Source organism: Pinus tabuliformis, chromosome 8, assembly GCF_031772625.1.
Source record: "Pinus tabuliformis cultivar Carrire ecotype Pingquan chromosome 8, CPIR1, whole genome shotgun sequence".
NCBI lineage: Eukaryota > Viridiplantae > Streptophyta > Pinopsida > Pinales > Pinaceae > Pinus > Pinus tabuliformis.
In genome coordinates, this window is record NC_142294.1 from 258662558 (window position 1) to 258806736 (window position 144179).

A 144179-nucleotide genomic window follows, 5' to 3' on the forward strand; every position below is an offset into this window, starting at 1 on the left:
TCACAAATGGATTTTGAGAACATGTTCCAACTTTGCTTCTCTACAATAACCTTTCTGATTCCACTGCCACCACTTCCATCTCAGACTCTTTGTACAAGTAAAGGGCTCCCACATGTATTTTAGTTCCATCCTCCCATATATTATCAATGAGGAAATATTGTTCCATTTGTGCCACCCATACTATGGGGTTATAGCCATCAAATTTGTACATGTCTAGCTTGGGTGTCTGGTGGCTCGAAGATTGGTGATCTCCATGAAAATGAATGTGATGGTTGTATTCTCCTTCTATTTTTGCATCAACACTATGTTCCTCCCTTATGGGTTCATGAAGCACCTGTATAGCTTCCAATACTTTTGTGAGTTGGGAGGTAATAGACACTCAGAAGTCATTGAATTTTTTCTTAAGGTTGTTGGCCTTCTTGGTAGCCTTTTTCACAACCATAACTTGACACCTGGTACCAAGCATACACTAGCCATGGTCAAATTTTGATATTACTTAAGAGTAGTATTCTTGGAAAGAGGAAAATATTAGGAGTCTAGTGATGTGGGTCACTTGAAGCTGTGTCAGAAAATATGGGACCACCTGAAAATTGGGGGCTTAAAAGTGAATAGTACCAATGCGACCAACTTGTCATCCTAAATATTATGGGTTAGGTCTCTTGTAAGCGTCTCCAGATGGCACCAGACTTTTTTGTTCACTCTAAAAGGAGTTTTACTCCTAACTAATCAATAATGCAGTGGAGAAATTCAAGAAATCTTGATACTAATAAATATCCTGCGGAAATCAGGTCTAGATTCTAGTAACATAAACCCCAAGGTCTTCCTACTATAGAATGTGATGCAACAATCTTATTTGGATTGTGGCAGCCAAAACCCCCACTGCACACAAAGTGTGATCTACATTGTGAAAACCCCAACTATTGAATCTGATCTATACGACAAAGGCATAACCCCAACTACTAGATCTGATCTATACAGTGGAAGTCAAACACCAACAACTGGATGTAATTAAGAAGAAAAGGTGGGGGGGGGGGGGGGGGGGGGGGTTATTCAAATAGATGAGGGAACTATGGTCTCAAAGGGGTGTCAGGTGCTACATGTTTCAATATATGAAGGGGTCTAACAATAGTACTCGGCCCAATCTTTTAGGGTGCTAACTAAGGAGGATCGACCATACCATTAGCCGTACTACCCGACCATCCTATTGTATGTGCGAGTAATTGCCCCACGTGCTTTTCTCAATGTAGTGTAGAAGTAAGACGACCGATGACTTATCCAACGTAAGGTTTTAGGTTACCATAGAGGGCTTCCAATATACCTAAGGGTATGTGGAAGTGAAGTTTGTGCGGGGTTCTATCTAATGTGCTACTACTCGAAGGGGTACCCATGGGGGTTACAAGGGAGTCCAATAAACCTGAGCACCTCTTATAGTTCCTACATATACGCTTCCCAAAATCCAAAGGTTTATGTTCTTAATGATAGATCCTATGGTTTAAAGACATCAGAGCACGTAATCAGCATAAAAAAAATCTGTGAAAATTGAAGGTATAGTTGGCCCTAGAAAGTGCTCTGATACGACTCTTTATGCACTGAACCTGTGAGAAAACTAGAATACTATAAATACAAAACAATATAACTTGAAACATAGAAATATCACATGAAATGACACAAGTTGCAAAGATATTTTATTATTCAGAAGTAGAATACAATGCTCACTTCCATCTTCAAAGGGGCAACCTCCAATAGAGCATAGCTCAATTACAATAAGACTTGATATTTCTTGCCTTGTTACCTAAAACTATTTATAGCTTTATGACATCTAAAACCCTAACTACTAGTGGTCCCTTGCATAACACGGGTTAACCACTTTATTTATTGATTATGGTCTGTTTATAACTAATTATGGTCCCTTTTCTATAATGTTGGTCAACCACTTAGAATTATTATTAATGCGGATAACACTTATAGGCTTTATTGACTCAGCCTACTAACTATGACTCTTATGATGCTTATTACATGAATAAGGGAGTTAGGGTTGGACCCTAACACATACTCAATCTTCTCCAACTTCTCTATATTTCCAATTCTTTTCTCCTTGCATGATAGAATTAAATTTTCCAACACGAAGTCAACAATCAGAATTACAAAAAATATGGGTGAAAGGATGTTATTGGACAATGTAGCATTGGAAATAGAAAGGGGTCAGACCATTAAGAAATGAAGTACCCCTCTACACATGGATAAAAACAAGGTTAGAAAAGAGTGCAATTTGTAGGACACAAAAATAAATCCTTTCCTTGGAGTTCAACAATCCAAACATAGGGAAAAAAGGGCTCATTGGCCAATCAAGAAGCATATACACAACCATAGTAGCAATAGAGCTAAGATAACATAATTTTATAAATCTTATAAATTCTTCTATATTGTAATATATATATTAAATTTTCTAACATAAATCCACATCTCACTCTTTCGTATAACTTGAAATGATTTGAGGTGGGTGGAGATGTTGGAAGGGCTTCTCAATTCTATTGACTACATCTTACAATTGACCTAAGTTTAATAGAGTCAATTTCCTAGTAAGAAATGCAAGATAGTTAACTCATTAATCAAGTCATATGATCAAGGTAGTTAGGTAGTCACAATTACCATGTAATTGAACCATGTATATAAATATGGCATTGGTCTTAACAAAGAGAAAGGGAGGAAAATAAGATATTGTAGTGTTGTTGTATATCAATAAAGTGGACATTGGTTGTCTCCATTATTTTTTTTATATTTTCCTCCCTCTCATATATGTGTATGTGTATTATAGACAATATGTTGTTATCTATTACTGTAATAATTTACAACCTATTTGTCCAATAAAATAATGCTTGCAACTAAATTAAATTTCATTATATTATGATACCTAACTACATTAATATGCAATAAACATCATTAAACCACATTAATATGAAATATCTTAAGTACTATGCAATAAACATCATTAAACCACATTAATATGAAATATCTTAAGTACTGTAACTACTACATGAATATATGGATTCTAATGAAAGAAATTTAGAGCATTGCGCTTAGGTCATGAATTCAAAACACAAAAAAAATGAAAATGCCTCGGCTAGCAAATGGAATGCCCATACTTCTATTTTTATGTGTAAAGGAAATCATAATCTGACTAGATTAAAAGGAAATCTAGCCGTGAAAGAGAGACACATACATTGAACAATTAAGAAAAGAAATTAAAAATAAATAGGCTCCAAATTAGAATTTGAGTTTAACTTTACAAATCTATCTCTCACAACAAATACTAAAACACCTCTCTCCTTACTTAAATTTAATACCATGAAATTATGATGTGTACATGTATTTTTAATGACGTGTGTGTACAAATATCTACAAGTTATTTGAAGCTAGCTATGAAAAAATAATCACATAAATATGTGCTTAAACTTTCAAAAATAATTCTCAATGTTTGTGAAATTATTTAAGTTGTAGTTATTGAAAATTCGATTTGTCGTTCAATATTTTCTACACATAAGCCACTCAATAAGTTGTTCTTGATTTCTTAAGTGTGAAAATAAATAAAAAGTTGATCTCTGGGAGTGTTACCAAACCATATTTTCAATTTTTTATTTTCATAGAATGAATAGGCACAAACACTAATGAAGACAATGCAAAAATCTTTGGGGCATAGCTTTCCCTTTTATTCATTAAATCATTTTTATAATGCATGGAAAGTTTGTAGCATTATGTAAAATTGTTAGATCTAAGAGTTATCTACAATTAACGAACTCTAAAAATAACAATTATTTAAAATTGCATTGAAGTAACAACTGAGTGTCTCACTGGAGTTAACGTGCGACTAATTTCTCACTCTAGTTAACATGGGAGATTATTGTACTTTAACAAACCTCCTTAATATCAAATGTTACATTTACTGGCAATGTCTAAGCGTTATCACTAAAACTCAAAAAACTTTATTTCCAATGGCTTGGTTAAGATATGTTCTAGCTAACCTCTAGATCAACAAAATTGAAGGGATACATCCATACTATTGATAAGACCATGAATTGAGTCATATCTAGTTTCAACGTGTTTAATTTTGCAATGAAACAAATAATTTTTAGAAACTAAAATAGATGAATTATTATTACATAAAATAGGAGTTGGATCCTTTTTCTTTTCAAGCTCAGCATCATGTATCATTATTCTCAACCATACTTTTAGACATGCTACTCCTATTTCAACTACATACTCTACTTCTGCTAATGAAATGGCAACAGTGACTTTCCGCTTGGATTCCCATGAAATAAGTCTTACACCTAGGTGAAATGCATAACCTGGGGCACTCTTTTTCTCATCAATACTTCCCATAAAGTCCATACTTTTGGAGCCAACAAGATGGTCTTCCTTTGAACTAGTTTACAAAATTCCATACTGTATTGTTCTTGCAATATATCTTCAAATGATTTTTCCTACTTTCCAATGAGTTTCTTCTAGTGACTCCATGAATCTAGATATACGAATAAATAAAAACACTATGTCAAGCTTTATTGTTGTGAGATACTTCAATTTATCTACTATTTGCTTATACAAAGTGGAATAAACTATTGGATTGTTTTCATCTTTTCTTAGCTTGGTTCCTAGGATAATTAGTGTGTTTACTAGCTTCCGTTGACTCATCCTGAATCTTGTCAAAATGTCCCTTTCATACTGTCATTCAATAGTGGATGTTCATTTTTAGTATTGTTCAACTTCTATCCCAAGAAAATATTTCATGAGACCAAGATTTGTCACCTCAAGTTCCTTCTACATGGTTATATGAAATTCTTGAAGTTGCAAAATTTGTGTGTAAATCATATCATGAACATAAATGAAAACAATTAAAATATTACCCTGCATATTTGTTTTTGTATAGAGAGTGGGTTCATTCACTCTTTGAGTGACTTCTTTGTTGATAATATATGAATCAATTAAGTCGTACCTTGCTCTGGGGCTTTCTTTTAGACTATACAAAACCTTCTTTAACCTATGAAATTTTTATTCTTGGCCCTCGATTTCATACCATATAGGCTGATATACATATCCTTCTTCCTTCAACATTTTGGACATTAGATAAACCTGCACACCCCACATGTTTTTCTACATGTTCTTAATCACCTCTTGAATATCCATTAACTCTGGCGATGTGTCTGTTTACTGACACCTGTAGGTTTTCGTGTAACAGAAATCGCGATTCCAACAAGTCGTATCAGAGCCAATGTTCGATTATGCAAACTTGAAGGTGATGGAAACATTTGAAAGAATTTTTTTATGTATTTTAGGCAATGGATCACTTTGCAAAACACATAAAATAATGGTTTAAAAACTTAGTTGACAGCATAAAACAGAGACAAAATACCATATTAGAAACACATGATAAAAAAAATTATAGAGTTCACCCCTACTGGGCTACATCTTCTCATCCACTTCCAATGTTGGGCCTCTTTCATTAAGTGCTCAAAGTTGCATTTACATGGATTTACAGTACTCAGTATGTAAAACTTATTTCCCCAATTGCTTAAGAACAATAAAAAACTCCCAACTAGGCTCTTGTTGGGCTCAGTTTGTCAAAAAATTGAATAATTTATACTCTCTTGAAGTTTTCCCTGCTAACTAATCTACGAACTGGATTGATCTGCTATCCATCCTATGAATCCACCTTTTCTAGAACCTCCAAGTGACAATTTTGCCCGATACTGACAATATTCACAATGAATTGGTTGCATTTTATTGCCTCATTTAAATGCCCAATAAGGCTTGTAGGCAGAAAAATTGGGCCACATGGGGCCATGCGCCTGGGGGCTAGGGCTAATCACCCACCCTCGTCAAACTAGCTTGCAGGCTCGTTAGCAAGTGGTTATGTGGACCGCCATAAAACCTGAGCTTATCCCTTATCCTCTACACCCCACTATTAAACGTTGTGTTGCAACTGTTGTGGTTACATCGTAGTGTGCCACAACTGTGGGATTGTCCTTGTTCTTTTTCCCCCACCTTTTGGTGCTCCAGCCCAGTGGTTACAACTTGTGGTTGTCGAAACCTTGGGCTGGGGCTCAGCGCAAGCCCTCGGCTCCTGCTTCTTGTAGTATGAACTGATCTGTTATGCAAACTTGAAGGTGATGGAAAGATTTGCAACTAAAATTTTATGTATTTTAGGCAATGGATCACTTTCCAAAACACATAAAATAATGGCTTAAAAATTACTTAACAACATAAGAGAGAGACAAAATACCATATCAGAAACACATGATAGAAAAATGTTAAAGGAGTTCACTTGTATCCTAGGCTACATCTCCTGATCCAGCTTCCAATGTTGGGCCTCTTTCATTAAGTGCTTAAATTTATGTTTACATGGATTTAGAATACTTAAAATGTAAAAAATATGTCTCCAATGGCTTCAGAATAGCCAAAAATCGTTAGCTAGGCTCTTGTTCGGATCAATTTGGCCAAAACCTTAAGAAGTTATGCTCTCTAGAAGTTTTCCCCGCTAACTGACCTACAAACTAGACTGATATACTATTAATCCTATGAATCCTCCTTTTCCCAAACAGCCAAGCGATAATTTTACCTTGCACCAGTGAGATTCGCACTGAATTGGGTGCATTTGGTTTCCTCATTTAAATGCCCAATAAGGACTATAGGTGAAAAAAGTGGGCCACATGGGGCCACGCGCCTGAGGGTTGGGGCTAACCTCCTGCCCCCATCGGCATAGCCTCTAGGCTTGTCAATAAGTGGTTCTATGGAGTGCCATAAAACCAAATCTTATCCCTTATTCTCTACAGTTGATCGCTAAATAGTCTGCTACGACTACTGTGGTTACATGGTAGCGTGTCACGACTGTCGGTTCGTCCCTATTCTTCCACCCACACATGTTGGTGCTTTAGTCCAGTGGTTACAACCTATGGGTACCGAAACCTTGGGATGGGGCTAAGTCTAAGCCCTTGAATCTTACTTCCTATAGTCCAGTCGGCAGTAAGGTGACTGGGGGCCAGGCCTTAGCCCCAACCCCATCCCCTAATATCACAATGCAGAAGCTTTAAATATAAATTCACCACTACATATGTTAAGTTACACCCAAAAGAGGAATGGTAAGGCTATGTGATTCCACTCCATAGGTCTCACATTCGATTCACCTGGAGGTCTGTTCGGCCATTAAAAAAAAAAAATTTAACCCCGGGGTGCCACGTGGCATCTCACTATTAGCTCAAATAAAAACTTAACCACCAATCATTATGCGCCCAAATCAACCAATCATGTGGGGCTACTTGGAAGCCTGACATTGGCCCATGAGGTATAGTCACACTGCCCAGTCACACTATCTAGTCAGTGTATGGACTGCCCAATGAGCAATCATGCATCCAACCTGCAAATTTTTACATGTTCAGGAAACCAATCAAAATGCGATATCGAGAGCATAAGATATCAGTTTCAAGTGATTCAAGTTGCATTCGATTCAGGTCATCAAGATATATGCTTTGGTAGAGGTTTCAAGTACTTTTGAACACTTTGAATTTTGATCACTTTAATGATTCCTTGGATTACTCCTCCCAACTAGAAGATTTTGGACCTCCAAAATACGATTTTCAATCAACAAATAGACAAGGGTATAGTTCCCTCACCCTTCCCTTTTCAATCCATTTGTATTTTCTTGGTTATTTACCTTTGATCCCCACATGAAGGTACTTCCCATTCCTTCTTCTTGAAGTTCTTATTTTTCTATTAAGGATATAATCTTGATGCAATTCTTCAAGATATTTAGGAGAGAAAACTTCTCTTGAAAGAATTTTAGCATTCTCTCGTTGTTCTTCAATCAAATAAGGCTTACCCAATTTCATGTCCTTTTCACATCAAATTTTTTCTTTGTTGATGCAAAGCCTTACCTCATTTCCAACATGAAAACTATGGTCAACACAATGCTTATCATTTCTATCCTTGTATTTGGCTTCGCCCTTCACCAAATGTGATCGCCATCGCAATGCACCATCTTTATCAAAAGCCAATAAATTAGGAGATCCACAAGAAGATGTGTTAGAACTAATGTTCCCTTTTCAAGTAGCTCTTGCATCTTCTTCTTGATCCCTATATTCTCTTACACTGACATCATTTTCATACCAATGTTCATAGGTGATGCATCCTACTGCTAATGAATTTTATGTTGGTTTCCTATTTTAGGAGGCAACATGTTAGACTCGTGAAACATCTTGTCAAGTGTGTTAACAACTTCAGCTAAATCAGATTTTAATGTTGTATCACATTCTTAGAAGGCTTCAGATTCATCAACATCTTTATGTTTAATTATTAACAATGTAAAATTATGACTAGCATTAACAAACCTCTCCATTTGTCCAACATACACAAGAGACAAACTCAACTTCCTACAATTTTCTGTAACAATATACTCAATCACATTTTTAAACAAATGATACTTCTTATCGCGGCGATGAAAGATGAATTTCCTGTCATATAAGTATGGGCTTCCCAAAACAATCCCACATATGTCAGTTATTACCACATCAATTTTTACCTCATCAATAAAATTTGTAGTGATGGCAAGTTTAAGTATACATTTTCTTGTCACTTGAAATTTTGAATTATCACATACCCAACCCAAAGGATAAGGTTTAGGATGAGGAATGGTTTCCAAATTGAGCTTTTTTACAATGTCTTTGGAAAGAATGTTTTTTTGTTACTTTGTTTTTTTTTGTGGTGCCTCTAATGTGGAAAAGTTATATTCTTTCTCTTTAATTTTGAGTTTCAATGGGTTTGCTAGAAGAACTAGTACTTGCAATAGAATCCTTACCTTTCAATCCCATGACTATGATTTTTGTTTCACCTCTATAATCAAATCCTAAATCTTTTTGTGTAGTTGCAAAAATCTCTTTTTCTCCTTGTTATTAAATTTTTTGGGTCTCATCTCAAGATTAAGTTTCCAACAGTGGTCTTCATCATGGCCTTGTTTAGAAGAGTGGTTACATGTTTGAGAATAATGTAGAAATGAAAGAGTCTGGAAATGTGATATGTTTCTTGAGTTGTCTTCTTAGTTGTAAGGAAATGATATAGATCTATGTGAGTTACGAGGCGTTGTTCGAGAAGTAATTTTTTTTCCAATATAAGTGAGTTGTAGGTGAGTCAAAGTGTGTATCGTCCATGTTGTTATGTCCATCGAGTCTAGTGATCACATAGTTTTATAATGGGACACATTGTAATGTATTTTATGTAAAAGAGTGTGTAGGGTTAGGCTTGAATTAATAAAGCATTCCGCTATGTTAAACTCTGTGATTTGTATAATGGTAACGAAGCCAGCGAGGGATGAGATCTAAGAGAAATATATATGCGAGGGTCATGAGGCCATGTTGTGCTTCCTATCTATAAGGTTGAGTTTTTATAGGCTAGATCTGGATTGTTAATGACAATTTTTAGGCCATCAGTGAAATTCCCAGTGTGGTTTCTTTGGAGCTTGCTCAATTTTTAGGCCATCGATGAAATTTCCTATGTCGTTCCTTTGGAGCTTGCTTTGGAGATGATCTTGCAAGAGGGTTGATATTTTTGAGATATAGATCTAAGATCTTTTTATGGTATTTATTTGGTACAGAAGAGTTTCAAAGGTCGATCGTGCTTGGGGAAGAAGAGTGGATCCTCATCAAATCACTACAACATCTATGACCGATGATCCCGCCACAATTTTGCATGAAGAGCTATGACGGGTTGTGGAGAGTTCTCATCACAAATTTTGGCTACTTTTCTTTTTATCTTTTGAAAATTTAAATTTATTTCTTGATCCCAATTGAGAATTGTTGTTGCAAGGTTGTTGCATAAAGAACTATCTAAGTTATGGAGTTGATTGTTGTGCTGAAACTATGCGAGTAGTGGAGATAACGACTCACTGTAAAACTTTGTAAAAATGATATTAATCATTGTGCTAAAAAATTTTGTGTTGTGCATAGTGACAAAGATCTTGTGTTCATGCTATAGTAATAAAAAAATATGAGAAGCCAAATCTAGATCCAGGATCTGGGTTAAAAGGTGTGGGTGAATTTACTGAGTGGTTGGTTCATTTGGAAGAAACGCAGATACAAACTAAAATGACAACAAAGAGGAGATATGTTCCATTATATGACATTGAGATGAGGCAGAAGGGTTTTTCCAGTCAGTGTAAGAGGAGGAAATGATTTTTTCCTAAGGTGTGAAAGTATTGGATCAGTGAATTTTCTGTGTCATTGTTTCTAAACCAAACGAGTAGTTGCAGTGTGTAATCCTTCTCATTGGAGCACCTATATTTCAATTCTAGTTGGGGGGGATGCATCACAATTCACGTGAAAGTGAATATTTTATTCACCATTATGCTTGCCACCATGTTATTTGACTTGAGATAAAAGTTTGGATTTTTAAAGCGAGGCTTGAGGTTAATTTTTTATGGAGAAGTAAATTGGAGAAATAAGGAGCCAAGTCAAAGAGGTGAAATAAATTGGGTGTTGGAATCTTGGGATAGGGCTAATCCTGATCCCTCGGCTCCTACTTTCTACAGTCTTGTGGGAAATACGGTGACTGGGGGCCAAGGCTTAGCCCTGACCCCATTCCCCAACATCACAATGTGAAAATTTTCAATATAAATTCACCATTACATATGTGAAGTTCCACCTCACAGTGGAGTGGTACGCTCTGTACTACCACTCCATAGGTCTTGTGTTCGGTTCACCTAGACACCCATTTGGCCATAGAATATTTTTTTTAACCTTCAAGGTGCTACGTGGCACCCTATGACTAGGCCACTTGGTGTCTTACCATTGGCCAAAATAAAAACTTAACCACCAATTAAATGTGCCCAAAACAAACCAATCACAGGAGGCCACTTATCTCCCTAACATTGGCCTACAAGGTATAGTCACCTTGCCCTGTCAACCTATGGACTTCCCAGTGAGAATTCTTGTGTTTAATCTTCAAATTTTTACATTTTCTAGAAAATGATGAGAATTCGATATCGGGACCATACAACATCAATAGTGTGTTGTAACCTTGGGTTGGTCCCTACTTTTCCACCCCCACCTGTTGGCGCTCCGATCCGGTGGTTATAACCTGTGGGTGCTGGAATCTTGGACTAGGGCTAAGCCCGAGCCCTTGTCTCCTACTTCCTGTTGCCTTGTGGGCGATAAGGTGACCAGGGGCCAGGGCTTAACCCTGACCTCATCCCCCATCATTACAGCATGGAAAATTTAAATATAAATTCAACACTACATATGTTAAGTTACACCAGACAACAGAGTGGTAAGGCTTTGTGCTGCCACTCCATAGGTCTTGTGTTCGATTCATCGGGAGGCCCACTCGGCCATAGAAAAATTTTGTTCACCCCCGAGGTGCCATGTGGCATCCCACCATTGGGCCAAATAAAAACATAACCACCAATAAAATGCGCCCAAAATGAACCAATCACATGAGGAAACTTGTAAACATGTCATTGGCCCATAAGGTACAGTCACCCTACCCACTTAGCTTACAAACTGCCTAGTGAGCAGTCTCGCATCCAACCTACAAACTTTTACCTGTTTGGGAAAATGATCAGAACGCAAAGTGAGGAGCATACGATATCGATTTTGAGAGATTCAAGTTGCATTGGATTTTGATCATCGATATCTATGCTTTGTTATAGGTTTGGAGCACTTTTGAACACTTGGAATTTTGAGTACTTTACTGATCCCCTTGATCACTCCTCCCAACTAGAAGCTTGTAGACCTCCAAAAGACTATTTTTAGGCAAAAAATAGATGAGGGTACAGTTCCCTCACCCTTCCCTTTTTAATCTATTTTTCTTTTCTTGGTTTCGTATGTTTGAGCCCCATATGAAGGTGCTTCTCGTTCCTTCTTCTTGAAGTTCTTATTTTCTCCCAAGGATAGAATCTTGCTGCAATTCTTCAAGATATTTAGGAGAGAAAACTTTTGTCGAAATAATCTGAACATTCTCTCCTGGGTATTCAATCAAAAGAGGCTTACCCAATTTCAAGTCCTTTTCACCTCGAATTTTTTCTTTGCTGATGCAAAGCCTTACTTCATTTCCAACCTGAAAACTATGGTCAACACAATTCTAATCATGTCTAGCCTTGTATTTAGCTTCTCTCTTCACCAACTATGATCCCCATCACCATGCAACATCCTTCTTCAAAACCAAAACATTAGGAGACCCACAACAATATTTATTAGAACTAATGTTCCATTTTTCAAATAGCTCTTACATCTTTTCTTTATCCCAACATTCTCCAACACTGGAATCTTGTTCATACCAATGTTCACAAGTGATGCATCCTACTGCTAATGAACTTCATGTTGTTTTCCTCTTTTAGGAGGCAACATGTTAGACTGCTGAAACATATTATCACATGTTAAAAACATCAACTAAATCAGATTTTAATCTTGCATAACATTCTTGGAGGCTTCAGATTCATCAACATATTTATGTTTAATCATTAACAATGCAAAATTTTGACTTGCATTAACAAACCTCTTCATTTGTTCAGCATACACAAGAGACAAATTCAACTTATTTCAATGTGATCTAACAATATACTCAATCCCATTTTTAAATAAATGATACTTGTTCTCATGGCGATGAAAGATGGCTTTCCTATCATATAAGTATGGGGTTCCCAAAAAAATCCCGCATATGTCAAGTGGTACCACATCAAGTTCTACCTCATCAATAAAATTTGCAGTGATAGTGAATTTAAGTATACATTTTCTTGTCACTTGCAATTTGGCATTGCCAAATACCCAACCCAAAGGATAAGTTTTAGGATGAGTAATGGTTTCCAAATTTAGCTTCTTGACAATCTCTTCAGAAATAAGGTTTGCTTGGGATCCACTATCAAATAAGGTATCTAGTTTGTTATGTTTTGCAATGACTCTAATATGGAAAAGATCTATTGTTTCTCTTTCATTTTGAGTTTGAATGGGTTCTCTAGAAGAACTAGTACTTGTAATAGAATCCTTACCTTTCAATCCCATGGCTATGATTTTTGTTTCATCTCTAGAATCAGATCCTAGATCTTGTTATGTAGTTGGAACAGGCTTTTCATTGTCCTTGTTATTAAATTTTTTGGGTCTCATCTCGGGATAAGTTTCTAACAGTGGTCTTCATCACGACCTTCCTTTGAAGAACGCTTACATGTGATTTTTTCTCCCTCTTTCTTGATTGAAGCGTTAATTTTATCCTTTCCATTGAACTTCCATTTTCCTTTGTCTCCAGACTTAAATGACTTCTCTCTAGTTTCTTCAGAAACATTCTTCCCTCTCTCTTCTAGATGAGTTGCTTGCCGCCATTTCCTCCAACATGAGAATTGTAAGGTTAAACATGAGAATTGTGTGTCTCAATTAACTATGCAAACTTCCAATGTATTTTAGTAGAGTGTCTTTGGAGGACAAATCTATACCCAAATCAAAGATCTTTTTCTAAAGTCCCGAGTATAGTTTTGCACATTTTTACCCTTAGCTTGCCTAAATTTTTTCCAATACATCATAGTTTTTTGCATGTATGTTAATGGATAAAATTGTCTTCTTATTGCAACAACAAAATCACTCCAAGAGGATAAAACCTTACCATTTTTCTTCATGTCCTCATGCGTTTTGGCCTCCCACCAAATCAGTGTTGCACTTTCCAACCTAAGAGAAGCAAGATTAATTTTGGCTTCATCATCCTTGATTCTTTTTATCTGCAATCCACTTCAATCTCACGAACGCAATTATCAAATTCCTCACCATTTACCTCTCCATAATACATAGGCAATTCCAACTTTATGTCAAGATTTAACAAAGGAGTTTTACCATGTCGCTTTGGAGAATTTGGAGGTGTTTGTGAAAGGGTAGAATAAGTAGAAGAAGATGGTGATGAAGATGAGGATGAGGATGGAGGTGAAGCTGGTGGCTTTTCACCATTTCCTCCATTCCATTTTGGAGGTTTGTCTCCTTTTCCTCCACATCCTTTTGGATCTTTTGAGCTCTTTCCTTGCAACCTTGAATTCCTCTCCTCACAAAGAGCTTTTACCATTTCAGACATTTCAAAGAAATATTTTCCTAATGTTATTTCATCTTTATAGAACACTTCAGGACCTTATTCATGTGCCATGTATAGTGGAGATTGAGGTAAGAGTGTTCTCCTTGAAACAATTTTAGACCTTGGCTCCACAAGTTCTCCTTCTCCTATTTTAAGATTCAACCTTGTGAGCATGAGAAAACACTTGCAAACAAAATCAAACCTTCAAAATAACCTTGAGTTGATACTAAAATAATTTTTTATGCAAACTTGAAGGTTGTGTAAAGATGTGAAGCTAAATTTTTATGTATTTTAGGTAATGGATCACTTTATAAAACACATAAAATAATGGTTTTAAAACTTAGTTAATAGCATAAAACAAATACAAAATGCCATATCAGAAACACATGACAACAAAAATGATAAGGGAGTTTACCCCTCTCTTCTGGTACATCTCCTAGTCCAGCTTCCAATGTTGGGCCTCTTTCATTGAGTTATCAAATTTGTGTTTACATCGATTTAAAGTACTTAGAATGTAAAAATTATGTCTCCAATGGATTCATAATAGTAAAAAATCCTTAGTTGGGCTCTTATTGGGCTCAATTTGGCCAAAAACTGAAGAAGTTATGCTCTCTAGAACTTTTCCCTGCTATCTGATCTACAAACTAGACTAATATGGTATCCATCCTACAAATCCACCTTTTCTGAAATCTCCAAGAGATAATTCCACCTGGCACCTATGATATTCACAGCGAATTGGGTGCATTTTGCTGCATCATTTAAATGCCCAATAAGTCTTGCAGGCGGAAAAATTGGGCCACATGGGGCCATGCGCTCAGGAGCTAGGGCTAACTACCCACCCCCATTGGTATAGCCCCCAGGCTCATCAGGAAGTGGTTTTGTGGAGCACCATAAAGCCTGGCCTTATCCCTTTTTCTCCACGCCCAACTGTTAAACACTTTGTTGTGACTATTGTGGTTACATGGTAGTGTGTTATGACAGTGGGTTGGTCCCTATTCTTCTGGCTCCACCTGTTGGTGCTCTAGTTTGGTGGTTATAAACTGTGGGTGTCAGAACCTTTGGTTGGGGCTAAGCCCAAGCCCTTAGCTCTTACTGCCTACGGTCCCATGGGCGGTAAGGTGACAAGGGGCTATGGCTTAGCCCTGACCCCATCCCACAACATCACAATGTGGAAACTTTAAATATAAATTCACCACTACATATGTTAAGTTACACCCGACAGTGAAGCAGTAGGGCTCTATGTTGCCACTCCATAGGTCTCATGTTTGATTTACCCATAGGCCTATTCGGCCATAGAAAATTTTTGTTGAACACGAGGGTACCACATGGCAGCCCATGACTCAGTCACGTGGCATCCCACCATTGGCCCCAATAAAAACTTAACCGACAATTAAATGCTCCCAGAAAAAACCATTCATGTGAGGCCACTTGGGAGCCTACCATTAGCCCACAAGGTATAGTTAGCCTACCCAATTAGCATGCCGAGTCAGTGTACAAATTGCCTAGTGAGAAGTCCTGCATCCAACCTGCAAATTTTTACATATTTGGGAAAACGATTAGAACACGATATCGGGAGCATACAATATTGGTTTTGAGCAATTCAAGTTGCAATAGATTCATGTCATCTATATCTAAGATTTGGTACATGTTTCAATCACTTTTGAATGCTTTAAATTTTGAATACTTTAGTGATCCCCTGGATCAACCAAAGGACTCCAGTCTGAATCACACCCATCTCATGATGGGGGAGATATTGTTGGACATTGGATAAACTAGTGCTACCTATGTCTTTCACGAGTGATTAACTGCCTCTCGTGGTTTTGTTAACTTTAGGAATGTGTTTTTTTACTAAGACCTACGGTTTTTGGTATAAAGACAATCGTGACTCCAACACAACATCCCATTTAAAAATGTTGTTTTGACATCCATTTTGTAAATTGGCCAATGATTCATTACCGCTATCTCTAACATTGTTTTGATATAATCCAATCTCACTACTTGAGCGAAGGTTTCTTCATAATCCACGTCAGGTGGTTGTGCAAAGCTTTTTGCTATGAATTTGGCTTTATGCTTTCCAAATTCCCCATTTTCATTAAACTTGTTCTTATAGACCCTTTTGAATCTAATGCTTGTTTTTACTTTTTGTAGATGTATAAGTCTCCATGTATCGTTCGTCTGAATGGTATAATTTATTCTTTCGTAGCTTCAACTCATTCTTTCTTTCTTACTGCTTATTCAAAATGTTTTTGGATGGAAAGAAAATAAAGCAAGATGTACTTTTTCATTATCTAGCTATTCATAAATATCTCTCAAACTTCTTGTTTTATGTGGAATTTTGGATCCATATTGACGACTTGAGGATGGATTGTGCACATTTTGCTCTCCTTGGTTTACACATTCAACTGAAACTTTTAGGTATTCAAATCCTTATCTTTAGTGTTTTACTTATGTTCCATCACTTGTTTCAAATGTCCCTAGAGGAATTTGATTATTTTTCTCCCTTAATCTTGATCATTCCATACTTTATCTTCAAGGAATCTGACATCACCTCAAATAGTTTTTTCTTGGTGACATAATTTCACAATTTATAAGGCTTGGATTCTTCACTATATCCAATAAATATGCATTCTTTACTTATGTCATCTAATTTCCTCCCCATTTCTTCTTGAACATATGTATAAACTACATAGCCAAAGATCTTCAAGTGTGATTTCTTTGTCCTAACATCACCCCAATTTTCAAAGGAACTTTATCTTTGATGCTTTTGGTTGGATATCTTCTCAGAATATAAATTGAACATGCAACTTCTTTTTCTCAATAATCATTTAGCATATCTTTTCCCCTCAATAGGATTCTTTCCATATTCATGTCAGTTTGATTTTTTCTTTCTCCTACACCATTTTTTTATGGAGTGTACCTTGATTAATTTATGTCTTGATACCTTGATCTTTGCAATATGCTACAAACTCTTCGGAATCATTTTCACCTCCTCCATATTATCTTAATACTTTAATTCTCTTTTTTTCTTTCTTCTCTACCATGCTTTGAATTGCTTCAATTTTTCAAATGCATCATATTTGTTTTTGATGTCAATAAGGTCCATGTAATTTTGTTGAAATCATCAATGAAAGCTACAAAGCAAAATCTTCCTCCTATTGACTGGGTTTTCATTGAATCACGTAGATATATGTGTACTAGTTCAAGTGGAATTTTCGCTTTTTAGATGGCGGCATTCTGACAAGAATTACTTTGGTGGTTGGCAAGTATACAATTCTCACATGGATTATGATGCAAATTTATCACAGGTACACCTAGAACCATAGATCATTTTTGCAAAATATCAAGATTATTAAAATCCTATTCGCCATATCTAAGATCTCATAACCAATTTCCATCATAATTTGTCACAAATGGAACATATGATAACGAATTCTTAACATTTCTCATGACTAGAGGAAACAACCTATTTTTGGTCACTTGGATCCTTAATATGGCTCTTTGGCTGGGTGGCTTATCAAGATGTGTAGGACCTTCAAACTTTACTTCAAAAAAATTTCACTCATTTTTCCTACACTTAATAGTTTATGTTTCAAACTTTGTACATAAAAAAATCGCCAATGTCTTTTTTTACATTTGGTTTGGTTATAGCTGTAACAATACCTTTACGTAAGGCATTAACAAGATGATCATCAACCAACTTAATATGAGTTTTAACTATTTCATTAAAACTTGAAAATTTGTCTTTATTACCTATCATATGGTTATTGTAACCATTGTCGAGTAACCATAGATCTTTATTGTTGTTTTCTTCAATTACTGAACAACAAAGAGACATAGATGTTGTTGTACCTTAATTGTTGCTTGAAACATTTTCATTGTCTCTATTCAAATATGTTTACTTCTTCCTACATTCAATTTAAAAATGGTCATACTTGTTGCAGTAGTAACATTATGCATATGACTTCTCCATTTTTCCTCTCGCTCTATAGTTTTTGTCTCTTCCTCATTGGTTTTGAGCTTGATCCTATGGTTATTCAAGTTTACTTGATGCATTGTCTATGCTGGTGGAATATCCTCTTCATTTTTTGCCTTTGCTTCTACTACCTCTGCCTCTTCCTCTACTAATTGTAGCTTGACTCTAAAAGGTATTTTCTAATGTGTCATTTTTACATTTAATACTTGACTCATGATTCAACTTTGAATTTGTTAGTTCTTCAACTGCAAATTGGATAGAGCCTTTACATTATTTTATGGTTGTCACAAGAATGTCAAATCATATTTTCATCTATGGTTGTCACAATAATGTCAAATGAAAATGGTAGGCTTCTGAGATTTTTCTCAACCTATTTTTGGTTTGTCACACTCTCTCCATGATCTCTAATATGGTTTACTACCTCCATAACCTAAGTCATAAATGGGTCTTATGATTCAACATCTTTCATTTGCAGAGTTTCAAAATTCTTCATGAGAATCTGAAGCTAGACATTCTTGACCATTTCTGTGAGTTGGTAGGTCTTTCTCGAAACCTCCCAAGCTTGATGGGCATTGGTTGATGTGGTAACATTAGGAGATATGGAGTCTTCCACTCCATTATGTAGACTCCATAGTCTTCTTGAATCCTTTATTTTTCTTTTTGTTGTTCTAACTCTTTGGGCTATTTTCATTACTACTAAATGTTCAACATATCGTTTTTCGTATTTTTGTGACTACTACTTCCCAAACAGCCTAAATTCTTCGAAAAACTATTTATCTTTATTGCAGACATTGGATAATTGGTGTCATTGAATATTGGATCATGTGTATTCTAATTGCTGGTGGAAGCCATTGTTCACTTCTATAATATCTCCCCATGACTATAGAGGTCTCAATTATACACTAATAATACTGAAACCCCCAATTGTCAAACCAGTTTTCACTTTAAAAAATAGCTAATTAAAAAACTTAAAAAAAAACTCAACCAAAAGTATATATATATATATATATTTTAATTTTAAAACCTTTATTTTTAATTTTTAATTTTTTAATTATTTTTATTCTCAATTTCAATTTTATTTTTTAGTTTTTTAATCCAGTTCTAGATATTTTTTTATTTTTTTTTGGAATTTTCATAAACAGTTGAAAAATAATAATACCAAAAATCAAATTCCTTTGTGAAAAATAAGTGAGAACGATAAAATTTAAAAATCAAATTCCTATGTAAATAATAAGTGAAAACAATAAAATTTAAGAATTGTTATAAGAGGCTTTGGCCTTAAAAAATGTTCATTACTTTGTCACGCGAATACGTACTAATTCAGAATCTTTTATTAAAAAAAAAAAAGCTTCAAACCCTTATTTCATTCAACGGATAGCTGCTAGACTAACTCCCACTTTAACTACTGATAAGGGCAGCTCGTTCACTTCTTCAAGGACGTAGAGTTGTTTAGGCTGCTACTTAATCTCACAGCGTGTCGGCGGATTTCATATTTGATAGCTGAGCTGCGGTTTTCTTTTGTTTTTAGATATCAGGATTGAGCTACAATTTTGATATATGATAGAATGAGTAGAAGTTAATGAAATGCAATTTGAAAATTAGCTTGAACTAACAATGAAGTGTCACTGATTGCTCACACTAATTAATATGTGAAATAACTATACTTCAACACATTTTTTCTATTTGAAATGATAGCCAGCGACTCCATTGGACGCTAAGTCGTGATTCGACGCTGATCTGGACTTAACGATGGTTAACAGGAGTGGAGATAAAATAAGTGATGAGGGAGATGGAGACGAAGAATTTGAGTGGAATCCCACCGCATCCAAATGCCCATTCTCCTTCACCTAACAAAGCCGAACCGCAGTCTTCTTTTTATTCAACGATTACCTACAGATGGATGGATGGAGACTTAACTTTTCTATAAGAACACAGGATGCCTAATTTCTATTGATCAATCATCATCATTTTCCGACTCCATTAACTATGTTTTGTTAGATATTTAAACTCTCAAAATGAGTTGAAAATCCATGTCGCCTCGGTTTGTTTATAGTACTTGATCAGGTCACTTTGATATGACATACAAAGCTAGGAACAAATATTTAGCAGAGATGCTGGAATATTACTTATGGCAAGACATATTTCTAATTTATGTGGGAAATGTGAAAGGAAAATCTTTTATAAAAGTGTTGATGGTGTTTGACCTGCCGACATCTCAGGGATCTTTCAACTAGACCTCAGACAGTTTGGTGTAGAGTCCCAGCAATGTGTCATACGGTATTGCCTTGACTGGCGCAGTCCCAGCAGTGGGTCATATGATATTGCCTTGACCGGCACAGAGGCAAGTAAGATGTCCTTGTTCGTTGCATGGGTGTGACATGCGCAACAAGCCAAAGAAGGTGTATGAACGATTCTAACACACAAAAAGTGAGGTGAATGCACCCCTTGAAAACTTGTGAAAGCACACAGCTAAGAAGGGAACACATGAGCAAAGATGCATCACAAGCTGAAAATAATGTAAGCTAACAATCCAAAGTGATGGTTAAACCAACATGTCATGTCAATAAGATTCATACATACTTATACAGAAAGTGTCCATACATGCATGTGTAAAAAAATAGATACATACACCATTAGAGTAAACGAGATAGCTGAAATACAATAACAACATGTGCATGAAACGTATTGGCTCTATTATGTTAAGAAGTGAAAGTTCTAATCATATAGTACAACCATGACCAACCACTAGTCCCGATAGTGAAACGTTACAGTCACTGTCACCTTGATCCGGATTTAAACAGAAATTATAGAGATAACCATAAACACAAAGATGCAGCGGAAATAATATTCATTTCATGAATGTAAAATACTGAAATATGCTTATAAACAGAAATAGAAATAAACCAGCTAGGGCGATGGTAGCTTATCTCTGAGAAAAGATGTGGTGGCTACATGTCTTTGAACTGTGTTACACTAAAGATCGAAGGCCTATTTATTGTTGAGAAACAATGGAAAAACCTTAACATCCAAAAACCTAACCCTAGAAGATTAAACGCCAAACTATGGGCCCCATTTGGGTAAATTGGTATATCAAATTCCCGAGGTCGTAACTTTGGCATACGATCTCTGTTTGATGCATACAATAGCTTGTTAGAAAGATCTATCCGAGAAATAAAACTTTGAGAAGAGAAACATTTGATGTTTCTCCCATATTACCCTAAAAACGTCGTTTAGGGCCTCAAAATGGCTCTGGAAGTTCAGGACCTGAAAAACTACTAAAAATAGTAAATTGTGCTACAATTACAAAAATTGAAAAACTGAAAGAGACATTTGTGGGGGTCCAAGTGGGATAGGTCGGTGGCCACCAACATCCACCTGGATCATTCCTCCCCCCTTAGGAAGTAATGGTCTCCATTACGTTGAGTTCCTCCATCTGCTGAACTTGGTTCCTGGTGAGCTGTTCTGCAATCTCGGATGTGTCCAGTAATGGTGGGAAGCATGGTCGACAATGGTCCACATTGAACACTCGGTGCAAACGAAGGATTTAGGGAATGTTGTACTCCAAAGCATTATTTCCCACGGCCTTGGTAATGGTGTAAGGAAAAGGTTAGAGTGGTCTAAGCTTCTGATGGGTTCTAGTAAGGCGTTCTTTCTGCCAATGCAACCAGACGTTGTTCCCCAATTGAAACTTCTTGGTACTCTTGTGGGTGAGGAGAAGTTGTTCCTATGTTTTTTTATGACTGTATCCCTCTGTTGTTGTTGTTAATGCGTGTAGGAACCCTTCGCGGGGGTCATGGATGCGATGATGATCTTCCCCTTACTTTGGGAGCGAACCAGACAGAAAATGAATTTCTTAGTCTGGGAGACAAGCTTGCTGCCCTTCTTAGCAGTGATCAAAGAGGTGGTGGTAGGTGGGGCTACCTCCGGTATCCCGTATAATGAATTACCCAAAGAAATAATAACAACGCGAGGCCTTGACCCATACACAGCATGTCGCCTCCATACGTATGGTTGGCCTAATAATACATCGCAAACATCTAGAGGTGTAACATCACATAATACCTCATCTGTGAAGGGTTTGATGTTGTAGGGAAGGCGACACTGCTGCCGAACTCGAAGATCCCATCCTTGGTGAATCCACCCGATACTATACGGCTGCGGGTGTGGTGTAGTCGATAGGGCCAACTGCTTCACAACCTCTGCTGAAATGAGGTTCTTTTTGCTGCCACTATCGATAATGAATTGCAGTGACGAACCCTTCACCCACATCTGTGACTGGAAAAGACGCTCCCCCTCTTCTGGATCTTTGGGCTTATTCTTCTGGATCTTGGCGGTGGCAATAGTGGCGCTGAGCTCTCCATCAATGATCTGTTTCCCTTTGCCATTCCCCTTGTCATGTTCTAACTCAGGGTTAGAACATGCATCTGATTCAGAAACCTTCAACTTAGCCACCAGCGACTGCTTGGTCCGATACTCACTTGTGTTGTGAGTGGGGCTCTTGTGGAACTCACACCACTTTCCTGTGTCCTTCTTCAACTTCATGGTGTTGTTCGTTTATTGTGGCTTCAACAGGTTGTCTTCGATCACCCCGCCTTGGCTTTGTCCTTTAGTCTTCGGATTTGCAGATCTAAAGTCTCGCTTCTTTTGTTTAAACTTCTGCTCAATTTTGACAGCGTATAGATACGCCGCGCTGAGCAAGGATATGTTCAAGAACACCATCTCTTCCCGAATGTACCTGTGTAGGCAGCCGCGATATTTGAGTACCAAATGTAGCTCAGAATGCTTAATACGCAACTGTGTGCGAAGGGTATGAAAAATGTTTGTGAACTCTGGCACATCTTGGTCACTTCCCAGCCGCAACGTCATCCACTTTATGTATTTGTCCTCATAGCTTTTGACAGGGTAGTACTACTCCTTGATGGCATCCCGGAAGGAATTTCAAGTGGGTACAGTTGAAAATAGTGAGTCTGTACTTTCATCCTTCTGCTCGTAGTAGGTTTCCAGTCCTTGATGTAGGGGGTTGCCTTGAGAAGAGAAAAAATAATCTTTTGCTGACTAGAGAAATCATGAACCGAAAAATACCCTTCTAGCAAATTTAACTATTTATCTACAGCATCTACATCTATCTGACACTCGAATATGGGGATTTCAAAGTTAACTTGTACCTTAAACGGTGTGGCGTTTCCAGAGTACCTGTTAGAAGTCGATGCGTCGCCCCTGGGTAGCCGCTAAAGGATCTAGGCAAAGTTGTCCATCATCGTGTTCCTTTGTCGCTTGAGGGCTTTTTCGAGCAAGATTTTGATAGGATCTCCTACCCCCTCATCTTTCTTTTCATCCGCCATGAGAGTCCGTCGGGATTTGTGAGGTTGGTCTTGCAAAGGTTCGACCAATTCAAGCCCTAACTCCTTATATCCCAACCTCGTTGGGGACATGCAAAGAAAAATAGAGAAAAGGTAGACTGCTCTGATACCACTAATCCATATTTAAATAGGAATGCAACAAATTACAGAGATAACCTTAAATAGAGAGATGCAACGGAAATAATACTTCATTTAATTAATGTAAAATACTGAAATATGCTTACAAACAGAAATGGAAATAAACCAGCTAGGGCGATGGTAGCTTATCTCTGAGAAGAGATGTGGTAGCTACATGCCTCTAAACTGTGTTACAATGAGGCTTGAAGGTTGAGAAATAATGGAAAACCCTTAGCATCCAAAAACCTAACCCTATAAGATGAAATGCCAAACTGTGGGCCCCATTTGGGTAAATTGGTACATCAATTTCCTGGGGTCGTAACTTTGGCATACGATCTCTATTTGATGTGTACAATAGCTCGTTCGAAAGATATATCTGAGAACTAAAACTTTTGGAAAAGAAACATCAGTCCATGGACCCATGATTCTTCCATATTTCCCAAAAAATGTCGTTTAGGGCCTCAAAATGGCTCCGGAAGATCGGGACCCGAAAAACTGCTAAAAATAGTAAATTGTGCTACAATTATGGAAATTGAAAAACTGAAAGAGACAGTTGTGGGAGTCCAAGTGGGATAGGTGGGTGGCCACCAACATCCACCTAGATCATTCCTCACCTCTTAGGAAGCAATGGTCCCCATTACGTTGAGTTCCTCCATCTGCTGAACTTGGTCCCTGGTGAGCTATTTTACAATCTTGGATGTGTCCAATAATGATGGGAAGCATGGTCGACGATGGTCCACATTGAACACTCGGTGTAGGCAAAGGATTGAGGGAATGTTGTGCTCCAAAGCATTATTTCCCACAGCCTTGGTAATGGTGTAAGGACCATGTTGGAGTGGTCTGAGCTTCTGATGGGTTCTGGTAAGGCGTTCCTTTTGCTGATGCAACCAAAATTTGTTCCGCAACTAAAACTTGTGTAGTACTCCTGTGGGTGAGGAGAAGTTGTTCCTGTGTTCTTTCATGACTGTATCCCTCTGTTGCTGTTGCTTCTGCGTGGAGGAACCTTTCGTGGTGGTCATGGATGTGGCGATGATCTTCCCCTTACTTTGGGAGTGAACCAGACATAAAATGAGTTTCCTAGTCTGGGAGATGAGCTTGTTGCACTTCTTAGCAGCAATCAAAGAGGTGGCGGTAGGTGGGGCTACCGTCGGTATCCTGTATAATGAATTAATGAGAGAAATAATAACAGCACGAGGCCTTGACTCATACATTGCATGTCACCTCCACAAGTATGGCTAGCCTAATAATACATCGCAAACATCCAGAGGTGTAACATCACACAATACCTTATCTATGAAGGGTTTGATGGTGTAGGGAAGGCAACACTGCTGCCAAACTCAAAGATCTCGTCCTTGGTGAAGCCACCCAATACTATACGGATGTGGATGTGGTGTAGCCAGTAGGCCCAACCGCTTCATGACCTCTGCTAAAATGAGGTTCTTTTAGCTGCCACTATCGACAATGAATTGCAACAGCGAACCATTCACTCACATTTGTGAGTGGAAAAGACACTCCCCCTCCTCTGGATCTCCGAGCTCATTCTTATAGATCTTGGTAGTGGCAATAGTGGCGCTGGGCTACGCATCAATGATTTGCTTCCCTTTGCCATTCCCCTTGTCAGGTTTTGACTCAGGGTTAGAACATGCATCTAATTCGGAAGCTTTCAACTTGGCCACCAGCGACTACGTGGTTCGATACTCACTTGTGTTGTAAGTTGGGCTCTTGTGGAACTCACACCACTTTCCTGTGTTCTTCTTCGACTTCATCGTGTTGTTCTTTTATTGTGGCTTCGATGAGTTTTCTTAGGTCACCCCACCTTCGCTTTGTCCTTAGGTCTTCGAATTTGTAAATCCAAAGTCTCGCTTCTTTTGTTTAAACTTTTGCTCGATTTTGACAGCATATCGGTACGTCGCACTGAGCGAGGAGATGTTCAGGAACTTGATCTCTTCCTGAATGTCCCTATGTAGGCAGCCACGGTATTTGAGTACCAAATGTAGCTCAGAATCCTTGATACCCAACTGTGTGCAAAGGGTATGAAAAATGTCTGTGAAATTTGGCACATCTTGGTCCCTTCCTTGCTGTAGCGTGGTCCACATTATGTATTTGTCCTCATAGCTTTTGATAGGGTAGTACTACTCCTTGATGGCATCCAGGAAGGAATTCCAAGTGGGTGTGGATGAAAATAGTGAGCCCGTACTTTCATCCCTCTGCTCGCAGTAGATTTCCCACCGGTCCTTGCCGTGGGGGGCTGCTTTGAGAAGAGCGAAAATAATCTTTTTCCAAATGGAAAAATCATGAACAGAAAGATACCCTTTTAGCAGATTTAACCATTTATCTGTGGCATCTGCATCTATCTAACCCTCATATATGGGGATTTCAAAATTAACTTGTACCTTAAACGATGTGGCGTTTCCAGAGTAACTGTTGGAAGTCGATGCGTCGCCCCTAGGTAGCCGCTGAAGGATCTGGGCAAAGTTGTCCCTCATCGTGTTCCTTTGTTGCTTGAGGGCTTCTTCGAGCAAGATTTTGATAGGATCTCCTGCCCCCTTGTCTTTCCTTTCATCCGCCATGGGAGGCCGTCGGGATTTGCGAGGCCGGTCTTGCAAAGGTTCGACGAGTTCAAGCCCTAACTCCTTATATCCCGACCTCGTTGGGGACATTCAAAGAAAAATAGATAAAAAGTAGACTGCTCTGATACCACTGATCTAGATTTAAACAGGAACATAACAAATTACAAAGGTAACCATAAACACAGAGATGCAGTGGAAATAATACAGTATTTCATTAATGTAAAATACTTAAATATGCTTACAAACAGAAATGGAAATAAACCAGCTAGGGCGATGGTAGCTTATCTCTGAGAAGAGATGTGGTAGCTACATGCCTCTAAACTATGTTACACTGAGGCTCGAAGGGATATTTATTGTTGAGAAACAATGGAAAACCCTTAACATCCAAAAACCTAACCCTAGAAGATGAAACACCAAACTATGGGCCCTGTTTGCGTAAATTGGTACATCAATTTCCCGAGGTCGTAACTTTGGCATATGATCTCCATTTGACACGTACAATAGCTCGTTAGAAAGACCTATCCAAGCACTACAACTCTACAAAGAGAAATATTGGTCCATGGACCCATGTTGCTCCTAGATTTCCCAAAAAATGTCGTTTAGGGTCTCAAAAATGCTCTGGAAGTTCATGACCCGAAAAACTGCGAAAAATAGTAAATTTTGCTACAATTACGGAAACTGAAAAACTGTAAGAGACAATTGTGGAGGTCCAAGTGGCATAGGTGGGTGGCCACCAACATCCACCTCAATCACACCTACTCCTCCAAAGAGATATACTAGCTGTGCACATTGGAGAAGCCAAGGCTCGTTACAATACTCTCCACGCTTTCTCTAAGATACTCCTATCAGAGGTTTGGCTAACCAAAAGCCTCTACAATGAGTTATGAGGAACTATATATAGCAAAGGGTGGGGTAAACCTTAGCATTCCCCTTTGTGACTATTCATCTACCCTCATGACTCTTCAACTACTCTATGATTGTTACATTCAACTATTGACACTTAAACTTCCCCTTGACAAGACGTTACATACAATCTGCACATGTACCCATGCGACATAAAATAGGTTTGAGAAAGCCATGCAAGACATCACTATGACTTGGACAACTGTTGGAAGACCAACTCTCTGACATCCTCACAATCGTTGACAGTAGCGAATAGATGTCAAGCTTTGTAATCTGCGATGGTTTCAATGTACTTTGTGGTGACATCTTTCTGGAAACGAACTCTCGCCTTTGTTGCATCCAGGTACACTGTTATAGCTCCTCTTTCCAACTCGTCTAATAACATGAGTGCAGCCGAACCAACAACATACTGATGCATAGTGTTTGTGCTGATCCGCGAGTGTGTGTTGGTAACCATACGCATCAACTTGTCAAAATACATGTTTAGCTCCAGTCGTACTTGCTTTTGGTCATTTCCTCTGTGAGTGTGCCAAAATGGGTGGGATCACATGTGTGTGCACAATGACATCCATTCTCCTCAATACTCTTGCATGTGATCGACAGCACTGCTCACTTTGTCTGGTCGATGTTGGTTGTTGAGTTGATCTATAGCCTGTATGGGCACAATTTCATCAGTCTGTGGATGTTGCACCTCTTGTTGTACTTGTTCCTGTTGCAACTCCTTCTCTCGTTTGTGCAACTTTGTTCTTCCTTGAGTTGTTGCTTTAGCACCTGCAACTCCTTCTCTATTTCTCTCTCTACCTTCGTGCAATCCTCTTGTCATGTTGTCACCTCATAGCCTCAATCTCCAAAGCTGCTTTCATCACAAGTGGATCTGCTTTAGCTTGCAACTTTATTCCGCCTTTATGCTATCAACAACCTTCCTTTTGCATTTTTCACATGTAGGTGTGATACTTTCTGTCGTTGCTGATGGTTTTGCTCACTGTGACACCGCTACCATTTCATCTTCATATCCTTGTCCACGAACAACTTGATGTCTTCATAGATAGGAAAGTTCATAGACACTTAATCAATTGCATCCCCAGATGTGCCCTGAACGGTGTCTTCGAATCTGTTGTCCTTGAAGCCATTATACCTATGCTGCTGATAGGTAGACGACCACCTGTGATACCTGGAGACATAACATCAATCATGACAAGCAAAATGTTAGTTGAAAACCAAAACAAACAGGAGAACTCACATGAAACATACTTGTGTGGCTGTCTGTGAAGATTACGCAATTCTCACAGGGAGGCTAGGAAACTGACTGCCAAAAATGCACAAGGCATACTCTGGGCTATCAGGAGTCTATCTCACTGCTGGAACTGCATAATGTACAGTCTTTCCTGTCCTGCTGAGGACTGAAACTACGCAGTGGGAAATTTCAATCAGCAGTGACATGTAAACCAGCAAACTACATTGCGCAGTTTCTGGGGCCAGCAAGGCACTGCGTCCCAGAACTGTGCAATGCAAACCAGGAGGTCAGTGATGGACCAGACTTGTGCAATTTTTAGAGGGAAGGCAGAGCCTTCACTTCCATAAATACGCAATGCTAGCTAGGCAAGGCAAGGTTCGGGCCAAGGTAACCCAGACCCGCTCATGAGCAACTGTGAACATGAGAAGTCTAAATGCATTGTGATACTAAGTGTAAACAGGAGTGAATGATGATGCATGCAAACAACAAGTGCAGGATTTAGAAAACGAGAAAACATGGATGTGTGTGAAACGGGTCGCTACAACGGCAACTGCCAATGCAAAAATAATGTCATGCATGCGATAGCAGTGAGATGCGAACGAAAAATGAAACTGTGCTTCTACAAGCTAACATACATTAAAACAACATCAATCGCTCATTGAAATCAAGAAGACAACACTCACACAAAGTGAAACATAAAAAGTGACAGAAACGCAGTGCAAGAGATGAAAAGCATACTTACCCTGAAATAGCTATGCTAAAAGTGTTGAAGGTTTCTTGATGCAATGTGGGATGTCAAAGCTATAAGATTGATGTGAGTAATGAGCTATGCAACATCCGATTCATAAGTTTTGATAAGATTGAGGTTATGACACACATGGCACAAATCTAGGAAAAAACGACATTTGGCAAGAGGTTTCTAAAATGAGCTTTGCATGTAATCTCCAGCTCCTAAGACTAGATCCCTAGATCTAGGGATGTCTTTTGCATGCTCCCTTTTTCTATTTTAGGAAGAGTAACCCATGTATGCAAATCAATTTTTGCTCGGTCTTGGAGGGAACCAGTCAACCTGAAGGCACATGCAACAGCCTGCTTGACTGAGAGAGTGATTTGCGCAATTTCTGAGAGGAACTGGTTTGGTTCTCCCAGAGGGACTGTGCAATTTCTAGGAGGAGCAGGTAACTACTACCCAGAATTACACAATTTTTGGGCTGAGCTACAGTGGTGGCCAGATTGCAGAGTTTTTCCAAGGAATCCTATCTAACTTCTCTACGCACTTTTGGAGCTCATTAGTTTGCCTAACTGATTTTCACAATTTCTAAGCCAAGTTGTAGTGTTGGGCCAGATTTCACAATTTTTCTAAGGAATAATCTCTCATTGCATTGCACAATTTCTGAGCCCAGGAGGTTACCCAACAGATTTGTGCAATTTCTGAAGGGAAGGTTGGTTCCCCTCCAGAATTGCACAATTTTCTGAGGGATCTGCCCAGCCAGCAATTAGCCCAAGTCCAGAGTGGCAGCCTGTGAAGGGAGTGAAGCAAACTGATATGAACAGGCTAGCAAGATGCTGAAAAATCAGTGAAGTTTATGTACATGACAATGCAAGGCATGCTTCTAAGGATGGTTGGTAGGGAGGCTCCAAAAGGAAGCTAAGGAAAAATTTTGGAGGGTGGTTGTAGCCAGTACAACACTTGGCGACACACTGGTAAGATAATAAAGTCTAACACCTCCGAAAGTATTGTTCAGTTATATGTTCATCTTGGTTTCCATGCTTTCTTGATGGTAAGATGTAGCATCTACCAAGCTCTTGGTCGATAGACACACATCCAAGCCAAGCCAACACAGTCGTTTCGATTGGGGATGAGGGGTATATTGGTGCACAAGCGATATGGTCGTTAAATTTTTAGTTTCATCTATGGTGTTGCTCCACTGCTAGCAGGCCTAGACAGTACCCTAGTGGAGTTACTTGCATCACCTCTCTTCACAATAATCCTTTCTCTTCTTTTGCCTTGTCCATCTTCCATTTTTTTCACATTTTTATTTTTTTATTTTTCATAACTGTGCATAACACTTATTCATTTCAGAAGTGGAAGAGGGATCCAAACTTATTGAGAGCATAAGAGGTTGTTCCTTGATAGAAGTAGCTATATATATATATATATATATATATATATCTGACGTGCTTGTTAAGGTTTTACCTCTCACCTAACTCTACTTGACTGAGCTGACAATGATTAACCGAAAAATAACCGACTAGAGTAGGTTACACTAGTTAGCGTGCAAGCATTGTGTTTTCACCAAGTTTCACTTTGAACAACATGTATTCTCCATTGATGTATCATGGATTGAAGACAAAAAGTTCTTCATACAGAGGCAGAATGATAGATAACCAAGTATTGATAACTGCAAAAGTCCTCTTTTACTTTAGCCAGCTTGTTTCAAGAGTCACAGATGGTTTCATGAGAAACTAACCTATGGACGGAAACAAGCATACAAACAACAAAACAAAACAAAAGCATAAGTAAATTCATAAGCAAAGTGAATAAGAAAACAAGTAGGCAAACAAATACATGCAAAGTAACAAGGAAGAATGCATGCAAGAAAACAAGCCAAAAGAAAACACTACTCCTACTCCTAAGCTAACGGTGCATGGGTCTGATCACGTAAAGTGATACTTATAATACATCCATCAGTGCATTGGTTGACCAATGTTGGTGAAGGAATGGCTCGCGAACAACACAGCTGTATGAACCAACAAACAAGAAAGATACAACAATGAAGACAAGCACACTCTGAGATTAGATGTGTCCACAGAACATAAGTGAGTATAAGTGCATGGAAAGCAATCCATGGACTTACCATGATGTTGTGTGACACTGCATGTAGATGTTAAGTGTATGTATTCTCTTGACCGTGACGTGAAAGAAAACGTGAGAAAGGTAGACCACTTACATTGCACAAGTGTGTTTGCTGTGTAAGATTCCTCCAATGCATGAGCGACGGGATTATGTAGTTCCAGTCAAGGAAGAAAAAATTGTGTGTGAGATTGATCTTCAATGCATACAGATGAGTGATGAGGAGCCTCAGGTGTTTGAAAAATTTCCTGATAAAAAATGAAACCAACCTCAGGACAACGAGGACCTGGCATAACCGTTAGCTTGGGTTGAAGTGCCTCGACAGTCTGCAGGGTTTCAACTTCGTCGACACATAGATCATCGTAGACAAATGTCTTAGACATATTAACAACAATTCAATCAATATTTTGATCGGATGACGAAGCAGAGAGATCATAAAATTTAGGATGTCTGTCAGCATCTTCATGACTATATGAATCACACAGAGGGGTACATGAGAAGCAAGGATGTTCACCCTCTGCGTTTCCGGAAAAAGTTGATGAAAAATCACTTGTATTTTCAATGAATGATTGGTCCTCTCCATTGTTGGATGATGTGTTGACATTCGGTGTTTTTTACGAATGATCAATAATGGGTGCATACATAGACAGAGATACGCATGAAAAATCAAGGATGACAAAATCATCAAAGATGTCAGGGAAGAATGGGGGAGGCTCAGACGAAAGGGAGTCATCCTTTGCCGAGGTTTGATGCTCAGGCTCCCAATTACACTCTTCATGAATGACAACGTAGGTTGGTTGTGCAACACCAACTTTGTCGATGGCTTGATCCTCATTCATAACAAGAGTAGAGTCTGGAATGGAAGAACACAAGACAGTGTCATCCGGAGGATCATCAAAATACAAAGATAGAGGTTGAGGTACAAAATAATTGTGATAACCCATGGGATTCGCAACCCAATCTGCACGACAATTGAAAGAAGTGATGTTGGGAGGATGTGATGGTTCAACGGATGTGTGTGCATATTCTCCCACATCACTCTATGGTGGTGGAGTTGTTTAATGAGGAGACGACAGATAGTCACTTGTGACAGCGATCGTGTTCATCTGTGATTGTGCAACTCGATCACCGAAGTATGCTGAGTGGGGTTTGAGCTTGAACTTCTTCTTGAGATTGACAGATTTGATAAGGAAATATTCAAATTTGTCCATGAGATACTGAAATTTCATTTGACTTTGCAAGGCTTCAAACATGAATAGATAGAAGTGCTCTGAAAACTCCATAGGTGATTTGTGTGGTGCCTTCCATTGTTTTAACAAATTTTTATCAAGTACTTCAGGATCAAAATGGTGGAAAATAGATGTGATTAGATCATTGAACTATTTGAATGAGTGCATGGAGTTGTGAGGTAGTGTGCCACACCATTGCAATGGGTGGTCGTGAAGTGTGTGTGCGACAACGAACATACTTCTATTTCATTAAAATCTTCTATGCCCTCCATGAGCACATGGAAGTCATTTAAGTGCTTAGGTCAGGTCATTTTGCCTTCACCATCATACGTGATTTGTGACAAGTGATCCAAAAACTCCCTCTCGATGTGAAAGATATTTCTGTTGGACAGACATTTCGGAGGGAGAACTATAACAAACTCCATGATAGATGTTCAAGGATTCAAAATAGATAATGAGGACTCAGCTTGTCATTTGGCCCTCCTTCTAGAGCCAAAATGTGAATGGTGTTGGACCCACCAACATGTCAGGGGATCTCCCTGATAAGAAGTCTCATCTAGACCTCAAACTATTTGGTGTAGGAGTCCCAACAGTGGGTCATACAATATCGCCTTCACTATAGTTGCACGCAGAGGAAAGTAAGATGTCCCTATTGGTAGGAAGGTTGTGACATCTGTAACAAGCCATGGAGGGTGTATGATTGACTCTAACACAGAGGAAGTGAGGTGAGTGTGCCCCTTGGAAACCTGTGAAAGCATGCGGCTAAGAAGGGAACATACGAGAAAAGATGCATCACAAACTGGAAACAAAGTAAGCTAAGAATCCAATATGATGGTTAAACAAACATCACATCTCAATAATATTCATACATACTTATACAGAAAGAGTCCATACATGCATGCATAAGAAAACAGATACATATATCATTATAGTAAACAAGATAACTGAAATACAATAACAACATATGCATGAAACGTGTTGGCTCTGTTATATTAAGAAGTGAATGTTCCAATTATATAGTACAACCATGACCAACCACTAGTCCCGATAGTGGAACATTACAACAAATACCATCTACTCCTCCAAAGAGATATACTAGCTCTGCACAATGGAGAAGCCAAGACTCGTTACAATACTCTCCAAGCTTTGTCTAAGATACTCCTATAAAAGGCTTGGCTAACCAAAATCCTCTATAATGAGTTATGAGGGACTATATATAGGAAAGGGTGGGGTAACCCTTGACATTCCTCTTTGTGATTGTTCATCTACCCTTATGACTCTTCAACTACTCTATGACTGTTACATTCAGCTATTGACACTTGAACTTCCACTTGACAAGACATTACATAAAATCTACACATGTACCCATGTGAAACAAAATAGGCTTCAACAAGCCATGGAAGACATCACTATGACTTAGACAACTGTGGGAAGACTAGCTCTTCAGCATCCTCACGATGGTCATCAGTAGCTCACTGATGCCAAGATTGGTAGTCTGCGATGGTGTTTGTGTACTCTGTGGTCCACCCTTTTGAAAACGAACTCTTGCCTCTGTTGCATCTGGGTACACTGATCTAGTTCCTCTGTCCAACTCGTGTGATAACATGCGCATCATTATTTTCAGTGTGGTCGGAACAGAAATATATTGATGCATAGTGTTTGTGTTGATCTTCGAGTGTGTGCTCGTGACCATGTGCATCAACTTGTCAAAATACATGTTCAGCTCCAGTAGGACATGCTTCTTATCTTTGCCTTGGAAAGTGGGCCCAAATGGGTGGGATTGCATTCATGCACACAATGACATCCATGCTCTCGAATACCCTTGCATGCGATAGACAACACTGCTCACCTTGTCTACTCCATGCCGGCTGCTGAATTGATCCATAGCCTGTACGGGCGCAGTTTCATCAGTCTGTGGATGTTGTGCCTCTTGTTGTACCTATTCCTGCTACAACTCCTTCTCTCGTATGTGCAGCTCCTATTCTTCCTTCAGTTTCTTCTTCAACACCTACAACTCATTCCCTATTTCTCTCTTTTCCTTCGCGTGATCCTCTTGTCACGTCATTGCCTCATAGACTTAATCTCCAAAGCTTCTTTCATCACAAGTGTATCTTCTTGATCTTGTAAATTTATTTAGCCTCTACACTATCAACAACCTTCCTCTTGCATTTGTTGCATGCAGGTGTGCTACCTTTTGTTGCTGCTAATGGTGCTACTCACTATCACGTCGTTGCCATTTCATCTTGATATCATTGTCCAAGAGCAACTTGATGTCTTCATAGATAGGGAAGTTCATAGAGACTTGATCGACTGCATCACAGTTGTGCTTTGAACATTGTCTTCGACCCTAGTCCCCTGTAAGCCATTGTACATGTGCTGCTGAGAGGTAGATGAACAATTGTGATACCTGGAGACATAACAACACTCATGACAAAAAATTCTATCAGTCGAAAAGCAAAACAAACTAGAGGACTGACATGCAACATACATGTGTGACTGTCTGTGAAGATTGCACAATTTTCACCGGGAGGCTGGGAGACTAACTACCAAAACTACACAAGGCATAGTCCGAGCTATCGGAAAGCTGACTAAATTCTGGAACTACACAATGCACAGTCCAGCCTAGCCTGCTAAGGAGTGAAACTTCACAATGCGCAATTTCAGTCAGCAGTGACATGCAAACTACCAAAATGCATTGGATAGTTTCTGGGACCAGCAAGGCAATGCCTCCCAGAATTGCGCAATTATAGCTAGGCAAGGCAAGGTCTAGGCGAAGGCAACCTACACCTGCTGATGGGCTACTAAAAACATGAGAAGTCTGAATGCATGCTGATACTGAGTGTAAAAGAGAGTGAATGATCATGCAAGCAAATAGCAAGTGCATGATTTAGAAAATAGGAAAACATGCATGTGTGTGAAACAGATCCCTGCAACAATGACTGTTGGTGCAAAAACAGTTTCATGCATGCGACAGTAGTGAGATGCAAATGAAAAATGAAATGGTGCTTTTGCAACCTAAAATACATTAAAATGATAGCAAGCACTCATTGAAATCAAGTGGACATCACACACACAAAGCGAAACACAAATAGCGAAAGAAATGCATTGCAAGACAGGAAAAGTAGACTTACCTTGAAACAGCTAAGCTGAAATTTCCAAAGACTCCTTAATGCAATGTGGGATGTTAGAGCTTTAAGATCAATGTGAGGAATGAGATCTGCAACATTTGGTTCCTAAGTTTTGATAAGTTCGAGGTTCTGATGCGCATGCCACAAGTCATAGAAAAAACAACACTTAGCGAGAGGTTTCTAAAATGATTTTTGCATGTAACCTCTGTTAGAGTCGGTCTGGTTAGACCTCCATCAGAGATCAAAGCTCTTTGTGCATTTCAATTTTAGGTTTCCTGCTCCATCCACTCAGCTGCATTTCACTAGGGACATGCCATGATCTGACGGAGATAGTCATGTTGGTCATTTTCCCTCATCTCTGGCCCCTGTTGGTTCAGGTCTTAGTCCATAATCACTGAAGTTCATGATAATCAAAGTCTTGTCATATTACAGGACAAAGTCATTTTTATTATTGGGTCTAGGAAATCATCAATGTGGTCTTTGAAAAACATGTCCAGAACAAGCCCTGGAGGCCATAGGGAGACCTTATACAACTACAGTTCAGAAAGCTTCATCATCCCCTGAAGAGACATCGACTCTTCTTCAAAACTCTATTTTGAAGAAAAGTCAAACAAGGTCAACTATGACGAAATTTTCCAAAAATCGACAGTTGACATTTTCAGATGTAGTCATGGATTTCAAAGCCAGGGGCCCAGTCACATATTCCCCGCAAAAGAAATGCCGAAAATTTTATGATGAGGGCCAAAATTTCAAAGAAAAAGGGAAAAAGCAGAGTGTTTTAAAGTCAATAAAAAGTGAAAAACATAAACATTATAAAGTGGGTTTTAAAAGAGGAAAAAATTGAACCCAACTCTCTCAAAGCCTATATATATTTGTTTTGACCCAAAACTAAGTCATTGTGATAAGGAAAAGCTTGAGAGAGGCATTGTTGAAGAAAAGAGAGCTAAGTAGGAGGAATTTGAGAAAGGATGGCAGATTTTTAGGTGGCGCAGCGCATATACCAGGGCGCGCGGCACACATGGAGGGTGCGACGCACTGGCAGCCAGTCCCCAGTGAAAAATCAACAAGGGCGCGACGCACTCAAGGCGCACGGCGCAGTGGGCTTGGCGCGCGACGCACGCAGCCAGGTGCCTAAAAAACATTGCAATTCATTTCAAATCTCGGCGAAGTCAGCGAATCAAGAGGTAGGCCATGATCAACACCTCTTCTCCATCACTTTTGTCATTAATATGAGGTTTGTAAGATGTCTAATGGTACCCAAAAGCATAATGGCCATCCATGGAAAAATCACCAAGGAAAATGAAAAATGGGGTTGCAAAAACTGATGATGAGCACCAAGGTTTTGCTCCCCTCCCCTTGTCCCTCATTCCTCATCATTTTCATCTCCATTCCATCATGTTCCCTAAATCAACCACCCTACAATCGCCCTAAAACTCCCTCCCCTGTTTTTCAAACAAAAACTGCGTGAATTGACAGCGCGCTGCGCACACACAAGGTGGCGGTGCACTGGGAGCCCGGCCACAGTGTTAACACTGCACTGGCGCGACGCATACACGGCGCGCGGCACACTGGGCAAAGCGCCCGGCGCACAGGCTTGTGAGCCTAAAAAAGCACCGAAATCGCCCAAAATTTCATAAATGGCCCTCAAAATTGCGAAGGTGGCCCTAGATCCTTTCACCATTGATCACTAACTCAAAGAATAATATGTTTTGGTGACCATGAAATAGAAGGAAAAATTTGTATTAACCAAACCCAAAAATGACACAAAGGAGGGCAAAAAGCAAGGGTTTTGCTACAGTGACATTGTTGCTGAAATATTCTTTTGCCCCACCCCTATCAACTAATTTCTCTGTAGCATTTTCCCCTTACCATCACCCTAGCTACATTGTAATCATATATGTGCATCCCTTTTATTCCTAAAGCCCAAAAAATCCCAAACCCTACCCCATCAAAACCATACCCCAAACACTCCCAAATCCCTGATAAATTTCTCCTATAAACCCCTATTCCCCTTTTCAGCATTCCCCTCCTAACACTCCCCTGTTGTATTGTCCCCTTGGTGACAGATTTTCAGAGCATTCATCAGTTTCATTGGATTCAGAGGGCAGCATAAAACTCAGGGTACAGGAAGCAGTAATGGCATCAGAAAATTCATCAGATTATGAGGGGGATACACACAGTGACACATCTTCAGGAGAGAGGGCCCATAGGAGACATCACCGGAGTGGCAGACATCTCAAAGACGAGCCAAACACCCTCACAGAGCTACAGGCATGCCCACTTGCCATGTCTTGCTTCTAGCACTTGGCATGTTATGAATTTTGCCAAAGGGTGGCAAATGTCAAGGTCCATCATGAGTTGGCCCGCCTTATTGCACATCATCTACAGGGAGGCCAATCTATCCTAGCTGGGGTCACTTTCACCTTGACACCGGAGGCTATATCAGTGGCAACAAGGATACCAAACATTGGAGAGTAGTGGCTTAAGAAGAAGAAATTGGAGAGGCATCACTATGAGCCTTACGTCAAGAACAGGTGCTTGAGCCAACTCACTAGATTTTTTCCATTCAGATTTTTGAGGGAAGAGTATGCCCCACTCATGAGATTGATCATGAAGTATTTTAGTTGCGAGGGGAGGTTTTCTTGCCTTTATGCCTATCACATCCGCTTGCTCATGCACTTCACCAGGGTGAAGATGATGAGCTTCCCATTTTTCATCCGGATTTTGGTGGACCATCAGTTGGGATTACAGGGTATTGCTTGGGAGGACTTCATCTCCCGTGATTTCTTCAGCGCTCCACCGGTGATATCAGAGGCAGAACATGAGGTGGGAGGTCCTTCACATTAGTCTGAGCATGAGCTGAGAGGTCCTTCACATCAGTTTGAGCCTGAGATGGGAAGTCCTTCACACCAGTTCGAGCACCATGAGACTGCCACCATGCCAGTTTTCATCACATATCAAAGAGGCTATCCGAAAGGCACTAGACTGTTGTTCGCAGCAGCAAAGCAAGTGTTATCTCCACCCGGGGTGGAAGGGGCCTCGCTTCTGACATCGGCACCCCAGGAGCAGGGTAAGGGCAAGGAGCCAGTGCAGGAGGAGGGGCCATCAGGTGAGAAAGAAACTGAGTTTGTTCTCCTCCAGGATGACGAGACAGATGCAGAACCCACCAATGAGGAGCTTATATAGATCATCAAGGAGCAGAAATTAGAGATTGAAGACTTGACCATTGATCTAGAAAGGGCCAAGTGGAACATGAACTACCTGGAGCAGAGAAACAAACAACTTGAGGACCAACAGACGATCATGGAGCTGCAGAACATCCGTGAGCAACGCCAAGCTGCTCAAAGAAGAAGGGTTCTGCTCACCTCTTTGGAGCAAGAAATCAATGAAGACCGAGAATCCAACCTTGAGAGGGTCAACATGCATTTGGAGAGGCTGTTGGACAAAGCAAACAGGGAGAAAGACATGCTGAGGTGCATGACTTATCACTACCAGTCCCGCAACATGAGTTCCAAGGCAAGAATCAGGAGCCTAAAGGCAAAATTAAGCAAAGCGAGAAAAGAGGCAAAAGAGGCAAAGGAGGCAAAGGAGCAAGATCGGCTTCGAATCTTGGCTAAGGCTTCCTTCACATAGTAAAGCACTTCATAGGGAACCTCTAGCCCAAATTTCAAAAAATTTGGGCAAATTTTGGTCACAGGCAAATTTTTTTAGCACAAAACAGGAAATTTCTCCCTGTGCGCCACGCCGCTGGCACGACGCTAAAATTATAGCTCTCCAATCGAGGAATGGTTTGCATATTTGGATTCAACATCGAAAAATACACCTACTGGTGTTTGGATAAGAAATTTTGACAAGTTTTGGGTCTCCTAAAGGTCAAAAAACACCCAAAAATGGCCTCTCTGCCACTTTTTGCACACACAGAAAGCAGTCTTGGGAGAATGAAGCTTTGCAGGGGAAAATGACCTTCAAATTTAGAAATTCTAGTTGGGTTCGAAAGTAGATGAGACAGGCTTTCCAAAAAGCTCACTTGGGTACATTTTGGACACCTACAAGTGCCCCAAAACAGGCTCCAAAGTGGCAGGACGCACAGGGAATTTGGCACGACGCACAGGGGAAAAAACTGCCAAATTGCTCCCGTTTCGCGAAATTTCGGGTCGCGACTTCTCCAAGTGGGCCCGGTCATCTACTCTTAAGTTTTTTGGCACCAAAGGTGGCTTTTAAAGAGTTTTCCCTCCAGGTGGGCATCTATCCAAGTGGCAAAAGAATGCAAAGGGTCACCCCAGCCAAATGTCATGCTTGAGAGCGTTGCACCTGTAGTTGATGGTTGGCTCTCCATCTCCTTTTCAAAATGATTTGAGTAACTTCCCAACCCCTGGGAATTCCATCTCTTCTCTACACTTTCTATATATTGTAAGCAAGTTATTTGCAAAAGGGTTGGCTAGCTTGTAACTTCTGTGAGACTGTGGGAAAGAAACTCTGTTTCTGCACTATGTATTTTTGACAGAGAGTTAATGAAAGGCAGCGGCTCTGTTTCATGAGATTCTTGTGGTTGTGAGTGTAGAAAATGTGTTCTTATGTTCCATATGTATCTTGTTATGTTTCATAATTCATTTCATGTTTCATTTCAGTGAAATTTTCTAAGTGAGATTAGGTAGAATTCAATTTATATTGCTCTGCCTGTGGGAAAATTTCATGTGCAGTGTTATTCTTATGTTGAAAAGGATTCATGCAACCATGCCCTTTTCACTATCTTCAACAATCTTTTCATTCCACGTCACCATAATTCGAAATTGCTGCGCTTCCCGCCTACCTTGCCTCACGAAATAATCTGTACCTTCATTCTCACTTCTCTGTTCTTTGCTAAGCGCCAGTCCGATATACATCCCAGAAGCTCGGTCACTTCAAAAATGTTTTCCAAAATCCCTTTTCACTTACTAGCCTAAGGTAAACATTGCATTATAAGTCATCTCAGACCATTTTGCCTATCCATTCGCTGAGTGTGACTCGGAGAGAACCCTCTCCTGCTCTGGTAGGGCTAGCTACCAAACTAAGCATGGTTTGTGGTTACCCTAATTTTTGCCTTCCTTCAGCCTAAGGTAGATTTAGGTGCTAACATAGTGGCGACCATACTGGGGAATAAGTTGAAAATCAAATCCCCTTGTTTCATAAGAATTCTAGGCTCCCAGATGATGAGCTTAGGATTGGAAAGGCTGAGTAAGTTGGTTGTGTCCCGTAATTCCTCTCAATAGCACGCTGGCTTCAAGACGATATACCAGAGCGAATCCGGACCTGGACCCTCCTCACATTTACAAAAATCCAAATTTGATCCCAAGACTCCTTCGTCAAGAAAGCACCATAACCCCCGTGTTCAAATCCCATTCATGTCCCAACATTTTTGAGTATCTTGAGGAGCTTGAGTTTGACGAACAAATTGAGATATCACTATTTGAATCTAAATCTGAAAAGGTTGTTGATTACACCATCCCCGATCCACAATTTCTTGTAGACCTTGAGACGGAAAGAGCTAATAGATTAATCGATAACTACATTGCCACACAGCCCCAAACTCCAAGTGCAAGCCCCTTGCCAATTATGCACATTCCTCCGACGCCTCCAAGGCCAAATCCACCAAGAATTATGGTTGCCCGTTTCGCACCCCTTGTTCTGCCCCAAGTCCTAGATGACATGCCAAACGATTATCAAAGTAAAATTCCATTTTTTGATGGCACTCCTAACAGTATTACAGCTCAACAACATGTGGATAAAATGGCAGATTTCTATGAACTTCATGAGATCGATGCGGAGAATGTGGCAATGAGGCTCTTTGTACAAACATTTGCAGGTGATGTGAGGAAATGGTTCAGAGGTTTGATGGCTGCAAGCAACACCACCTTGGCTGAGCTACAAAGACAATTTTTGAACAGGTGGGAAGTCAAAAAGAATCCCCTTCAAATTCTGGCCAAGTATGAACAAATCAAGCGGAATGCCTGTGAGTCGGTCGAAGATTATTGTGTTAGATTTAATGCAGTCTACAATGATATCCCAGACCATCTAAAGCCACCTATGGGACTAGCAATGATGAAGTTTCCGAATGGTTTTGATGCTGACATGGTGTACCAATTGAGAGAGAGAGAACCATCTACAATGGAAGATATGCAGAAAATTGTAGTCAGCGTTGAGGCTAACCTGTTGTCCAAAAGAGCAAGAGCGAAAGTAGAGAAGAAAACCACGGTGAAAGAAGAATCTTCTTCAATGGATCAGCTGCTCAAAAAGGTAGAACAGATGCTTGAAAGGGTAAAACTCGACAAGCCAGAGCCACAAGTTATGAATCCTAACTTTCGTGGCCAACAACAGCCACAATATAGGATAAGACAAAGAGATTAGCAGACTCAAGAGTAGACAGCACAACAGCCGGTAAAAACACCTTTACAACAGAATTTTGTGCATGGACCGGAGTCAGATGAGGACGGGAATATAATAGGTGAGGAAAACGATCTCTTTACTCTAGATGAGCTGCCTACTTACATCACTGAAGAATAAGAATGTGCAGTAAATTCAGCTACTCACCAAGACACCGATTTTATTCTAGCTAATGAAACCGTGTTGGAGGAAGAGTCAGAAGAATATCAAAGGGGGTATATGAATGCTTTGTCCACACAACAACAGCGATATTCCCTTAGAAACAGAGATGTACCTGTCAAACCAAATCAGAAAAAGAAGGAGGGTGAAACAACAAAGAATGATCTATCAGCTACACAAAGAAAGGGAAAGGAGGCGGTTGTTTCGGAGAGCAGCAAATCGAAATCAGCAGAACAATCACAACAACTAGCCACCTCAAAAGAGAAGGAAAGGAAAGAGATCCCAGTCAAAGAGGTAGAAATAACTCCCGCTTTCAGCCTAGAGAATGATATTTCTAAGCTAAAGGTATCCATCCCTTTGACTGAAATCATGAAGAACAGCGAATATAGAGGATAGATTTCTAAAATGTTGAATTTGGACCCAATGTCCGACATGATAAACATGGAAGATGATCAGCCTAAAATGATTTTTGGGCCAGCGAAAAATGGTGAGTCTCCTGAGAGCGAGGTGCCACCCTTCTATATCAGTTTACGATTGCATGACTTTGTGCTACACAATGCCATGTTCGATTTCGGAGCCTCTCACAATCTCATTCCCAAGGCTATCGTGGATAAGCCTGGTCTGGACATCACCTGCCAATATCATGATCTCTATTCATTCGACTCCAGCAGAGTAAGATGCATAGGGCTCATCAAAGGCTTAGTTGTGAGTTTGGATCAGCTTCCTATGAAAAATGTTCTGATGGATGTAGTGGTAGCGGACATTCCTCCAAGGTTTGGAATTCTTCTTTCCAGGTCTTGGGTAGCGAAATTGAAGGGGACACTACAACTGGATTTCTCCTATGCAACAATCCTAGTGTTTGGACAAATGAGGAAATTATATCGGGAACAAAAGATGAAGTATATGATCACAAGCAATGAGAAACTGATAAATCATCCTAGAAACTATGTACATACAGATTTAGAGTCTTTTGTTTTGTTTTAAAATAGTTTAAATGAAATAGATAGTCATATAGTAGAAGCAGATGACATTCTAGAGATAACAGAAAATTTTAGAGAGATTTTGAAGAAAGAAAGACAAGAAAAGCAGCAAAAGAATGGGCAAACAGCTGAAAACGATGGGTAGCAAGCAAACAATGGACAACAAAAAGATTTCCAGCACTTGCAAGAAGAAGAAGAAGGCTTATGTACCATGGATTTTGATGGAGCAGTAGGGAATGATGGAGCTGGTATTGGTATTTGGCTACGCAGTCCTTTCTCCGCCCCAAACAAAGTGCCTAGCAGCGTGAGAGTTTTCTCCTACAAGCTGGCCTTCGAATGTTCCAATAATGAAGCTGAATATGAAGCTCTGATCACTGTCCTGAAGATTCTTAGAAAGTTGAATGCAAAGAGGATTTCAGTATATGGCGACTCCGAGTTTGTGATAAAACAGGTTAGAGGTGAGTACCAAGCAAAACATCCTAGGATGCAGGCCTATCGTAATGCAGTTTTGGACATTTTGAAGCTATTTTCCGAATACACCTTGACATGTGTGCCACAAATAAAAAATAGTATTGTTGATGCTCTTGCCAAGGCAACAAGCAGCTTGAAGATCCCCATGAACTCCAGCAATAAATTTGAAATCCATGTCAAGCACCATCCAACCATTCCAGACAATCAGCGACATTGGCAAGTGTTTCAAGATGATGACGAGATTAAGGATTTTCTGCTCAACAAAGGCAAGTTAAAAGAAACCTTAATTGATGTGGAAAATGATGAGAACACATGGAATGGTACAGAAGAAGTGCAGATCAATCAAATGGATGTATTACAACTGAAGAATAACATCATTCCGAAAGGCTTGATACCCCTAGAGAAACTTTTCGATCAAGATGATGTAGCCCGCAAGCCCACTTTGCAGCCAATGGAGAAAGGTGTGGAAGAAGTCAACATTGGTACAACAGCAAATCCAAAATTGGTAAAATTGTCCAAGACACTACCGCCAAAGATCAAGGACAAATATATCAGTTTGATGGCTTCATTTGCAGATGTATTTGCTTGGGATTATTCTGATTTAAAGACCTATGATACGAACATCATTCAGCACACAATACCTATCAAGCCCAATCAGAAACCATTTAGACAAAAGCTGAGAAGGATCAATCCAAAATTACTGCCATCCATCGAAAAAGAGGTAAATAGGTTGTACAAGTCAGGTATCATTGTGCCTATCAGATTTTCAGATTGGATATCTAACTTAGTGCCTGTACGAAAGAAGACCGGTGAGATCCGCCTATGCATTGATTTCAGAAATCTAAACAAGGTCTCATTGAAGGACAACTATCTGCTGCCCAAGATGGACCATATACTTCAGTGAGTAGTGGGGGCATCTCGTATGTCACTGCTCGATGGTTATTCCAGATATAACCAAATTTCAATCCATGAAGATGATAGGGATAAGATAGCATTCACAACTCCATGGGGAACATTTCACTATGCCAAACTGCCATTCGGTTTGAAGAATGCAAGTGCCACATTTCATCGGGCAATGGACTTGGCATTTGCAAATGAGAATGATGTGTTTTTGGTGATGTACTTGGATGACTTGACGGTGTTTTCAAAATCTGATGAAGAGCACATGCATCACCTAAAAATTGTCTTTCGAAAGTGCAGGAAATATGGTTTGTCGTTGAATCCTAAGAAGAGCTTGTTTGACATGGAGGAAGGAAAATTACTTGGGCATATCATTTCAAAAGATGGCATATGCATAGACCTAGCACGTGTGCAAGCAATCCCGCAAATCAATCTGCCTAGGAACAAAAAGGAAATACAGCCATTCAACGGTAATATGAATTTTCTGCGTCATTTTGTGCCTAATCTTGCAGAACATTTAAAGGAAATGACCAACATGCTTAAGAAGGACAGCCAGGTGAAATGGACGGATGAGGCTGTAAAATCTTTCAACTTGATCAAATTGGCCCTTTCTTCAGCTCCAGTTCTCGTCAGCTCGGATTACACTCAAGATTTCATATTGTTTTCATTTTCTTCTGAGCACACTATGGCAGCGGTACTATTGTAGAAGAGGGATGATCATGAAAGACCTATTGCATTCTTTAGCAGGGCTATAAGGGATGCAGCTTTGAAGTACAACATCATTGAGAAGAAAGCCCTGGCATTGGTGAAGGCACTGAAAGATTTCCGGGTGTATGTCCTACATTCTCACATTCTGGCCTATATTTCTAATACTACTGTGAAAGATGTTTTAGTGCAGACCGATCCGGAAGGGAGAAGAGACAAATGGATCACAGCTTTGCTATAATACGATGTGGAGATAAGGCCTACAAAGCTGGTCAAAGGATAGGGGTTGGTGAAGCTAATGGCTGAATCAAATTTGCATGTATTGGACATGAATCTGATCGCTGCCATGTCCGAGGAGAATGATGAAAGAACTTCAGTTCAGGTATCTGAAATGTTTCCTTTGTCCCCATGGTATTCTGATATAATATATGTGCTGAAAAATCTATCACCGCCGCCCAGCATGGCTAGAAACAAAGCGAGAACACTCAAATTGAAGGCTGCCAAGTTTTGTGTTTTAAATTCTGCACTGTATTGGAAAGACCCCGGTGGCATTTTGTTAAACTGTCTGGTGGAAGAGGAGGCAAAGAAAGTCATGGAGGATTTCCATGGAGGAGAGTGTGGTGGACATCTTTTCTGGAAATCAACAGCGAAAAAATTTTTGAGAGCAGGGTACTGTTATCACCCCAAGAAACTCACCTAGGTTGCATATCGGTGATGCTTGGGAACATTACAAATTCAACCAAATATAGTTGGATAAATGGTGGATGAATGGAACAAATGCTGCATATTCAAGCCAGATAACCACTTGTACTATGATTGACCCCAGACATGGGTGAACACCCCCAGACTACAAGGCTTTTAACCACCTATTACTCACAATTTGAGGATAAGGTGATAATGGAGACGACTGACCACACCAGCAGATGCACAGGACCCTGTGATGGCCGGCTGCAACCAGTTAAAAGGTCTGTAAATCTAGTTTCTAATACACAGACAGGATGGCAACTCTCTATGCATTAGACAATAGAAACCGACATACATGTTCAATGATACATGCTAAATCCTAACACAGAGGTGGGATGACAGCCCCTTTGATGCTAAACATTCACTGCACATGAACAAATGCAAAACAGGCACAGCCTGGAACAAGAAAGAGAAGTGGAAAGTGAGCAATAAACAACAAAAGAAGCTTGTATTAGCTGGAAATGAAGACCAGACGCTATAGGTTACAAAGTAGTTACAGTCTCCAGAAGTTGAACCTTACAACATGGTTCTCTTCATCTAACACTCATCCCCCTTGATTACATCTCTCTTCTGGGTATATATGGTGCTTCATTACAAAATATCTCTGCTAACCTACGCGTGGAGGGATCATAATGGATCACCAACCGCTCTAACTACTTGGTATGGGTCTCTGCTATAGCGTGATTGTGTCAGTAAACAAAATTAATCTTCTCTGATATTCTGTTGTCCTTTTCTGGCAGCTAGAGCATTAACTGAAAGATGCCCCATAACTGATAAATGCAGTGATCTGCTCGAGGCTGTACTTTTCAATCTTCGGCCACTCTGTTAGTTGAATGTGGTGATTTCCTATCGCGCTGTACTGCTCCTTGTCTGCTTTAGAAGATTCCATGCCACTGAGAAATCTTGCCCACTTTGCTTTATTTGAACATCAAAGGTCCATACATGAATAATTCCTCTATCGGGCCCGCCTTTCGGGTCGCAGTGCATATCATAACCGGCCAATCCTTTGTTTCTTTATATTTCCTTATACACAGAAAATGCGCCCAAAACCATTGAAAATGGCTTAAGCGCGGATTTGAAATTTTATAAGAAATGATTCATAAAATATTGGATCCGACCCATCGGGTTCGACCCATCGGGTCTGAACTCCATCGCAATCGGCACCTGCCCAAGGCCTCCTTTCTAATTTCCTTATACAAAGAAAACACATAAAAAACATTAAAAATGCGAAGGGCGCGGACCCGAAATAATATGAAATGGAGTGTTGTATGGCCGTCGGGTCCGGCCCATCGCATCGCAACATAACTCATGTTAAAGCCCACCCCTTTGAAAGCACCGATAGCGATATTGCCGTGGACTCGATAATCTATCAGAAGGAATTAACACCATCGTCGGGTCCGACCCATCGGCGATCGCAAATCGCAAAACATAAAAGCCCCGATTTCTTTGATATTGTCGATATTGCTGCAGACCCGATAATCTATCAAAAAGAATTCAAAACGCCATCAGGTCCAGCTTATCAGGTCGGAAGCATAACATATGTGAAGGCCCTGTCCCTTTGGCAATCCCGATAGTGAAATGCCGACGTGATTTCGGCCGTTGATCTGGATACGCGATCGACGGTCCTCACCAAATCGCTGATCACCATCTCCATTGCCTCTTTTTAAAAGTGCCGATACGATACGCCGATGCGATATTAGCGATCGCTCATCAGCAAGGTCTCCTTTGTTGTTGCCACAGCCTCCCCCGACTTGCGATATGCCGATTCGATCTAGACCGTTGATCGGCCAGATCCAACGGTTGAGATTGATGCGGATCCTTAAGCCTGCACTTTTGATTTTTTGATGGTTTTGGAGTGTTTTCGCCTCCCGATAGTGTATTTCTGCCCTCCAAAGGGCTTTCCTTTTGCAAATTTTTTGATCGGTGGAAGACTTTTAGCCATAATTTGAGAATTTGAACAGCAACCATGGATCCTTTGGCATATTTATAAGTGTAATTGCAGCCTTTGAGAGTGTCTGAATCCATTTTTTATCCTTTGGCATAGAAAAGCTAACACTGGCTCCTTCTGGGGATGAGATCTTCCCTGTGAGGTCTCAAGAACCTGCAGACCAATCCCTTCATACAAAACTAAGCTTAAAAAAAAAACATTTGCCTAGTGTCCATTGGGCATGGAGTCAACTAAGCATACAACATAAAACTGAAAAAGAACTTAATTACAAACATAAAAGCCTGAAAACTTAAACTTCAAAATTTGCCCCTTTGCAGGGCAACCAAACTGTTTCTCCTGCTTTCAACCCGGTTCATCATATATCAGTAGGATTGGATTGATTTGATCCTCTACCTCAAACAGTTTAGGGCACTTAAGCTTAATAGGTAGAGATGATCGGTACTTCATTCCCTTTCTGTGAGTTTTCCTCCTTGGATGTTCTTCAGAGGAGCTTTTGTACACCTGCTGAATAATCGTGGTTGCTGTGTACCTATCTATGTCCTTTATAGTCTGCACAACTAATATGAATGGTGAACCACGATGTTCTTGTGCAGGGGACACAAAGACATTATCTTCTCCTTCATATTTCTCAGAACATTCCTCATCCAAGGAGGAGTCCCAGAACTGTGCTTCCTCTTCCTCTGTCATCTGACAAGCTGCCACTTTAATCTGTGTGGGGGCCAACTGGGCAGGCATGAGAATATCAAGACTAATTTGATCAGTATCAGCCTTGGACTTTGAATCACGGCCTGCTTCAATGTTCAGGGGGAAACTTTGAGGGATTGTCACTGGATCAGACAGAGAAACAAAAGATGATGGAGAGGCTTCCTCTCCCCTTTCAATCACTGGGCCGGGGATAATAGCAGGCCGCAAAATTTGCATATCCTCATAGCCATTAGAAGAAGGGCTGGCTTCGGGCTCTTCGAGGACGGTGGGGCCTGCTGCTGGTTGCCTCTGTTGATCAGCTTGTTGTTCTGCAGGTACAACAAACTGGTGAGCAGTGCCTCTGGATAATGCTTCTTCATAGGCAGCTCTGGTTAGGAAAGGAGCACCTTCCCAACCATGGACCTCATCCTTTTCTTCATATTTCTCTGCTTCTATGGCTACTTTCTGACAAAGGGTCTTTACCCTTTGATCTTCGTTTACAGCGCTGTTTTTTGGCGAAATCTGCAAGTGCTCCACCCCTGAATACTGCTCAACTCTTAACCTGGAAACTTCAAAGGCCAATAGCTCTATCATCCTGGCCATTTCGTCGATCTTATGATCTGAGGATGATGAAAGTTGCCAAATTCAGTATCATCATAGAGCAGATCTTCGTTGTCCCTCCAGTGTTTTAAAAACACATCATCTAGGGTCTCAATGTCTACTATGGACCTAGGGGTTAGTTCATTGAACCATTTTCTGGCTTCTCCCTCTAGGCTTTGGACAAAAACCCTCATCCATACATCCTGTTCATAAATATCCAGGTTATCAGCATAGTTATAAAATGACTCAAGGTTTTCTTCAGCTGATACTCCTTCTGTACCAGTAAACTTCGGCATGTATTCCTGATAATCTCCTGCAGGCATGGCATTCAAAGGGTTAGGCAAGACCAAAGGTGCATACCTAGCAACAACTATTCGTTCTATCTTTGAAAGGGCTTGCTGGCCTGCCATGACTGAGGTATTCTAAAGGGATACTGGTAAACTGAGTGATATGAATCAATGAAAAGGATAGCAGAGACAGAGGAAAATGATGAACAACATGGAATGCTTTTATGGACAGAGATCTGAATGGAAATGAATAACAAGGAGTTGCATGAATCTCTGAAGGTGACATTCACTAACAGAGACACATGGAATGTTTTAGGCTTACCTGACCCTGATGCTCCCTACTGCGAAATTTTCTTCTACTGAACGATCTTCTCAGGATCAGGCAATGATTCAGTTGATATTCTGAAGATATCTTCATGCATGTTTCAGCAGCTGTGCCAGAACTTCAATGTGGAGTCGCTAAAGGATGGCCTTCCTCTAGTGGAGTCGCCAGACAGATGATTACAACCAAAATCTGTGCTCAAACCTTGTCTGTCATCAATTCTTGAAGCTATGTCGTCTCCCAGGGAAGCTGAGCTTCGATTCTCTTCTCCCCGGCAATGGCGCCAATTAATGTTATCACCCCAAGAAACTCACCTAGGTTGCATATCGGTGATGCTCGGGAACATTAGAAATTCAACCAAATATAGTTGGATAAATGGTGGATGAATGGAACAAATGCTGCATATTCAAGCTAGATAACCACTTCTACTATGATTGACCCTAGACATGGGTGAACACCCGCAGACTACAAGGCTTTTAACCACCTATTACTCACAGTTTGAGGATAAGGTGATAATGGAGAAGACTGACCACACCAGCAGATGCACAAGACCCTGTGATGGCCGGCTGCAACCAGTTAAAAGGTCTGTAAATCTAGTTTCTAATACACAGACAGGATGACAGCTCTCTATGCATTAGACAATAGAAATCTACATACATGTTCAATGATACATGCTAAATCCTAACACAGAGGTGGGATGACAGCCCCTCTGATGCTAAGCATTCACTGCACATGAACAAATGCAAAACAGGCACAGCCTGGAACAGGAAAGAGAAGTGGAAAGTGAGCAATAAACAGCAAAAGAAGCTTGTATTAGCTGGAAATCAAGACTAGACGCTGCAGGTTACAAAGTAGTTATAGTCTCCAGAAGTTGAACCTTACAATAGGGTTCTCTTCATCTAACACTCATCCTCCTTGATTACATATCTCTTTTGGGTATATATGGTGCTTTATTACAAAATATCTCTGCTAACCTATGCGTGGAGGCATCATAATGGATCACCAACCACTCTAACTGCTTGGTATGGGTCTCTGCTATAGCGTGACTGTGTCAATAAACAAAATTAATCTTCTTTGATATTCTGTTGTCCTTTTCTGGCAGCTAGAGCATTAACTGAAAGACACCCCATAACTAATAAATGTAGTGATCAGCTCGAGGCTGTCCTTTTCAATCTTCAGCCACTCTGCTAGTTGAATGCGGTGATTGCCTGTCATGCTGTACTGCTCCATGTATGCTTTAGCAGATTCCATGCCACTGAGAAATCCTGCCCACTTTGCTTTATTTGAACATGAAAGGTCCATACATGAATAATTCCCCTATCGGGTCCGCCTTTCTAGTCGCAGTGCATATCATAACCGGCCAATCCTCTGTTTCTTTATATTTCCTTATACACAGAAAATGCGCCCAAAACCATTGAAAATGGCTTAAGTGCAGATTTGAAATTTTATAAGAAATGATTCATAAAATATCAGGTCCAACCCATCGGGTCTGAACTCCATCGCAATCGGCACCTAACCAAGGCCTCCTTTGTAATTTCCTTATACAAAGAAAACACATAAAAAACATTAAAAATGCAAAGGGCGCGGACCCGAAATAATATGAAATGGAGTGTTGTATGGCCATCGGGTCCGGCCCATCGCATCGCCACATAACTCATGTTAAATCCCGCCCCTTTGAAAGCGCCGATAGCGATATTGCCGCGGACTCAATAATCTATCAGAAGGAATTAACACCACCGTCGGGTCGGCCCATCGGTGATCGAAAATCTCAAAACATAAAAGCCCCGATTTCTTTGATATTGCCGATATTGCTGCGGACCCGATAATCTGTCAAAAAGAATTCAAAACGCCATCGGGTCCAGCTTATCGGGTCGGAAGCATAACATATGTGAAGGCCCTGTCCCTTTGGCAACCCCGACAGTGAAACGCCGACGTGATTTCGGCCGTTGATCCGGATACGCGATCGACGGTCCTCACCAAATCACCAATCACCATCTCCATTGCCTCTTTTTAAAAGTGTCGATACGATACGCCGATGTGATATCGGCGATCGCTCATCGGCAAGGTCTCCTTTGTCGATGCCACTGCCTCCCCCGACTTGCGATATGCTGACGCGATCTGGACTGTTGATTGGCCAGAACCAACGACTGAGATTGATGCGGATCCTTAAGCCTGCACTTTTGATTTTTTCATGGTTTTGGAGTGTTTTCGCCTCCCGATAGTGTATTTCTACACTCCAAAGGGCTTTCCTTTTGCAAATTTTTTGATCGGTGGAAGACCTTTAGCCATAATTTGAGAATCTGAATAGCAACCATGGATCCTTTGGCATATTTATAAGTGTAATTGTAGCCTTTGAGAGTGTTCGAATCCATTTTTTATCCTTTGGCATAGCAAAGCTAACAGGTACTACTGGGCTACTTTGTTTGCTGATGTGCATAAGATGGTAAAGCGTTGTCATAAGTGTCAAATTTTCGAAGGAAAACAGAAACTACAACCTTTGCCACTCAAGCCTATCGAAGTGAGTGCTCCATTCCAGCAGTGGGGGTTGGATTTCATTGGGGAAATTCATCCTGCCTCTTCTGGACAGCATAGGTGGATCCTTACAGCGATGGACTACTTCACAAAGTGGATTGAGGCAGCACCTACCAGACAAGCGACAGACACGGTAATCATCTCATTTCTTGAAAATAACATCTTGTCTCGCTTTGGTTGTCCAAACAAAATAATCACTGATAATGCAGCAGCCTTTAGATCGAAAAGGATGGTATAATTTTGTCACAGATATCACATAATTTTGGGTCATTCAACTGTCTATCATCCTCAAGGCAATGGATTGGCGGAATCTTCGAATAAATCTTTGGTCAACATCATCAAGAAGCTACTGGAAATAAATAAGAAGAGCTGGAACAAGAGGCTGGTCCATGCACTTTGGGGAGACCGGATTAGTCAGAAAAAGTCTATTGGTATGTCACCGTTTAAGCTAGTTTATGGTGTGGACATAGTATTTCCCGTTTCCATTGCTACCCCGGTGGTCAAACTTCTTCAGGAGGCTAGAAGTGAGGAAGACCCCACGCAGAGAAGGCTGAATCAAATGATCCACTTGCAGCAAACAAGAGAAGAAGTTTTCAAAAACACATCCAAGTTTCAGGAGAAGATAAAGAAAATCTATGACAGAAAAGCAAAAGCAGATAAATTTCAATTGGATGATGTGGTGCTGAAGTGGGATGCAAGGAATGAAGAGAAAGGCAAGCACAAAAAGTTCGAAAATCTATGGAAAGGTCCTTTCAAAATTGCAGCATATAGGGGGCAAAATGCCTTTCTTCTGAAAGAAATGAATGGGGAAGATTGTCCTGGAGGGCCGATCAATGGTCGGCTGCTCAAGCGGTATCATTGTTGATCTATCAATGCTACTTCCACTGTCATTGTAAATACCATTTTATTTCATTTTGGTTTCAGTATGTAAAGTCAGTTTTTGAGTTATTCCAATTGTCAAGTTTGAGTCAATTTCTTGGTTATTCCAATTTTGCAAATAAGTCAGAGTCTTGTGCTATTTATCAAAATGATGACTCCATAGCCCAATGGACAAAAAGGCACTGTCTAGCTCCTCCAGAGATCTACTGTTCTTGGCACCTCCAAGGAGCTACCATCCCCCATTGGAGCCAATGTTAGAGTCAGTCTGGTCAGCCCTCCGTTAGAGATCAAAGCTCTTGTGCATTTCAATTTTAGGTGTCCCGCTCCATCCACTTAGCTGCATTTCGCTAGGGACATGCCATGATCAGACAGAGATAGTCAAGCTAGTCATTTTCCCTCATCTCTGGCCCCTGTTGGTTCAGGTCTTAGTCCATAATCACTGAAGTTCATGATAATCAAGGTCTGGTCATATTACAGGACAAAGTCATTTTTATTATTGGGTCTAGGAAATCATCAATGTGGTCTTTGAAAAACATGTCCAGAACAAGCCCTGCAGGCCAGAGGGAGACCTTATACAGCTACAGTTTAGAAAGCTTCATCATCACCTGAAGAGACATCGACTCTTCTTCAAAACTCTGTTTTGAAGAAAATTCAAACAAGGTCAACTATGACGAAATTTTCCAAAAATCGACAGTTGACATTTTCAGATGCAGTCATGGATTTCAAAGCCAGGGGCCCAGTCACATAGTCCCCGCAAAAGAAATGCCGAAAATTTTATCATGAGAGCCAAAATTTCAATGAAAAAGGGAAAAAGCAGAGTGTTTTAAAGTCAATAAAATGTGCAAAACATAAACATTATAAAGTGGGTTTTCAAAGAGGAAAAAATTGAACCCAACTCTCTCAAAGCCTATATATATTTGTTTTGACCCAAAACTAAGTCATTGTGATAAGGAAAAGCTTGAGAGAGGCATTGTTGAAGAAAAGAGAGCTAAGTAGGAGGAATTTGAGAAAGGAGGGCAGATTTCTAGGTGGCGCGGTGCATACACCAGGGCGCGCGACACACACGGAGGGCGCGATGCACTGGCAAACAGTCCCCAGTGAAAAATCAACAAGGGCGCGACGCACTCAACGTGCGCGGTATACTGGGCTTGGCGCGCGACGCACGTAGCCAGGTGCCTAAAAAACATTGCAATTCATCTCAAATCTCGGCGAAGTCAGCGAATCAAGAGGTAGGCCATGATCGACACCTCTTCTCCATCACTTTTGTCATTAATATGAGGTTTGTAAGATGTCTAATGGTACCCAAAAGCACAATGGCCATCCATGGAAAAATCACCAAGGAAAACGAAAAATGGGGTCGTAAAAAGTGATGATGAGCACCAAGGTTTTGCTCCCCTCCCCTTGTCGCCTCATTACTCATCATTTTCACCTCCATTCCATCATGTTCCCTAAAGCAACCAGCCTAAAATCACCCTAAAACTCCCTCCCCTGTTTTTCAAACAAAAATTACGTGAATTGACAGCGCGCGACGCACACACAAGGTGGCGCGGTGCACTTAGGGCGCGTGGCGCACTGGGAGCCTGGCCACAGTGTTAACAATGCACTGGTATGGCGCATACCCGGCGCGTAGTGCACTGGGAAAAGCGTGGAGCGCACATGCCTGTGAGCCTAGAAAAGCACCGAAATCGCCCAAAATTTCATAAATGGCCCTTAAAATTGCGAAGGTGGCCCTAGATCCTTCCACCATTGATCCCTAACTCAAAGAATAATATGTTTTGGTGACCATGAAATAGAAGGAAAAATTTTTATTAACCAAACCCAAAAATGACACAAAGGAGGGCAAAAAGCTAGGGTTTTGCTACAGTGACATTGTTGCTGAAATATTCTTTTGCCCCACCCCTATCAACTAATTTCTCTATAGCATTTTCCCCTTACCATCACCCTAGCTACATTGTAATCATATATGTGCATCCCTTTTATTCCTATAGCCCAAAAAACCCCAAACCCTACCCCATCAAAACCATACCCCAAACACTCCCAAATCCCTGATAAATTTCTCCTATAAACCCCTATTCCCCTTTTCATCATTCCCCTCCTAACACTCCCCTGTTGTATTGTCCCCTTGGTGACAGATTTTCAGAGCATTCATTAGTTTCAATGGATTCAAAGGGCAGCATAAAACTCAGGGTACAAGCAGCAGTAATGGCATCAGATTATGAGGGGGATACACACAGTGACACATCTTCAGGAGAGAGGGCCCATAGGAGACATCACCGGAGTGGCAGACATCTCAGAGACGAGCCAAACACCCTCACAGAGCTACAGGCATGTCCACTTGCCATGTCTTGTTTCCAGCACTTGGCATGTTATGAATTTTGCCAAAGGGTGGCAAATGTCAAGGTCCATCATGAGTTGGCCCGCCTTTTTGCATTTCATCTACAGGGAGGCCAATCTATCCTAGCTGGGGTCACTTTCACCTTGACACCGGAGGCTATATTAGTGGAAATAGGGATACCAAACGTTGGAGAGTAGTGGCATAAGAAGAAGAAAGTGGAGAGGCATCACTATGAGCCTTACATCAAGACAGCTGCTTGAGCCAGCTCACTAGAGTTTTTCCATTCAGATTTTTGAGGGAAGAGTATGCCCCACTCATGAGATTGATCATGAAGTATTTCAGTTGTGAGGGGAGGTTTTCTCACCTTTATGCCTATCACATCCGCTTGCTCATGCACTTCACCAGGGTGAAGATGACGAGCCTCCCATTTTTCATTTGCAACAAATTTGAGAAGATGAAAAACTTCATGCAGCGCAAGACCCCACGACAGCAGCTAAATAGTGTCTATCATTTTGCCCTCATCCGGATTTTGGTGGACCATCAGTTGGGATTGCAGGGTATTGCTTGGGAGGACTTCATCTCCCGTGATTTCTTCAGCGCTCCACCGGTGATATCAGAGGCAGAACATGAGGTGGGGGGTCCTTCACATCAGTCTGAGCATGAGCTGGGAGGTCCTTCACATCAGTTTGAGCCTGAGATGGGAAGTCCTTCACACTAGTTCGAGCACCATGAGACTACCACCATGCCAGTTTTCATCACATATCAGAGAGGCTATCCGAAAGGCACCAGACCGTTGTTCATAGCAGCAAAGCGAGTGTTATCTGCACCGGGGTGGAAGGGGCCTCGCTTCTGACATCGGCACCCCAAGAGCAGGGTAAGGGCAAGGAGCCAGTGTAGGAGGAGGGGCCATCAAGTGAGCAAGAAACCAAGTTTGTTCTCCTCCAAGATGACGAGACAGATGCATAACCCACCAATGAGGAGCTTATAGAGATCATCAAGGAGCGGCAACCAGAGATTGAAGACTTGACAATTGATCTAGAAAGGGCCAAGTGGAACATGAACTACCTGGAGTGGAGAAACAAATAGCTTGAGGACCAACAGATGATCATGGAGCTCCAGAACATCCGTGAGCAACACCAAGCTGCTCAAAGAAGAAGGGTTCCGCTCACCTCTTTGGAGCAAGAAATCAATGAAGACCGGGAGTCCAACCTTGAGAGGGTTAACATGCATTTGGAGAGGCTGTTGGACAAAGAAAATAGGTCGAAATACATGCTAAGGTGCATGAATTATCACTACCAGGCCCGCAACATGAGTTCCAAGGCAAGAATCAGGAGCCTAAAGGCAAAATTAAGCAAAGCGAGCAAAGAGGCAAAAGAGGCAAAGGAGGCAAAGGAGCAACATCGGCTTTGAATCTTGGTTGAGGCTTCCTTGGCACAGAAAATCACTTCATATGGAACCTCCAACCCAAATTTCAAAAAATTTGGGCAAATTTTGGTCACAGTCAAAATTTTTGTGCACAAAACAAGGAATTTCTCCATGTGCGTCGCGCCACTGGCGCAACGCTAAAATTCTAGCACTCCAATCAAGGAACAGTTTGCATATTTGGATTCAGCATCGAAAAATATGCCTACTGGTGTCCAGACAATAAATTTTGACAATTTCTGGGTCTCCTAAAGGTCAAAAAATACCCAAAAATGGCCTCTCAGCCACTTTTTGGACACACAGAAAGCAGTCTTTGGAGAATGAAGTTTTGGAGGGGCAAATGAGCTTCAAATTTATAAATTCTAGTTGGGTTGGAAAGTAGATAGGACAGGCTTTCCAACAAGCCCACTTGACCAAATTTTGGACACCTACAAGTGCCCCAAAACAGGCTCCAAAGTGGCACAACGCACAGGGAATTTGGCGCGGCGCACAGGGGAAAAAACTGCCAAATTGCTCCCGTTTCGCGAAATTTCGGGTTGCGACTTCTCCAAGTGGGCCCGGTCATCTACTCTTCAGTTTTTTGGCACCAAAGGCGGCTTTTAAAGAGTTTTCTCTCCAGGTGGGCATCTATCCAAGTGGCAAAAGAATGCAAAGGGTCACCCCAGCCAAATGTCATGCTTGAGAGCGCTGCACCTATAGCTGATGGTTGGCTCTCCATCTCCTTTTCAAAATGATTTGAGTAACTTCCCAACCCCTGGGCATTCCATCTCTTCTCTACACTTTCTATATATTGTAAGCAAGTTATTTGCAAAAGGGTTGGTTGGCTTGTAACTTCTGGGAGACTGTGGGAAAGAAACTCTGTTTCTGCACTGTGTATTTTTGACAGAGAGTTAATGAAAGGCAACGGCTTTGTTTCATGAGATTCTTGTGGTTGTGAGTGTAGCAAATGTGTTCTTATGTTCCATATGTATCTTGTTATGTTTCATAATTCATTTCATGTTTCATTTCAGTGAAATTTTCTAAGTGAGATTAGGTAGAATTCAATTTATATTGCTCTGCTTGTGGGAAAATTTCATGTGCAGTGTTATTCTTCTGTTGAAAAGCATTCATGCGACCATGCCCTTTTCACTATCTTCAGCAATCTTTTCATTCCGCGTCACCTTAATTCGAAATTGCTACGCTTCCCACCTACCTTGCCTCACGGAATAATCTGTACCTTCATTCTCACTTCTCTGTTCTTGGCTAAGCGCCAGTCCCATATACATCCCAGAAGCTCGGTCACTTCAAAAATATTTTCCAAAATCCATTTTCACTTACTAGCCTAAGGTAAACATCGCATTATATGTCATCTCATACCATTTTGTTTATCCATTCGTTGAGTGTGACTCAGAGAAAGCCCTCTCCTGCTCTGGTAGGGCTAGCTACCAGACTGAGCATGGTTTGTGGTTACCCTAATTTTTGCCTTCCTTCAGCCTAAGGCAGATTTAGGTGCTAACAACCTCTAGCTGCTAAGAAGAGATCGATAGATGTAGGGATGCCTTTTGCATGTTGCGCTTTGCTATTTCGAGAAGAGCAACCCATGCATGAAAATAAATTTTTCTTGGTCCAAGAGGCAATTGGTTAACATGAAGACACATGCAATAGCCTGCTTGACTGAGAGAGGGATTTGTGTAGGTTTTGAGAGGAACTGAGATGGTTGTCCCAGAGGGATTATGCAATTTTTGGAAGGAGAATGTGATTGCTTCCCTAAATTGCGCAACTTCTGGGTTGAGCTATAGTGTTGGCCAAATTGCGTAGTTTTTCGAAAGAATCCTCTGTTACTGTTCTGCACAATTTTGGAGCTTAGCAGTCTGCCCAACTAATTTTCGCAATTTCTGGGCTGAGCTACAGTGTTGGGCTAGATTGCATAATTTTCCCAAGGAACACTATCTAAATTCATTGCCCAATTTCTAAGCCCAGTAGTTTTCCCAACACATTTGTGCAATTTTTGGAGCAAAGGCTAGTTCCCCTCTAGAATTGCGCAATTTTCTGAGGGATATGCTCAACCAGTAACTAGCCCAAGTCCGCAATGGCAGCCTGTGAAGGGACTGAAGCAAACCGATATGCACAGGCTGGAGATATATCGAAAAATCAATGAACCTTATGTACTTGACAGTACAAGATATGCTGCTAAGGATGGTTGGTAGGGAGGTCCCGAAACGAAGCTAAGGAAAATTTTTGGAGGGTGGTTGTAGCCGTTGCAACAAAAATTTAATACACAATGTTATGAGTGTAATTTGATTGCAAATTCTAAAATATTTCTAAATGTTAAACATCATGTCTAACCATTGATTTTGATTCTATTTTTTAAATATACAAATCATATGACGATCGAAGTAAAATGCTATGTGTCACTTCTAGTTAAGAAACAATGTTGGAAATATAACTTAGGATCATCGACATTCTTACGTTATTTGTGGAATTTGCATGGTTAGTATTCATTTTACAGTTTGAATGAAATCGTTTTAATTTTTAAAATCACAAAGTTCAATTTGATTTGAAATATTATGTAAAGCGATATTTTTCTAATTATTTAAAAGGCATCCACTAAAAGTTGTTGAGCTTCCTTTCTTAAATGTCAATGAACTTTCCCTAAATTTCATATTTCATGTAGACACTATTATTACTTTAGTTAGTAGTTCAAGTGAAAACAGAGAGCTCATCATGCTATTCGGAGTAAACATATTTTTAAAACATAGTCCTATACACTCATATAGACCTGAAGATTCCGCTTACAACTTGTTTTGGGATCTATGACATTTTGTTCCACCTATTAATTCCTTTATCGAAAGGATATTCTATGTTTAGATATGTCTATTTTAGAATATGTTTTCACAGTTTTATATTTAATTTTTTTTTTTTATTATTATTGGTGAATTCTGTTATCCTTAAAAATAAATAATTACATGGAGGAATATCATAAGCCCCTCACATCTCTCCCGAGGTTAATGATTTAATTATAGAAAAAAAAGTACTTTCCTATGGGTTGAGAAAGACAATTTAAAATTATTAGTAACTGTAAAAATCAAACTATTAGAAAGATAATAGCCTAAAACACTAGGAAACCAAAACCATAAAAAAATCTAGCTAAAGGGTCGGAATCAGAGCCTGCCATAGGAATAGGAGCTATTGAATTTGCTAAAGATATACCTATTATTCGGGGATGTCGAGTTCATGTTCAATCGTCTCCAACCTGCAATCAATCCTCTCCAACTTGAAATCATAATCCGTTATATGCCTGTGCAAGTGCTTCAATGATTGAAGAAGGTCTAACTGAGACTCCTATCAATCCAAAGGAATCCACCCTAGAAAGAATTTCAATTTCCAATACAAATCCACCATCTCCATGTATTGATTTAATCAAACCCTCGTATTTCCCATGTCAGGAATCCAATCAACCCACTCAATAGGGGCTTCTATATATGAGAGGGAAGTTTTGTGAGAAGAGGCTTTCCCCTTAGACCTGGCTAGTTTCTCCTATACATGGGCCAAAGTGTGCTACTAATACTATGTTATAAATTATTCAATTTAGTGATGCAAGTGAGTGTCATCAGTGAGCTCTCTCTTGATAATAACAAGCTCCTCTTCTTCTTTGGCTCTCTGTCGTGGCATGGTGGTAACAACAACTGAAGACACAAAGATAAGTCACAATCTACCCTAACTAAGATAATCAATCCCCACATAATTCCACCTCAGATTGATATGGGAAAATGTTAAGAGGTGGATGAATTGGTCATATATCTATGTGGAAATCCTCTAGGTCAATCCAATTCTGAAAAAGTGGCTAAGGCATACATTTCCTAGAAAATTTTTGATAAAAAAAAAAATATAATGATGGGAATGCCACCGATAAGTCAAGGCGTTCAATGAAGCACTACCTATGGATAATATATATGTCTACCACATTGTTTGAGTTGGAGATAGGAAGCCAAAAATAGAGCATAAAGATTTTTAACATTAGGAATTCATGCACAACTAAATACCATATTGTTGCTCAACCTAGATTAGGCTAAACAAAGTTTTAGGAACACAACCAATATGGAAGAATTCAACCCATAATCTCAAAGGAAAACCCAAGGAAGCACCAAGATGGGATGTAAGATGTCATACACCTATCTCATCATAACACGACCTTCCCATGCCCTTCACAATATTGTAATAGATGGTACAAGAATTCCCAACTGAATGTTAAATAAGATTCAACTTTTGTATTTTTCTTTCTTAGAATATTGTTATAATTGCACTCATAACAACTCAACATAACTTTTTCATTCATAACCACTCACGATATATTGTTTGAGTCCTTACACCACTATTTTCCTTTTAGAAGTCAACCTAGCAATTCTAGCTATGATCCTTTAAACAACCTTATACTATAGTCTTTGCATAAAATTTAATTCAACTCGCACTCATCTAACCTTAGTGATTACTACGCCTCTTCAGGTCTGGTATATCCTTGCATTTAAATTTGGCTTTAATGCTTTGCTTGAAGTGGGTGGCTCATCTAACATTACTTGTAATCCCTTGATATGAGGATAATGCATATATATTCCTAATATAGGTGCCACCGTTAATAAGCCCACTCATAGCCTTTGTTCTATCACCATGTTATGGTTATTTAGAACCTCACCTAGGTTCAATCCTTGCCATAGTTGTAACTCACTCTCATTGTACCTCCAACTAACTTCATACACGTGTCTTGGCTCATGTGAGCCAGGTACTCTGTCACATGGCCTTCACAAGGATTGAGGTGACATACCACCAACAACCTAGATCGTGCTACACACATCAAGGGTGCAAATTACTCCTCTCAACCCTAATCCTTAGTATTTTTCTCCCAATCCTTACTTGATTCGTTATTCGGCCCCCAGAGCTAAGGCTCTTAAAAAATGAAGGGTGTCATTGTTTGCTACTCCCACTGTCTATCCCCACTATCGTCGCTTCTACTTTAGGTTTTTCATGCTCGAGCCAAGGTCTTGCCACAAAAAGGTGACTACTTGACCTTAGCAGGGCTCGACCTAGAGTTCATTACATACCTCTTCTCTTTAAACCAATACAGAAGATCGAAGTGAGGACCAATTCCATTCACCTAGGTAACTCCTTCGTTTGTTGCAACTCCACGTACTCATTTAAGCCCTATATTTTGTTTTTCCCTTCAACACATTCCAATTACTTTTATGTACAAAACCGGAGGCAAGGGTTGTTACGAGATGGCTTGGATTTCTAAAGCATACAAAACCGGAGGCAAGGGTTGTTACGAGATGGCTTGGATTTCTAAAGCATTAGGAGGTCGCTGCTTTTAGTTTTCTACCTAGCAACTTTAGGTAATATAGATAAGGTCTCCTCCCTTATAATCGTGGCTAGTTTAATTATTTACATCGTGACTTCTATCAACCTAATACCAACTGTTCCATTTTCATGGGATTTTTACACAACAGATCAGCTACAGGAATGAGGCCCTTGTAATGTGACCACGAGATAGATAATAACACCCTATTCACCTTTCTTTGAATTGGGTGGGAATTCTCCTGTAATTTAATTTGAGATTTCCTCTCTCCAACGGATTTTAATATTCTATGTTGTTTTGTTTATTACAAGTATGGTTGTCACTTGACTTAGCCACGTATCATGGTGAACATCGCTTGCAAAATACTAACTGACACGCATTTATATTCCAAGTTAGTCTCTCTTCCGTCGTAACCTCTCCAAGAATGCCCCACCACCAATTTGAAGTTGGTTGAACAACGGGTTGTTTTACTTCCGTAATTTCTCTTTTCAAATTTACAAACTAGAATTACTCGCTATGTGATGTGTCTTCTCTATTCTAGGTTCTTTTGACCTCAGGGGGGTAATGAGATAGGTGTTTCTAGTCTCTTATGTATATAATTACTGAATTGAATTTTATTAACAGAACAAATCCTTGTTCAAGGGAATTTATTTCCTATGCATTTCTCTAGAGTTACCCGTGTATGATTAATCTAGTAATCCCAGCACAAATGACAGGGTTCTTATAGAAATGGTTACTTGTATGCTCTGTATTTTATTCCCTGATTAACATGAGATAGAAATAAGTCTTATTCGCTGCTTACTTTTCATGGAGAACACGTCAATTTCAGTTGCCGATTTAAAGGTTTGATGCAGCTTGATACTAGCTATCTACTTTATAACATTGGGTAATCATTTAATAATGCTAATATGGTTTGGAATTTACAATCCAGGAAAGAGGTTTATGATTCTATCAATTTGTTTTGATTATTTATACACTTGAATATGCGGTTTTTTGCTTTGTAAATACAGTGAATGTAATATCATTTATTTTAGCCTTTATGTATCCCTATTGGCCCTTACAGGCTCAAGTAAAATATATGGTTTCAGCTGTCCTGAGTGGCTACAATGGGTAGTTTATGTATTTATGTATTTGGATGTAAGTTTCCTTGCTCCCATTAATGAATTATTCCATATCCTTTACAGTTGTCTATGAGGCTCTGTCCACTTCACTATTTACCGGTTTTTCATAGGGGCGTCCATTCAATGGTTAGGTGTTTTCAAACATGATTTCTTTGGTTTTTGGATAGTTATTTCTTATTTGTTACAAAAACTATCCCTTTTCTATGTCCGTAATTTTTTGTTTTCCTTTGTTTAATAAAAACAACAAATAGATTAATTTCTTTTTCGATAAAGCATTGGGTCTATCAATTGTATTATTATTTCTCTGGCATAATACTATGGAACTTCACTAATCTACACAAAAAAATCCTTTGTCCTGAACGACATCTTTTGTACAATTGCATCTCCACCTAAAGGCATTGATCTCCCGACTGAAGTTTCCTTACCTATTAAAACTACTCCACTATGTCAGTTCCACGTTGGGACATATAGGATCTCCCTGTGGACTTCCTATTCAACCATATTCTTGGTTATCTTGACCTCAGTTCATCCTTACCCACACATAGAAAGGATTAAATGATTTACAGGATTATATTTGAAGACCCTGTCTCAAATTATAGTCGTTAGTTAATATCATAGATCCTCCCCAAGTTGTCCATTTTCAATTGTTGGGGTGTGACTACAAGACTAACGAGACCACATCTACTATCGCTTGAAATTCTTCATGAGTTTCCCCATATGCTTGTGATCTCTTGCGAAACCCGGGACTTTGCCATTCCTAACCATGACTCATAATTTATGAACCTATCCGAAGCAAGGTTTACATGACTAACCTCCACCAATAACTATGTTTTGGTAGATTAAACATGCATGTCCATACACAATCGGTTGCTCACTGTTATATTTGTATTAATATACTTATGCCTCACACTCTTATCTTTTTTACTAATCTCTCAGTGAATCCTTAGATATAAAATTCTATTATAAATATATAGTTCAAGTCAGTAGATATTTTCCTCTTACTAGACAACACTATAAAAAATGTCTAATAACAAAAAAATTTACCATTAAATTTCAAGGAAGCTAATATCATTAGTAATCATACCCTCGAGTCATCAGTGACACTTGTATTGCACTAAGAACAAAAATATCGTAGATATTTAATAATAGAAATTTTACATTTCCTTCTAGAAAAGTAAATGTCATTAATAATTCTACTCCAGAAGCAACATAATATCAAGAACAAAGTTTCCAACTAGTATTGAATTCTGGAGATCGTGACTTAAAAAACACTGATTCACCCAATGTTGAACCATCTCTAGTTCCACCTGAGCTAAGATGATATTTCCTGGAATTGGTAACCCCTTCTGATCCCACATATTGTCTTTTTGACATTATTTTTCCTGCAGATCTTTCCTTAGCGACGTCCCACCTTACAAGGATCTGTTAACTCTTCAACCTAGGTTTTTTTTTTTTCCTTCTAAAGCCTGCTTTCTCTCCTGCAATTCATTTCTCAGTATTTATCTTCAATTGAGTATATTTATTTAAGGAATTTAAATCAAATCTATTCTACTTCAGATTGGACAAGCATCTTTTTTTTACTCCAGTGTTTCTTTCCTCACAATTTCCAGCTTTATTCCACAATTTATTTATTTAATTACATCAATTCTTCCTCATAATCAAATCATCATGGCTCATTTTCCCACATACTGATAACACTCAAACACAAATAAAATGTTTCTATAATAGCTAAGGGGGTATTACATCTTTCCCCTCTTGCAAGTAACAAGTGCTTGGTGTTTATTCTTCCTTATCTTTACTGAAACAAAGTTGGATAATCTTATTTCATGTTGTATTCTCGCTCCCTAGTTATCTCCTCAGGTGAAAAGTGCTTCCACTTCACCTTAACCTGAGTGATGACTCAATTCCAGAGCACAATTTCCCTCAAATCCAAGATACGAAGTGGCTCAGGGAGGAAGTCTCCTTTGAGTTCCACCTGTATCAGATTCCAATCAATCACATGAGAAATATGATGAGCATATTTTTTCAATAAAGACACACGAAATAAATTTTGGACCCTAATATGCCCGGGTAAATCCAGTTGATAAGCAATGGGGCCTACTCTATCCAAGATTTCAAAAGGCCCACAAAATTGTGGTGCTACCTTTGCACAAGTTATTGTGATTAGAGTACGCTTTTTGGGTTTAAATCATAAGTATACATGGTCCCCAATGTTGAATTTTGTATGCACTCTCTTCCTGTTTGCATAATGTTTCTTTTGATATTGTGGTACTTTGATGTGCTACCTAATTTTCCACACAATCTTTTCCATTTCAAGTAAGACATCTGGCCCCAATATCAACTTATCTTTAGGTTGATTCCAGCTCAACGGTGTATTTCATTTCTTGCCATATAAAGCCTTGAAGGGGCTCATTTTAATGGAGGCCTGGTAACCGTTATTATAATCAAATTGTGCTAAATGCAAAAATTCTTCCCACTTGGTAGGTTGATTCATCATATACATTCTTAGCATATCCTTCAAAATATGATTGTTTGTTTGTATTTTTCCATCCTTCCACAAGTGATATGTTGTACTAAATTTCAATTGTGTTCCCATACCTCCAAATAAGGCTTTCCAAAACATGGAGGTAAAATTTGCATCTATGTCTGAGACTATTACCTTCGGTATTCCATGTAGGCGAAAATTGTCCCTCATGAAAATATTAGCTATTTGAGCAGTCCCAAAAGTAGGATGCACTGGTATAAAATGGTTTGCTTTAGTCAAAATATCTACAACCACCATGATTGAATCATGTTGTCGTTTTGTCCTTGGTAATTTCGTGATGAATTCCATTGAAATTGTTTCCCACATCCATTCGAGTATGGGTAGAGGGTTCAGAAATCCGGCTGGATGTTGATGCTCCACCTTCACCCGTTGGAATTATATGCACCTTGCAAGATACTCAGCTCCATCCCTCTTCATGCTCGGTCAGAACACACACTTGGAAATAATTTCTGGGTAGTCCGGATGGCCCCCGTAAGGTCTTCTGTGATACTCATCTAGTATTTCTTATTTCAATTTGCTCACATTAAGAATATATAACCGATTCTGGTAAGTGAGTAAATTTTCATGATTTTTAGCATAAATTGAATTTCTTGTTTGCTATAATTTTTTTTGAATTTACAAATATTGAGTATTTTGTTGTATTGAATTCTTCACCTGCTCTAGGAAATATGTACATACACTACTAATAGATATCCCTAACACAACATGAGCCTACATTCTTAGTGCATCTTCTAGTTTATTCTTTTTCATTTTTATGTGTTGTATTCCAAGGTCGAAATCACTGAGAAATTTCAACCATATTGCTTGCATATCATTTAGATTTGTCTGGCTAAGAAAGTATTTCAGATTGATGTGATTAGTTACTACTACAAATTTCTTTCCAAGTATATAGTGTCTCCACATTTTCAGTGGGTGAATCAGTAATGCTAGTTATAAATCGTACATTGTGTAGTTTTTCTCATGCAACTTCAGCTTCCTGGACCCATAAGCTATTACAACATTATCCTACATCAATACTCCTCCTAGGCCTTCCAAATAGGCATCTGTACAAACAATGAACTCTTTGTTTGGATCTGCAATTTTTAATATGGAGGTTGTCGTTAACATTTGTTTCAACTTATCAAATATTTCTTGGCATTTCGTCATCTACTCAAATTTCATTCCCTTTTTCTACAAGGAGGTGATAGGATAAGCTACTTTCAAGAGGGCTTCTATGAGTCTCTGACAATATCCAACAATTCCAATAAAAGAGTGAACTATTGCTACGTCCTTTCGTATGGGCCAATTCACGATAGCCTCAATATTTTCAGGATCCACTGATAATCCTTCCATGGAAATAACATGTCATAATATTGTATTTTGTCTTTAAGAAACTCACATTTGTTGATTTTTGCATACAGTTGATGATATCTTAAAGGTTTTAATACCAACTTCAAATTCTCTTTGTGCTCCTCCTCATTCTTTAAGCATACTAAAATATCATCAATGAACACTAATATAAATCTATCAAGGTAAGGGTGCAATATACTATTCATCAAGCACATGAAAGTTGTCAATGAATTTGTGAGTCAAAAATGTAACATCACAAACTCATAATGACCATATCTAGTTCTAAAGGTTGTTTCCTAGATTTCTTAATTCTTGAGATCAATTGATTGTAACTATTTATACGATAATTCTTTGAGAAAATGGTTGCCTCCCTCACCTTATCAAATAGATCATTAATTCAAGGCACTAGATACCTATTTTTAATTGTTAATTTATTCAATTGACAATAATCAATGCACCTTCTAAATGTGTCATCATTTTTCTTGACAAACAGTATTGGCTTCCCCATGGCGAGACATTAGGTCTAATATATCCCTTGTTCAAGATCTCCTGTAATTGAATTTTTAGCTCTAGTAGCTCAGGGGTGTTCATTCAATATGGGGCTTTAGGCACAGGTATAATGCCCAGTACTAAGTCAATGGTAAAATCTATGTCCTTCCATGGGGGTAACCCCATAATTTATTTTGGAAATACGTCTTGAAATTCTTAAATAATGGGAAAAGTGTTTAATTTTCCTTTTTCTATTGTTTGATCATTAATTTCCACCTCTACCATATACAACTAACATCCATTTCTTGCACTTATTTTCATCTATAATGCTGAAATTTGTCAAACTGATATTGGTTTTGGCTTCCCCTTAAGCACCCAAGTGTGTTCATTCTAATTCACACAACTAACCGTTTTCTCCAAAAAAATTATAACAACTGCTTTCTTTTCCAACTAGTCTATGCCTATCAGTAGGTCATAAGATCCTAGACATAGAACATTTAAATAGGTTGTTGCAGGATGACCATTTAAATTAAGGGAGAATTGTTTTATTTGACTCATTACCTAGATTTTAGTACCAATTGTCAATTGTACCACCCACGCGTTCTTGAATTTTTTTGATTTCAAATTATATTTTTCCACAATTTCAGGTTCGATATATCTTAGACTAGCCCATCGATCAATTAAAACAGATAGAGTTTGGTTTAGTATCATACCTACAATTTTGATCATAGTCTAATTATGCTCATATTGTCTATCCTCTAATGTTCCGCTTATTCTAGGAATATTTTGAACAATGTCATTCACGATCGTTGCATCTTGAACGACTTGAATGTTATGAAAAAACCTAGGATTATGAGGAAAATCCCTCACCAAATGTGGTCCATCACAACCCCAACATTTCAACGATTCCCTTTCCTTTGTACTTTTTTTTTTCTTGCTATTAAATTTTGTAGTTTTTTGGCATGTATACGACTAAGCAAGTGGTAGTGTGCTTTCTTTGCTAACCTTCCTCCTTTGATGATCCTTAACAAAGTTCTTAAGATAGTAAGGTTTTTATCTTTTTACGCCCCCTCCCACTTTGGTGGTCTCTTTAATTTTCTAGAATTTAGCGCCTTCACTTCTATTCTTGAATTGTTGATAACATAATCTAGCCTTCGTCACCACTTCATCCATAGATTTTGGGTTATCAAACTCAATTCGCTCCTTATACAAAACTGGAAAAAAAGTTGAGGAACCACTGCACCTTGTCCTTGTCCTCTTTAAGGTATGGTACATACCATAGAAAGTTCATGAATTTAGCCACAAACTCCTTGATGGTTAGTTGTCCTAGACTTAATGCACGAAATTCCTTGGCCCTGTCATCATAGTAGTGCTCACTAAGATACCGCAACTGGAATTGTTTCTAGAATTTTCCTATGAAAATTTCTTTTCTTCTAGAAGTTGCACACATTTTACCTCTTCCAACTAGAGGGTAGCTTTTCCCTATGGCAGATAAATAGTCAGGCTTACCTTTAAATTTATGTTGTACTCATACACCTGAGAATACTTAATCATGTACAACAACCATGCGTCCACATCCTCCTCCTTTTTACCATCAAAGGTAGGCGGTTTGAGCTTCCTAAACACTCCCCGTAATTCCATCTTCTTCTTCCATTTACATTTTTTGGGAGAATCCCGACCGGATTGCTCTTCTCTTTCATATTTTCAGACTTTCTCCCAACATTTTTCCTTTTTAACCCTTCCATCTTTACACTTTTGTGTCTAAATTTATCAATCCATTCTCTTGTCAATTGTTCCTATTCCTCACTAGATTTTAATAACCACTCATTACTACTCCAGATTTGTGCTATTTCTTGTTGCATATTTCTCACTATTTCCACAAACTTAAAAGGTAGTTAGGTGCTACTTTCACCTAGTTCCACATGTAAATCATCCCCACCAGTAATATTTGTGGGAGATTTCTACAACCTTATACTGCGGTCTACATAAATCAAGCACCCTACGAGAACAAACTAATTACCATTAGTACATTATATTTACTTCTACTACTTCATACTTTATAACTATGGTGGTGCCTTATATCACATGCCCAATGTGGTAACCTAGCTATGATACCACTTGTCATATACCTATCTCATCATAACACTACCTTCCCATGCCCCTCACATTATTGTAATAGTTGGTACAGGTATTCCCAACTAAATGTGACATAAGATTCAACTTTTGCTAAACTTTTTTTTTCCTTAGAATATTGTTATAATTGCACTCATGATAACTCAATATAATTTTTGCACCCATAACCATTCACAATATATTGTTTGAGTCCTTACACCATTATTTTTATTTCATAAGTCAACCTAACAATTCAAGCTATGATCCTGTAGACAACCTTAGACTATTTCCTTTTCATACAATTTAATTCACCTCATGCTTGTCTGACATTAGTGATTACTATGCCCCTTCAAGTCTTGTATATTCTTGCACTTAAATTTGGCTTTAATGCTTTTCTTGCAGTAGGTGGTTCTTTTAACTTTATTTGTAATCCCTTGATATGAGGTGAATGCATCTACATGCCTAATATCGGTCGCACAATTAATAATCCCACACATGACCTTTGTTCCATTACCATGCTATGGTTATCTGACCCCTCACCCTGCTTCAATCCTTGATCTGCGCCACCATTGTAACGAACCCTCATTGCACCTCAAAATGACTTCATACAGATGCCCTGGCCCATGTGAACTAGGTACCGTGTCACATGGCCTTCCCAAGGTTCGAGAAAATGTAACACCAACGACCCAAATCATGCTACACACATCAAGGTCGCATATTACTCCTCTCAACCTTAATATTTAGCATTGTTCTCCCAACACTTGTTTACTTCCGTATTCTGCCACCATAGTCGAGACTATGCAACAAAGGGTGGCACTCTCTATTACTCCCACTGTTTATCCTCGCTTTCACTGCTTCTAGTGTAGGGTTTTCATTCTCAATCCAAGGTATTGCCACAACGAGGTGACTACTTAACCTTAGGATGGCTCGACCTACAGTTCTTTATATACTCCTACTCTTAAAACCAGTACTAAAGCTCGAAGTGAGGACCGATTCCATCCACCTAGGTAACTCCTCCTTCATTTTCTATAGCTCCATGTACTCATCTAAAGCCTCTATTTCATTTTTCCCTTCATCACATTCCAATTAATTTTATGCACAGAACTCAAGGAAAGGATTGTGACGAGATGACTTAGATTTATAAAGGATTAGCAAGTCACCACCTTTGGTTTTCTACTTGGAAATCTCAGGTAATACAAATAAGGTCTCCTCCCCTGTAATCATGGATAGTTTAATTATTTACTCTGCGAATTCTATCAAACTAATACGAACTGTTCCATTTTCTTGGGATTTTTATAGGATGGACCAACTACAGGAATGAGGCCCTTGTTATGCGACCATCACAGAGGTAAAACCTCCCTCTTCACCTTTCTGTGAACTAGGAGAGTATTCTCTTGTAATTTAATTTGAGATTTCCTCTCTCCAATGGATTTTAATATTCTCTATGGTTTTGTTTATTACAAGTATGATTTCTGCTTGACTTAGCTAGATACCCCGACGAACATCGCTTGGCGACTACTAACTGACAAGCATTTATATTCCAAGTCAGTTTCTCTGCATGCATAACCTCTCTAGGACTTCCTCACCACCAATTTCAGGTTGGATAAATAGTAGGTTGTCCTACTTCTCTAATTTCACTTTTCAAATTTACAAATCAAAATTACTGGCTATGTGATGTAACTTCTATATTCGGGTTTATTTTAACCTTAGGAAGTTAACGAATCTATTGTTTCTGGTCTATTATCTATATAATTACTGAACTTGATTATATTAACAAAATTGAATCCTTGTTCAAGGCAATTTCTTTCCTATGCATTTCTCTAGAGCTACTTGTGTATGTTTACTCTAGTAATACTAGCACTAAAGACTAGGTTCTTATGAAAATTGGTACTTGTATGATCTGTATTTTTTTCCCTCGTTAACTTGCAATAGACATAAGGATTATTCACTACTTAATTGGCATGCAACATCTGTCAATGCTTGCTGCAGATTTAAAGGCTTGTTGCAGATTGATACTAGTTACCTATTTTATAATCTTGGGTAGTCATTTAATGACACTGATATGGTTAGGAATTTTCAATCCAGGAAATGGGTTTCTCATTCTGGCAGTTTGTTTTGACTATTTATACACTTAAAAATGTGGTTTCCTGATGTGTAAATACAATGAACGTAATATCGTTTATTTTAGTATTTACGTATCACTATTGGCCCTTACAAACTCAACTAAAATATATGGTTTGAGTTGTCTTGAACGACTACAGTGGGTGGTTTAAGAGAATATGCATTTTTATGTATTTGTTTGTAAGCTTTTTTGTTGTCATTAATGAATTATGCCATATCCTTTACAGTGGTCTATGAGGCTCTTCCCACTACAATGTTTCCTCGTTTCTCATAGGATTTTCAAGTCAGTGGTTAAGTGTTTCGAACATGATTCCTCCGGTTTTTGGATGGTTATTTCTTTTTTTTACAATAGTTGTACCTTTTTTGTGGCTTCAATTTTCCTTTTTCCTTTGTTTAAGAAAAACAACAACTATATTAAATTATTTTTCAATCAGACATTTGGTCTGTAAATTGTATTATTATTTCTCTAAGATATTATTGTGTAATGTCATTAATCTACCCAGAAAAATCCTTTGTCCTGAATGGAATTCATTGTGAAATTACATCTCCACCTAAAGGTGACACTGATCTCCTGACTGAATTTTCCTTACCTATTAAAACTACTCCACCATGTGAGTTCCAAGTTGGTACATACAGGATCTCCCAGTGGGCTTCCTCTTCAACCCTACTCTCAGTTATCGTGACCTCAATTCATCCTTACCCACCCGTAGCAAGGATTAAATGATTTACAGGAATATATTTGATGGCCCTATCTCCCATTATAGTCGTCAATTAATATACCATCTCCTCCCCAAGTTACCCATTTTCAATTGTTGGGGCCTGACTACAAGACTAATGACACCCCATCTACTATCCCTGGAAATTCTTCACGAGTTTCCCTATATGTTTGTGATCGCTTACAGAACCCTAGACTCCCCCATTATGTTAATTTATGTTATGTTCTATGCTTAGAGCAGTCTACTTATCTTTCTTATTATTATCCATAGATTAGCAATCACATGTACAGTAAGTAAAGTGTAGATAGAACATTAAACGATCGACAGAAAACAACCAAGACACGAGACACCAGATGTGGTGGCTAGCCAGGGACAAACCCCAATATGGGGAAACCCTTTGATCAAATCTTCTTTTATCTTCAATAATTAAGCAGAGAGAAATAGTACAAAAGTCTGATTTATATTAGTAGCAGCAAACCCTAGATCAGCAGCATCAGCATCACCACCATCACTGGCATCAGTATCATCGGCATCACTGGCATCATCGATATCACCGACGTCAACATCATCAGCATCATCGGCACCACCGGCATCAGCATCATCGGCATCACCAGCATCATCGGCATCACCGACATCGTCGGAATCACCAGCATCACTGACATCATTAGCATCAGCATCATCAGCATCAGCATCATCGACATCACCGGCATCATCAGCGTCACCAGCATCAGCATCATCGACATCACCAGCATCAGCATCACCGACATCACCGGCATCAGAATCATCGGCATCATTGGCATCACCGACATCATCGGCATCACAGGCATCACAGGCATCATCAGCATCACCGACATCATTCCTTCCACACGTGTGAGAGAAGAGTCCCTTTATGTGTAGTAGGAGAAGAGCCTCCTTTCTACAGAGGAGAGAGAGAGAGATGTCATAAGATGTGTGTCCAAATGAGGAAAAGACGTCCTATATTTATACACAAATGTTGACTATTGAATAGATGTGACTGTTGGGCTTTAGAGCGTACATGAGTTGCTGGTCGGCTCAATAATTATTCCATAATGAAAATAAATTCATATCTCCATAAATACTTATTAGAATCGGATGATCTTTAGATCAATCCTACACCTCTCGATGAGAGGAATCTAATAAAAATATTATCAACCATGAATAAGATGACCCACATGGAGTTTGGCCCTAGTTGCTAATTTTAACACTCCCTCTCAACTAGGGAGAACTCCATCTACAATTTGTCTGTTGGTCGCTACTATTCATCCATCAAATGCACTGCCCTCTACAACTTGACCCCTGCTCTACTCTACTCTATTATGCCTGCTCTGCACGGTTCGGTTCTGCCCTATTCTGATCTGCTCTACTCTACTCCGTTCTGCTTTGCTTTGCTTTGTCTGAGTTATGAAGAAGAAGAAATGATCGAGGATGTATCATACTGACTCAAAGTCAGTCTCAGAGTGTGTACCATTGGTCCCAGACTAGTCCTCAATCGACCCAAAGTCAGTGTCATCATGGGTACAACTCCTACCACTGGTCCTAGACTAGTATCATCCTCCAATGACTCAAAGTCAGTCTCAGAGTCTGTACCACTGGTCCCAGACTAGTCCTCAACCGACCCGAAGTAAGTGTCATAGTGGGTACAACTCCTACCACTGGTCCCAGACCAGTCCTCCACTGACCCGAAGTTAGTCTCAGAGTATGTACCACTGGTCCCAGACCAGTCTCAACCAACCCGAAGTTAGCGTCATAGTGAGTACAACTCCTACCATTGGTCCCAAACCAGTCCTCCACTAACCCGAGGTCAGTCTCAGAGTATGTAGCACTAGTCCCAAACCAGTCTCAACCGACTCAAAGTCAGCGTCATAGTGGGTACAACTCCTACAATTGGTCCCAGACCAGTATCATTAATCCCATATCAATGAAGGTCATCCTAGCATAGGGAGTACGATAGATATAGTGATGTATCCATCGGTACTACTATGGTCCCTATCCTCATTTCCCTGCTCATTGATCAGATGAGAGGTACTTCCCATGAGTCCCAGACTACATGGGTAGGATGCCTTGATAGGAGAACTAATCATCCTGTCCACAAGAGAGAGAATCATCCTGTCCAGTGGATGCCACAAAGAACTAATCATCCTAGCCCACAGGAGAGTGAATCATCCTATTCCACAATCACCATGGAGAACACATCATCCAGGCCACATAGGAGAACTAATAATCCTGCTACACAATCGTCATGGAGAACAAATCATCCAGACCTCACAGGAGAACTAATCATCCTACTACACAATTGTCATGGAGAACACATCATCCAGAACTCACAAGAGAACTAATCGTCCTACTACATAAGAGAGCGAATCATGTTGTCCACAAGAGAGCAAATCATCTTGTCCACAAGAGAGCGAATCATCATGTCTCACAAGAGAGCGAATCATCTTGTCCCTGTGTGCACCACCAGGGGAGGGTGAGTCACCCAGTGGTCGTATGTTACTCCAGTAAGAACCACAAGGCCCAAGAGCTCCCAAAGCTCAATGTATGCAACATGCAGGACCCTCTTACAAGGGTCTCTCGATGAATCCAAGTCATTTGGGAAAATCATAGATTTGATCTTTCCCCGGGGATTTTCAAAATGTTAGCGACCTGTACATCAGTCTCAATGCAATGGAGCCTCCTTGCTCATTGACTTACCATATCCCAGATAAGGCAGCATCTAATGTTTATCTGCTAGAGCAATCATCGAATACGGGATTCCTCTATAATCGAATCCCACCCCTGGTTGTCACAGAGAATCACAATGGTATTCATCATGTGTACAAACAGCGCACTGAAGAGCTTCTGCAACCAGACTACCTCATAGGAGGCCATGCTAGCAGCAATGCATTTTGCCTTGGCAGTGCTCAGAGCCACCGACTTCTGCTTCCTGCTCATCTAGGATATCGAGGTAGATTCCAAAGAGAACCTGCACTGAGAAGTTCTCTCCACACTGCCTAATCACTTAGCATTCGGATAATCACGCAATTTCATATTTTTGGCAGTGTATCTCAATCCATGAGAGATTGTGCCCCGAAGACATCTTAGAATATTCTTGGCATCAATCCAGTGAGACTCAACCAATTATGAGCTCACCATGCTAACTGTAAAGCATATGTTTGGACGAAGGTTCACCAAGAACATCAATGCAAATGAGTTTATGAAACTCAAAAGCATTTCCCACATCTAGTCTGACATCACTACCATATAACTTCTGAAAGTTAAGATCCTCGAGGTAGTCACAGGCTTGCAGTGCACCATACCGAATCTTTCCAATATCTTCACCACATATTTTCCTTGAGATAGGAAAATTTCCCTTGGCTTCTGCCAGACTTTAAGTCCTAGGAAATAGTGCATCAGTCCTAGGTCCTTCATTTCAAATTCAGAAGCCAACTCCCTCTTACATTTGTAAATGAGAGGTTCTGCACCTATTAGAAAGAGGTCATCCACATACATCACCATTATGAGAGGTTTGCCATCTTCAACCTCAGAGTAAAGGTTAGGATCAGCTTCACTCCTAGTGAATCCTAGCTTCATTAAGTAGCTATCGATCCTCTCATACTATGCTCGGGGTGCTTGCTTCAGCCCATAGAGAGCCTTCTTCAACCTGCGTACATGAGATTTTTTATCATAAATCTAAAATTATTCGGGTTGCTCCATGTAGACCTCTTCTTTGATCGAACCATGCAAGAACACGGTCTTGACGTCCATCTGATGTAGGTTCCATCCTTGTGAAGCCGCAAGGGCTATAATCAAGTGAATGGTGGTATATCTGGCAACAGGTGCAAATATCTCATCATACTCTTTTTCTTTTGGTTTCCTAGTGTCAGCTTCTTGAGAGCTCCTCCCTATAGGAAGATTGTTCACCTGGCTGAGAGCCATATCTTCGTCAAAGGTGACATCATGACTAATCACGACTTCCCTTTGATCAACTACATAGATTATATAGCCCTTAGTATTTTCACTATAGCCCACGAAGATTCCTTTCTTTCCAGATGCACCCAATTTATTACTTTTCTCTTTCAGCACATGAAAATATACAGGGCTTCCAAAAATTCTAAAATGAGATATATCGGGTTTATTACTGGTGAACATTTCTTCAGGAGTCTTGGAACCCAATGCTTGATGAGGGCATTGGTTTTGTACATATACGGCAGTGTTTGCAGCTTCGGCCCATAGAAACTTTGGAAGTCTTTGATCATGGAGCATGGCATGGACAACTTCCACAATCTTACCATTCTTCCTTTCCACCACACCATTCTGTTCAGGAGTATATGGTGTAGTAGTCTCCCTCTTAATGCTAGCCTCTTTACAAAAGTCATGAAACTCATTAGATTTCATATTCAGTCCCATTATCAGTCCTTAAGATCTTGATCTTCTTTTCAGTTTGATTCTCGATCAAGGCTTTGAAGTGTCGAAACCAAGAGAACACTTCATCCTTCTTTTTCAAGAAGTATATCCATGTATTTCGAGAATACATGTACCTTGCCATCACTGAAGGTCACCTTGTAGCCTTTGTCTTCCATTGTCGATATGGACACTAGGTTCTTTTTGAGGTCAGGTACATATAATACATGCTGGAATTTCTAGCCTTCTTGAATGGAGGCCACCAAGCACAGGTTGATAGAGTCCCAAATGATCTTCTTTGTTTTGACTTCACTGGTTTTCCATTTGTTCCTGGCAGCAGCAAGTGCATTGATGGAGGCTCAACAATATTTCCTCTCACATGGTCCAACACTCCTTGATCTTCTAAGGTTAGATTGAGAGACATCTTCCATTCGTGATAGTCAGATTTTTCATGGAGCTTGTCTTCAGTAGGGAAGAGTGTTGAGGACCCCATAGTTCTTTTAGGATAGCCTTGCCAATCTTCTCTTAGGTGATTTCTCTTGCTCTTGCTCGAGCTTTGTCTTCACCTCAGCTCTGATACCATGTTAATTTATGGTATGTTCTATGCTTAGAGCAGTTTACTTATCTTTCTTATTATTATCCATAGATTAGCAATCACATGTAGAGTAAGTAAAGTGTAGATAGAACATTGAATGATGGACAGAAAATAAGACAAGACATGAGACACCAGATGTGGTGGCTAGCCAAGGACAGACCCCAATATGGGGAAACCATTTGATCAAATCTTCTTTAATCTTCAATATTTCAGCAGAGAGAAATAGTACAAAATTCTGATTTATATTAGCAGCAACAAACCTAGATCAGTGACATCAGCATCAATGACATCACTGGCATCAGTATCATCAGCATCACTGGCATCATCGGCATCACTAGCATCATCGGCACCACTGACATCAGCATCATCGGCATCATCGGTGTCACTGACATCAGCATCATCGACATCACTGGCATCATCGGCATCATCATCATTGACATCATCGGCATCACCAGCATCAGCATCATCGGCATCACCGGCATCAACATCACCGGCATCACCGACATGAGAATCATTAGCATCACCATCATGATCAACATCACCGGCATCATCGGCATCACTGACATCATCGGCATCATCGGCATCACAGGCATCATCAGCATCACTAGCATCGTTCCTTCCACACGTGTGAGAGAAGAGTCCCTTTCTATGCAATAAGAGAAAAGCCTCTTTTCTACGGAGGAGAGAGAGAGAGATGTGATGAGATGTGAGTCCAAATGAGGAAAATACCTCCTGTGTTTATACACAAATGTTGATGATTGAATAGATGCGACTGTTGGGCTTCAAAGCCTACATGAGTTGCTGGTCGGCTTGATAATTATTCCGTAATCAAAATAAATTTATATCTCCATAAATACTTATCAGAATCGGATGATATTTAGATCAATCCTACACCTCTCGATGAGATGAATCTAATAAAAATATTATCAGCCATGCATAAGATGACCCACATGGAGTTTGGCCTAGTTTCTAATTTTAACACATTCCTAACTATGAGTCATAATTTATGAACCTATCTGAAGCAAGGTTTACATGATTAACCTCCAACAATAACTATGTTTTCACAGATTAAGCATGCATGTCGATATGCAATCACTTGTTCACTACTTGTTGTAGTTTCTACAACCATCCTCCAAAATTTTTCCTTAGCTTAATTTAGGAGCCCCCCTACCAACCATCCTTCGAAACATCTCTTGCATTGCCCAGGTACATATGGTTTCAATTGAGTTTCTTGGATTATCAACTTGTGTTTTCTAACATGTTTGGTTTTCACCAGCAAGCTGACATCTCGTGACTTGGTCTTCAACTAGCTCTTGTTCTCACTCGGAGAATTTCACAGAACTAGAGGGTAACCAACTTTTCTCTCCAGAATTTCACAGAGCATCAATGCAACCATTTACTCCCCAAAATTGGACAAAGCATGCCAGTTACCTTCCCCCTCAAAATTTCACAAAGCATCCCATCACTGGGCTTGCTCTCAGAATTTGTGTAGTTCTGGCTGGTAGCCTTGCCTTTAGTTAAGAAATTGCGTAGAGCTTGAGGGTTAGCCAGAGCCACTCAACCCAGCAATTATGCATAAGTAGAGGCTTGTTGTCCATTGCATGTGCTCACAAGTTGACCAATACCCTCAAGGAATGAGTAATCTTTCTTTGCATGAATGGGCAACTCTTTCCCGAAAAAGAGAAAAAGGAAAAAGAAAAAATCATCCCTATATTTTAGGGACCAATTTTTAGAAGCTTGGTGTTACATGCAAAATTTCCTTTAAAAAACTCCCACAAAGTGTCGCTTTTTCCTAGATTTGTGACATGGACTTCATAAGCCTTGACCTTGTCAAAACTATGTATTCGACACTTTAGAGCTCATTCTTCGCTTTGATCTTGGAGCTCTGGAATTCCCATCACATCTAGGAACTTTCAACACACTCATCTCAGTGTTTTCCAGGTAAGTCTGCTTCCCATGCTTTTCGCTGGTTTTCTATCGTTTTTTGTGTTTTAGTTTGTGTTAATATTATTTTCTTGTTTTCATTGAATGATTTTTTACCTTTTAATGCATGTTGGCTTGTAGAATCATTGTTTCAAGTTTTCCATTGCATCTCCATGTTGATGCATGCATGACATTTTTCTGCATTGACAGACGTTGTTGCGGTGACTCGCTTCACACACTTCATTATCTTTCTGTTTTACTGAGTCCTACACTTACTAATTGCATGCATTTTCATTCACTCATGTCCTCACCTAGCTTCACACATGCATTGAATCCTTACTGTTTTCAGTCAACCATCAGCGGGTCTAAGATGCCTTGGCCCAGACCTTACCTTGCTGGCTTGCACAACACATTTCTAGGATGGAAGGCCTTTCCTTGCTCCTAGAAATTGCGCATATATTGCATCACATTGACCTCCTAGAGTGTCCTCTATGCAATTCTGAGAGGCAGTGCCTCAGTTGGCCCCAAAAATTGTGCAATGTAATTTCCTAGTTTACAGTCATGGTAACTGAAATTTCACATTACGCAGTTCTAGTCCTCAACATGCCAAGATGGACTATGCTCTACGAAGTTTTAGCAGTTGGTCATCTCACTGACAGTTTGGACTATGTTCTATGCAACTTTACCTATCAGTCTCCCAACCTCTAAGTGAAAATTGTGCAAATCTTCCAGTCAGTCACCCAAATGTGTTGCATGTTAGTCCTCAAGTTTCTTTTTGTTTACAACTGACATTTCTCTTTCCATGAGTTTTGCTCTATCTGTAGGTATCACAAGTGTTCATCTGCGTCTCAGTAGTACAGGTACAATGGCTTCCAAGAGAACAGGGTCAAAGGACAGCATTCAGAGTGCAACTGGAGATGTGGTCGAGAAAGTGTTTATGAGCTTGCCCATCTATGAAGACACTAAGTTTTCCATAGACAAGGAGATCAGGATCAAATGGCAGGACATCAATGACATATTTTTAGGCACCTTTGAGGAGAATCTGGAGGACCATAGACTTTATGTCAACATACACAAGTCTGGCTTGTACCGGATTGCATGCAGGTATCTTGCATTTCCATGCACTGACATGATCCACTGGATTGTATCACATAATGATCCACATAAAATAGTGTTGAGAAGTGTCATTGGTGCAAAACTTGCTACCTTCAGGGCTGAGAAATCTTAGGATATGTATCACTTACCATAGTCGGTGGTCACAATGGATGAACCCTTCACCAAGCCGAGGAAAAACTCAAACTCAAGAGACATCTTGAAGAGCTGGGTGAAGGAGCCATCTAAGTTCGGGTAAACACCCAACCAAGTGTACAAGAAAAATATATTGCAGAAGGCTTATCCTCTCTTGGTCATCTTCGCATGTTGCTTATATAGCTAAGAGACTATAGAAACCTTCCTAGAGTGTTGGGTGATTTTGTTGGATCAGCTGGCGAACGAAGGAAGACCTTTCAATTGGTCTAACATGTTGGTTGTCCAACTGAGGGGACAAGTAAAAAATTGCCGACATCCACCCAAGGGTAAACAAGAAAATAACTTTATGTCTGCTTACATACGTGATGCCATCTGTGCCCATCAGTAGCTCCATGGCTTGGGTTGGTCATGGACACCTTCAGAATCCTCTGTGCACACCTATTATAGGTTGTTCTCTAAATGCATCTTCTATGGAGTTATAATAAAACTATCAGACCACTTTGTCACCCCGGTGTATAGGATGGTCTTTCAGTAGGATCCACCTTGCATGTCACAGGCAATAATTTAGGCATTGGTTAACATAAAAGATTGGTATGCCTCACCCCTTGGCACCTTCATATGGATGTATAGCGCAAAGAAGGATCCACATGTTTTGCTGAAGTTTTCCATGGATAAGCTGGTCATGCAAGAAGTTGCATAACACATCTCAACTGGGTTGTCAACAAGAATGCATAGGAAGAAGGAGGCACCTTGCCCTACTCTTCGTTTGCAAATTGAGCTATATGAGGCCGAGCTGGAGGAATTCAAGAGATTCACCTTCGGCACTGTTAGTGTATGTCAGTCCTGCCAGTCACCGGTGATCAAATGTACTCTTTCAATGTTGTTGATAGGGTTATTAGGTCAAATTATTATATTTTCAAAGAAAATTTGGTCACTGGTTAGGTTAGCTAGGTTATTACCACTCCTTTCACCTTCATGGTCAATGGACATCACCATGGTCAGTCATTTCTTGTTGTAAGGGTGTCATAGTCATTATGGTCATCATTATGCTCATTTTGTCCATGTCAAGTCATCATTAGGTCATAGGGTCATTTTTCCTTGGAAAACACTCATATTTCATTCATCTACCCATTTCCCTTAATTTCCCACATAAATTTCCTCATTCCCTTAAAAGCCATTTTTCCTTGAGGAATTCTTAAATCTTAAGTCAAAACCCCTTTTTTCCTTCGAAACTATGATATTTAATATTAAATACCAAACTCTAGCCTTAACCCATTTTCCATTTGAAGCAATTCATAAACTGTAGCCGCAAGATCCATTATATTACCGAAGGCCCAATTGTATTAACTCTAGCTGTGTTTCCATTATATATGATACACACTCTAGTTTTTACCCATATTTAAAACATTCCACATACGTTACATTGTCATGTATTCAAATGTAATACATTGTATATAAAATGGCCTCGCACTATCCCGCATTATCACAATTGGCATATGTTATATGACATACGAAAGAGCGCCCCTTCATCCTTTCTTCATTGTGATTGTGATAAGTCCTACATCAGCCTTGACGCACCATGCCATGTATGACAATGTTGCATCATCCACAATCAAATGTTACATAATAATAAGTCTCGTTTGAGATATGTTAAGCCCTCTACCTATCCGCTGATTGCGATAACAGTCTTGCAGGTCAATCGTGATCACTGATGTCACAACATTCCCAGATCCCGACTGTGATATCACTCCCTTGACAATATCAATCCCACGATAATATCACTCCCCCCTTCGATATCACTTCCCTCTTGGTTTCGATTTTGATATCCTCCTGGCCCCTGATTGCAATACCGTAATTGACGAACCTGCCAAGTTCCTCCCCCGCATGGTCTCCCTCCTCGGTTGCAATTGCTATGTGGAAAGCCTGGACGGATGCGATAAATCATAAAGTTGGTTCTTAATAATGTTTCACGTTTGGTCCATAGGTGAAACACTATGGAAACAAGGTAACGTCCTCCATCCCAGATGTGATTGTGGTTCACCCTGTAGATGTGATATTATATATATTCCAGTGTTTAAAATTTCAAATTCGTCTTATTTATAAAAAACATGAAAAATCATTGTTAACAACTCTCTGACTGTATCGTGATTTAGATACTAGAGAGGCCCAATCCGGATGCAACTGCAATGAGGGTCAACAGGCAGAGTAAGAATTGGTCCCCCTCGCTCACTTTTGATAGAGAAACAAAAGAGAAAGGAGTCAACATTGCACATCTATTAAAACAAATTTTAGAACAAAATGCAGCATAAATGGAACAATAGGCATTTTATTGAACAACAAGAGTAACACAAAGGTTTATTTGAGGCCTCGGTTGCACCAAAATGCCCAAAACAACACCAAAACTCAACAAAATGATATTATAATAGTTTGATCTACTTTAGGAATTTTTGTAATAAATCTTGAAGTTTGTTTCAATATATTTTTGTTGTAAAATTGTATAAATACTTCAGATTTTGAAGTATTATGCTGAAAGGTTGGACATGAGTGAGTAGAACTCTTGGAGCTTGTACTTCATCACTTTTGCGGACAATCAAAGGACAATTGCAACTATTATTCATGAATTTTTGTGTTGTGAGTTTGTGATAATGTTTTCTCTATGTTATAGTTTTATATGAATGATAAATCCATCTTCTTTCCATGCCTACACTTTTTAGTGATTTTCCTAAGAGGTTTTAAACAAAATTCTTAGTTTTAAGCTCTATTTTTTTAGCAACTTCATGTTTATGTCACTTGTCTTCTGATAAATGAATTCATGCTTGCCATGCTCGTTTTGATCTCTACTTTTTCCACCCTACACTACATCGAAAAAACACCAAAGTATCACAAAAGAATACCTACCCTGCTCCTTTATATCTCTTGCATCTGAAACCTTTGATCTTTTAACCTAGTTCCCTAATTCTCACTCCTGATCTAGCAAAACCCTAAGCTTTTTAAAACCCTAGAGATGAACATATCTAGCCTAACATATTTTCCAATTCTAGTCATCATTGGTTGTGAATTGATAGAGAGATCCCTCTCTAGTTTAGGAGGGCTAGTCATTGAACCCTAAGTGGTTGGCGTTACCTCTATCAATCACCTTTCAGCCTTGGGATATTTTGGAGGATAATGGGCACCAAAAGTTTCAATCCATATGACCTCCATATCTTAGTGGAAGACCACTGTACGAGAGTGTATCATCCTTGGATCCATGGGGCATGTCATTGGCCTAAGGAAGGTCCATGGAGATAGTGCTATAACTTCTCAAGGCTCAATGAACTAGTCATAATGGTTCTAGAGTTGTTAGCAATGCAAAAGGCAACCACATCTTAGAGAGAAGCAACATCAGCAGTAGCAGAGGGCAGTAGACTTGCGCTTGAAAAATGTAAGAGAAAGGTTGCCGACAGCGCATAGGCAGACGAAATATGGAAGTTCAAAGAACATCCACTTGTATTAAGAGAAGCTTGGGAGATTGAGGCAAAGAGGTGACAATGCAACATAAGAATTGCACAAAGATAGAGGGAGAAGCAAAAGATGGAGGAGGCAAAAAAGGATTTGCATAAGTTGAAGCAACAACTAAGGGAAGAATAAGAACTGCACAGAAGAGAGAAGGAAGCACATCAAGAACAGGAATAGCAGGAGGCGCAACATGTACACATTGATGAAACTATGCCGATACAGGTTATTGATTCATCTGAACAGCTGGAAGATAGAAAATAGGGTGAGCAGTCACAAGAGAAGGACTTTTCTCAAGAGATTGAATAGATGGACATGGATGTGGTTCAGCCCGAGCAAGATTAGGACATCAACCTCATGTCTAAGGACCAAGAGGTCACCCCACCGGCTTCACTAGATCAAGGAGCAGAGCAAGTCCCCAATGATGAATGGGACACTGAAATCCTTGAGGACAATCTGGAAGCAGATGTGCACAACATATCCTTTAATGAGTCATAACATAGAGTTTTGCAATCACACAGAGTTCCCACACTAGATGTCCTTGTATCTCCTACTTAGTTTTAAGAACGAGTGATCATGTTTGATGTGCAAAAACATCCAGCTACATTGGACGGTCGTACAAAGGCATATGCCAAAGCCACCAGCTCAAGTGTGAGATTCATGATAGCTGAGAATGAGCACATGGCTAAGGAGTTACAAGAAGCCAAGCAAGGAGAAGAGAAAGCTACAACATCTGCCAGAATAGAGTTGAAGAAATAAATACTTGATGAAGTATCATCCCTCAAGATAGTCATGCGAAAGTTGTACTTTAGGTTCGTCACCATGCATAAGTGAGTTGTCCATCTTAATGGTTGGCATAAGTGTTTTGCTAGAAGAGAACGCATATTTTTAGACATACACACTGTTGTTGATCACATGAAGATATGGACAATGAGTTATAAGGGATCCCCATTATACTTCCCAAATATGATGAAGCCAAAGGCAGTGGAGTTGAAGGCACGCATCTCAAGTCAGATATGGAACTATGAGGAACTCCCACAACCCATCACCAGCTTATAGGCTTCACATGCACAAGTGTTCAAAAGCATGGATGTCATTGTATGCATGTATTCAATCCCATCTATTGGCACACTCATCGAGGCAAAAGTAAAGTACCAAGCATGACTAGAGCTAGACATGTACTTCGAGAAGTTGATGCGCATAACCACTAGTGTAGACTTACAGATCAACACAGACATTATGCACCAGTATGTCACTAGTTTGGTTGCACTCAAGACCATGATGCACATGTTGTCTGATGAGTTAGATAGAGGTCCCAAATCAGTGTGCTTGGATGAAATGGAGGCAAGAGTTTGGTTTCAGAAGGATGTCACCGTAGAGTACGTGGACGTCATAATAAACTACCAAGTTCGTCATCAGTTTTCCTCCATCGATCAAAAATAGGGTGTTGATGAGTTAGTATTACCATGGCTGTCTGAGTCTTAGTGATGTCTTGCATGGCTTAGTGAAGCCCATTTTTGTCTCACATGGGTATGTGTGCAGAATGTATTGTAAACATGTTGTAAAGTTAAAGACCAAGTGTCAATAGTAGAATGTAAATAGTCATGTTTAAGATGAAGAGTCATGAGGGTAGTTGAAGAGTCATAAATGGGAATGTCAAGGGTCACCCCATCATTTGTTATATATAAAACCTCATAACTCATTGTACAATATTTTGGGAGCCAAGCTTCGGATAGGTATAACTTAGTGAAAGCTTCAAGTGTATTGTAACTAGCCTTGGCTTCTCCACAGTGAAGAGAGAGTACATCTCTTTGGAGGAGCAGGTGGAAGTAACTATAATGTTCCGCTATCAGGGCTAGTGGTTGTCATGGTTGTACATATTATTGGATCTTTCATTCTTTTAATGTAATAGATCCAACACGTTTCATGCATATGTTGCTATTGTAGTTTGGTTATCCTAGTTACTTTAACAAAATATGTAGTTGTAATTTATAGATGTATGTATGGACTATTCCGTATGTGTTTGTATGAATCTTATTTAAGCATGTTGTTGATATAACTCATTATTTTGGATCGTCAGCTATCCTTCTTTCCATATCATGATATCTTTCAGCTCATTTGTAACCTTTCAAGATGCGTGCTATCACGGGATTCTAAGGGGCACACTCTTCTCCCCTTCTGCGTGTTAGAGCCATTCATGTACCTTCCTTGACTTGCTGCAAGGTCACACCCTTCCTACCAACAAGGACATCCTACTTACCTCTACACGCAACCGCAACCAAGGTGATACCATACTACCCACTGCTGGGACTCCTACTCCAAATGGTCTGAGGTCCAGTTGGGACCTCTTACCGAGGAGATCCCATGACATGTTGGTGGGTCCAACACCGTCAAAAATAATATATTCGTATTAATATACTTATTCCTCACACTCATATCTTCTTGACAAATTTCTTAGGGTATCCTTAGATAGAAAATTGTATTATAAATATTTAATTACAGTCAGTAGATAATTTCCTCTTACAAGACAATACTATCAAAAATATCTAATAACATCAAAATTTACCAGTAAATTTCAAGGAAGTTGATATCATTACTAATCATACCCTCGAACCTAAGTAATAACAACAACCAAATTTCGAATCAGCAATGAAACTTGGATTTCACTAAGAAAAAAACTATCGTAGATATTTAATAACATAAATTTTACATTTCCTTCTACAAAAGTAAATATCATTAATAATTCTACTCTATAACCAACATAATATCGGCAACAAAGTTTCTAACTAATAGTGAATTTTGAAAATTGTGATTGAAGAAACATCGATCCACCCAACCTTGAACCACCTCTATTCCCCCGAAAGATAAGATGATCTTTCCTGAAATCAATAACCCCTTATGACCCCACATAATGTCTTTTTGATATTATTTTTCCTCTATATTTTTCCTTGGCAGCGTCCTGCCTTTCAAGGATCTACTAACCTTTCAACCTAGGTTTTTCTTTTGTTTTCCTCATAGAGCCTGCTTTCTCTCCCGCAGTGCTTTCCTCATTATTTATATTCAACTGAGTATATTTATTTAAGGAAATTAAATCAAATCTGATCTACTTCAGATTGGGAAAGTATCATTGTTTTACTCCAATGTTTCTTTCCTCACAATTTCCATATTTATTCCACAATTTATTTATTTAATTACATCATTTTTTCCTCATGATGTGTTCATCATGGCTCATTCTCCCACGTAAACAATAGCCAAGCAAAAGTAAAATGTTTCTATAATAGCAGAGGTGGTATTACATAAGCCCCTCCACCTCCATGACCCTCCCCAATAGTCCACCTTTAGGTGATGGGAATCATACATCAAAAATTGCACCCAACATGACACTCCAGTCAACAAAAGAGAGTGAAACCGGAACTACTACATGAGTGAAAAAACTGCAATCGCAAACAAAGAAGAGTAACCAAAATTGGAAGAGGATATCACCTCACAAGAGAGATAAGTTAGTTCACCTTATGTACCATAAACAATGATAAAAAACAACAATAATTTTCCCTTCCCCTGAGTAGAACTAGAGTTACTACAAGAGAGCTAGTTGAATTGACAATTACCATAACCAATGTTCCCTACTAAATGACCACTTGCCAAAATCATAAGCCAATGTTGAGGCAGAGAGCATTCTAATAGTTATTGGGAATGCAATAAAGTGGTGAAAACCTCAACATGACTTATTTTTGTTGGAAATAATACTGAGAGGGGGGGGTGAATCAGTATTATCTAGCAATTTAATAAATCTTCCTTATTTGATCTTTGAATTATTTTAGCATGTCAGTACCATAAAATAATGAGCATGAAAAACAGATAGTCACACCAAAGAACACAAGATGTAAGGTGGAAACCCAATGTGGGTGAAAACCACCTGCTGCAATATGTCTCTATCTTCTTTCAATTTAGAAACTTCTTTTACAATGATTTTGTACTGGTGCAGTCCTTTACCAGTACGCAGGCTGCAACCTGCAGAGAGTTACAACTCTCTCTCTCTCTCGTTTTCCAGTCTACTCCTGGAAGGGAGCTAAAACCCCCTACTTCTTTTCATAAAGCATCAGATAATCAACAAGTACATAACAGATATAGATCACTACAGATATCAGATCAGCAACAACAGAACTAACCCAGAACACCTTATCAATAGAGAAATTCAATCAACAGAACATCTTTAAAACAGAGACGCAGTTTCTCTTTCTGTGGCCTGCGACCAGACGCCGTTAACCTTCTGCTACTCTGCGTCCACACGCAGATATCCTTCTGCTCCGCTGCGTGCCCACGCACTATTCCTTTGACTGCTCTGCATTCTGTTGCTTCAGGGACGCACCCAAAGATACTATCGCGTCGCGTCTTTAGCTACAGAGACGCACCTGAAAACACTATCGCGCTGCGTCCTTCTGCTTCAGAGACGCACCTGAACCTTGATCGCCCTGCGTCCCCACGCAGGTCTCTCTCTACTGTTCTGCGTCTCGGCGCACTTGCCCTTTACAGTACCTGCGTTCCGGCGCACTTTTCTTCCACTGAACCTGGGTCCCTTCAGATATAAATGATATGAAGACTTCAAGACTAACCCAAACAGTCAGATCTACAGATCTGATCATGCGCCATAGAGATCATAGTCCATTAGAAGATTCGCCCTCTTAGATCTGGACTAGATCTCACCAAATAAGATATTCAACCAAAGACAATACTCAATCCAAATGAACTCCTTTGCTTTATATAGGCAAGCTCCTCCCCAAAACATGGAACAATACCACGAGCCGACACCATAGAAACACAAAACCGTCGGCTAGATACCACACAAGAAACCCCCACATGCTTTTTCTCTGCCTTGAAATGTGTGCACTGGGTGGACGCACCCCCTGAACGGCTGGCCAGCGTCGCTGGACGCGGACCCTGCATGGTGTACCTACGGGTACGCACCTCCTGAACTGGTTTCCTGCGTCCTTCTTAATTTTCAACAAACTGAGAGCCTTGCCACTGGAGTTGCCATCAAGTACAACATCTGTAACATACAGTCATACCAGAAAACATAATGCCAACAATCTCCCCCTTTGGACTTGATGGCAACCTTACAAACTTCAGCTTCATTCTCCCCCTTTGACATCAAGGGCAAAGGGTATGCTCCCCCTAAGCTCATGCTCCTCCAGATCTGCAACAAATAATCAGAGATCCACCATGAAAGAGATAGAGACATATTGCAGCTATTTCTAAGATCTCCTTCTCCATAATGCCAACAATGCATTATGTGCTCCCCCTGAGCCTGTACCACCAATAAGAAGATGTTCAACAATAAGATGATGCATCAACAACCCCCAGCTTTTTCCTGAGGTATTCAAACGTGTCCCTGGGCAATGGTTTGGTGAGAATATCAGCAACTTGTTCCTTGGAAGGAACATACTCCAACTTGACTTTCTGTTCAAGCACTTGTTCCCGGAGAAAATGATACTTGATTGGTATGTGCTTGGTTTTTGAATGCATAACAGGGTTCTTTGAGATGCTGATTGCACTTGTATTATCACATAAGATGGGGATTGGTGGTGTACAAGTGATTTGAAAATCCTGCAAAGTCTGCATCATCCAAAGAAGTTGGGTGCAACAAGATGCAGCAGCAACATATTCCGCTTCAGCTGTAGACAAGGCGATCGAACTCTGTTTCTTGCTGAACCAAGATACCAGTCTGGAACCCATAAAGAACGCACCACCACTTGTGCTTTTCCTGTCATCCACGCTTCCGGCCCAATCTGCATCTGTATAAGCATGAAGAGAGAGATCTGTATCTCTAGGATACCATAAGCCATAATTTTGAGTCCCTTGAAGATATTTGAAGATTCTCTTTACTGCCTGAAGATGAGTCTCCTTCGGATTTGCCTGAAATCTTCCAACTATTCCAACTGCATGCATGATGTCCGGTCGGGTACCTGTCAAATATAGTAAACTTCCAATCATAGATCTGTAGGTTGGTTGATGTACTGCTGCAGATTCATCATTTGCACTGAGACTACATCCTGTGACCATGGGTGTACATACTGGTTTTGCATCTTCCATGCCATATTTCTTCAAAATCTGTTTGAGATACTTGGTTTGAGATAAAAAGATTCCTCCTTCCTTTTGTTGGATTTGCAAACCAAGGAAATATGTCAGTTCTCCTAGCAAGGACATTTCAAATTCTTTCTGCATGACCGAGGCAAAACTTTGACTCATAGCTTCTTCATTGCTGCCAAAAATAATGTCATCTACATACACAACAAGTATTAGCAATTTGTCATTTTCAACTTTTATATACAGATTGCTATCTGCTGAACCTTTTGAAAAACCTTGTTGATGAAGATATTTGTCCAACCGGTAGTACCAAGCCCTTGGAGCTTGTTTGAGACCATAGAGAGCCTTTTTCAATCGGCATACAAGATTTGGATCATTTCCAAGAATGAACCCATCTGGCTGTTCAATGTACACTTCTTCTTCCAAGTCTCCATTCAGAAAGGCTGATTTCACGTCCATTTGAAATACTTTGAAGTTTTGAAAACTTGAGAGAGCAAGGAACATTCGGATGGCCTCAAGTCTTGCAACAGGAGCAAAAGTTTCTTCAAAGTCTATTCCTTCTTGCTGCGCATACCCTTTACAAACAAGTCTGGCTTTGTTTCTAATTACTTCTCCATTTTCATTCAATTTATTTTTGAAGACCCATTTTGTTCCGATAACATTCTTATCCTTTGGTCTAGGAACCAGCTCCCAAGTGTTGTTCTTTTCGATTTGCTCAAGTTCTTCATCCATTGCTTTTACCCAACATTCATCTTTGCATGCTTCTTTCACATTTTGTGGTTCAGTAGAGGATAGTAATGCCAAATAGCTTGAGGCTTCTGCAACTGTTCTTCTTGTTTGTACACCTGCTTCTTTCTGCCCCACAATCTGAGATTCTGGATGATTCTTCTGAACATATCTGGATGGAGTTTTCTCTTCTATTCTTCTCTGCTCCTCTAGTTCTTCTTGAGGTTCTTCTTCTTCATCATTCTGTCTTTGAGGGTAGCCTTCATCTTCTTCGATATCTTCCCGATGTACTTGCCTAGGAATGTATCCCTTCTCATCAACCACCACATCAATGCTGTCAACAATTCTGCCAAGTCTTTTATTGTAGCACTTGTATGCTTTGCTATGTGGAGAGTAACCAAGAAGAATGCCTTCATCTGCTCTAGGTTCAAGTTTGCCAAGCTGCTCATCAGTATTCTTGATATAGCATTTGCTCCCAAAGATTTTGAAATGCTTTACCGAAGGAGTTTTACCACTCCAGAGCTCATGAGGAGTTTGAGTGCTGTTTACCCGGACATTTGTCTTGTTGAGAATAATAACCGCAGCATGTGCAGCTTCACCCCAGAAAGTTGCAGGAGTTCCTGATTCATCAAGCATAGCACGAGCCATTTGTTGGATTGTTCTGTTCATTCTTTCAACAACTCCATTTTGCTGAGGAGTTCTAGCTGTAGAGAATTCTCTCCTTATGCCATATTCATCACAGAAATCGAAAAATTCATTTGAAGTAAATTCCCCACCTCTGTCGGATCTGAGGCACTTAATTTTGTGACCTGATTCATTTTCAACCAAGGCTTTGAAGGATTTGAATTTTTCGAAAGCTTCATCTTTGTGCTTCATAAGTCCTAACCAGACAAACCTGGAGAAATCGTCAATAAATAATATCAAGTATTCCTCTCCTCTAGGTGTTCTTTTCCTAAAAGGACCACATGTATCTGTATGTACTAGCTCAAGAGGCATGCTAGCTGATCCTTCCTTCTCTGGAAAGTTAGTCCTGGTTTGTTTTCCAAACTGACATGATTTGCATATGGTGTTGTCAGGAATTTTGATATCTGGAAGATCGCGAACTGCCTGATATTTGCATGCTTTCCTTATTTGTGAGAAGCTTAGATGTCCCAACCTTCGATGCCATAACCAGTGCTCTTCATCCTTGCTCAGATAGAATTGTTGTTGTCCTTCTTCAAATATGTACAGATTATTTGGAGTTCTTTTGCCTTTGAGTACTGTTTTACCTGTATCAAGATCACGAACAAGACATCCATTCGATCTGAAAATAACCTCGGTCCTTTGATCACACATCTGGCTGACACTTAGAAGATTATGCTTCAATCCATCAACATACAAAACATTTCCAGCCTTGACCTTTCCTTTTAACTGAGCAATGCCTTTTCCTTTTATAGTTGCAGGAGTATCGTTTCCAAAAGAGACTTTCTTTCCTTTTTCTAGAACAGAATAAGATTCAAGTTTTTCTTTATCACCTGTCATATGCTTCGAACATCCACTGTCAATGTACCATAGATTTTCCTGTCCCTCTGCATAAAATGCTATTCCACATCTTTCTGTTTGAGGTTCCTTTATTCTCCATGTTTTGGTGCTTGAGGCTTGCTCCTTTTTCTGCTGAAACCTGCTCCTGCATTCAGATTCTTCATGACCAAAGTTATTGCAAATAGAACATTCGACTTCATTTTCAAGAACCGAAATGTTGTTATAGGTCCTTTTTGTCATCCCTGTCATACTTCTTTGTTTTTGAGCTTCCCTAGTCATGATTGTTTTATATGCAACACATTGAGTTGCTTTGTGACCAAAATTATGGCAAGAAAAGCATTGTCCATTGAAGAAGCTTCTGCGGTTATTGAATCTACCTGCCAACTGATTGTAATTTCTATTTTCATCTATTCTTGAACCAAACTGAGAAGATTTTACCTGTGGCTGGTTGTAGCTTTTGTTCACCCTTAAGATGGATTGCCCCTGATAGTTTCTGTTTGTATTTTGTCCCTGCTTTACCTGATTATCTTCATTGTTCTTCTGCTCATTTCTTCTTGCCGCATCAAGATAACTTTTTGAGGTGGATGCTTGAGAGGTTTCTCCATTGTAACCCAAACCTGTCTTGTTTAGAGGAGACCGCTGCACATTGATAATCTCATCCAAAGTTTCAGATCCTTTGACAAACTTAAGATTAATAGCTTTTGTTTTCTCAATTTCTTTTCTGAGACCAACAATTTCACCTTCTAGTTTTTCAAGATGTTTTTCTTTTTCATCAATTTGAAATTGTAGAGTATCAATGATCACATTCTTTTCTTCTATACATCTCTTGAGTCTAGTAATTTCATCATAGAGGTTATTCACATCTACAGCATCCTCATAATCATCATCTTCAAATGCCATTAACAACTTATATTTATTACCTTGTTCATCTTCATCACTGTTTGATAAACCATCACTATCTTCATGGGTGTAGTAGCTTTTCTTATTTGCACTTTGTTTCTTGTTCCATCTAGCAGGTTCCTTTCCTTTATCCTTATAAGGACATTTTGCAGCATAATGACCTACTCTTCCACAAGCAAAGCATTTGAAAGGTAGCTTACCTCTGAACCTTCCAGAACCCCTTTGAAGATTTCTGACAAAATTTGATTCTTCTTCCTCTTCTTCTGGAACATTGCTTGCTTCATAGTAATCTTCTTTGCCTAATGCCTTAAAAGCAGCTTCCCTTCTGTCTGATGGACCTCCCTTTCTCATTTCATAAGCAGTTAGAATTCCATGTAGCTGAGACATAGTGAGAACACGGAGATTTTCCTTTTCTTCTATTGCAGATACTTTAGATTCAAACTTGGGGGATAATGATCTTAGAATCTTTTGAACTACTATAGCCTCTTTTATTTCTTCACCCAAATTTTTCATACAATTAACAATCTCATCTACCCGAAGAAAATAATTAGCAACACTTTCATCATTATACATCTTGAGAGTCTCATATTGAATCCTGAGAGTTTGAAGTTTAGCTTGTTTTACCTGTTCATCTCCTTCATAGCTCGTGACCATTTTGTCCCATATCTCTTTTGCTGATTTGAAGTGCATTACCTTCATGAATTCTATTTGGGATATACTTCCTAATAGAGTACTGACTGCTTTTGCGTTTGTTTCATACTTCTTTTTCTCAGCTGGATCTGTAGGAGTAGCTGAAGGAAAAGCATAGCCTGTTTCTACAATGTCCCAAACTTCTGTACCAAGAGATTGAAGATATGCAGTAACTCTTACCTTCCAATAATTGAAGTTTGTCCCATCAAAAATCGGTGGCCTGATTGATGCTTCTCTCTCGTAGTTGCTCATGATGAACGATCTACCTTCAAGCGATCAAGCTTCTCTGAAGGACCTGCTCTGATACCAATTGTTGGAAATAATACTGAGAGGGGGGGGTGAATCAGTATTATCTAGCAATTTAATAAATCTTCCTTATTTGATCTTTGAATTATTTTAGCATGTCAGTACCATAAAATAATGAGCATGAAAAACAGATAGTCACACCAAAGAACACAAGATGTAAGGTGGAAACCCAATGTGGGTGAAAACCACCTGCTGCAATATGTCTCTATCTTCTTTCAATTTAGAAACTTCTTTTACAATGATTTTGTACTGGTGCAGTCCTTTACCAGTACGCAGGCTGCAACCTGCAGAGAGCTACAACTCTCTCTCTCTCTCGTTTTCCAGTCTACTCCTGGAAGGGAGCTACAACCCCCTACTTCTTTTCATAAAGCATCAGATAATCAACAAGTACATAACAGATATAGATCACTACAGATATCAGATCAGCAACAACAGAACTAACCCAGAACACCTTATCAATAGAGAAATTCAATCAACAGAACATCTTTAAAACAGAGACGCAGTTTCTCTTTCTGTGGCCTGCGACCAGATGCCGTTAACCTTCTGCTACTCTGCGTCCACACGCAGATATCCTTCTGCTCCAGTGCGTGCCCACGCACTGTTCCTTTGACTGCTCTGCGTTCTGTTGCTTCAGGGACGCACCCAAAGATACTATCGCACCACGTCTTTAGCTACAGAGACGCACCTGAAAACACTATCGCGCCGCGTCCTTCTGCTTCAGAGACGCACCTGAACCTTGATCGCCCTGCGTCCCCACGCAGGTCTCTCTCTACTGTTCTGCGTCTCGGCGCACTTGCCCTTTATAGTACCTGCGTCCCTTCAGATATAAATGATATGAAGACTTCAAGACTAACCCAAACAGTCAGATCTACAGATCTGATCATGCGCCATAGAGATCACAGTCCATTAGAAGATTCGCCCTCTTAGATCTGGACTAGATCTCACCAAATAAGATATTCAACCAAAGACAATACTCAATCCAAATGAACTCCTTTGCTTTATATAGGCAAGCTCCTCCCCAAAACATGGAACAATACCACGAGCCGACACCATAGAAACACAAAACCGTCGGCTAGATACCACACAAGAAACCCCCACATGCTTTTTCTCTGCCTTGAAATGTGTGCACTGGGTGGACGCACCCCCTGAACGGCTGGCCAGCGTCACTGGACGCGGACCCTGCATGGTGTACCTGCGGGTACGCACCTCCTGAACTGGTTTCCTGCGTCCTTCTTAATTTTCAACAAACTGAGAGCCTTGCCACTAGAGTTGCCATCAAGTACAACATCTGTAACATACAGTCATACCAGAAAACATAATGCCAACAATTTTATTTTTTTTGCTCATATCCCATTACCTTATATTCTCAAGGTCAACACCAACATGGGGATATATCACTACATATCGAATTGCTTTTCCCTAAATCTAGAGCTCAATGAATGATAAGAAATATAAATCTTCATCATCGCCACCTTGCCGACACACTTCGTGTTGTTGATATCACCACCACATCGTCCCCTTATGTGCTCGTTTGAGTGATTTTAATGTCATTCAAATTAGTTATTACACTTGTCGTCAATGCGTCACCACATGCCCCCGCTCATTAGCTAGATGGGTGAGTGGGCTGCAATTTCAATTTAATTATCAACAATGATATAGATTTAAGTTCTACAAAATATCTATTAACATTAATTAATAATTTGATTTATATAATTATACTAGTTGATTGAAAATACTATGTTACATAATTTTGGTATCATTTTTTGATATTCTTTTTAGTTTCCTAAACTAGCTAGCCTCAACAGGGATCAAATATCAATATCATGAGGTGCAAACCTCTTTTAGAGTGAAAATTTGAAAATAAGTTTTGTTTTGATTCCACTGGTGGCTTATAAACCAATGATTATGATAATGTGTGTGTGTGTGTCTGATTTTTCATTATTTAAATTTCATTATTCATCACCTTGCTTAAATTGCATAAATGGATTCAACCACTTGAAAATCCCTTTCCCACATTTGGATTGAGTACCCTACATAGTTTAACCTTGTAATCCCAACAAATATTTTTTTAAGACAAAATTGATTGAAAAATATATATGAAAAATGACCAAAACATAAAATAATGACTACTTGAAATGTTTTAACCATAACATTTACATCGTTAAAATTGGAATATTTTATTGAACTTTGCATATTGAATATTTCATTTCTTACTAAAATTGAATTTTATCATTCTTAATGATATTTTTAAATGCCCAATATTGATTTTATATTAAAAAATGAATGAATGACACACCTCCCTCTTATTAGTGTCATTACGAATTAATTGATTTTTTTTCTTTTCAATTGCTCTTTTACTTTCGACATTGAAATATATATATATATATATATATATATATATATATATATATATATATATATATATATATATATATATATAACTTTTTCTTCCTATATATGTTGAAGTATTTGCATTCATTAGTAAACTTCCAAACTCTTTCCCTCTTATTATTGTTACTACGAAGTAATTTAATCTTTTTCTTTTCAATTACTCTTTTACTTTTGACATTGAAATATTTTATCATGGTGTATATATATATATATATATATATATATATATATATATATATATATATATATATATATATATATATATATATATATAACTTTTTCTTTCTATATATGTTGTAGTATTTGCAATCATTAATAAAATTCAAAACTCTTACCATTATCTTCAGTGCATAGTTCACCTATTGTTATGTTTGTGAGAGAAAAGACCCACGTGTACTTAACAATCATGCTCTAAAGCATTAAACCAATTAATTAAAAAATTAAAATATAACTAATATATTTTCAATTTTTAAACTAAAAATTAATAAAACATTTAAAAACGCAAATTTAACTATAGATATAAGAAATATCACATTTACTAAATATAACATTTTATTAAATGAATTATAACCTAAAACTAAATAAACAAGAAGGGTTGTATCGCAATGAGTCCCTGCCATGAGGGGGAGTTTCAAGAAAATGCATCCATGGACATAATGCCCATGCATGCAGTATTGGTTCCCAAAAGCAACCTCAAGAGTACTTGCAACAGTCCCATCATGAGCAAAAAGTACTTTTACATCGGCACCATTAATAATTTCATTAAAATTGACAATGTATGTAACCCATGAATGCTCAACATCCTTGTATTCACCCCAGAATACAGAGCTATGGCATTGATCACCATGTCTGATGTCTCCAACATAGTTAGGGTACACAACAAGAATCTTTCCCCGCATTCAAGAAACTATTGTTGGCCCATTAGTAAGAAGGCATTCTGCAGATGCACCATGAGTCAAGTATTAGGAAACACAATATGCTTCACATGCATAAAACAAAACTGTTGTAATTTGTGGTTTCTGCAACAATTAAGACTGCTATATTGAATGAAGGCTAAACTACAACATAAGAGATCAAGAAAAGTGCAAATGAGTTAAACGAATTCCCATTAAAAGAGAGCTTAAATCAGAAGATGCATTTATCTTGTATGGTGTTTTTATTTCAAGTTTGATTTTAGAGTAACTAGGAAGTAATAGGAAAGAATTTCCCAATGTCACCTGATCATAATTTACAAAGAATTGAGAACATGGAAAATGCCAATTTATGTGAATTTAAGGTAAGATATCAGGATAGTTATTACAGTAACTCTTGCTACCATTTGAATCTACACAGGATTGAGGACTATTGTAGCCAAGGGGGGTTTCTACAGGAGTCAGGCTAGTAGCTATAACGTTGCTCACATTGCCTATGAATTGGATGGTTTGAGTACAAGGGGTCCAAGGTGAATGTAAAATACCATGCATTCTATCCCAGCATCAGCCATAGAAGTAGGAATGAACACTTCAACTGTTGAAAATCCATCAATTGTTTTTATGAAAACTGAATCTGATGCATGTATGGAAATAAATATCTATTCTTCTCCATGATATGCACACCAGAATTCTATGAAACAGCTGAAAATGCATCGACAGTGGATGCAAGTATTTTTTAGTGTTATTCTAGCACAATTACAATTTTGGATCAAATTTGTTCAAATATTGCCAATCACTGACATAAAGGATATCAAGTTTTTTCAAAGGAAAACCTCACTGGGGAACCCAAGGGATGCTTCCCAAATTAGAAATCCAAATCAATGCAAGACTAAAAACTATATGCAAAATAGTAATAGTTCCAAGCAATATAGAGATATCGTTAACCGTAGTATCACACAGATGTAGGATCATAGCTCTGTAGAAACGACACATTACATGTAAGTTGTAACACATATGATTTTAACTTTTATCTATATGAATGATCACTATACAAGTAATCTACATAAAACCCTTTCTTTCTTGTGTAACCCTCTCTGAGCTCCATATATAGAATTTAGACATGTGAACTAGCACATTTTATTGCCAAGCTCATGAAGAAGCTTACTTCAAACATTCAAAATCATTAGTTAAAGTTCTGATGTAGAATTTGTATTACAAACAAAAGACTTTTGATACTATAGTTTATCCCTTACAATCTGTGCCCAAATGGCATATCGCTTATACAAAAGGCAATAAACCAAAATTTTCCAAAACATCCTTCCACGGAATGGATGCAACTTAACTCATCTGCCAGGGTGAGGGTTATACAGCAATAACTAACTAGAGACTAAAAGTGAACAGTTTAGGTAATCAAACCCTTTATGTTTTGATTGGACTCAAAAAGTACGCTCAAATTAGATCTCATTTGTTTAGAGGTGTATATTTCCTCTTAGCATTAGTTCATAGATTACTAGTTCATGAAAACCAAAATGAAAGAGAGAGACTGTAGTAAACTAAATAAATTTAAGGACTTCTTACCGACCAAAAAAATAAGAAACCATGCAGAAAGCAAATCCATCCAATAAATATGGACCATGTTGAAATACAGAGGACTCTTCACCATGTAGGACATGAAAGAAGCTTCAATGAGGTAGGGTAGGGCATTAATCAAATAAGAAAAAGTCATGTTTGTTTCAAAACATGTTAAATTAAAACTGCTACCAAAAACTTTTGAAATAAAATCTAGGTAATTGGGCATGCCAGAAGACATTAACCATGCTAGGAATCATATCAAAATTTAAACATTACAATATAACAAGAAGCAAAAAAAATTAAACAGAATCGTGAAGCTAGTGATCATTTATCCTCGATGACTCTACAAGGCAAAATCATACTACTTAACATTTCTTGAAAAGTCTATTAACGATGATAAAAGGCAATTAGGTTCCAAGCTATGAAATCTATATGTAAAAATAGATAAAAATCTCAATCTACACTTTCGCACGTGCAACAATGTAAGCTAAGCCGAAAGAGTAGTTTCTTCCATCTGCAGTGTTTGAACTCTTCATTCTAACTCTGATATATAACACATATTTCTTTCTTTTGATCATACAGCTGATTGTTGATTCCCCAATATCCTCCATTGAAAATTATATCCAAGAACTTCAGATACCGTTCACTTGCTTTACACCAAGTAACCCAGCAATTCAGAAGGGAGCCTTAATGACTACAATAACATTTCCCATTGGGAAACAACAATGGACTGAAAAAATAAATGTTCATCTACAATTGGCAAGTCACTGAATTGAAATCCTCTAATAGGTTTCAAGGCCAGTTTCATTCTATGCAATCAGTGGAGTTTACCTTCTCGCAAATGTAGTGAGGAAGGAAATATCTATTTACTACCAGTAGGCATCACTGAAATGAAATCCATTGATAGGTTTCAAATTGAGTTTCATCATGCTATGCACTCAGTGGAGTTTAATTTCACACTGTCAGCGACAAGAATCAAAATGAAAATTGGGGAACTTGGAGAGAATTAAAGCCATACCTCTTGGCTTGTTTCGGATCAATAAGTGCTAGTTCTTGGAGTTTTCTTGCTGCCATCGCCTTCTTGGACAATAAAGACTCTGACGACAGTTCATTTAAATGTGAGGAAGATGAACCATACATAAAATTGCTATGACAATGACGAGGCCGACTAGCCCCTTAGTACCAAGGTTCCCTTTCGTATCTTCCAGGTTACCTTCCAATCCAGAAAAAACAAAATCGACAGAAATACTTCTTGAATGATGCGGAGGTCGATTAGTCTCAACACCTGAGGGGAGCTTCGATCCTTCTCCCACCGCAACATTCAACGACTCTCCGAAAGAAGACAATTTATCCATATCCATGTACATCTTCGGCCTCAGTTGCGAACATCCAGCATCCTATTAACATCAGTACTAAAATTCTGTGAAGGACCTAGATTCCTTGAGGGATCTGTAATGCCGATAGTACCAAACGATCTCACAGGTTCTTGCATAGTCATATCCATGGCCATTGAATTCCTCAAAGAATTCGATAAAGATGGCTTTTCTTTCCTAGTTACTATGAATGCATTGGTAGAAGATGGGTAACCCACATTCCTATCTTGCTGCACTTGCTATGACTGAGAAGGATTACTGAGTGAATTCCTTGTAGCGGTCTTTGGTGCATTGGTTGTTTCCATGTCCATCTTCAAACACCCTACGAATGCCTCGTAACCATCTCCTAACACTTCCATTTGAACACACACTTTCTCCTAGCTCTCGGGGTAATGATTAACCAGTTAACCTAATAATCCAGGAGCAAGCCTATTCTTCACCCCCATCAAAAAATTTGAAACAATTTATGAGGGTTTCAAAAGTCGAATAAGGAATTCAATAGTCTATTAAATTAAGCCCATTTGCATGTGAGTATATGAAAAAATAGGGACAAAACTAGAAATCATATTATTCCATATCTTAAAATCAACTTTACAATTGAATAATCTTATACCTTAGCTAAAGATGAAGACCAGAAAAATAACCTATAAAGGCCTTATATATTGCCCTAACCGAGCCTTCCAGCAGCTGTGTGAGGGATAGTTGAAACATCAAGGACATGGAGAAATTGCGTGATTGTACTTGAGTACCTAAATTCAGGGCCTGTGCCATTGAAAAGAAACTATTACATCTGATGCAATATCCTTGTTCCCACACTGCAATCTCAATATTCTACCATTGTTCCTTTGGTAGCTCTAACACTAAGAAAATCAAACCAACTCTGTAGTAATAAGAATTAGTTGAAAGTTAAGGTTCGCAAAGTCATTAAAGTGCTTAAAAAATAAATATAAAAAGACCTCCATGTGGGCCCTCCCATGAGCGCCACATGCCTCACCTCCTTCTCCATAACATAGAATGCAGGGTGTAAACCATGCCACTTAACATTGTATCATAGTAATATGTTTGCTAATATGTTAATACAGGAGGCAGAAGGATAATCCACTTGCCCACTGCAGGTGCACCAGTTTCAATGTCATGGCCTTCTGCACTTTGTCTTATTGAGCCTTAAAGATCTGCGTGGCAGAGTAGGTGACCCATGGCTAGAGCTTGAAGCAAGAAAGGACAACCCTGCCCTCGCACTAGATTCCAATTTCCACATACTATTAACATACAGTCTAGGGTTGTTGGAATGTAGGGTTTCATCAATGGTGAATGCCCATGGTGATACTGATTATTTTCCTATGAATATTGAAGGGAAAAATTCACGTTGAAAGGAGAGCTTGCAGTTCCAAAATTGCAGTTGGGATGAATTCCAAATTGTCTTAGGACAACTTGCCTTTCTTCTTCTTTCTCTTCGCGCTTATTCGGCCTTTATATTCCTTAAGGGTATGACGAGATAGACGACCTAGTGAAGAAGAAGGATTAAGACTAGAATGTTCGAAGCTAGAGGGATAGGGAAACAGAAGTGAAAAAAGGACAGAAGGGATCAAAGACTGAAACAAATACCACCTTGAATCCATTATGCTCTCTACAAAGAATATCTCTATACACGCTCTGTCCAGATGAACAAAGGAGAAGTGAGGATAAGTAGAGCAAGGAGGTGAGGTCAACAATAGGGACTACAACCTACTACTTGCTCCAGAACCCGTAGTTATTGACCATGCCTATTTAGCTCCCCCCTAGACCTCAGAAAACGAAAGGAGCATATTGCCTAGCCCCAATGAATGGGGAAGAAGTTGCGCCTTGATGTCTACCCGAGAAGTATTGATTGAGTCAAAAGGATTGAGGAGCTGTAATACGTCTGCTAATATGTCAATAGAGGAGGCTGAAATATGTCAATAGAGGAGGCAGAAGGATAATCCAACTGCACACTGCAGGTGCACCAGTTTCAACTTCATGGCCTTCTACGATGTGTCTCATCGAGCCTTAAAGATTTTCTTGGTGGTTCAACCTCATGGCCTTCTGCGCTGGTAAGTATTTCCTTCCTTTATTCGCCTACGAAATATTGTTGTGGGCATGGCAAGGCTGGCAGCTCCATAAATCAAGTGATCATTAATGGAATAAACACAAGCTTATATGGATGGAAGGGGAGCCGTGGCTTTATGAAATGTAATTTTGCATGCTCCCAGATGTCTTCACTACGAGAGGCGATAGAAACCTCCTCTTCTACTTGGACTTTTCTGCCTAGACAGACCAATTCCTGCCTAAATGAGTTTGAGGTCTCTACTTCTGTCGAGGGTATAGACATATTTATCTAGCTTTGTTTTTGTAGTTTTTTAGCAAATCTAGTTACGATGGAGGCTGAAGATAAGGAAACTCACAGCACAACAACAACAACAATGCCCTGACTGTGTCAATTCGCCATGTCAATTCGGTGAACTGATCTTAATGTGCCTTAGGGTTCTTGTAGGCGATGTGCCCTCCCTATGATTAGGACCCTCCCTGTGTGATTAGAACCCTCCCTATGTAAACCAGGCCTGCAATCAAGCTCTAGCTTCTGCTACATCCAGCTCCTTCCTCAACATCTCTTTCCTATGCTACTCAACATGGACTACTTCTCAAATGGCAAAGGCCACCGTCACACTATAACCTGCTTGGGCCACGGCACAACATGCACTCACATGCAATATAAATGTGCAGTGCAATCGCCATGTGTTGTGGCCAACGACCTGCTGATGCTTATATGATTATATGTTGGTATATACCAGCATGTTCCTCATAGCTGAGCTAACAATTAATGCCCTCTAATAATTCTAACATTAGTTTAGGTTGTAGGGACTAACAAGTTTGAAAATATCAAACAAACAAAAATATAACCTGTTGATTTAGCTTAGGATTAGCTTCGGTCCGCAGGAGGAGGCCAAATAACATGATAAATCAATACCTCTCTAAAAACATTGTTTATAACTAATGAGCCAGAACTAAAAATGACTCAAATAATACTAGATTCTTCATTTCCAATTACTATAGTCCATTGTGGGACGAGAGGGAGTAATAAGAATTTGAACTCCATATATCTTTAATCTAGAGTTCATTAATATAGATTTAAAATAAATTCACAATGATTATATTCAAGTAACAGTCCTTAAGCTAATAATATTCATTTCATAATCACAGCTCAGCCTTACACAATGTCTAGATGTCAATGATGTATATTCCCGGTGGTTGGGAGAGTTTAATAATAACTTTCTCATCAAGGTTTAGTAGCATGACATGACTATGTTGAAAAATCTTGAAAAAGGCTTTATGTACCGCCGGGTTTCCTCAGTACTGAATTTTTTTTTCTACATGTAGGACCTAAAGAGTGACATCGAATCCATATGGAATGTAGACATCAAATCCATTTGTCAATACATTCCATATGGAAGCCTTGATTACAATTTGGCAACACTCTTACACCCTCACTTTCCATATGGAAGCCTTGATTGCGCAATCTGTTGCAATGGATAACCCTGCAAGCTGTAGGGTTGATTTCACATTGATCAGTGAGGTGAGAGCTGATACGAATTTCTCCTTTGTGCAAGTGTTAGCCCATCTGACGACCATACGGTTATGCCATGACTTCAGAATATGACCCCACGAAATGAAAAAACCAAGGCCCACTAGGGATATGATTGCGCAAAGCAAAGAAAGAATAATAACTATCATGCCTTCACTCATTGCTGCCTATGAAGTTTTGTCTCACAAGTCCACCTGTCACTGCAGGTAACCTAATGGTTCCAAACTCTAACACTATTCTTTCTTCATTAATCCTGAGGATTCTTACTCTAATCCTTGGCTGCTTGCTTATGCCTATTCTCTAGACCAGGGTAAGGAACTGGATTTGAGTATTTTAATTTCTAATATTATATAATATTCCATTTTCATAATACTTCATTTTCATTTTCACAGTGATGGGCAATTAAATTTCTTAAGTTCACAACCAACTTCCTCATCAGCTATTAATGTAAATCAAAAGATCAAATACGATAGAACCTGTTGGTGAAGGTAAATATTTGTTTGAAAACAATTTCAGAGCTGGCTCAATCTTTCACTCCATTTGAAAACAAATATCGGAAGAGTGTTCTATCTCACCACAATACCGAGCAATAGTGACAAAGATTGTTGCTACTTTTCGCGGTGAAGGAAGCTCGTTAAGTAGAGCATCACGGTAGATTTCATGCTCTAGGGATTCAACCACCTTATCTGACTGAATTGATAGGGCGGGCATAGTTATCTCTATTTTTGTCATCTTGCTCACTCAGAGATTGAGCTGAGATTTTAAGTAATAATGTTAGGACCCTTTGGTTAGATAGGCCAGGTAAGCTTTCCCACAGATTTTCACTAAACAGAATAAGCAACTAATTTATTGTTAGATACGTAATTATTTCACCATCGACTTCATCATGGCCACATTGCCTCACCGGTAACTGCCTCAACACACCAAAGTTTGAAGGGCCAACACCCTATGGCCTCATCAATACTCGAAGAGGAAAATTTAATTTATATGACCAACTCAGATTTTGTATAAATATAGATGTTTAGCAAGAGTTACACATCCCACTCTTGGATTTCTTATTTGCGAGTGTAACTTGGCAGTTGTAGGTACAGTTTACCGATTTCTTATTTTGTATTGTTTCCTTAAAGTGGTATCAGAACGTTGTGCTCTTCACCTCAATTGGTATCAGAGCCAGCCCTGGGCCCACTCCCTCACGAGAGGGCCTAGGGACAATTAGTTCAACTTATTTTGAGTAGCTTTGTGGAAGGGTAGGCAAACCAAGCAACTAGAGTTAACTTGCCTATGTGTGGAAGAAAGTCTTATACGATGGAATTTTGAATACGTTGGAAGTTGTAGAATGGAGACCTGTAGCATGAAGTGCAGCATTGGAGCCTGTAGAATCGAGACTATATGCCAGAGCCTACCAACGTTGAGTAGCACCTAAGGATCGAGTTGTTTTTTGAGCGTCTGTGAATGTCATCTTGGGAAGCAGTTGTTGGTAGCTGCAAATGAACGTGTTGGAACTTGGCAACATAAAAGTTCCAGAAGGATATATCGAGGAGACGTTTGAGTACGAGTGAAGAACCTTTGCCTCTAATCATTGTAAAAGTTGGAGTCGCAGACGTTATAGCTCATTAGAACTGTTGATCTAGTGAGTTGGAATAAAGTTGTCGTTGTTAATGTTGGGTATTTTTGATGGGAAAATACCAAAAACATACAAATTACACACCACAGAGACAATGCTCTGTTTCCTCTGTCCAGGATCCTTGCACAAGGAAGCTTTTAAAAACTAATTAACTCAGAACAGTCCATTACACAGTCACAAAAAAAAAACTTCTATTGATTTAAAACAAAAGAACTGATACAAACTTCATCCTATGCGTAGAGAGGGATTCACCGGGAGAACTCTGTCTCACTTACTTCTGGTTCCACTGCTGTGGATATTACAAAAGAAATTTTCCTACTATTCTCTGGTTTTGGGATGGCCATTAATCATTACAGTTCTCCTCTGTTCAGTTTTTTTACCGCACTGCTGTGCGTTCAATACAACAAAAAAAAAACTCACTACTTTCCACCGTGCGCAGGCACAACACATAAAAACTACTGCACGTAGGCTTTTTTTTGACAACGTATATAAAAAAATATATAAAAAAAAACATAAAACGTATGCCCATAACCATATTAAAGGACCTCCACCTAAATCTACGTAAAACATTAAAGACCATAAATTCAACTACGGCGGTCAACCTATAAGACTTTCAATCCACACAAAAATGTGATTTGACGTAGGCCCATGCACCTTCAGGAGATCGACGGCGGAGATCGCGCGCCCAGCTGATCCGACGTGGTTTTGCAAGCCAACCTCGGGCAAATGAAACGACCTTTAGTGGCCAGGGAGCAGGCGGTATTGGCGTTTGTACATGGGACGCGTGGCGGAGTTTGATTGTGTCGGAGCCCTTCATACGGAAACAGCCTTTTGCCAAAGGCGGTACGGGGAGACCGGGGCGGTTTTACCAAAACTGCCGCGCTGTTTAAAATTACAAATTTAACACTCCCCTTTAATTTTAACAACCGCACGTTCGGTCATTCCCAAGCATTTTCTCAAAAATTCGAAACTCTTCTGAACCAGTGGCTTTGTCAAGATGTCTGCAACCTGTTCCTGGGTCCTGCAATGTTCTAGGACAATTTCTCCATTGTTCACTAATTCTCTGATGTAGTGAAACCTTGTATCAATGTGTTTCGTTCTCTTATGAAACACTGAATTCTTTGACAAAGCAATAGCTGAGCTATTGTCACAAAAAACCACTGTCGCTTTTGCCTGCTCTTGGCCTAGGCTTCTCAACATCCTTCTCATCCAAACTGCTTGACATGCTGCTGTTGTCGCTGCCACATATTCAGCCTCTGCTGTAGACAATGCTACAATGGACTGCTTCTTAGAAGCCCATGAAATGGCTCCTGAACCCATATGAAAAACATAACCGGAAGTGCTTTTCCGATCATCTACACTTCCAGCCCAATCACTATCAGTGTATCCAACTAAATCTGAATGTTGTGAGACATTATATAATATGCCAAACATTTTGGTACCTTTGACATACCTTAAAATTCTTTTTGCTGCCTGCCAATGTGCCTCCTTTGGCCTCTCCATGAATCTGGAAATTAAACTAACAGCAAACATAATATCAGGCCTAGTTGCTGTTAAATACATAAGACTGCCTACAACACTTTTGTACAAAGTAGGATCAAAATCCTTGCTGCTATCCTCTCTGCTGAGCTTTAATCCCATCACTGTGGGAGTGATTGCTGCCTTGCACTCTTGCATGTTAAATCTGCCCAATACTTGATTTACATATCTAGCTTGTGAGATAAAAATTCCTTTTTCATTTTGATCTACTTCTATGCCTAAGAAGTATCTCAAGAAACCCATGTCAGTCATTTCAAATTCATCCTTCATGACTGATTTAAAATTCTCAATGAGCTGATCATCATTACCTGTGAAAATAACATCATCAACATATAAGACAACAATCAAAATTTTACCATCCTTTTCCTTGATGTAGACTGTGGGATCTCCTTCACATTTGTCAAATTCATTATCCAATATATATGAATCTATCCTGCTGTACCATGCTCTTGGCGCTTGCTTCAGCCCATAAAGAGCCTTCTTCAATTTGCACACTTTGTGCTCTTCACCTTTCTTCTCATATCCGAGAGGCTGTTCCACATAAACCTCTTCCATTAACACTCCATTTAGGAATGCTGACTTCACATCCATTTGGTAGACTTTCCATTTGTTTTGTGCTGCTATGGACAACACTGTTCTCAAGGTTTCCATTCTTGCAACCCGTGCGAAAGTCTCCTCATAATCTCTCCCATGCTGTTGCTTGTAGCCTTTGACAACCAGCCTTGCTTTATGCCTTTCAATCTTGCCTTCAGCATTGCTCTTGGTCTTGTAGACCCATTTCACACCAATGACTTCTTTGCCTTTTGGTAACTCAACCAAATCCCATGTTTTGTTTCTCTCTATGGCATTGATCTCCTCATCCATAGCTTCTATCCATTTCCTATCTTTAATTGCTTCTTCGAAATGAATAGGATCATCAACATGACAATACAAGGCAAATAAGAAATTCATTCCTTCATCATAAATGTCACTTATATTTCTAAACTTCTTACCTCTTTCATTTGGTGTGCAAGTGCTTGAAGATGCACTTGAATTTCCTCCTTGTGGTGTGCTTGGAGAAGAACTCTCATTGATCCTCAATGGTGTACCTTGCTGTTCTTGTGTTGGTGCTGTTGTTTGGGGATTCATTTCAGCCACCTCCTCTTCATCCTCATCATGAGACAAACAGTTTTTAACATTCACTGTTTTCTCTATGCTTCCATCCCAAGCTTCTTCCTCAATGAATTGAACATCCCTGCTGACAAAAAACTTCTTGGTGGATGGGATATACAGCCTGTAGGCTTTGGATTCATCACTATATCCAACAAGGATACATTTCTCCCCTTTGTTGTCCAACTTCCTCCTTAGCTGATCTGGAATGTGTGCATAGGCCACACATCCAAAAACTCTCATGTGGGTGACTCCTTGCTTTCTCCCACTCCATGCCTCTTCTGGCACTTTGTTCAACACTGCTTTTGTAGGACACCTGTTCAAAATATAAACTGCACAATGTACAGCTTCAGCCCAATAATCATTTGGCAAATGCTTTGCCTTCAACATGCTCCTTGCCATCTCCATGATGGTTCTGTTCTTCCTTTCAGCAACTCCATTTTGCTGTGGGGTGTACCGAGTTGTAAATTGTTTATGAATTCCATTTTCTCTACAAAACTTTAGGAATTCATTGGAGATATACTCACCTCCTCTATCAGTTCTCAAAACTTTTATATGCAGCCCGCTTTGGTTCTCCACAAGTGCTTTGAAATTTTGGAATTTCTCAAACACTTCACTTTTGTTTTTAAGGAAATATATCCAAGTCTTCCTTGTAAAATCATCAATGAATGTTAAGAAATATAGGCTTCCTGCTAATGACGGAGCTTGCATCGGTCCACATAAATCTGAGTGGATAATCTCTAAGGGTGCCTTTGCCCTTATGCTTTTCACTAATGGAAAACTTTCTCTATGTTGTTTGCGTAATATACAACCTTCACAAAGGCTGTTCGGCTTCTCTATCAATGGTAATCCTCTTACCATTCCTTTCCTACTCAACAAATTTAGACCTCCAAAATTGAGATGTCCAAATCTCAAGTGCCCTAACCAATTTTCATCCTTTGGCACGCTTTGGAAGGCCTCTTGGGTGACTGCTGCCATTTCCTTCTTGTTTTTCAAGTCTGCCCTGATCCAGAGAGGGAACATCCTGTTCCTTGTCATCTTCACTTCAGCAATGCATCTTTTGCTGGGTGGTATATCCATGATGGTGCATACATCATTTACAAAAAAGACATTGTAACCCTTTTGAATGAGTTGTCCAATGCTCAAGAGGTTACATCTCATTCCGGGGACATAGTAGACATCTGCTATGGTTTTCCTTTCTCCTTGTTTTGTAAATATTTTTACTTCTCCTTTTCCCATAACAGACACTTTACTATCAGTTCCTAGTGTGACCTCTGACTTCAAGTTTTGATTTAAGGCTGAGAAGAGGGCAATGTTTCCTGTCATATGGTTGCTGCAACCTGAGTCTAAAAACCATATGTCTTCACTATGTGTTTCAGCCATGTTACAAGCTAATAGGACATTTTCTTGACTGTTGTTTTCTCTTGTAACATTTGCATTTTGTCTACTATTCATATCATGCTGTTTCTTTCTACAATCACTTGCATAATGTCCATACTTTTTGCAATAATAGCATTGAACATTAGATTTATCATACCTTTGTCCTTGAGCATGATACTGTTCTCTTTGTTGGCTGCTGCCTTGACCTTGGTTCTGATTTGGATTGCTGCCTCTTCCTTGTGCATTTGATGGGCTGTTCCTTCCACCTCTGTTCTGGCTTCTGCCTCTTCCTCTTCGGTTTCCTCTTCCTTGACCTCTTCCTCTTCCAAAGGACATCTGGGTCTTGAAGGCTTGCTCAAGAGATGAGTTTTCATTCCTACTCAACCTCTGCTCATGTGTTATCAGTGATGCATGTAGCTCATCAACTGAATAGTTTGAGAGATCCTTTGTCTCTTCAATGGTGGTGACTATGGCATCAAACCTTGAGGGTAAGACCCTCAATATTTTCTCCACAATCCTTCTATCTTCAATGGTTTCTCCATGAGTTCTCATTTGTGTGATTACACCAATCACATGAGTGAAGAATGAGTCAATGTTATCTGACTCCTTCATGCACAGATTCTCAAAATCCTTCCTCAGCAATTGTAGTTTTGTTGTCTTCACTCTCTCCATGCCTTGATAGGTTGTCTTGAGGGTTTGCCATGCTTCATTGGCTGTCTTAGCTGCTGCTAACCTTGGAAACACACTCTGGTCTACTGCTAGATACAACAACATACGGGCTTTTGAATCCTTCTTCCTATTGCTCTTCAGTAGATCTCTCTCTCCCTGAGTTAATGCATTGAACTCAGTTTCATCTGCTGGTTCTTCAAAACCATCTTCAACTATTTCCCATAAATCTTGAGAGGCAAACAGAGCTGTCATGGTTATTGCCCAATAGTCATAGTTTTTCCCATTAAACTGTGGGAGCTGGGTGTTAAACATACCCATACCAGTGCTTGTGCTGGCCATTCCTTGCATTCTGATCTATGCCTCTAAATCCTTGACTGTATGTATAAACACTGACTGTTCCAACAATAACAAACAAGATAGCTATGAAGAATACCTGAATCCTTCGTTGTCTGAGTCTTCTGTCTGCCTGAGAAGTTTTGCTGCAGCAACAACCTTCTCCCTTCAGCTTCTTTAACTTCTTTAAAGAGCCTGGACCTACTCTGATACCACTGTTGGGTATTTTTGATGGGAAAATACCAAAAACATACAAATTACACACCACAGAGACAATGCTCTGTTTCCTCTGTCCAGGATCCTTGCACAGGGAAGCTTTTAAAAACTAATTAACTCAGAACAATCCATTACACAATCACAAAAAAAAACTTCTATTGATTTAAAACAAAAGAACTGATACAAACTTCATCCTCTGCGCAGAGAGGGATTCACCGGGAGAACTCTGTCTCACTTGCTTCTGGTTCCACTGCTATGGATATTACAAAAGAAATTTTCTTACTATTCTCTGGTTTTGGGATGGCCAATAATCATTACAGTTCTCCTCTGTTCAGTTTTTTTACCGCACTGTTATGCGTTCAATAAAACAAAAAAAAAACTCACTACTTTCCACCGTGCGCAGGCACAACACATAAAAACTACTGCACGTAGGCTTTTTTTTGACAATGTATATAAAAAAATATATAAAAAAAACATAAAATGTATGCCCATAACCATATTAAAGGGCCTCCACCTAAATCTACGTAAAACATTAAAGACCATAAATTCAACTACGGCGATCAACCTATAAGACTTTCAATCCACGCAAAAATGTGATTTGACCCAGGCCCGTGCACCTTCAGGAGATCGACGGCGGAGATCGCGCGCCCAGCTGATCCGGCGTGGTTCGCAAGCCAACCTCGGGCAAATGAAACGACCTTTAGCAGCCGGGGAGCAGGCGGTATTGGCGTTTGTACAAGGGACGCGTGGCAGAGTTTGATTGTGTCGGAGCCCTTCATACAGAAACAGCCTTTTGCCAAAGGCGGTGCGGGGAGACCGAGGTGGTTTTACCAAAACTGCCGCGCTGTTTAAAATTACAAATTTAACAGTTAATCGAGACCACCACCCACCGCTTAGCCGTAGTGGAGGTAATTCCCTTGTTCGCTGATAAAGAGGGCTAAGAGCCCCTTTGGGTGAAGTCAAAAGAATTTGTTTGCGCTACTATCTGCATAGCAATCATTATGGAATAAGTAAATGTCATGAGAAAGAGTGTGATACTGCAAATTGTGATACGACATAGGTGTGTAGGACTCGTGGGACTCTACAGACGTGTTGAAAACTATGCCTAAAAGTTATGGAAACTGTGTGAGTTGCTAGTTAGATGTCAGAATTGAACTACATATAAAATTACATTTAATTTGTTGTAATTGATTCAAGTGAGAAAGAAGGGTTGAGTTCAAAGTATGTGATCACTATAAAGTGAGTACGTGGAACTTTTGTATGCAAGTACGGTGCTGAGCGTAGTACAGTAGCCCATGAAAATCATGTTGAAGCGTTATATGTTAAATGATCTGCATAATTAGTGTTGAGAGAATCCTGAATGAGAAGCCACTTTTGTCTAGCTTTAATTTATCCATGGGTTGAGTTGTGCTGCTAAGTGTAGTACAAAGGAACTTTGAGTTGTAAGCTCAGTTTGAAGTTGTAGAAGTCATTGCAAAGTGAAGTTGGAGCTAAAGGTGTGCGGGTTGAAGAAAGTGTGAGAAGCAGCCAGCATCAATGTTTTGCTAGCTAGAGCTCGGAGGTGTATGTAACATTCAAATTTCAAGTGGAGCGGTTGTCTTAGGAGGACCATATTTCCTATGGTCTGTAATTTGTTGCAAGGTTGAAAGAAAGTGAGGTAAAGGAGATTGTAATGCATTAGGATGAAGAGTAAATGGGTTTTTTGTTTGGGCAAATAATTTTCACATAGGAATATTATTGACCTTTGTATTTGTTTTATCTCACTTGAGATTATTGTAATAAGGCATTGTGTTGTAAGGGGTGCATGATCAGTTGTACCCGACACCCCAAAGTTGATTTCTCAGGTGTGTTGTAAGCCTTGTTGAGTTAGAGTGGCAGTGTTTATCTCTCTTAGGAAGAGAGAGGCTGTGATATCAAGTTGTGGAATTTACCGCTCGATAGATAAAGATGGTGTACTAGTATCTATGCTTGATGTGTAATTATTGAGTCAAGAATGTAGTGTTTATCCCTCTTCAGTAGACAGATGTAGTGACATAAAGTTGTGGAATTAACCACAAGGTAGATACGTGGGTGGTAGGTGTACTCATATCTAAGGTTGATGTGTAATCGAAGAAGTTCAAATGTGAGATAGAATCCGAATTTAAGGAATCAAGTCAGGAAGAGTTTAACATGATTGATGAACCATGTAAGTGAAAATGATTCCTAGAGAACTGGTGAGTATAGTGGATGGTACCCATGTACCTCGGTGGGTGGATTTCTTTTTATATGGACATCAAAAATCAATTGTATGTAGGTACAACAGAGAGAAGAAGAATGCCTATTGTGAAGAAAGCCCAAAGAGAAGATAATAAAAACTAAAGACAATGTTTCTCGAGTTCTAAATATTACACACTACTACACCAAGGGCACTTTTAAGACATATTTTTAAGACAAAATAAATCTTTTGTCTTAAAAATTCACATTTTATTTTAGATATTTTACATTAAAATTTAATATCAACTCAATTGTCTTAAATATACAATTTAAGGAAGAAACAATTATAGACAAAAATAGTTTAAGACAAAACTTTATATTTAAGACAAAAATAGATTAAGACAAAAATATTTTAAGACAAAACTTTAAATTTAAGACAAAAATAGTTTGAAGCACAAATATTTTAAGACAAAATAGTTTAAGACAAAAATATTTTAAGACAAAACTTTATATTTAAGACAAAAACAATTTGAGACAAAAATATTTTAAGACAAAACTTTATATTTAAGACAAAAAAAATTTAAGACAAAACTATTTTAAGACAACACATTATATTTAAGACAAAAACAATTTGAGATAAAAATATTTTAGGAGAGCTATTGATAAACTAACTAAACTGTGGAATCCTTCTCGTGGTTATGGGATTAAGCCTCAAGTTTGAATTTCCTTTAATATGCGTCCCCTTAGACATTCGATCTAGCTCAGGGCAATCAGTTGCAAGAAAGATTGCAATGTGGTTGGCTTACGATTGGGTGGATAGTTGAAGTCCTTCCTTCATTTTTCAGTCATCATTAAACACACAAATAAGTGTACATTTCTTATGTGTATTTCCTTATGGAGTGTGATGAATCTTGTTACATTGTGAATGGTGCAAGATATTGCGTGTTTGTAAATGTAAATGAATGTCTGAGTTTTTACGCTCACTTTATCTTCAAGATTAGAATGGTGTAATGTATGCTCATGAATTTTAAAGTGTGACTAGAATATACTATTCATTATCATGTGCATGGTTAATCCACATTTATGTGTTCATATTCAGCTAGTTTATTTACAAATTTATGGGTATAATTAGTTTAATCAATCCCTACGCTAGTTATTCTATTAACACAAAGAATTTAGGTATCAGGAATTGGGTCATGAGTCTCCTTGAAACTATAGGAGGGTCGGCACACAACAGTGGTAAATCTGCTTTATGAACTTAGCATAGGTTTCTCTTTAGTCCATATACGATATGTTTTCAAGGTCGAGAGGAAGTGGGAGAACATGACTTTGTTGACATGCTAGCAGGTCCAAAACGTAGTGGGCATTGGTGAAACTACACCCTAGTGGAGCCATGTTGTGTGTATAGAAAACAATCATAATCCATCAGCCCCAATGATCAAATTTGAGGTAAGCGAAGGGTCTATACACTTGGCCAAATGATGTTTTATTTTGTCTGAGATTCCTAAAGTGAAAGAGTGTGGTACAGGTAGAACTGAGAGTGTTGGGAAAATGTTTAGCCACCCATCGCTGAAATATTTGTACCCTACAACACCCTAAGGGTGTAGAATTAATATAAATTTTTTACGACTAATGTATTTGAATTGAAAACAAGAGATTACAAATTTCATCTGCTATTCTAAGAAATGGAAATCAAAATTTAGAAACACATGTAATGCATGCAACCATAAAACAACACAAGAAAACAATTATTTATAGGGAAACCCAATAGGGAAAAACCCTTCCACTTATTTTCATTAATCATATGAGAATGAGAAACAATTACAATGTCTTGCTTCAATCTTGAAGCACATCCTGCACTGTAAACCTGTTCTGCTAGTGATTGTTCTACTCTACCTAACACTTAGTCAATTCAAGGCCCCATCTTTCTCCTATTTCCTTGCACAATTCCCGAGGAAATTAGCTCCTAAATAATAGGAGAGTTCACTATTCCCTTGTGCAAAACCGAAGTAACCGATCACCTGCCTCAATGCCCAACATGTACACTCAACTAGTATACAATTAATAATTACAATGTGCCTTTTCCTCCACTTTAGTTTGGCAATTCAAATTCCATGCATGTCTGGGCTATTTTTAGCTAATTGACGAGTTTAACTGAGAGATCATTGAGTTAACAAAAATTCTACTACTCAATTGACCTTCAACTGACTCGACTAGTTGCTTGAGCTCAGTTAACTGAGTCAAACTGAAAATAATTGAATTAGATTGCTAAATTTTAGCAACACTACATGCACAACTCTACTTCTAGCATATAACTATAATTTACTGAGTAAACAAGTAGACAAGGCCATGCCACACAAGTTAACTGCCATCCAAGCCATCTTGCTGATTTGGAAAATTGAATTACTAAATTTGACTAAGGAACAAGTCAAATTTAGCCTTTCTTGCTACATTTTCTAACACTGCCTCTTAGCAAGAAAGGGATTTTGAACCACCCATATGCTACACATATGGAATTTGAATTTTCCTCTTGAAAATTCCTTTTTAAATATATCTTCATCTTGCTTCTAAGTTGGAATGTAATGTAGAATCATAATTCTCCTATGCACACAATTTCACAAGTGATGGTACCTAATATCAATGTGCTTGGACCTATCATGAAATACTAGATTCTTAGAGAGTTTGATACAACTCTGATTATCACAATAAATCATTTTTGAATGCATCTACTGACTAAAAATATCCACAAACAAAGACAAAGCTCTACTCCTCTAAGCTAGGTTCATAGAGTGTAGTGATTATAGTATGGGAATAATTCTTAATAGTAGGGGGCCAATTTATCCTATTCCCACTTGAATGTTTTAGATGATGGGGTCTAGTTCTTTAGCCACAACCCATCCCATGAATTCTCTTAAGGTAGTTGGAAGGATAGGGAAAAATGGTCCAACAAACACTCAACAAATGGCCTATCTATCATTTTAGTGGGTAAAAAGTACTTCAAAAAAGTGTCCATCTTACCCAGACTTTCTAGATTGAAATCCTGTGGGATTCATGTTCAACAAATGCATCAGACTTAATTAAGGATATTAATTAAAGATTATGTGCATAGACAACTCACCATAGAGTCCTTCCTAATAAGGATAGGGACAATTGCTATATTCTTGATTAAACATAACTTAGAGGTGAAGAGTATTGATGCTTGTTTGTTGAAGCTACGAAGGTTGGGACCAGCTGGATCTTATGACTAACCGGGGATTGTGTAAGGCATCCTAAGTGGGATGAAATTTTTTTGATGATATGGATATAGTAAGTACACTCCTTTGCATCAAGCCTTGCTTTCTATCTTGCATATACCCTCACTACTTGTAAGAATTGGCTTCCTATTGCTAGTAAAACTCTTCGGCCCTAACTAAGAGGTTTGAACATTTTAAGCCCCTACATAGAAATTATGTAAAGTGAGATTATTTTTGTCCATTTCAATTTAACTATAGTAGACTAGTTGCTAGGGAAAGTTACTATGCACCTAGTTCGTCATAAATTTATGTAATATTGCCATCTAAAGTGAGAAAAAATTACAATAAAAAACATAATAATAAAAAATTATCAAACTCATTCAAACCTTGATAGTGAGGCTGATACAACCCTATAACAACAGTAAATGTCTTTATCCTACTAGCTAGAGAAAAACAAGGAGGTAAGGTGCCTAGGTCAAGTAGGGCTAGATTTGAGTATTTTAGGGTTTGATAGTAGTTAAGGGTTTTTCTATGGCTTACGGTCAAACCCTAGATAAGCAGTTACCTAGGATGAGACTTTGGGTTTTACAAAAATGGTAAAATTTATGCTAAGACTAGTGCCTTACTCTTATATAAGGTTAGGGGAAATGGATTCAAAGAAACCCTAGGGATAGGGCTTGAGGTTACTCAAGGTAGGAGAGTTAAATCTAGAAAGCACAACTCCAAAAACAATAAAAATGGTTATCATAGATTAGGATTTTATAAGGATTAGGTCTCAAAACTAGGATTTAGCCTTGATAGACTATGAGAGCACCTAACCAATACAAGAGAGAGGAAAAAGCATCAATAATCCCAACACATTCTGGCGTAGTCATTAATAAATGTCATCATATATTTATTTCCATTTGTAGAACAAACATGCATAGGGCCACACGAATAAAAATGAATGAGTTCAAGCTTTCTATGTGCTCTGGAAAGAGAATCGTGAAATTATTGTTTGTTGTGCTTTCCTAATGTACAAGCATCACATTGCTTAAGTTTCCTACGAATAGTTGGCAAAACGGTAACACCATCTTTCTTCACAAACGAAGGTTGTCATAGTTCAGATGTCCAAAGCTAGCATGCAATAAAGACTTTATGGAAGTGTACCTTCATCATAATGATAATTGTATGAAAAAACTTCTGCACATACATAGGTTCTTTGCAGCTTCAAAAGTATTTCTTCTCCTATCCCAGACATGACAAGTGAGTGATCTGATGCTTTTTTGACCTCAAACTTTCCATATAGAGCAGAGGGATATAATATGGTAGGAAATAATGGTAGAGAATATTGCAGTGAATAGGAGTTACAGGAGAGAAGAGTTCAATTGGGACTCTCATATTTGAGTGGGGAAATGCATAAGGAAAATACATTATACTAAAAAGATTAAAAGTAAGATGGAATCAGACCACAAAATCCATCTATCTTCAAACTAAATATTTGATATGAAATTTAAAAAGCATATTACAAACATACCTCCTTTCGACCTCAATGGAGTCACTTGGTGCGTTTTCACATGCCTTCCATCCTGTTGGATGCCTTCACCTCTACATACAACATGCCACATCAAAATATTTTGGTACAATGCTTTGATTCTTGATAGAGCCACTAGATCTTCAAAGAAATACCCTCATCAAACCATTGCAACTAATCTACTAAATATTTGGAATTGAACAACATCCTCAACAACAATGCCAATTTATTGCCTAGCAACCCTAGACTTAAAATATTACAAAGTCCCTTAACCTTGTGGAACCCTATGAGAACTTCGAAAGGTTGCCCATCAAAACAACAATGCCTCCTCACTTTAGGCCAATTCTTTTGCAACACAAGGGAGGAAACCCTACCAAAATTTAGTTTTATGGTATTTATTTAAAATAAAAAGAATGGTGGAATTTACAAAGACTAATTCCTATCCATTTGGGTGATGGAGTTAAAATCAAAGAGAAAAGGCTTTGAATATGAAAAGGAAGACATAATCAAGACATTCGCTAATGTATCTTAATTAGTACAAAACAAATTTTTGAATAACAAAAGAGTAAAATGAGACATTTGATTGGGGCTAGTGAGGTACTAGTGATGTCGTTATTGGTTCTTAATAGTTGGAAGGTGGGAGCTTGCAACCATGATAAAAAAAATTTAGTAGGAACCCTTAGAGAAGATGCACCATCATAAACATGAAATTACCACCAAGTCATAACAAACAACCATGAACAACAAAGCAATAACCAAAACATGAACTCTTAAATAAAGTAGAGAAAGTAGTACAACCTTCTTATTGGACAAAAAACCAACAATACGTCATTTTTTGAATTTGATTTTGCAAGAAGGTCAAGAGGACCAAACAAGTCTCACCTGAACTGGTGGAAATTTAAAAAACCATAATCATCCATGGAAAGAATAGAGTGATGGAAAAAGCTTACATAACACCTCTTCCAATCCTCCCAAAGATATTCCACTAAGCTTGGAGGGAACACCCAATATTCCATCTATGACTTTGGCAAAAGTACACTCTCGTCTATTTAGATCTTCCAAATCAAACCCTAATTCATAAAATAATATTTATTTTTAAAGGCCCTAATCCTCCTCAAGTGGAGCACTTGCCACTTTCTATTTCATGAAATCCTTTTAAAGCATGAATTTCTATTCATCCGAGGGTTTGATTATGTCAACAAACACATGGTATCTCCCCATGAAAAAATTCTTCGAAGTATGAAGAAAAGGTCTCAAACAATATGTACATTAATAAATGTAGTTTGTGCAAGAACTTGTACATGTTTCAAAAAAGCATAAATACAACAAGATAGAGAGGTATTGTTCACATTGAACAACTGAGAGAAAGTAATGCACAATAAGGATGGACTTACAGGTTTTCAATACACTTGTATGGATCTGTATGGTCAAATGGAGAAATATAACAGTTGTACAACTTCTGCCTTTCTTTTTTTGTGTAGATCGTATACCTCATTTTGAAATTATTTTGATGACCATGCAATTTTTATTTGAGTAGCCTGTAGAGGGTTCCTTAAGGTATGTAAAGCTGATTTTGAAGAAGAAATTACTTATTTATCTGCAAAACTCTTTTATTCTTCAAGTACTTAAATTTTTAGTTATTGTGTGATTGATGCAATGATCTGAAAGTAATTTCTATATTATATTAAATTTTGCAATTTATCTATTTATCTAGGATCATATGGATAATAGTCACCTAGGGTTGAATTTTTGTAATGTACTTAACCCCAAATACCTCAAAAGGTGAAATATGCCTCCAAATATGTTGAAATGTGTCTGAAAGTTTGTAATGTGTGGTTAGGGTTTAAGATGACCTTGATGAAATTTAGGGCCTCAACCGAGAAACCTAGTGAAAGAGATAGTTATTCAGTCAAATCCATTTATATTTCTATCAGGATCTCGGATGGCACCTCCTTATGCTGCAATGAGGAGGCAGACTCATTGGTTCTGAAAATGTTTGGGGAAAATGGAATCCCTTCCGTGATATTTTCCAATGATGTGAAATTTTTTGAGTCTGGTGTCACTTTCGTATCCATTCCAAGCTACTGAGGTGGAGGGTTTTTTCAAATGGAGATATTCTTTTTTGGGTCTTCCAAGTAATCTATCAATTCCTCCTCCATAACTATATCTGCTAGACACTATCAAGCCTTTCAAGGGAGTAAAAAATAAAACTGTCATAGAAAAATACCTTAACCTGTGGACACAGCGCAAACCCTAACCCCCACCTAGCCATAATGCATGGCATTAACTCCTTGATCCATTAGCGAAGACCACCAACCGGGGCTTCTAGATGCAACTGCCTGAAGAGGTCTGACATCATTCCAACACTTATCTTATTCTTTTTGTGGCTATAGTCACGTTGAAGCGCGCCAGAATACCACGAAATCCATTAGAGAAGACCGCATACCAACTTATTTGTATGCATAAATCGGTCTATTTTAATCACCACCAAGAAAACCCAAACCCCATCTAAAACCTGTGATTTCAACAATGGAATTGTTGCTAACCAAGAAACCTGAGATATTTAAAGCATCAATTTAGGAAAAAATAATAATTTTGTATTAAAATGATCATTTTTGTCTTAATAATTTTTTTTCTTAAAATTTTATTCTATGTTAAGCCTTTTTTTTCAAAGCCACATGTGTTTGGCACTTTTGAAAGGCCTCTTTCCTTAATATTTTATCATTTTATCCTATCCCAGCTCTGCTTGTCTTTGGTGCGCCCGTGCAAGTTTGCGTCTCCTATTTTGTGTGGTCTAGGGTCCTGAGGCATCGCGACAAGAGGAAGCTCTACATCAAGCCACCCCTGAAGACTCTGTAATGAAAATACTCCACATCAAGCCACCCATGAGCATTGTGATGCAGTAGCCAAGAGGTGTCATGGCAAGAGCACTTTGGAATGAAAATGCTTCACATCAAGCCACCCTTGAGCACTTTGATGCAACATCTGAGAGGTATGGGGCAAGAGGAAGCTCTACCTTGAGCCACCATTGAGCACTCTATAATGTAACCACACCTCGAGTGTTTCTACTGCCCGGGTATGTTGAACTCCTTCTCTGGATTGGGGGAAGTGGGTAGGAGAGAAACTTCATAGCCCTAGTGCCCATGTGGGAATCCTTTGTTTTCTAAATAAAAAATTCAAGGTATTTATTTTTACAACTCTTTGAGCTGCAGACATGTACTCAATGTGTCTCCCTCGGGAGGTGGAGCTCTAAAGTACCACTGACAAGTAGTATGATGTAGAGAGCAAAAATAAGCCATGGCAAAATCTATATCAAGGATCATGGTTTGGTTATGCCTCAACACCCTGGTTGGGATTAACAAGTGAGGCAACTGCTACTTCACCAGAACAATGAATGTGGATGGAGCTTGTAAGTACTATTTTTTCTCTCTTCGTATTAATTCTTAGCTGTAATCATCTTGTTCATATGAAATTCATGTATATTGGCTTCAAAAACAAAACAATATTGTATGGAAATAATGAGAGACTAAATTTTGAACACATGCTTTGCAAAATTAATATTTGTTGGATTACTTCAATTAGGAAAACAATTGCCACAAGTTGAATATCATTGTTGAATTTGACTTTCATGGTTTCGCCCTGGTTCTTGGATCAGAAAAGGAATTTTATCGATGTACATTGAACAAGCACCTAAAATAGGGTTTTGTTATATTTCCTTGGGAGCAACTTAGCCTCCCAAAATGGTACCCTGATATCTGCCTATACATGGGAAAATACCACATTTTTTGATTTAGATGTCAAAGGTTAAGGCTTAAACTTGACTCCAACCTTAGCATAGGAGTCCCTCTACTGAAATATTTCTTCCATTCCTACTGCTAAAACAAAGGAAAATTATCATCACACGGCCGGTAGTAGAGACAAAGCATGCAAATGGGTTGTTGGTGGATAATTCTTCCAAGATTCACATGGAAAATCATCGGTTAGGGTTGACACTTTTCATTCTACAGAGAAGCATTTCAACACTACAAATCATCATGCTAAGATTAAGTGAAAGGCCAAAACTGGGAAGGATTCTAAGAAGCCCAAGTAGTCAATCTCTCCAGGCAAAAATCTCACAAAATTTCTAAGTTCTCTCTTTATGGCTAGTCGTACCAAGAAGGAAAAGTGTTCATCACCTCCTTCTGTAAGGAACTGCAATTCATATGATTCTTCTACAATAAAACCGTCCTTTGTTTTTTCATCTTATTCTTTGGTCCAATCAAGGTCATGTTTGAGTAAAACATCCAAAGGGTACTTGAACAAAAGGAGTCGGATGGGTCAAAAGTCCATCACATTGTACAGACAAATGAAAATGTGGATTGGGAATTTCACCCATATGGGGAGAAGTGTCTCCACAGAATGTAAGGTTTTCATAAGATGGAGAAGATGTAATTAAGCCATTATTCATGTGTTATAATTCTTGTGAAGGAAAATTTTAGAATATGCAAGAATACATAAAAAATGACAAAAAATGCATGACATGGGATGTGTTGTTAAGGTATGAAAGTGGTATCAAGAATGAAAGATCAATAATGATGTATTCACCAGATATTCAAGTTCCCAAAGCCTTGATGGCACAATGGATCATGAGACAACAACAAACTGGATAAAACGGTTAAACCATGAGGTCACATGGTTGATTTTCATTATGCATTAATCCTCCCTATGAAAAAATCCTCTTGTCAGTGCTCTGGGATTAATAATCAGGTGAAAGATAGTATTTTTTTTATTTTATCTCTTGCTCAATGGTTCTCAGATGATCATGCAATGGTGGATAGAGAAATACACTATCGGGATAAAGGGTAGAGGGTGGGAGGCTATGCAATTAATTAAGTTTGGAACTCAACTGTGATATACATGGATTTGCACTGTGCCACCAACTTTTACAGCAATATCATGAATATGAAACAATTTACAAGGAATAATAAGAGGAGAGATCAGAAAGATGACAATGTTTTCTAGAAACTTATGTGAATTATTCCCAAATATCTACCTCATATTCACAATCAAGTGAAAGTTGAAATCGTTTGTTTAATCACTTTCTGATAAAAGTCCTAATGTGACTACTAGCATGGAGAGAATTTCTCCTGACAAGCTATCCAAAATAGATTATGTTAAGTAGGACAAACACCATATTCTTCTAGAAGATACCTTTGGGATAAATTGGAATTTCGTAGCCTATTAAAGATGGGATCCCTTGTTTTGGCAGGGGATTTTAACCTCACCTTTAAATATAATGAGGTATGGGATCATTGCAGACTGGACCCATTGGCAAGGTACTTCAACGATATTTTTGGTAGGAACCACTTGGTGGATATCTTGTCGGCTCCCTTTATTCTGACTTCGAGAAATGACTGGGCTTGGTCTGCAGGCATCACTAAGAGACTAGACTGTTTCATGCTTCATTGAAATTTGATGGAGTGCTTACGGTCTATGAAAGCTTAAGTTACTCCATCCCAAATTTCAAACCATTTCCTTATCATACTCTAGTGGCAAGCAGATAAGTAGTGACATAATCAAGGTTTCTATGCATAAATACCCATGTCAATCTATTCTGGCCTACTGTAGGCCTTAAGTAGTGAACTAAGCCCTATATTATTGATAGAATCGAACTAGTAGTGCTCAACATAAATTCGTACCAATGTAACTGCAACAATGATTTGGTGGGGAGTAGTGATGGCAGTTGCAGCCTCTGTAGTTTGGTTAATGCCAAAAAATGGAAAAACTTGTGAAGGAAATCTGGGTGAGAAATCAAAACTATTGATTGGTAGCATGATATTTCAATTCATTGGAGAAACTCTCTAAAATATTTCTCCATTCAATACCTCCGATGGTGGTCCCTTCCTTCACAAAAGAAATTCAAGGTATCAAATTTAGTTCCCCGTAGTCCTGCATTGTTGCACCCATATTAGTTTTTTTGTTTTTCAATTTATTTATTCATGATGTTGTGCATTTGAGATATAATGAAAAAAAAATTGGGTATTGAATTAATGATCATGTATGGAAACATATTCAAAATCCACATATTTGGGAAGCCGACCATCATAACGACTACTGTACAAACAAACCAATTTGTTTTCCAAAATGAAGGTTGATTGTTCAAGAGTGCTTATTTGTATCTTCATATTCTTTATGGGTTTACTTGTATCTTTATGGGTGTCAGATTCTTTCCTCTGTGTTGCAGAATGGTTCATAAAGAAAATGCCTCTTGTCAAAGATATCTACTCAGTCTCAAGGAAAATAAGTGCTACCATTTCTCTAGATATTCCTGAGATTAGACATCATATATTGGGCTTTTTAAAAACATGTTATTGGCATGTTCAATTGTATAACTCGGTTTTAATATGTACATGTGAATGTCTTCATTTAAATTTGAGAATCATAAGCATGATGTGGTCCTTTTCATTGCTTTTAGGCTTTAGCACATTTACATTTTAGAAACATGTTTTATTGTATAATCAAGTATCAGGTATGGAAAATGCCAAATCACTAACACTAAATAAATTCTTTCTTTCTGTAATTTATAGTTAGATTTCAAGAGAGTATGCATTCATGTTTTCAATATTGGTAATATTATTTTCTTATACCTATGTGATATTGCAAAAAATATATCTGATTTAATTTCTGAAGATTTTCCATAGATTGAAATATAATGGATTCCTAACTTTCCATTCAATGAGATATGAATTGGTCAAATATAATAAATTTGTGGATACATGTATTATTAATTGAAGAGTTGAAGTTATGATTGTGGATAAGGTGGTAATTTTTTTATTGTTTTGTTAGAAAGTGTTTTTAAAGCTTATACATGGATTATTCTTTGCATACCAGAACATAAGGGACTTTAAAGAGGTTGCAATTATTCGTCATCCACGTGTAGGGCAATATTCCTTTGGTTTTATTACATTATCACTTGTCATTGAGGTTGTTTCTTATGCTTTAGATATCCTTGAAGTTGAGTTAATACTGAAGAATTCCACATGAATGTTGAAATTGAGTAGAAGATGGAAATGTTTCTTACATATCTACAAATTGATATCTAGTTCAAGATTATAATTATTGTCATAAATAAAACTCCATGTTTATTGGTAAACATGCAATGTATTTGACATGCTATAGTTTAAATAAATATTATTTCAATTTGTATGGAAGGTAGTTCTTACTTTTCTCCCATTGTCACATGCAGGTTGAGAGTGGAGATGAAGAACTCTGAGGTGTCTATGTTCCCATGAATCATTTATATATTGGTGGCATTTTCCTTGTTAGCTCTAAATATATTGTTCGACCAAACTTACATGTTCGTGAAAGCATAGGTTAGTAGTCATGAATTTTTCTTTCATTATTGTTATTGTTTATGGTGCATATTTTTCCATGATATATTTCATTATTTTTGGGTTTTTTGTTTCATATATATAGGGATTATACCTTACCCTCTTCTCTTCCCTTTAAACATGTTCTTTTCATTCTATTTTACGTTCTAATTTGCAATAAAATTGGTTATCCATCCATACTTCCTTGGAGGCGTGTGTTGTGACTTCATACCTCAACTTCATTGGAGACCTACATTGTGACTTCATATATTGTCATTTGTAGTAGTGGAAAATAATCATAGGAGGAAGGAGAAGGTTATTAATGTGGAATGGACTCCCAACATAGAGATACTGCATTGTAGTAGTAATACCTGCAATTCTTATGAGCATCATATAGATACCAACCACAAAACAAAGAGGGCCCACAAGGCATGACACCAAATCCACTTAGTGATGTTAATGGTAGAGTGAAGGATGATGATATAACATTAGAGACCAACACTCCAAAGCAATGGAATCCCAACATGGGAATGTGCCACTTTGATAATGAGACTTGAAACTATTACAAACCCCATATATATATTCATTATTATTATTTTTTTGAAGGAAAATATCATGGGAAATCCAAGGGATGTTCCCCCACATTTGTGGATGATACCCCTTGTAAACCTATTGAGATAGACTTGTTTGTTTAACCTAGGGGGATTTGGTTTGGAGCATCAAAAGCAAATGCGAAACTGTTGGAATGACCCATTTTAGGAATTATTAGCATTTTGAAGGGAGTGGAGGCATAGTGCTTTCTCTTTCTTTGTATTTGCAGAATCATGTGATTTGTTGTAGTTTGGATTCAACAGGCATGTCTGTTTGGGTCATTCTCTTGATTTAGGACCACATGATACATATTTCTATTTTGTATGCCCCTATCCTTAGCTTTGAACAAGAATAGTTGTGGAATTCGATGGCCTCTTCTTTGTTGACAACTTAATGCATCTTTAGGAGGGACCTATCCATGTTTGAGTGTGAAGGAGACATGTGTGGAGGTGGGGTTTTATATATGGACTTTATATATTGTACATATGTAGCAGTTGTATCCCTTTATCCATATTTTCTCTTTTTGCTTTGACAAATAGTGTGGGTGTTGCCGAAGATGCTTATTGCATGATAATCCTTTGTAAGGTCACTATTCGGGACAATGATATGTTGGTTCAGGATATTATGAGATATGATTTATGTGCTTCCTTTAATTATATGCAAAATGGAAAGCCCTCAAGATTGGATGGTTTGCCTTATGAAGTCTCTGAGTTCATGTGGGATTTTATTAGGGATCATATTTATTGTTTAGATGTATATTTTTGTTTTCTAGGCTCCTATTTTAGTCCCTCAAGTCTCAATCATGGCTTGATGAAGCCTATTACTAAGAATGCAATGAGAGACTCTATAGCCGGTTGGTATATTATTACTTTGCTTACCATTGCTTACAAATTTGTGGAAAAGGATTTTTCTTTGAGGATCTGGTGAGTTTCCAAGTATGTAGTGCGACCGAAGTGGACTAGGTTTATCCAGGGGTCTGGTCAGCCTGGGAGGAAATGGAGTGGGACAGAGAGATAGGGAAACAACGCCTTAAGTTGAAGATTGACTTTGAAAATCCTATGATCGAGTTGGTTGTTATTTCATCTTTAAGACACATTAATGTGCTTAGGCTATGATTCACAATGTGTCGGTATAATGTGTGATCTTTTCACCAATTCCTTGGCCTTAGTTTTGTCATAAATACTTATGCCTATGGATAATGTTACATTAGTTGATTCACTAGGGCTATCCTTTGGTGCCTTATCTATATTTATGCATTGTTGATTCCTTGGGTTACTTGTTGGAGGAAACTTTCATTGTAAGGAAGATCAACATTATTATACTTCAACATTATTAGATGGTTGAAGTATAATAATGAAAGTCCAATCCAAAGACAAAGGTTAATAACTATTTTGAATATGACCCTTACTTGCTTGGACACCTTTTGTGGTGTCTTGGGTGCCATTTTCAGCCCTTGTAAAATTGATTTTTGGCTTTTTAGGTTGGATTTGTCTTTGGATTGGACTCCTAAGATCAACATTATTAGATGGTTGAAAAAGGTTAATAACTATTTTGAATATGACTCTTACTTTCTTGGACACCTTTTGTGGTGTCTTGGGTGACATTTTCAACCCTCGTAAAATTGATTTTTGGCTTTTTGGTTTGGTTTTGTCTTTGGATTGGACTCCTACTACTTGGGGTTGGATGGATTTTAAGATCTTCTCATTTTGGGACTGGGTTATCACCTATGGACTCATGAGATGCAGAAAACTTATCTATTTTATTACATTTATTGAAACTCGACATTTTATTCATATTAATTACTTATATGTGACATCTCAAAGACTTGATTTGTCCCCAGCCTAGGAATTGAGTATAAATAAAATTTGTTGTTACCAGGTTTTCACGTTTTCAAATGGAACCTTGTGAATCTTCTTCTCTAATTGCCTTACCTTTCAAATTGCATAATTTGTTGACTTAAAAAGTTCATTTTCTTGTTTCTAGATCAATGAGGTTTTGGAAGATCTATTTCAAGATTAGATGATGTTAATATCAGTATGGGCCTCATAAAATGTTGAGCTATTCTATTTGTTGGCTCATAAAATGTCAAAAAGGGATGTGGCCTTTTTTTAAAGAATGAGTGGGATTATTCGAGGGCATAGACGACAAAGATGGCAGAATGAGCAGGATGATTGAAGGGGAATGCAACGCGATTTGAAGGTGAATCCAACATACTGAAGAAGGGTTTCTACAATGGGATCTATGACAACAATGGAAGCAACCACCTTATGGAGGGTAGAGTGTACATGCACATAGAGAGAATATAGGGCAGAATGAGTGGGATGAGAGAAGCCTTAATAGGTATTTAGTGTGTCAGTTACAAGGGTTTTTTGTTACTTTGATGTTCATGTTTGTGAAATAATAGCTAATATGAAGATTTGTAATTCTCTATTCATAATAAGGGAAGATGTCATATGCTATGGGTAGTATGACATAAGTTTCCACTTTTGTCTCCCAGGGTAACATTGGAAAGGAGAGGAAGCTGGGTACAATATCTAACAAAAATGCTAGGAAATTGTCTTCTCTTGTTGCTTTTCCACCCATCCCCTTTAATTGCTTAAGAAGAAGGCAGACCACAAGATTACGTAGCAGAGAGCGGGTAGTCAATCCAAGAGCTATGGCAAAGGAGTTGTACTTCAACCAAGATGGGTCAGCAACAAAAAAATTACAGGTCAGAGAAAAAAAGTCCATCTAAAGGAAGGTTCTTTTCACATAAAACTTTACTGTGGTAGATCTTTCTTTGTCCATATACATTTGATGTTAATGTGTGGTTTGTATGTAGGTTTGGTATGACATATATTCCAACATTTTATTGTGCATCTATTGAAAATATTTTCAAATTGTCTTGCATGTAGGTGTCAACAAGCTTGTTGATCTTGTCAGAGTCACCCTTGGACCAAAGGGAAGAAATGTTGTTTTGGAAAGCAAGTATGGTTCTCCAAAGATTGTCAATCATGGTGTGACAATATCCGAGGACGTAAACGGTATATGTGGGTTGTAAATTTTTTATATTTCCTTGCTTAAATGTCTTACTGTCTTATACTTCGGAAGAAAATTTCTCACAAGTCATAAACAACATATTTCTCTTTTGATGATCTACCTGGTCTATGGAGTAGCCACAGTAGAGTAATGAATCAAGCTTTAAACAGTTCAAAACAAAGACTTGTGTGCCAAATGTTGATGAGTCAAGGTAAATTGTTATCACCAGTCTAGTTAATGCATTTCAATGGTGCACCTTGCTTTTGACAGGTTGAATTATAGGATGCAATTGAAAATATTTTGGCCAAGTTGGTAAGACAGGATGCAACAAAGATAAATGATTTAGTTGGTGATTGATATCACGCATATACACACCCACATAGGTGGCCATAGATCTAGTGACTGCGGCATAGGTGTAGTAGAGATACAACTGGTTTAGGCCATGAAACACTATGGCACAGATATAGATCTGTTGGGTACAATGCTAGTAGCCAGGGACATGAAGATTATCTAGCTAAGGAGAGAGAATGAGAGCCTGCGGATTGAGCTAAGGGGATATAAGGAGGCTAGCAAGTAAGGTATAAAAATGTCAAGGACATCACAAAAATTAACAAGTGATATAGTTATGAGAGTCAGGACCACCGCCTCATAGATAACCTTACGAGGCATGGGATATATATGTGGATAGGGCATGCAATAGTGTTGTAGCGGCTACAACCATCCTCCAAAATTTTGGCATGCACCAATTTCAGAGCCTCCCTTGGAGAGTTTCACTTGATGAATGCACACACTCGGGTTCACTCCATGAGCTTGAGTGAGTCTTTACATTCACCTTTCTTGTTTATTGCACTCAAGTCTCAGCATGTTGATGTCTAAGTCATGCATGCGACCATTTTATGGTTATGCTCAAAGTCTTTTCTTCGTATGTGTTTGATGTGTTTGCCATGAAAGAATATGTCGCACTCACACACAGAGTCACATTCACTGTCGCGCAAGTGTCATCTCGATAATGAATGATCAATCACGAGTGTCACACTTGTCTCGTGCACCATTGGTCATTCATGATGAACATGAGTATCCAAATGGTTTGGTGATTTCATCTTCAAGTCATGCGAGTGTGTGTCTATATTATCACCTACGAATCTTTCAACTATTCACACACTTAGTAATTTTTGTTGAAGTTCTGACGACAAGACTCTTCACTAATAGCCAGACCATTACCCTACTTTCGACTTGATCGACTGTCAACCATAAAAGCACATAAGCACCAAGCTAGTTCTTTCATTTTGTGCTGCCTGCAAGCATTTTAATTAGCACTCATGTTGGCCACCCAAATAGTCAACCAGTTGTTCATCTCAGAAATTGTGTAGTACTCATGAGAAGGCCTCATGCTACCCATCAGTCATCTTAGCTCAGAAATGGCATAGAGATGATCAACAGGTCGACCTCCCAACCTTAATGTACTTTCCCCAACCAGCAGCTCCCAGCCGCAAACTGTCTGTTCCCTCCAGGAATTGCGCAGTTTCTGCTACTAGTGACTGAGTAGCCAACTGGCACTTCCCTCTGCAAATTGTGCAAGTATGGCTGCTAGTGACCCCAGCATCCAACTGGCAGTTCCCTTTGGTAATTGTACAAGTTTGGCTACTAGTGACCTCAGCAACTAACTAGGAGTTCCCTCAGGGAATTGTGCAAGTCTGGGTACTAGTGACCCTAGTAGCCAACTAGCAGTTTCCTCTGCAAATTGTATAGACCTAGCTGCCAGTCTCCCAAGCAGCTCCCCAGAACGATTGTGTAATCCCTGCTTGCTGACCCCTGATGCAGCCCGACCTATTCTTCTGGAAAATTGTCCAAATTTGGCTATCTAACCCCTGCTGACTGTTTATTCCATAAAATGCATAGATCCTACTTTTCTTTCCTTCCAGCAGCCCTGACAGTTCCTCCAAAAATTTGTGCAATTTTGCCTCCGAGCCGAGCTAGACCTTGCAGTCAGTCACTGTCGACTCAGATCATCTATTCCCATCTCTCAGTGAGTCTTGTGCAATTTTCATTAGCAATGTCCCGAAGCCATGATCCCACATCACAGCCATGCTGCCTCTCCCAGTCACTTGCATTTGAATGATCATGTGTCATGGTAGACTAGAAGGTTTTGGATTTGATGTCGTCTCGTCATTAGTTACTACAGGTATAGGTACACCAACAAACATGTCAAGGTGACATACGGGATGAACAAAGGGAGCACATGCAAATGGATAGGTTCACCAATGGACAAATGAGCGAAGCATGCGAAGCAGACAAATTTGACAAAAATGTACCTTCGCGAACAAGTGAGCCTGTCAAGACTTCCAGCATGAAAGCAAGGAACAACATGCTAAAGCTTCATCAAGCAAACCAAGGACCATCAAAGACTCTGCGCACTTCCCCATGTGGAGGTGAATCTATGGTACATCATGAAGACATCCATCACTCAGCAGCACTCTAGCTGGACATGCACTCCAACAGCAGCATCAACGTACCAACAATGCCATGTCAAGTCATGTCGAGTCAAGTCATGAGTCATGTTGCCCACATCTCTACTATGGGCTTGTTGTCAATGAATGTGATGTAACGTGGAAGTCAAAGGGACCCACTTGTTGAACATAGAGTCATGTAAGTCAGAAAGTCATGGAAGTCAAATGTTCATGAGGGTAGTTGAACAGCCACAAGGGTCTATTTAACGCTTGGCTATAAATACCCCCCTCATTTGTACATCAAAGGGATTTTTATCTCAGCTCCTCCCACATAGCCAAGAGAGTCTGTAATATTTTCTTTGAGGAGTAAGTAGTGGCTCCAATGCCCCGCTGACGAGATTAGTGATGTATGGTGTAACAGTGTGTCTTGAAACTTTTGCTTAATTCATAAGCCTATCAACAGGCCATCACATTTTCACACATGTATTGTATTTGTTGTAAGACTGATATTTGACACTTGTAATGCATGTTTCTTTAACCATGTGTTCTACATCTGAACCAATTCATTTGTTGTAATGCATAATCTATTAATGGAAATGTGTTGTATATGATGCTAATTTTTTCCTATCCGTAACGACTGCTCTATCGAACATCAGACATACCTTTCACATGAACCTTGCCATAACAATCATTTCACTCATGTTGGATTGATCGTGAGTGTTGTACCTGTTATCTTACCATTGTATCTTGTGAATGTCACATTTGAGTGGACTACTCCGTTGGAAGCTGTGTATGTCCTTTGTGTTGTGTGTTCCTAGCTAGGTTGCGACTGATGCCTTTAAACCTAGAACTCACCGTCACCTTTTTCCCCTCACAGTGAAAGAACCATTGGCACAAGTACACTTATACTCACTAGGCACCTGAACCTCACTTCTCGAAGACAAAGTGAACCACTCTCCTGTGGTGACAAGCAAGAGTTGGGGCAAATCCTTAAGACAATCATGATCGGGCCATCATACCAGATGGGACTCCCACACCAAATAGTGTGAGGTCTAGTTGGGATTTCATATCGAGGTGATCCCATGAATGTTGACGGGTCCAGCACCATCAACATTTCTAGTGCTAGAAGGAGGGAAGCCAATTATACATGGATGAAAGTCCCCTCACCCTCACTCATCAACCATATGGTCAAGGCATTAACTAACACTCCCTCTCTCATGACTCAGCAATTGGTTACTCCTCACCACCTAGAATTGAACATGAGATCTCATATCAACACCTTCACTCTATCTCTCCCATCACTCACCAGTTCGCGAAAGCAGTTAGACTGATCCCAAGCATACAATACCTTCCACACGCATCTAAGAAGCCAAAGGCCACTCCCACAAGAGTGGTTGTATCATCAGTGGAAGAAGCAGTCCTTGCTACTCTTGAAGGTTTAGAAGAGGATATTGAAGATGGAGAGGAACCTCTAATATTCTTTGAATATGAGCAAGGCACTCTTGTAGTCTTGTGATAAAACTCCAGGATAGGAGGTGGAGGGGGAGGAAGGAGAGGAAGTGGAGGCAGAGAAAAAATGATAGACTCAGATCCAGAACCATCAGATTCCGAAGTAGAGGAAGAAGATGAAGAGAACAAAGAGGATGAAGAGATGGCTGACCCTAATCTTGTATGGATAATTCAGGGACCATTGCCTCTCCTAGATGTTCTACACAAGATACCAAAGTGAGCGGAGAGAATGAATATCAAGTTTAACCCTAACAGTGTTGTGAAGGTAGAAGGCCACTTAGACAACTTCTAACTACAACTAGAGACCCTTGAGGTACGTTATGATGACGTAGCATGTAGATTGTTTCCATGTACCTTGGATGGCCAGGCAGCTGCTTGGTATCACAGCCTTCCACCCAACTCTATATAGAACTAGGATTCTTTCAAACGTATGTTCCTTGAAAAGTTTGCTGATGACAAGACTCCAACCATGCTACTCAAAGAATTTGGAAGCCTCAAGATGGAGGGAAAAGAGAAGTGAAAGATTTCAATCATAAGTTTACATGTATCTTGAACAAGTTTGCAGTAGACACCAAACCTCATGACTCCATCATAGTCGACTATTACAAATCTGCACTGCCAACCACCATTACACAGTTCATCAAGTGAGCTTTGAAGCCAACACTGTTAGAAAGCTCCAAAGAGGCTATTGTTATCGATAAAGACTTGCATGCCATTGGACTCATTAAGGATGACGAATCAACAAAAGGCTCCAAGGGTGCCAGCAGAAAGCCCCAAGCAATAGTGAGTAAAGGAAGAGACAAGGAAGCAACTCACATTGTGACCCTCACTTGCCTTGTCAAGAACTTGACCACCGAAATGTCTGAACTCAAGCAATGGAAGATGGACACATTCACGAAGATTCATCCACCTATACAGAGACAAGAAAGTAGTTCATCAACCGGCTCATCAAGCAACAACCGGTTTGGCTTCAAATCTATGCAAAACCCTATGTTCCAACTCGATCAATGCGCTGATCCTAAGTACTATTCCTTTCATGAAGAGTTTCATCCTAAGAACTCTTTTTAAGATTGGAAGTGAGTTGTTACCTCTGTCTGTACCCATAAACTCGATGCAGATGGTGACATACAAGAGAAATTGAAAGGCATTCATGATAATGAAGAGGTTGCACTGGATGAAGCACCAAGTTTTGGGCATGTGGTGAACGCATATCAGTGCTCGCAAGTGGTCCTGAAGACTAACACTGAGAAGCAGCCCCAAAAGAAAAATGATTGATACAATATTAGGAGTAAAGGGGCTCCCCCGACACTTGAGGAGATGCAAGATAAAGTGAGACAACTGATAAAGAAGGCCAATCCACCAGCTGCCTCAAAGCAACAAACACAAAGCAAGTCTAGAAAGTCAGTGGCAATAAGAACACATCCATGAGTAGCAAGTTGTAGAATAGTATACCAAACAGCACAAGCATCCGTTCCACCCTAGACACCTCGGTGAGTCTACCACCTTTGTATTACAACATAGTCGATGACATGAAGAAAACTCAAGTGAACATTAGTTTGTTCAAGTCAACCAAAGTCGAGAGCTAGTGAGATATCCTGCTGCGCGCATTGGGACAAACGGAAACAGATAGCACGACCTCTACCAGCAAGGGAGCAGGCACACCTCTCAGATCACTATCCATTATGCTCAATACACTCCGTATGGAAGAATCAAACTCAGGTTTCCCACCATTCCTGCTTTCATTTGAATTTTTCAACTACAATGTCCACAACTATTTCGTTGATTCTAGCGTGGAAAACAATGTCATGCCACTCTGCATTTATAAGAAGATTAATGCTTGATGGAGCAAAACATCCATGATAATCATCCAACTTGATAGAACATCAATACCAACCATTTGTTTACTACGAGACGTGATCATCTGACTATCCCATGATAGTCGAGTCCACCAGTGCATCAACATAATTTTTGTGGACATACCAAAAGCATATGGTCTACTGCTGAGCAGAGACTGGTCTAGCAAGCTAGATGAATACTTTGCTATAGACCGGTCTCACATGTGGCTTATGTACAAGAGAAAATGAAACCAAATTCGGGTGTTATCCGAGAGGTATATGAAGCATAATGTCACTCCCCTTGATGGTGAGAATGAACCATTGGCCTTCGCAAAACTCATGTTTGGAAAATACTTCCATGAAAATACATTGGAGTGTTATCTCACATAGCCAACCCCAACCTCATCAAAAAAGCATTTGGGACTCCTTCCTCGCCCAATTGATGATAATGAAAATTGTACAACTTGTTTTTCTATTATTAGCAACAGTACCAACATGCCAAATGGTCCATGTACAGAAAATTTGTGGACCATGAGTCTTGATAAATTAGGAACACATGATGACTCAAGGACCGAGTGCATATCAGTCATCCAAAACAATGAACTATGCACAACTTCGAGCTATTTGAAGTTCAGAGTCACAAATAATGATGTTGAAGCACTCATGTTGAACACCTGAAAGACCAACACTATGAACAAATAAAGCAACTTGGGGATCCACCATGATTCAAAGATGGCTAATCCTAGTACAAGTTACACATTGCAGCAGCAACCAATCATCGACCACTTGATCGAATAGGACCAAGATGGGCCTGCACCAGTAGATGATGACTTGAGTACCCACTACATACGAGAAATCTAGCATGAGATTCCCGGTAAAGGAGAAGACCAACCATTATAGCAAAGAATAGGTAACACATGCATGTTGCTTGTACTCCTTTCACCAAATAGACTGATTAACATTTTAAGTGTTTGGATTACTTGCAAAATCTGTCATCACACTTGCTTTTCTAATTTGAATCCTCCACATAAGAGATCTAGGAAGGTATGGTTACACATTGACTTCAGAAACCTGAACCCTTCCCAGAGTAAAAAAAAAATTACCCCATGCCATCATCCGAGCCCATTTTGCAAACATTACCTGAGACAATAGTGTTGTCTTCACTCGAAGGTTTTCCAGAATGCCACTAGGTTCTGGTAGCAGAGCCCACTGGACTGGCGTTGGTCCATGACAAACTTGGCTCACACACCTATCATTTGCAATCACTCAATGGGAGGATTGATAATCTTCCTGTCAAATGGCCAAGTCCTTAAACATTAGTTCAGTAGGTTGGGTTACGCTTGTGCCTTGTACATACTCTTCTTGCTCCTTGTCATTTCATTTGGTTTGTTTTGCTTATTATCATTTCTTTTTATTTGTTGTGCTTGGTATTTTTGTTCACGTGCATGTTGTCTGTTTCATATATTACTATTTTTTTTTATGGATATAAGTGCTACCAACTACTAGGTTATGGATTTTGAATAGAGTATGTGGCCGAAATGTGAAGAGACTTGTGAAACTCCAGCACTTGGATAGACTTGTGTCCATTTTCTCCGTGCTTGGTTACAACCTTCGGCTGATGAAGTCATGATGGAAAATATGAATCATCCGTAAGGGAAGCTTTGGTCCCACCATGAACCTATGTCCACACTGGGAAGCCCCATGCTTGTACTCAGCCTTCTACTTTATGTGTTGACGCTAATCCAATTACTAGAAATGAGGAAGGGGAAAAATCTAAACAATCAAACCTATGTCAGAGGTCTTACATGCTTCTCTGAAGGAACAACCTCTTCTTCTGTCAATAACTTGGGACTCCTCTTCCACCCAGAAAATAAATAAGTGCCTATGCATGGTTCTCTTAAAAAAAACATACAAAGGCGAAAGAAGAGAAAGGATTCCTGCGCAGAGAGGTGAAGCATGCAACTCCATTGGGGTACCGACCAAGCTCGCTGGAAGTGGAGAAATGTGTGTGTTCCTGCATGACTCCGCCGGGGTACTGTCTAGGGCTACTGGTAGTAGAGCAACACTAGAGATGAAAACTTATACTTTGAAAATCTTCAACTCGAGAACTAAACTACCCTTCCCTGATCCGAAACACTGAGATCTAAGCTGAACTTTTTGATTGTGTTTGACTGAGTTTGCAAAGGGTGAACCATGTATCTCAATGGGGTAAGTGAGGAAACTAAAGTAACCTGCAGAATGATTCAATACCCCCTGAAATACCAAGGCCCCATGCTAGCAATGAATTGAAGCAGAGAAGCTAGAGTTCTACTAGTGTGTCGCGAAGTGTTGTAGTAGCTACAACCACCCTCCAAAATTTTGGCTTGCACCAATTTCAGAGCCTCCCTTGGAGAGTTTCACTTGATGACCGTACACACTCGGGTTCACTCCGTGAGCTCATGTGAGTCTTTACATTCGCCTTGTTTTTCTATTTCACTCAAGTCTTGACATGTTGATGGCTAAGTCATTCTTGTGACCATTTTATGGTTATGCTCAAAGTTTTTTCTTCGTATGTGTTTGATGTGTTCACCATGGAAGCATATGTCTCACTCACACATGGAGTCACAATAATTGTCGCTCAGGCGTTGTCTTGATCATGAATGATCAATCACAAGTGACGCAATTGTTGCTTGCACCATCGGTCAGTCATGTTGAACATGTGTATCCAGATGGTTTGGTTGTTTCGTCGTCAAGTCATGCGAGTGTGTGTCTGTATGATCACCTATGCATATTTCGACTATTCACACACTTAGTCACTTTTGCTGAAGTTCTGATGACTAGACTCTTGTCTCACAGCCAAACCATAACCCTTCTTTTGACTCGATCGACTGTCAACTAGAAAAGCGCAGAAGCACCAAGCCAGTTCTTTCAAGCTATGCCTCTCGCAAGCATTTTAATCATCACTCATGCTGGCCACCAAGACACTCAACTCGTTTTTCATCTTAGAAATTGCGTAGTGCTCATTAGCAGGCCTCCCGCTACCCATCAGTTAGCTTAGCTCAGAAATTCAACAGAGATGATTAGCAGGCCACCTCCTGGCCTTAATGTAGTTTCCCCAGCCAACATATCCCAGCAGTAGACTGCTTATTCCCTCCAGGAAATGCGTAGTTTTTGCTGCCTAGAATTGAGAAACCAATTGGGAGTTCCCTCTAGGAATTGTGCAAGTATGGCTGCTAGTGACCCTAGCAGCCAACTAGCAGTTTCCTCTAGGAATTGCACAAGTATGGCTGCCAGTGACCCTAGTAACCAACTGGAAATTTCCTCTGGGAATTACGCAAGTCTGGCTGCCAGTGACCCTGGCAGCCAACTGGCAGTTCCCTCTAGGAATTGCACATACCTGGCTACCAATCTCTCGTCCAATTGCCAAAAAAAATTGCACAATCCTTTCTTGCGGACCCCAAATGTAGCTCGACCTGTTCCTCTTGAAAATTGAGCAAAGTTGGCTATCTAGCCCCTGCTGACTGTTCGTTCCAGAAAAAGTGGAGAGCCTACTTGCCTTGCCTTCCAGCAGCCTAGACTGTTCCTCCCAAAAGTTGTGCAATTTTGCCTCCCAGCCGAGCTAGACCTTGCAGTTAGTCATTGTCGACTCAGATCACCTATCTCCATCTCTTAGTGACTCTTGCACAGTTTTAATCAGTAGCTTCCTAGAGCCATCATCCTGCATCCTAGCCATGCTACCTCTTGCGGTCACTTGCATTCAAATGATCATGTGTCATGGTAGACTAGGAGGTTTTTGATTTGATGTTGTCTCGTCATGAGTGACTGTAGGTACATGTACACCAACAAACATGTCAAGGTGATGAACAGGATGAACAAAGGGAGCACATGCAGATGGACAGGTTCACCAATGGAAAAATGAGTGAATCATGCGAAGCGGATGAATGCAAAGAACATGTACCTTCGTGAACAAGTGAGCCTGTCAAGCCTTCTAGCATGAAAGCAAGGAACAACATGCTAAAGCTTCATCAAGTGAACCAAGGACCATCGAAGACTCTACACACTTCACCATGTGTAGGTGAAGCTATAGTACACCATGAATAAATCCATCACTCAGCAGCACTCTAGCTCGACATGCACTCCAACAGCAGCACTAATGTACCTTCAATGTCATGTCAAGTCATGTCGAGTCAAGTCATGAGTCATGTTTCCCACATCTCTACTATGGGCTTGTTGTCAACCAATGTGATGTAACATGGAAGTACAAGAGTTGTTCAACATAGAGTCATGTAAGTCGGAAAGTCATGGAAGTTGAACAGTCATGAGGGTAGTCAAACAACCACAAGGGTCAGTTTCACCCTTGGATATAAATAATGCCCTCATTTGTACATGAAAGGGATTTTCACCTCAGGTCCTGCCACATAGCCAAGAGAGTCTGTAATATTTTCTTTGAGAAGTAAGTAGTGGCTCCAATGCCCTGCTAATAGGGTTAGTGATGTATGGTGTAACAATGTGTCTTGGAGCTTTCGCTTAATTCAAAATCTTGTCAACAGGCCAACACGTTTTCACACATGTATTGTATTTATTATAAGATTGATATTTAACACTTGTAATGCATGTTGCTTGAACCATGTGTTCTACATATGAACTGATTCATTTGTTGTAACTCATAATATATTAATGGAAATGTGTTATATATGATGTTAACGCTGTCCCGCCCCTATCGACTACTCTGCCAGACATCAGAAAGACCTTTCACATGAACCTTGGCGTAACAATTGTTGCACTCATCTAATACTGATCTATGAGTGTTGTACATGATATCTTAACATTGTACGTTGTGGCTGACACATCCGAGTGGAGTGCTCCACCGGCATTTGTGTATGTCCTTTGTGTTGTGTGGTCCTAACTGAGTTGGGACTGATCCCTTTCAATTTGGAACTCACCTTCACCATTTTCCCCTCATAGTGAAAGAGCCATTGACACAAGTACACTGACACTCACCAGGCATGCGAAACTCACTTCTCAAAGACAAACTGAACCACTCTCATGTGCTAATAACAAAGAGTTGAGGAAAATCCTTAAGACAATCGCGATCGGGTCATCATACCGGGGTGATCCCGTGAATGTTGATGGGTTCAGGACCATCAACAAGTAGATATTGACAAATGATCCTCTTGAGGGAGAGGGCCAATGTCAGAGCTATACTCATCTCCTAATGTTTTGTGCATACATGATGTATCCACGACACACCTATGATGTATTCCCTGTGATTTTTTCACTCAGCCATCATATTTTTTATGCAGCCAGCCTGGGGAATGTGGGTGAGAAGTTGTACACTGATATTGTATAATCATGACTGATGACATAGATATATATATTGTTCCATAAATAGAACAGATCCTATACCTGCTTTCCATACTACCTCAATATTGGATGCTTAGCTTACAATTGTTTTTTCACTTGATTGATTACTAGCTTGAAATCACCCAAAATCTTCAACATTTTCATTCCTATATTCCTAGAAGTCTTAAGATCCAACAACATGTATTCATACTCAGCCACATTGTTGGTACATTAGAACTCCAATCTGAAGCAAAAATGATGATGAGTACCCATAGGAGAAACTAAAAAAACATGTACCCCAAAAACATCTTTAGAAGAAGCCAAATAAAAACTAATATTCCATAGACTAGTAGGCTCATGTCTCTCATCCTCGTTCATCAAATCCTTAGAAATTTCCATAGGCTCAACATTAAGACTCATTACATATTCACCCATATCATCAGCTATATACATGGGATAATTTATGTAATTGGTAGGGTTCCCTCTATAATCTATAGGTCCTCCCTCTGAACAGAGGGATTGTAGCATATTACAAGTCAAAATCAATGTTTTCCCCCAAAGGAGTACCCTAGCTATGTGAAATCAACAAACCATAAGTAGGATGGACATTTCTGATCACTGATTCACTACATCCATCATTACATGCTTTCATGGCATATGTACTAGCTTAACCAGTAGATATTTAATCATTCTAATGTAGGGAACCTTTCTAGAAATAAGGAAATACTTCTTAAGTATTCCCCCTAGTATAGTTACTTGCTTCATGTTTCACTAGATTATTTGTGAGTTCAACATGCTAGATTAGTTGATCCAAAACTGTCAGCTAGAGTTTCTTGAAGACTCTAGGGTAGAATGTGGAGGAGTTACTTATGAAACATATAGGACAAATGTTATCCGTAAGGGATTGTACATGCTAAAACTTAAGATCCTATAATCAACATTATTCCCGAGGTTGAAGATAGTGAATAAGCAAATGTTGCTAGAGTAAGTTTTGGGTATAATTATGAAATAGGAAACATGATAGCAGAGGCTATGAGTAAAGTTGGAAGGAATGGTGTTGTGACACTTGAAGAGGGGGAAAGTGCAGAAAAAAATATGTATGTTGTTGATGGAATTAAATTTGATCATGGATATATTTCTCTATAATTTGTGACAGATAGTGAGAAGATGTTCGTGGAGTATGAAAATTGCAAGGTAATTGATGTGAACTTAAAGCATCTTGCCCTTTTTCGTTGTGTTGATATTTGTTAGTGCTCCTTGTAATGAAAGGAGAATGGATAGAAATCATGTGTAACATTTTTGGAATAAACTCTTATCTAAGTTGTGGAATTGCTTCAAAATTACCTTCATTTGTCATATATTCATGCCACATCCTCCTAGTTCAATTTGGGTTGGCGTTGGTTTTGAACAAAATTTTAAAATTTGTGCCTTATGAGCCTTCCATTATTTCTCAAATCTATACAATATTAGATATAGAATATTGATCAGAAAGAAATATGACAACTACTAAGCATAGGAAGAGGTTCTCTAAATTTCTATTTACTTGTGCTTGATTTTTAAAATTTACTGATTAGGAATTTTGAAACGAACTTGCATCTTTATATTTTCTTATAATTTGGAGCTATTATTAGTTGATAAAAGATCACAACTGCAAGAGACTTGATCACAATATTGGAAGAGGTCATACCTGGGGGGTATCCTATCTTGATCATTACTGAGGAAATTAAACAAGAAGCCTTTGCTACTGTTGGGAATAGGATCCCCCAAGGATAGGTTTGGGGCTAAAATCCCATGTTTTGGGTCCAATTTTGTAATAAAGTTGTAAAGTCTCCACATTTTGTGGTCACAGAGAACAAAGGTGTCATGAGTCATGAAGGGTTGTCTGCCCTTATTTTGTAAAGTAAAGTCAGCTGTAAAAGATCTACCCATTGTCCACGTACCATGGGTTTATATAAAAATAGCTAAGTAAGTAAGCTCTAAGTAGTTCTGCTGAGTCATAGGTTGTAGAAGGAGTCTTGAGTGATAAGGAGAGAAGTCTAAGTTTTGGGTTGTAGCGTAGGTAGATGCTCTGGAGCTGAGTGCACAGAGGCCTATGTTGGAAGTTCATAGCTGTGTGCGCAGGGTGGGTAGAGTCTGTAATCATCTCAAGATATTAATAAAGAGAAGTATTCTGCAAATTATGTGTCTTTGTTTCCTATTAATGCATCTTGTGATATTTTCTATGGGTTTCATTTACAATGCTTATGTGATGCGCAAATATATGTAATTACGTTTGTTAATCAAACAAAAGAAAGAATATCTGATTACATGGTGTTAACTATGATTGTTTAGTAAGATAATTAAACACTTAAGGGTAACATGGAAACCTATTCTATACATTGCTTTAGCAGTGAGAAAGTACTTGAACCGTAGGTTAGGACTATGCAAAATCCAATCGTACCCCTTCACGGAGGTACTGAAGGGTGGAATAAAGGGCTAGATAGATAGAGCCCTAGAACTTAATGACCTGCATGAAAAAATGAATAAGACGAATAAACTGACATCATGACCATATCAGGGTGCGGAAACCTGGTTCCAGCATCCCCCCATATTGCTTCGGGTGAGACTTTTGTTCGTGCTTCGCAGGCTGATGCTGAAAGGGCAAGTAGTGTAGGGATTTCTTTGGCTAAGTAATGTTGAACTTGGGTCAGGCCTCACCAAGCCAACAAATGGTTCCATTGGCGGGACCAGAATTTGCATAAGACATGTGTGATGTCATATCATTGGAATCCAACTAAGAAAGAGATCGGAGACTGGCTAGATAGGAAGGTCCATGAATTTTCAACGTAGGAGAACAAAAATCTGCGACTGACAAAGGAATAGTGGCTGGAGAAGTACCTAAACACAGAGATCCACGATATATTTTTCTATTCCTTTCCAGTTGAGCTATACGAGTGGATCGCGAAGCTAGCAGATAACCAAGGAAGGTGGAGACTTGACAGTCCTATTGTCTGGACCCTGGAGTTAGTATAGAGATTGAAAGCCTCTAAGCACAAGATCACCCGCGCTATCGATCATTGGCTCAATTTCATCATAGCAGGATTTGTTACTGAATTCGCGGTCAATGCCTCAATCAGCTACAGTGAGGCAGAGCGATGCTTTTTCAAAGGTCTGCTAGGTAAGTACTTAAAATCTTTGAATACCTGGATTAAAATGTTATTATGCAAAAACCAGGTTATGTAGCTACCTTGATGTTTGGAGCTACGTGAACTGGAAAGACTTACAGGAATGGAGGCAGAAAGGGTCTTGAATATAGTCCATTGGTTTCAACTCCATTGGGTGATGAAGAGTGAGTAGCGCAGGCTTCTCCATGAAGTGCTATTTAGTTAATAAGACAAGGATTCCCGCGACTACCACCTCCACCCACACCACCTACAAATTCACCACCATCACCTGCAACTTCTCCCATACCACCTACACCTCCACTGCAGTTCAGCATGGCAAATTCAGTGAATCTTCCTTTGTTTAAAGGCTTGGGAAATGAGGACCCCGACCAGTTCTGGTTCATTGCAAAAGCTGTATGGGAAGCTCAAGGCGTTACATATGACCACATGAAGAAGCTAACATTGGTTAGTGCTTTGCAGGATCACGTGCTAACCTGGAACATCAAGTACTCTAATGATAACCCAAACGCTGGGGTGGCGGACATCCAGACCACGCTGAACAAAGAATTTAGTAGGCCTAAATCTGAGCTACAGTCGATTGTGGGGTTCAAAGAAATCATGATGAAACTAGGCGAGACACCTTGGGAATTAGATCAAAGATTGAAGTGTAGAATCCGTGAAGCTAATATGAACTTAACAGATGGACAGCACCACGAATGGTTTGTGGCTTCACTCCTGCCACACCTAAGGGTTGCGCTATCACAACAGAAGATAAAAACTCATGAAGAGGC

At 39.2% G+C, this 144179-nt stretch overlaps 1 pseudogene; it reads right to left on the reverse strand.

The window, feature by feature from the left end:
- Positions 1-28067: 28067 nt before the first annotated feature.
- On the reverse strand, positions 28068-101086 carry LOC149235137 (uncharacterized; annotated as a pseudogene).
- Between the last annotated feature and the right edge of the window lie 43093 nt (positions 101087-144179).